The sequence below is a fragment of the Pinus tabuliformis genome, chromosome 2_1, assembly GCF_031772625.1.
Source record: "Pinus tabuliformis cultivar Carrire ecotype Pingquan chromosome 2_1, CPIR1, whole genome shotgun sequence".
Lineage (NCBI taxonomy): Eukaryota > Viridiplantae > Streptophyta > Pinopsida > Pinales > Pinaceae > Pinus > Pinus tabuliformis.
The window spans coordinates 541,856,892-542,001,070 of NC_142299.1; positions in this window are offsets into that span (position 1 = coordinate 541,856,892).

Consider the following 144,179-nt stretch of genomic DNA (forward strand, 5'->3'; position numbering starts at 1 on the left):
ACTCGGCCACCAACGACTGCTTGGTCCGACACTCACTTGTGTTATGAGTGGGACTCTTGTGGAACTCACACCACTTTCCTGTGTCCTTCTTCGGTTTCGTGGTGTTGTTCTTTTCTTGTGGCTTTGACGGGTTATCTTGGGTCACCCCGCCTTGGCTTTGTCCTTTGGGCTTCGGATTTGTAGATCCAAAGTCTCGCTTCTTCTGTTTGAACTTTTGCTCGATTTTGACAGCGTATCTGTATGCTGTGCCGAGTGAGGAGATGTTCAAGAACACCATCTCTTCTTGGATGTATTTGTGCAGGCAGCCGCGGTATTTGAGTACCAGATGCAGCTCAGAATCTTTGATACCCAACTGTGTGCGAAGGGTATGAAAAATGTTTGTGAACTCCGGCACATCTTGGTCTCGTCCCTGTCGCAGTGTGGTCCATTTGATGTATTTGTCCTCATAGCTTCCGACAGGGTAGTACTGCTCTTTGATGGCATCCCGGAAGTCATTCCAAGTGGGTGCGGCTGAAAATAGTGAGCCTGTATTTTCATCCTTCTGCTCGCAGTAGGTTTCCCACCAGTCCTTGACGTGGGGGGTTGCTTTGAGAAGAGCAAAAACAATCTTTTCCCGACTTGAAAATTCATGAACAGAAAAATACCCATCTAGCAGATTTAACCATTTATCTACGGCATCTGCGTCTATTTGACCCTCGAATATGGGGATTTCAAAATTAACTTGTACCTTGAAGGGTGTGGCATTTCCAGAGTCGCTGTTGGAAGCCGATGCGTCGCCTCTGGGTAGCCGCTGAAGGATCTGCGCAAAGCTATCCATCATCGCGTTCCGTTGTCGCTCGAGGGCTTCTTCGAGCAAGATTTTGATAGGATCTCCTGCCCCCTCGTCTTTCTTCTCATCCGCCATGGGAGGCCGTCGGGATTTTCGAGGCCGGTCTTGCAAAGGTTCGACCAGTTCAAGCCCTAACTCCTTATATCCCGACCTCGTTGGGGACATGCAAAGAAAAACAGAGAAAAAGCAGACCGCTCTGATACCACTGATCCGGATTTAAGAAGGAACGCAACAAATTACAGAGATAACCATAAATACAGAGATGCGATAACCATAAAAATAGAGATGCAGCGGAAATAATACTTCATTTCATTACTGTAAAATATTGAAATATGCTTACAAACAGAAATGGAAAGAAACCAGCTAGGGCGATGGTAGCTTATCTCTGAGAAGAGATGTGGCGGCTACATGCCTCTGAACTGTATTACAATGAGGCTCGAAGGCCTATTTATTGTTGAGAAACAATGGAAAACCCTTCACATACCGAAACCTAACCCTAGAAGATGAAACGCCAAATTGTGGGCCCCGTTTGGGTAAATTGGTACATCAATTTCCCGGGGTCGTAACTTTGGCATACGATCTCCGTTTGACGCGTACGATAGCTCGTTAGAAAGATCTATCCGAGTACTACCACTTTGGGGGGCAACATTAGGGCTCGGTCGCCCCAGAATTCCAAAAAAACGTCGTTTAGGGCCTCAAAACGGCTCCGGAAGTTCAGGACCCGAAAAACTGCTAAAAATAGTAAACTGTGCTACAATTAAGGAAACTGAAAATGCTGAGAAAGACAATGGTGGGGGTCCAGGTGGACCTGGCAGGTGGCCACCGATATCCACCTGGATCAAGCAACCAGTGTATGTACGCAGATGCTCTTCATGAAACTCGCATACAACCACTTTTCTCTAAAACAGATAAGTTTCAACAGAAAGATGATGCATCAACTACTCCCAGCTTCTGTCTGAGGTATTCAAATGTCTCCCTGGGAAGTGGTTTGGTGAATATATCAACAACCTATTCCTTGGAGGGAACATACTCCAATTTGACCTTTTTTTCAAGCACTTGTTCCTGGAGAAAATGATATTTGATAGGTATGTGCTTGGTATTTGAATACATGACATGATTCTTTGAAATACTAATTGCACTTGTATTATCATGTAAAATGGAGATAGGTGGAGTACAAGTGATTTGAATGTCTTGCAATGTTTGCATCATCCAAAGGAGTTGTGTGAAGCAAGATGCAGCAGCCACATATTCTGCTTCAGCTGTAGATAATGCAATTGAACATTGTTTCTTGCTAAACCAAGATACTGATCTGGAACCCATAAAGAATGCACCACCAAGTCTAGTGCTTTTTCGGTCATCCATGCTTCCTACCCACTCTGCATCTGTATATGCATGAAGTGTGAGATCTGTATCTCTAGGATACCATAAGCCATAGTTTTGTGTTCCTTGAAGATATTTGAAAATCCTTTTAATTGCCTGAAGGTGTGCTTCTTTTGGATTTGCATTTCCAACTATTCCCATTGCATGCATGATGTTTGGTTAGGTACCTATCAGATAGAGTAGACTACCAATCATGGATCTATAGGTTGGTTGATGTACTGCTGCTAATTCATCATTTGCGCTGAGGCTGCATCCTATTACCATAGGGGTACATACTGGTTTTGAATCTTCCATGCCATATTTCTTCAAGATCTGCTTGAGGTACTTGGTTTGTGATAGAAAGATATTGTCTTTGTTTTGTTGGACTTGTAAACCAAGAAAATATGTGAGCTCACCAAGAAGGGACATTTCAAATTATTTCTGCATCACCAAAGCAAAGTTTTGACTCATGGCTTCTTCATTGCTACCAAAGATGATATCATCAACAATCACAACAATTATTAGCAATTTATCATTGTCAATTGTTATATATAGATTGCTATCTGCTAATCCTTTTGAAAAACCTTGTTGATGGAGGTATTTATACAGACGATAATACCAAGCCCTTGGAGACTATTTAAGACCATAGAGAGCCTTTCTGAGTTTGCATACAGGTTTTGGATCATTTCCAAGGATAAATCCATCTAGTTGCTCAATATACAATTCTTCTTCTAAGTCTCCATTTAGAAAGGCAGATTTGACATCCATTTGATATACTTTGAACTTCTGATAGCTAGAAAGAGCAAGGAACATTCTTATGGCTTCAAGTCTAGAAACTGGTGCAAACGTTTCTTCAAAGTCTATACCTTGTTTTTTAGCATACCCTTTACAAACAAGTCTGGCCTTGTTTCTAATAACATCTCCATTTTCATTCAACTTGTTTTTGAATATCCATTTGGTCCCTATGACATTCCTATCATTAGGTCTCGGAACTAATTCCCAAGTGTTATTCTTTTCAATCTACTCAAGTTACTCATTAATGGCCTTGACCCAACATTCATCTTTGCATGCTTCACTTATATTTCGTGGTTTGACGTAGGAGAGCAATGCTAGATAGCTTGAAGCTTATGTAATAGTTCTTCTTGTTTGTACACCTGCCTCTTTCTGCCCCAAAATTTGAGTCTCTGGATGGTTCTTCTGGATGTACCTAGATGGAGTCTTTTCCTCTACCCTTATATGTTCTTTTGGTGCCTCATAAGTTTCTTCTTCAGCATTAGTTTGATTTGATGTTGAAGGATAGTCCTCATCATCTTCAAAATATTCATTTTTTATCTACTTTAGATTGTTGCCTGCTTCATCAACTTCCACATCAATACTTTCAACAATTCTTCAAAGTCTTTTAATGTAACACTTATATCCTTTACTTCGGGAAGAGTAATCGAGGAGAATGCCTTCATCTGCTCTAGGTTCAAACTTTCCAAGCTTTTCATCAGTCCTTTTGATGTAACATTTGCTTCCAAAAACTTTGAATTATTTTACAGTAGGAGTCTTACCATACCAAAGTTCATGAGGAGTTTGAGTGCTGTTTACCCGGACGTTTGTTTTGTTGAGAATAGTAATGGCAGCAAATGCAGCTTCATCCCAGAAGGTTGCAGGAGTTCCAACAGGGAAAATTTTAAGAACCCCCCCAAATTTATATGTATAATAAATGGGCGAATCTCCATGGTATATAGGAAAAATGGAAGGTGATTTTATCAATAATATAATATGTATATATAATTTTTTGGTGAATCTCTCACCAGGCATGGCGAATATTTTACTCAATTATAAAATCTTGTAAGATCTTGGTGAGCCTTTCACTAAATAATAAAACTTTGTAAAGTCCTAGTGAATCTTAGCATTGTGAACTCAGAGAATTTTTTTAAAAAGTATAAAACCATATATGACAAGAGCCACATGGTGGCAATATCACTATTTTTTTTTCACATTTCCACAACATGGAACTTGTTTATAAAATTATAAAAAAACCAACCAAGTCCATTATAATATGCAGGTAAGCTTATAACAGAGTCTGATACCTCTACTATGCTTGTATTCATTCAAGTGTCATAGCTTCTATACTTAACTCTGTGAATCACAACTCTCTCAGAACTCAACTCTATAGTGTAATTAAAACCTTTGGAAATTGAATCTGACAACTCTATAAAAAGGATTAGTGAAATAGAAGCTTTTGTGAATGAGCCCACTAACTATCAATGCTAAGCAATCAATCCAGACTATGAAGTCTTCCATCTTGATCACAATTGTGCTCACGATCAAGGGAGTGCGACCACCTGGCCTGACATAACGGCCATCATAGCTTCCAATAATCAACAACCACCTTGCAACGACATCCTAGCTCATGTCTCATGAATTTTATTCATCAATCTTAACTGATATAAATATTATAAAGATAATATTAGAATCCTCTCCAGATTCACTGTTAATACAAGGGTAAATGAAATTTTCTAGCTCAAGGCACTAGCCAATACCAACTTTGGTATTTGTGACCCCTTTGTGGGGATGCATCTACCTTGCCCTATTGGGTTTCTGCCTTATAACATAGTTCAAGGATCACAAGACTTTCCAATCTTCCTACTCCATTAGACACACTTTATATGCTATACATAGTGAATGGAAAAGAAGCATTATAGAACACACAATTTCACAGAAGGAAGAAAAATCTTAGCCAGTCAATATCAAAATCTTAACCACTGATTAATAAAGAATAACAAGTAGTGTAATGAATTGTTTCGAGTTATTTATTTACAAGCTGTAAAGAATGTAGTGGAATGGAAAATATTACTTAGCCAACCCTTCAATATTTTCTACTAATATGTCTGTGCATGTACATATGAAATCAAGAACATTGTTGAATACAAAGTTTCCTGTTCTCTTGCCTCCATTTTGACAAATCAGTGTGAAATTAATGTCACTTTGAATCTCCTTTCTTGTGTGGATGTTTTTACAAATCAATGTGAAATCAAAGTCACTTTGAATTTCCTTTCCTGTGAGGGATCACATCCATAGTTGATTAGTAAAAGATAATCTACTATATATTATGTTCAAGAAACTGACTGCAATCTACAGTGGAAACGAGACCTCAATTCTTATTCTAAATTTGAATATCTAAAGACAACATAAGAGATAAAAATGCATATGGCCTTAGTAGCTAGAAAAAAATCACTCCATCATTACAATACCACCTAGATTTCGGCACTTAATCTAAAAAATGGCACTAGTTGCCGTGCTTATTTGCATTAACACCATGGAAAAGCAACAACAATGTTTCAAAGAACACTTACTGGAAAAGTTGTAACGTTCTAAGAATATTTAATGATAGCATCTGAACCTCGTAGCTATGGTGGGGAAACTAGGGAATCCAAATCTTGGAAGATATCTCATACCAAATCTGAGAAAAAAATAAAAAAGGGAAAAAATAAAAATCTATAAATCAAGCATTGAATTGTTTACAAATCAAATATAATTCATTTTACTAACAACTAAATTGCGGTGATATATTTAAATATTTAGTAAGAGGGGAACTTCAAACCATGGAATATTACCTTTGTCATTACTGTCATCCCTTAGTGACTGAGATTACAAATCAATACTTATGGAAAGATTGTGAGAAATTCTGTGAAGTAGTAAGGCATAACCTCTATTTTCAAGCAACAAAATCAACACATTGTTACGTCAAGAGCCATAATTGATACATAATCAATGAATCAAGTCCTTGTATGGCATAGGCTTGTTTCACAACCTCTATGTTCTCAATAACAAAATCAAGACATTGTATGTGGTTATTGCCAAAAGGAAACTGCGTTCTAATTTGGATGAGGATCTTATCAAAAGACATGGATTTATTCAAAGCTACAAAGCCTATGGGTTACTGAAAAATAAGTTCGAATATGGGATCATGATACTTAAATTGAAAAAATATGCTTTCCTTTTAGAAACATTACAGTTATACAATGTTTTTTGAAAGCATTAGAATTTGAAATTGGGCCTTTCTATCAAGACAAATTTTCATTAACAGAATGTACTTTCCTACCTAAAACGTTGTAAATATCCAAGAAAAACTTGAAAAGCACAAGATAACTTAGCATAATGTACTTTCTTTCCTTCCTTAACATTCTTAAATATTTGAGGTTCCCCAAATCATTAGGTAACTTTCAAAGGAAATGACAGTTAGTAATAGTCCAATTCACAACTGAATATGTGTCATAAATACGAGGGGGCATCTACTCCAAATCACAGAAGTGCTCCAGGTTAAAATCTAGCATTATTGGAAGCTTAATGCTCGACTAGGTGTTATTGAACCCAGACATTTTTCCAATCTTCCTTAAAAGCTTAAAGCCTAGCTTCTCTAAGTTCTACATGACTTTACTATGCTCTTGAAGCGGGGGCACATGCAGCCTCTCCAAGTGAATAGTCTTAAACTAAGTGAAGATAAGGCTGATAGATCATTCAGTGTGGATCTCTTTAACCCATAATTGAATACTTGTCTCTCTTGAACCCATAATTGAATACTATTAGGACTTTCAAATTTTTCATGGAACTCAAAAATGTTGGAAGAAAGTATTTGCTTCCAAAAAAGAGTAAAACTAAAGCCTCTGCTTGAGGATAATTGATGTCACACCACTAATACTTCTCCATGGAATCTGTATAGGTAAACCACAAATGCAGAATTCCATTAGAATATTGTGTTTATTAAATACACAAATGAAATCATTGCATTTCTTTAAAATATCTTTTGAAATCAAAATTACCGAAATTACATATCGATAACCTAGTTGGTGTAGGATAAAGTTCACCCGTGTCATTCACAGAAAGCATGAGAAAAAACCTAATACTATATATAAAACCAAGAAAAATTCAAATTCATCACTTCTAGGGGCCTCGTAACCACCCTGCCAATACACAAGTATGTTCCTCTTTGCAGTTAGAAAAATTACCCAAATTACAATTTATTTACTCCATCCTATGTTGGAAAGTTATAGAAGGATGACTAGTGCAATCAATCCATTCCTTTTAGCCCTAGATTTGTTTCAGTTTAAAACAGAAGTATACAAATATACTTGTCTAATGTATATGCTTTAACCATTCACCTTAAGATGTTTTTACAATATAATTTCCTAAGTCTATTTAATATCTTCATTATCATAAAAACCAACCTATATCCATATTAACTCCACATCTACCACTCTTAGGGGGATGAAATCTATTTATCCCTCTGAGCACTTGGTAGACCCATAATTAAGATGGATCTAAGATGATAGAATTTCCCTTTAAATAGTCTATGCTCACATGAATACCATGGTATTACCATGGGTCAATACCATGGGTTATCATAAACCTGGAGCTTAAAAATTACTATTAGTAATTTATAAAAATTAATAAAATTAATAGTTGATTTTTATTTTAACCAAGCTAAAATGTTTAACATACATTAAATTACAACATCCATTTTTACTCTTGATCCACCAATCCCAGAGAGGGATCAAATATTTTTTCACTCTATGCTAGTTTGCATATCACGATATTTGATACCTCTTGCAGGTTAGTAGATCTAGAGTAAAGATGGATCTATGCTGGTTTAATTCCCCCATTTAAATAGGCTACATTCCAAGTGAATACCATGGGTCAATACCATGTGCCATTTTGGTGAATACCATGGGTCAATACCATGTGCCATTTTTATTTTTATTAATACTAATATTAGGGTTAATAATGTTTTTTTGCATGGTATTAATAATAATCTAGCCCATGGTATTTGTCCCATAGTATTTTGCCCATAGGTTTCACCTAAATATAACACATTTTTTGAGTGTTCGTAAATATAAGGTGACTTATGGAGTAAACATAAAAAAAATGTTTTATTTGTTTACCATACCTCTCGTTTATTTATATTTTTATTAATTTACCATACTACAAATATGGTATTTGGCCCATAGGATTCACTTAAATAAAACCTCTTTTTTTAGCCTTCATAAATAGAATGAGGGTTATGGACTAAATATAAAAAGAGGTTTTATTTATTTACCATACGTCTAGTTTATTTATATTTTTATTTATTTACCATACCTTTTGAGTAAGTATAAAAAGACGTTTTATTTATTTACTATACCTCCACTTTACTTATAATTTTATTTGTTTACACCCTTGCATGTATGTAAAGTGACTTATGGAGTAAATATAAAAAATGTTTTATTTATTTACCATACCTCTCATTTATTTATATTTTTATTAATTTACCATACCTCTTTTATAAATATGGTATTTGGCCCATAGGATTCACTTAAATAAAACCTATTCTTGAAAATTAGGGCGAATGGAAGGTTGTAACTCCTAATTTCAGCGTCTAAATTTACTTTTTTACCCTCTCCCTTAAAATAAGGTGGGCTATTTGAGGTGATTTGTAAAAATGTACTATGATACAAAATATTCACCCACTAAAAATTTAAAACCCCTTAATTTCGCGAAAGGGCGAACATTTGCCCATAAAATTTTCCATGAGCTCCAGACTCATCAAGCATAGCACCAGCCATTTGTTGAACCATTTTGTTCATCCTTTCTACTACTCCATTTCACTAAGGAGTCCTTGTAGTAGAGAATTCCCTTCTTATTCCATGCTCTTCACAAAAGTCAAAAAATTCATCTGAGGTAAATTCCCGTCCTTGATCAGACCTAAGGCATTTGATTTTGCGATCTGATTCATTTTAAACCAAGGCTTTGAAAGCTTTGAACTTTTCGAAAGCTTCATCTTTATGCTTCAGAAGTCCCATCCAACACATCCAGGAAAAGTCATCAATGAACAATATAAAGAATTCTTCTCCACGAGGTGACTTTTTCCTTGTTGGACTACATAAATCAATATGGACAAGCTCAAGTGGCTTATTAGCTGATCCTTTCTTCTTAGGGAAATGTGTTTTGATTTTCTTACCAAACTAACATGATTTTCATATTGTATTGTCTGGAATTTTGATGTCAGGAAGACCGCGAACAACCTGATATTTGCATGCTTTCCTTATCTGAGGGAATCTTATATGCCCCAATCTTCTGTGCCATAGCCAGTGCTCATCATTTTTTCTTAGATAACATTGTTGTTGTCCTCCCTTGAGTATGTATAAATTATTTGGAGTTCTTATGCCTTTGATCACTGTTTCTCCTGTATCAAGCTCACGAACAATACATCCATTTGATCGAAATACTACCTCATTTCCTTGATCACACATTTGACTAACACTTAATAGATTATGCTTTAAGCCATCAACAGACATAACATTTCTAGCTTTGACCTTTTCTTTTAAAAGAACAGAGCCTTTACCTTTTATGAGTGCAGGGGTGTCATTTCCAAATGAGACCTTCCTTTCCTTTTCTAAGGCACTATATGACTGAAGTTTTTCTTTATCACCTGTCATATGTTTCGAGCATCCACTGTCGATGTGCCATTGATTTTCCTGTCCTTCCTCATATAAGGCTATACCACATATTTCTGGTTGCGGTTCTTTCTTTATCAATGTTTTGGGACCCAGTGAAGCTTGCTCCTTCTGAGATGTTTGCTGAAACTTACTTCTGCATTCAGAATCTTCATGACCAAAGTTATTACAAATATAGCATTCTATTTCATTTTCAAGAGCAGAAAAGTTTTTGTAGTTCCTCTTCATGATCCTAGTCACACTCCTTTGATTTCGTGCTTCTCTAGTTATGATGGTCTTGTAAGCAACACATTGAGTAGCTTTGTGTCCAAAGTTATGACATGAGAAACATTGCCATGAAAGAAATTCTTGCGATTATCAAATCTATCGACCAAGTGATTGTAGTTTCCATTGACATTCATTCTTGAGGCAAATTGAGAATGATTTACCTACGATTGGTTGTAGATTATGTTCATCCTTGAAGTAGATTGACCCCGATTTACCTGGTGATCCACTTTATGCCTTTGCTGACGATTGTCAACCTGTTCACTTCTCCTTGCTGCATCAAGATAACTTTTGGAGGTGGATGGCTTATGTGCTTGAGATGCTTCTGTAGTATATCCAAGACCTGTCTTGATTAGAGGATAATGTTGCACTTTGATAATCTCATCTAAAGTTTCAGATCTTTTAGCAAATCTAAGATTAAGAGCTTTTGTTTTCTTAATATCTTTTCTAAGTCCCACAATTTCACATTTTAAATTTTCATTGTGTTTTTCCCTTTCAGCAAGTTGGAATGTCAGAGTATATATAGTCATACTCTTTTCTTCTAAACAAGTTTTAAGTTTAGAAATTTCTTCATAGAGAGCATCTTCATCTATAGCATCTAAGAAATCATCATCTTCAAAAGCCATCAAAATTCTATAATCATTACCATGTTCGTCTTCATCACTATTTGAAAATCCATCGTTGTCTTCATGTGTATAGTAGCTCTTCTTACTTACGTTATGTTTTCCGTTCCATTTAACTAGTTCCTTACCTTTATCAAGCTTATCTTTAAGAGGAGATTTGGCTGCATAGTGACCGACTCTTCCACAAGCAAAGCATTTGAAAGGTAGCTTACCTCTGAATCTTCCAAAACCCCATTGAAGGTTCTTAACAAAGTTTGATTCTTCCTCTCCTTCTAACGTATGTCTTGACTCATTGTATTCTCCTTTTCCTGAATCTTTGAATGCAGCTTCTCTCATGTCTGATGGACCACCTTTTCCCATTTCGAAAGAAGTTAGGATTCCGTGCAGCTGTGATATGGTAATACACTAAAGATCCTGCTTCTCTTCTATTGCAAAAACTTTCAATTCAAACTTAGAAGACAAAGATCTTAGATCATGCGATTAACAATCTCATCTATACGTAAGAAATAATTAGCCACACTTCCATCATTTTGCATTATGAGAGTTTCATATTTAATTCTGAGAGCTTGTAGTTTTGCACGTTTTACCTGATCATCTCCTTCATAACTTAGAATGATCTTGTCCCATATTTCTTTGGCGGTTTTGAGCTGCATAACCTTTATGAATTCTGATTGAGATAGACTCCCCAATAGAGTATTGATAGGCTTTGCATTTGTTTTATACTGCTTTTTACCAGCCGTATCTGTAGGAGTTGCTGATGGAAATGTGTATCCTCCTTCCACGATATCCGAAACTTCTGTACCAAGAGATTGAAGATAGGCTGTGGTTCTTACCTTCCAATAGACGAAGTTTCTCCCATCAAAGATTGGTGGCTTGATGGATTCCTCTTTTTCGTAGTTTCTCATGATGATAGATCTTTCTTCAAGCGATGAAGCTTCTTCTGAAGGACATGCTTCGATACCAATTGTTGGAAATAATACTAAGAGGGGGGGTGAATCAATATTAGCAATTTAGCAATTTTTCATTTCCATAAACAAATTGATATACGCTACTTTTGTTAATTAAACCTGCGTATATACGCAACTGTGTTTAGAGAAAACCGCGTATATCTTGCAGACCTCTAATTTAGTTAGCTGATCTTAATCTGTGCATCAGAACCATAAAACAGTAAGCAAGTGCAGTAAACAGTACAGGCAATCACACACATGAACACAAGATATAAGGTGGAAACCCAATGTGGGTAAAAACCACCTGTTGCAATTCGTCTCTATCTTCTTTTAATAAGAAACTTCTTTTTAAAATATTTCTATACTGGTGCAGTCTTATACCCGTACGCAGGCTTCTACCTGTAGAAGGCTATAACCTTCTCTCATTCTCCAGCTTCTTCTGGAAGGGAGCTACAACCCCCTTAGCTCTTGTACTAGCTGATGTACTACTACGTAGGTGTTGACCTACAGAAGGCTACAACCTTCTCTTTTCTTCCAGGGACCATGTTTCATAAGTTTTCAGACTGGATCCATCAATAACATCAATCAAACATCAAATATATCTACATCAACCAATCTCCTTTGCACCAGCCAAAAACTGAATCAAACACTCACTTCTCTGAATGCTGTAACCATAATACAATAACAGTAACCAAAAACCAATCCTGAACCTAGAACACTGCAACAATAAACAAAAGTAGCTAAAACATATTTTATGAGATGTATGCTACTTCAATATGTAGAACCTGCGTGCATATGCTACTATATTAAGGCAAACCTGCGTATACGCCATTTTGAATTACCAAACTAGTGTGTATACGTGCCTTTGCTATGCTGAACCTGCGTACATATCTATAAAAGATAATTTACCCTTTTCAACTATTCAGACATCAGTTATACCCAGATCATCAAATTTATAGATCAAGTCATGTGCCAAATATAACAGATCAAAATCACACAAAGATACTTCTCTTCAAGTCTTAAGATCTTGACCCATCATTAGAACTTATCCTTCTTCTAGCACTCATGTTCCTCCTTGATTCAGATCCAGCTATGCACCATAACCCAATGACCAGTATTCTAGATCTTGCTCTTCAAGAGATATTCAATCCTTAAGTGTCCTTGCCTAATGATATCCTTCCCCTTTTATAGTCTTAGGCCTTACTCTATACCATGGTCCAAAACTACTTAGAACCAATACCTAGGTCCAAATGCCTGGGTTCAACACTTCGGACGAGATACCATGGTCCAAAACCATAGGTCCAAATACTAAGGACCAAAAACCAATTTTTCCAAACTGTACATGCCTTTTTGTACATGAAAGTACGTGTATATGCATACGTGCCTTTTGTTCTATGAATCTACGTGTATACACGGCTTAGTCAACAGGAACCTGCGTATACCTTCTTTTCCTTTATTTTGAGAGCCTGTGAACTTGAACTGTCATCTAAGTGATTTTCCGAGTGAGTTTCCATCAAGGACAATACCTGTGCCATAGTACCAAGCCTGTGTCAGAACGCCAACATTCCTATTCCATATGATTTTGAACAAAGAATACTATAACTAGGGAACGATATGATTGAAATGATTGGGAATGAGAAAGTTGTTGACATAAAGGGTGGAAAAATAATGGAATGGGAGAAAAGATGGTGATATGCTTGGTCCTCAGAACTACTATTGCTAGCAATCACACCTGAGCCTTCTCTATCATCCCCTGAAATGTCACCCTTGTAATCCAATCAAAATTTTATGCTTCTCAACACTTACCAAAACTACAAATCCTACGATACTATCCTTCTTTGGAAGTAGGGGTTTTGGAATAGCTGAGAAATTGTAAAACGACTGGCTTGCTCGCTAATAAAAACAAATAGGTCTCATAAATCCTTCATTCTAGGGGTGAAAATTTCTTTTAATACTTCTCCAACAACATACATGGGAGCGTAAAAACTATATCTATCGTGTGCCCATTCTTGCAAAAAATTCCTCCCAAAAGATGGAGGTAAATTTTTCATCCCTATCAAATATGACAATTTTTTGAGTATTCCATATCATCTGTAATTTTCCTTCGTGAAATTTTTTTCCACTTGTACAAATTTGTAAGTAGATTGAATAGGTATAAAATGAACATCTTTTGACAATTTATCTACCACAACCATAATCAAGTCATGTTGTCTTTTAGTACTAGGTAAACTAATGATAAAATATAGTGAAATTACCTTCCACTGCAATTCTGGTATAGGCATAGGGTTCAATAATCCAGCTAGATGCTAATTTTCAGACTTTAATTTTTGACATTCTTGGTATTCTACCAAATACACCACCACTTCATTTTCATACTAGGCCAAAATAATTATTTTTGAGTGTTGAAATGATTTTCTGATAACTAGGGTGAGTTGAGAAGGGCCTTTCATGGTGCTCATCAAGTATTAATTGTTTGAGTCTGGCCACATTAGGGACATAAATTATGTTCCTAAATGTTTGAAAACCATTTTCATTAACTACATATTCTTCCTTTTCTACATGATCAATTTTACCTTTTAGCTATTCCCAAATCCGATTATAAATTTTATCTTCCAAGACTATTGTCTTGTTTTTTTACATAAAATTTGTTTCACTGCTACTTATTGTTACTTCAAAAATATTCTCCAAACTTCAGCTTAGTGCATCAACGAATTTTTTCTCCTTTCCTTTTATATGTTTAATCTCAAAGCCATATTCACTCAAGAAAACCATCCACCTGGCTTGTCATGTATTCATGATAGGATAATTGAAAAATTATTTTAAACTAAAAGCCTTTTACCAATTAAGTAATGGCACCATATCTTAAGTGTGTGGATAACTACAAAAAATTATAAGTCATATACTACATAATTCCCCTCACGGTTATTTAATTTTCTAGAGTCATAAGCTACCGCATAATATTCTTGCATTAACACTTTTACTAAACCTTCCAAGAAAGCATCAATATAAACTATAAAATATTTGTCAATATTTTATATTTTAAGCATAGGTGCAATATCGAGTAGATGCTTCAATTATTGATCTAGGTGGATATTGGTGGCCACCTACCTATTCCACTTATACCCCCACTGTTGTTTCTTTTCAGTTTTTTTAATTGTATCACAACTTACTATTTTTGGCATTTTTTTCGGGTCCTAAACTTCAGAGTCATTATGAGGGACTGAAAAACGTTCTTAGGGAAAACAGAGAGACCAGAAAAGTCACAAATCAATTCCCCAATTCTTTTTTAGCCTCCTCTTCAAGATCTTCTAAATGAGGTATTATGATAACTAAATAGAGGTCATATGCCAAAGATACAACCATGCGAAGTTGATGTACCAATTTACCCAAACGAGGAATGAAAAAGGGAGGTAGATCATTGACGTGGAGCTTAGTGCCACCATGGCCAACACTAAGATCCAAAAGAATGAGCCTAAATGTCTAAAGGAGGTGGAACACCTGTTCCACTAACAAATGTGGGTGAAGGGTTCTCCGTTGCAGTTCATTGTTGACAACGAGAGCCAAAAGAACCTTATTTCAATAGAGGTCATGAAGTAGGTGGGCCTACCAACTACATCACATCCACAATCATACACCATAGGTTGCTTGACAAGGATGAGATCTCCATGTCATCTTCTCTACAACATCAAGTCCTTCACCGATGAGATATTTTGTGATGTTTCTCCTCTTGAATTTTGTGATGTATTATTAAGACAACCATACTTGTGGAAATAGCATGTTGTATATGAGTCTAGATCTTGCTCTGTGATTAGTAATTTGGGTGATAAGTTGTACAAGATATTGGAGGTGTCCACACCTACCACCATCTCTTTTATCATTGCAAAGAAATGTATTAAGATCATTTCCCAGACTAGGAATTTTGTTTTCCTCATGATTCACCCTTAGGGCAAGAAGAAGGTTGTGGCCATGCTTCCAGAAAGGGCTCCTCTGCACAACAACAACAGATGGAAAAGGTCATGGAGGAGTACAGGGACATTTTCACCTCACCTACAGGGGTACCTCTACATTGTTAGGTCAAGCACTCCATCGATCTGACCCTGGGTGCATCGCTACCCAATGCACTGATCTATCGACACTCCATTCTGGAGAATGATGAGATCAAAAGGAAAATTCAAGAGCTGTTGTAGAAAGGGCACATCAAGCCAAGCTCATCAACCTATGGGATCATGATTGTGTTGGTACAAAAGAAGGATGGGACATAGATACTTTGTATTGACTATCGAGCATTAAGCAAGATCACTATCTAGAATAGGTACCCAATCCCACGGATTGATGACCTTTTGGAATAGCTCAAGGGGGAGAAATATTTTGGAAAGATTGACTTGAATTTTGGTTATAACCAGGTGCCTATCAAACCCTCCGATATATGCAAGACTGCCTTCAAATCTAGGTAGGGCCTTTTCCAATGGTTGGTCATGCCTTTTATTTTGACGAATGCCCCCGCAACCTTCATGAGATTGATGGGAAACATCTTGCGACCCTTCACTAATTCATTCATGGTGGTGTATTTAGATGACATCTTGATCTTTAGCCAGACTTGGGAAGAGCACCTCCACCATATTCGAAAGGTCCTTCAAACCCTGCGATAACACAAGTCGTGTGCCAATTTGGAGAAATGCACTTTTGGCATGACCTAGGTTCAATATTTGGGGTACATCATTGATGAGCAGGGTGTGCATGTGGACCCAACCAAGATACAATTCATTCGGGATTGACCAACCCCAACCACTCTAACAGAGCTCTGCAACTTTCTAGCTCTTGCCAATTTCTATCATAGGTTCGTCTTGGGGTTCTCTCATATCACTTGGCCTTTAAGTCAAGTCACCAAGGGCAGAGCAGAAGAAAATTTCTTTCAGTCCAAATACCAAAAGAAGGCATTTTCCAAGTTGAAGCATCGCTTCTGCTCTACATTAGTTCTCACATTACCAGACCTACAACAACCATTTTAGATTGAGATAGATGCCTCTGACTATGCTATTGGTGCAGTTCTTACTCAGTAGGGGCATCTAGTGGCATATCCCAGTGAGAAACTTTTAGACACAGTATGAAAGTATCCCACCTATGACAAAGAGATGTATTCCATTGTGCAGGTATACCTAAAATGGAATCATTACATTATGAGGAAGGAAACGGTCATCCACATAGACCATCGACCCCTGTAGTTCATATAGACAAAAGGGAAATTGCATAATGATCACCATAAAAAATGGTCCACATACCTGCAACAGTTCCATTTGAACATTAAATACACGGGAAACACCAACAATGTTGCAGAATGCCTTAGCTGACCACCCATCATGGCGCTTACCACTATGCTCAACTCCTATGGGCACGAAACTGCGGGGTGGCCACATCTTTACAAGAGTGATCCAGAATTCAACAACACGTACCATACACTCCTGGGAGGTAAGAAAGTTCCAAATTTTCATCTCTAGGATGCATTGTTATGCCATCTGTGACACATTTGTGTTCCTTCAAGTGAGCGTGCTAAGATGATTTGGGAGACGCACTACAGTTGCAGAAGAATTTATTTTTTTTGCCGAACCTTCGATGGCATGTTGGGAAGTACATCAGATCTTGCATTTCCTGTGCCATTGCTAAATCGACCATCAAGAAGCAAGGCCTATATATTCCTCTACCTACTCCTAGTCAACCTTGGGAATCCATATTTATGGATTACATGTCGTGCCTTCTTTCTACTAAGCATGGAAACAAGTGCGTTTTAGTGGTCGTCGATAGTTTCTCTAAGATGACCATTATGGTGGCATGAAAATAGAGTATCAAAATGGGATCTACTGCTAAGCTCTTCTTTGAATGGGTGTGGGTATATTTTGGATCCCACAATCCAGTATCTTAGATTTGGACAATAGGTTCCTAATTACATTTTGGTCAAGTCTCTAGTCGATGTTGGATACCAAGCTCAGTAAGTTCATGACCTTCCACCCCCAAATTGATGGCCATATAGAGGTCATTAATAGGATGATTTTACACATTATGCATATGTAAAACTCAAAGCATCCACACACATGGGATGAAAGCCTCCCCTATTCACAGCTACAATAGATCTCTCCATAAATTAGCTGGCCACAACCCCTTGCAAGTGGGGTTGGGATTCCAGCTACTATGTCCCATCGATGTCACCATACCATTTGCAGCTACTCAGGTAGATTCAACTCATATCCAGTTCAAAGCTAACGGGGCTAACAATTTCATTGCGTGGATTCAACACATCCACTAGCAGGGCCATGACATATGTGACATAGGAAATGCTAAGTACAAGAAGCGTGATGATTAGCATTGGGTTCCACACAATTTATAGGTGGGCAACAAAGTTTGGTTATATTTGCAGATGGAGTGCCTTCTTGGGCCCCACCACAAGCTTCGCTCGCTCTAATATGGGCCTTACACCATCACTAACCCTATAAGGGACAATGCTTTTGAGCTTAGTATTACACCATTCATTGGCTTGCACCCAACGTTCAATGTGGTCCACCTTCGACCATACTTTCCACCATTACTGGACACGTCTGACATTACATAACAACTCACACCAACAGAGTTGAACCCAGTCTACATGAAGCAGGCCACAACTAATTGGATCATGGACACCCATATCAATAACACTTGCCAGTAGAAGATCTAACTATATCAGGTTGTCAAAATTGGCCAAATCCTGCACCAAGGAAAATGGCTCACCAAGGACCAAGTTCAACAAAAATTTCCCCATCTCATGGAGGCACTCAACGCAATGGCGACCATTGCTTCCTAAGGGGGGAGGACTGATCCAAGTGAATATTGGTGGCCACCCATCTATTCCACTTGGACACCCACCATTGTTTCTTTTCATTTTCCTTAATTGTAACACAAATTACTATGTTTGGTTGTTTTTCAGGTCCTAAACTTCCAAAGTGGTTTTGACAGACTAAAAGACGTTTTTAGGGAAAATGGAGAGACTAGAAAAGTCCCAAGCTAATGATCAAGTTTTCTTTTGGCCTCCACTTCAATCTTTGAAACAAGGTATTTTGATAGCCAAATGGAGGTTTTATGCCAAAGTTACGACCCCGGGAATTTGATGTACCAATTTACCCAAACAGGGCCCACAGTTTTACGCTTCATCTACAAGGGTTAAGTTTTTGGATGTTTAGGGTTTTTGATTGCTTCTCAATAATAAATAGGCCTTTGAGCCTCATTGTAACATAGTTCTAAGGCATGTATCCACCACGTCTCTTCTCAAAGATAAGCTACCATCTTCCGAGCTATTTTATTTTTATTTCTATATGTAAGCATATTCCGCTTCTTTGATATTAATGAAATGAAGTTTTATTTCTGTTGCATCTTTGTGTATATGGGAATTTCCATATTTTGTTTTGTTCTTGTATAATTCTAGATCAGTGGTATCAGAGTAGTCTCCTCTTTCTCTATTTTTCTTTGCACGTCTGCAACGACGTCAGAGTATAAGGATTTAGGGCTATATCTGGTTAAATGTTTGCAAGATCAGCCTCACAAAACCCGATGACCTCCCATGGCATGATATTCTTTCAAAATACTACTCGAGGAAGCCCTCGAGTGAAAAAGGAATGCGATGATGGATACCCACAGATGACGCATCTTCATCCAGTAGCCACTCTGGAGGTGCCACTCCTTTTAAGGTACAAGTTAAATTTTATATTCCCATATTTGACGGTGAGATAGATGCAAACAATGTAGATTAATGGTTAAATATGTTGGAAGGATATTTTTTAGTTCATGACTTTTCAATTTGGGAAAATATTACTTTTTCACTTCTCAAAGTCGCCCTACACGTCAAGGACTAGTGGGAAAACTACTGTGAAAAAAGGGATGAGAGGGAATCCTTACTATTTTCAGCCCCACCCTCTTGGAATTATTTTTGAGATGCCATCAAGGAACAATATTACCCTGTTGGGAGTGATGTAGATAAATAAATAAAGTGGACCATGCTATGTCAAGGAAGGGACCAAAATGTGTTGAAGTTTACAAATGCTTTCCATACCCTTCGCACGAAGTTGGGTATCAAGGATTTTGAGGGGAATTTGGTACTCAAGTAGTACGACTGTCTACACAAGTACATCTAGGATGATATGGAGTTACTAGACATCTCCTCACTCAGCACGCCATATTGATACATTGTCGAGTTTAGGTAGAAGTTTAAACAGAAGAAGCAAGAGTTTGGCTTTGCGAATCTGAAGTAAGGAAAAGGTGCCCCCAAACCACAGAGAAAATGACAAATTCAAGGCAGGGTGACCCAAAACAACCCGCTGAAGCCACAAGCAAAGAACAACACCATGAAGACAAAGAAGGACACAGGAAAATGATGTGAGTTCCACAAGTGCTCCACTCACAACATAAGTGAGTGTTGGGCCAAGCAGTTACCGGTGGGTGAGCTAAAGGCTTCTGAATCAGATGCATGTTCCAAATTTGATTTAGAAACCGATAAGGGGAATGACAAAGGGAAGCAGATTGTTGACGTGGAGCCTAGTGCCACCATTTCCACCACTAAAATCCATATGAATGAGCCTGAAGATCTAGAGGAGAGGGAACACATCTTCCACTCACAAATGTGGGTTAAGGGTTCTCCATTGCAGTTCATTGTTGACGGTGAGAGCCAAAATAACATCATTTTAGCGGAGATCCTAAAGCAACTGGACCTATCGACTACACAACATATACAGTCATACACCATCAAGTGGCTTCACCAAAGACGAGATCTCCGCGTCAGCCAACAATGTCGTCTTCCCTACAACATCAAGCCCTTCATGGATAAGGTACTGTGTGATGTTGTTCATCTTGAAGTTTGTGATGTATTATTAGGACAATCATAACTGTGGAACCAACATGTTGTATATGAGTGGAGACCTCGATATGTGATTATTAGTTTGGGTTATACATTCTACAAGATAGTGGAGGTATCCCCGCTTACTGCCATCTCTTTGATCACTACAAAGAAATGAAATAAGATAATTTCCCAAACCATGAAATTTATTTTCCTTATGATTTTCCCTCAAGAAAAGAAGAAGGTTGTGGCCACAGCTTCCAGATAGGGCTCCTTCACACAACAACAGAAGATGGAAAAGGCTGCACAGGAGTACTTTGACATTTTTGCATCACCTACAGGGATACCTTTGCATTGTCAGGTCAAGCACTCCATATATCTAACCTCGGTCATGTTGCTACCCAATGGACCAATCTATCAACCCTCTATTTTGGAGGACAATGAGATTAAGAGGCAGATTTAGGAGATATAACAAAAAAGAGCACATCAGGCCAAGCTCATCACCTCGTGGGAACCCAATCGTATTGGTAGAAAAGAAGGATGGGACCAGGAGACTCTATACCAAATCCCACAGATTGGTGACCTTATGGACCAAATAAATGGGCTAAATATTTCAACACAATTCACTTGAATTCTGGTTATCACCAGGTGCCTATCAAACCCTTCGATGTGTGGAAGATTGCCTTCAAATCCAGGGAGGGACTTTTCGAATGGTTAGTCATGCCTTTCGAGTTTACAAATTCCCCCGCAACCTTCATGAGATTGATGGAAGACATCTTGTGACCCTTCAAAAATGCATTCATGGTGGTGTATTTAGATGACATCTTGATATTTAGCCAGAGTTGGGAAGAACACCTCCACCATATTCGAAAGGTCTTTCAAACCCTGCGACAAAAAAAGCTATGTGCCAATTTGGAGAAATGCACTATTGGCATGACCTGGGTTCAATATCTTGGGTACATAATTTATGGGTAGGGTGTGCACATGGCCCCAGCCAAGATACAAGTCATTCAGGATTGGCCAACCCCAACCACTCTAATAGAGCTCCATATCTTTATAGGTCTTTCTAATTCTATCATAGGTTCGTGTTGGGGTTCTCTCATATCACTTGGCCTTTAAGTCAAGTCACCAAGGGCGGAGTGAATTTTTTTTCTTTTGGTTTAATTCCCAATAGAAGGAATTTTCTAGGTTGAATTATCATCTCTACTTTGCACCAATTCTCACATGAACAGGCCTACAACAACCTTTTGAGATCGAGACAGATGCCTTTGACTATGGTATTGGTGCATTTATTACTCAACAGGGGCATCCAGTGGCATATCGTAGTGAGACACTTTCAGACACACATTAAGGGAATTTTGAGGTCTAAAATGGGCCTCCAGAGGAAATTATAAAATAATAGTGGAAATAATAAAATAAGATTAGATACATCTTCAAATTTTAGAGGGAAAAATGAAAAAACTATTTTTTCAACTCGTATTTTCAACTTATCTCCCTATGAGTTTACTCAAATTTCGAGCAAAAACACTCGTTGGATGTAGAATTTGATTCCTCATCCAAGGAGTACTCATACTTTTTATGGACCCTAATACACAAAAAATGAAAAATACGTGCAAAACATGATTGCAATCATGTTTTTTCATGTATTTCTCATTTTTCATGTAGTAGGGTCCATCAAAAGTATGCAACATGGGTAATCCTTGGATGAGAAATTAAATTTTTCATTTAACAAATATTCTCACTCAAAATTTGAGTAAAACCTTAGGGAGATAAGTTGAAAAGAGTTGAAAAAGTAGTTTTATTACTTTATTATTTTTTAATATTTTTATTTTTTACTCCAAAAATGGTGTATCATCCCCCATGGTTGACATCACCATCTTGAATCCTTTTGGTCCTTATAATGTTTATTTTGGTTGTAGATTTTTCTTATGAGGCCCATTTTAGACCTCAAAATTCCCCATAATGGTCTAAAAGTATCCCACCTATGACAAAGAGATGTATTCCATTTTGCAGGCCCGTCAAAAATGGAGGCATTACATTTTGGGGAAAGAAACAATCATTCACTCAGACCACTGACCCCTATAGTTCATATAGACACAAAGGAAGTTTTAGAATGATCACCTTCATGGTCCACATACGTGCAACAGTTCCAATTGAACATTAAGTAAAAGAAGGGCAACACCAACAATGTTTCAGACTGCCTTAGCCGACCACTGTGCTCGACTCTTGTGGGCACGCGATTACAGGGTGGCCACATCTTTAAAAGAGTGATCTAGAATTTGGTAGCATATACCAAGCACTCCTCGAAGGTAAGCAAGTTCCAAATTTTCACCTCCACTATTATGCCACCTGGGACACATCTGTGTTCCATAAAATGAGTGTGCCAAGATGACTTGGGAGGTGCACTATAGTCAGTTCACTCGACATTTTAGGGTAGAGAAAATAGTGGCAATGATGTAGAAGTATTTTTATTGGTTGAACCTTCGAAAGGATGTTGGGAATTACATCAGATCCTGCACTACCTACATCATTTCCAAACCGACCATCAAGAAGAAGGGCCTATATACTCCTCTAGCTACTCCTAGTCAACCTTGGGAATCCATTTCTATGGATTACATATTAGGTCTTCCTTCTACTAAGCATTGCAATGACTAAATTTTTGTTGTCATTGACAGATTCTCTAAGATGGCCATTATGGTGGCCTATAAGAAGAGTACCATAGTAGAAGTCACTTCTAAGTTATTCTTTGAATGAGTGTGGGTACATTTTGGGATCCTATAGTCCATTATCTCAAATCGGTACAATAACTTACTAAGTACATTTTTCTCAAGTCTTTCATCGATGTTGGATACAAAGCTCACTAAGTCAGTGGTTTTCCACCCCCAAACTGATGGCCAAACAAAGGTCATCAATAGGAGGATCGTACACATTTTTCGTATATACAACTTGAATAATCCACGCACATGGAATGAAAGCCTCCACTATGTCTATCACAGCTACAACAGAGCTCTCCATAGTTCAACTAGACACAACCACTTTCAGGTGGGGTTGCGATTCTAGCCACTATGTTCCATTGATGTGGCCATACCATTTGTAGCTACTCAAATAGATTCGACTCATGTCCAGTCTGAAACTAATAGAGCTAACAACTTAATCGAGCACATTCAACACATCCACCAGTAGGTCCATGACATATTGGAATGCTAAGTAAAAGTAGTGTCATGATCAACATTGGGTGCCACACAAGTTCTAGGTGGGTGAAAAAGTTTGGCTACATTTGCAATGGCCCCCACCGAAAGCTTCATCCACTCCGATATGGCCCTTACACCATCACTAAGGCTGTAGGGGACAATGATTTTGAGCTTAGCATTCCACCATTCCTTGGAATTCACCCAGTGTTCAATGTGGCCCACCTTCAACCATAATTTCCACCATTACTAGACATGTTAGACATTGCAGAATGACTCACACCAAAAGAGTTAAGCCAAAACTGCATGGAATAGGCCACAACTGATTCGACCATGGACACGCAGATAAAGAACACTCACTAGCAGAAGATCCAACTGTATCGGGTTATCATAGTTGGCCAACTCCTGCACCAAGGCAAGTGGCTCACCAAGGACCAAGTTCAGTAGAAGTTTCCCCATCTCATGGAGGCACTCAATGCAATGGGGACCATTTCTTCCTAAGGGGGGAGGATTGATCTAGGTAGATATTGGTGGCCACCCACTTCTTCCACTTGGACCCCCACTATAGTTTCTTTTCGGTTTGCTCAATTGTAGCACAACTTACGATTTTTTACATTTTTTTAGGTCCTAAAGATTCAGAGTCGTTTTGAGGAACTAAAAGATGTTTTTAGGGAAAAGGGAGAGACAAGAAAAGTCCCAAACTAGGTGACTAGTTTGTTTTCAACCTTTTCTTCAAGGTCTTCGAAACGAGGTAATATGATAGTCAAATGGAGATCATATGCCAAAATTATGGCCCCACGAATTTGATGTACCAATTTACCCAAACGGGACCTACAATTTTGACACTTCATCTCCTAGGGTTAGGTTTTTAAATGTTTAGGGTTTTCCATTGTTTCTCAATAATAAATAGGCCTTTGAGCCTCATTGTAACAAATTTCATAGGCATGTAGCCACCACATATCTTCTCAGAGATAAGTTATTATCACCCGAGCTAGTTTATTTTTATTTCTATATGTAAGCATATTTTAGTTCTATGATATTAATGACATGAAGTTTTATTTCTACTACACCTCTGTGTATATGGGCATTTCTATATTTTGTTGTGTTCCTGCATAAGTTTGGATCAGTGGTATCAAAGTGATCTTCTCCTTATTTATTTTTCTTTGCATGTCCCCAACAAAGTCAGGGTATAAGGAGTTAGGGCCCAATCCGGTTGAACCTTTGCAAGACCAACCTCGCAAAACCCGATGTCCTCCCATGGCGAAAGAAAATAAATATGAGGGGGTAGGAGATCCTTCCAAAATAATGCTTAAGGAAGCCCTTGAGTGACATAGGAACGCGATGATGAATAACTTTTCCTAGATCCTTCGATGGCTACCGAGAGGTGACACATCTTCATCCAAAAACCACTTTGGAGACACAACTCCTTTTAAGGTACAAGCTAAATTTGATATTCTCATATTTGAGGGCCAGGTAGATGCACACAACATAGATAAATGGTTAAATTTGTTGGAAGGATATTTTTTAGTTCATGACTTTTCCAAGCGGGAAAATATTGCTTTTTCATTTCTCAAAGCTACCCCACATGTCAAGGACTAGTGGGAAACTTACTGTGAACAAAAGGATGAGAGGGAATCCTCACTATTTTTAGTCAAACCCACCTGTAATTATTTATGAGACACCATCAAGGAACAATACTACCCTGTCAGGAGCTATGAAGACAAATACATAAAGTGGACCATGTTATGGCAAGGAAGGGACCAAGATGTGCCAAGGTTTACAAATAATTTCTATACCCTTCACACAAAGCTGCGTATCAAGGATTATGAGAGGCATTTGGTACACACGTACAATGACTGTCTACACAACTACATCTAGGATGAGATGGAGTTCCTGGATATCTCCTCACTCGACATGATGTACCAATATGTTGTATTGACTATCGAGCGCTGAACAAGACCACTTTCTAGAATAGGTACCCAATCCCATATATTGATGACCTTTTGGACTGGCTCAAGGGGGCCAAATATTTTAGAAAGATTGACTTGAAGTTTAGTTATCACCAGGTGCATATCGAACCCTATGATGTGTGGAAGACTGCCTTCAATCCAAGGAGGGCCTTTCAAATGGTTGCTCATGCCTTTCGGGTTAACGAATGCCCCACAACCTTCATGAGATTGATGGACAACATCTTGCAACCCTTCACCAATGAATTCATGGTAGTGTATTTAGATGAAATATCGATCTTGAGCCAGAGTTGGGAAGAGAACCTCCACCATATTTTAAAGGTCCTTAAAACCCCACAACAACACAATTTGTGTGCCAATTTGGAGAAATGCACTTTTGGCATGACCCAGGTTCAATATCTAGGGTACATCATTGATGAGTAGGGTGTGCATGTGGACCCTACTAATATACAAGTCATTCGGGACTGGCCAACCCCAACCACTCTAACACAGCTTTACAACTTTCTGGGTCTTGCCAATTTCTATCACAGGTTCATGTTGGGGTTCTCTCATATCACTTGGCCTTTAAATCCAAGTCACCAAGGGTGGAACGAAAGCAAAGTTATTTTGGTCTAAATCCCAACATTACCATACCTACAACAACCATTTGAGATCAAGAAAGATTCCTTCGGCTATGCTATTGGTGCAGTTCTTACTCAGCAGGGGCATCTAATGGCATATCAAAGTGAGACACTTTTAGACAGAGTTTGAAAGTAGCCCACCTATGACAAAGAGGTGTGTTCCCTTGTGTAGGCCTACCGACAATGGAATCATTACACTCTAGGAAAGGAAACGATCATCCACGTAAACCACCAACCCCTACAATTCATACAAACACAAGGGAAGATGTAGAACGTGCACCATCAGAAATGGTCCACATACATGCAATAGTTCCATTTGAACAATAAGTACAAGAAGGGTAACACCAACAATGTTGCAAACTTCCTAAGCCGACCAATGGTCATGGCACTGATCACTGTGCTCGACTCTTATGGGCACGAGTCTGTGGGGTGGCCACATATTTAGAAGAGTGATCCAGAATTCAGAAGCACATACCAGACACTCATGGAAGGTAAAAAAGTTCCAAATTTTCACTGCCAGGATGCACTGTTATCCCACTTGGGACACATATATGTTCCTTCACATGAGCATGCAAAGATGATTTTGGAGGCACAATATAGTTGGGTCACTAGACAGTTCAGGGTAGAGAAAATAGTGGCAGTGCTACATAAGTATTTTTATTGGCCGAACCTTTGACAACATGTTGGGAAGTACATTAGATATTTCACTGATTACGCCATTGTGAAATCTACCATCAAGAAGAAAAGCCTATATACTCCTATTCCTACTCCTAGTCGACCTTGGGAATCAACCTCAATGGATTACATGTCGGGGTTCCTTCTACTAATCATGACAACGACTATGTTTTCCTGGTCATCAACAAATTCTCTAACATGGCCATTATGTCGTCCTGCAAGAAGAGTATCACAACATAAGCCACTGCTAAGCTCTTCTTCGAATTAGTGTGGGTACATTTTGGGATCCCATATTCCATTATCTCAAATAGGGATAGCATGTTCTTATTTAGATTTTGGTCAAGTCTCTGGTCGATGTTGGATACCAATCTTACTAAGTCCATGATTTTCCAGCCCCAAACTGATGGCCAAACAAAGGTCATCAAAAGGATGATCATGCAAATTCTGCTTATGTATAACTCGAAGCATCCACACACATGTGATGAAAGCCTCCTTTATGTCCAGCACAACTACAAAAAATATGTTCATAGCTCAACTAGCCACAACCCCTTTTAGGTGGGTTGGGATTCTGACCACTATGTCCAATTGATGTGGTAATACCATTTATAGGTACTCAGGCATATTCGACTTATGTCCAGTCTAAAGCTAACAGGGATAACAACTTCATTGAGTGCATTCAGCACATCTTCCAGTAGTTTAAGAAGCTTCATGATCAGCATCAGGTGCCACACAAATTCTAGGTGGGAAACATAGTTTGGTTACATTTGCAGAGGGAGCGCCTTGTTGGGCCCCACCACAAGCTTCGCCTACTCCGATATGGGCCTTACACCATCACAAAGGCTATAGGGGAAAATTATTTCAAGCTTATCATTCACCCATTCCTTGGCCTGTAACCAGTGTTAAATGTGGACCACCTTCGACCATACTTTCCACCATTACTAGACACATCGAAGATTGCAAAACAACTCACACCAGTAGAGTTAAACGGAGACTGTATAGAACATGAAACAACTAATTGAATCATGGAAAAAATAAAGAACACTTTCTAGCAGAAGATCTGACTGTATTGGGTTGTCAAAACTGGCCAACTCCTGCACCAAGGCAAGTGGCTCACTAGGTACCAAGTTCAGTAGAAGTTTCTCTATCTCATGGAGGCACGCAACGCAATGGGGACCACTTCTTCCCAAGGGGGGGCACTGATCTAGGTGGAAATTGGTGGCCACCTTCCTATTCCACTTGGACCCCCACCGTTTTTTTTTTCATTTTCTTTAATTGTAGCCTAAATGACTATTTTTGGTAGTTTTTTGGGTGCTAAACTTTTGGAGTCGTTTTGAGGGACTAGACGATTTTTTTATGGAAAACAAAGAGACTACAAAAGTCCCAAACCAATGGATAGGTTTTATTTCGGCTTCCTCTTCGAGATATTCTAAACAAGGTATTATGATATCCAAATAAAGATCATATGCCAAAGTTTGGACCTCGTTAAGTTGATGTACCAATTTACCCAAATAGGGCCCATAGTTTTGGTGCTTCATCTCCTAGGGTTAGGTTTTTGGATGTTTAGGGTTTTCCATTGTTTCTCATTAATAAATATGCCTTTGTGCCTCATTGTAACATAGTTCTGAGACATTTAGCTACCATGTCTCTTCTCAAAGATAAGCTACCATCGCCCGAGCTGGTTTATTTTTATTTCTATATGTATGCATATCTAAGTTCTTTGATATTAATGAAATGAAGTTTTATTTCTACTACATCTCTGTGTATATGGGCATTTCCATATTTTTTTGCATTCCTGAATAAGTTTGGATCAATGGTACCAAAGCAGTCTAATCTTTCTCTCTTTTTCTATGCATGTCCCCAACGGGTCAAGGTATAAGGAGTTAGGTCTCGATCTTGTCGAACCTTTGCAAGACGATCCTCGTAAAACCTGAAAACCTTCCATGGTGGAAGAAAAAAAGACAAGGGAACATGAGATCCCTTCAAAATACTACTCGAGGAATCCCTCGAGTGACAAAGGAACACAATGATAGATAACGTTTCCATATGCTTTGACAAATACCCACAGGTGACACATCTTCATTCAACAGCCACTCTGGAGGCACCAATCCTTTTAAGGTACAAGTTAAATTTGATAATCACATATTCGAGGGCCAGATAGATGAAAACGGTGTAGATAAATGGTTAAATATGTTGGAAGGATATTTTTCAGTTCATGACTTTTCCAATTGGGAAAATATCACTTTTGCACTTCTAAAATCCACCCCACACGTCAAGGACTGGTGGGAAACCTACCGTCAACAAAAGGATGAGAGAGAATCCTCACTATTTTCAGTTGCACCCACTTGGAATTCTTTCTAAGATGCAATCAAGGAACAATATTACCCTATCGGGAGCTATGGAGATAAATACATAAAGTGGACCATGCTACAATAGGGAAGGGACCAAGATGTGTTGAAGTTTACAAATGTTTTCCACACCCTTTGCACAAAGATGGGTATCAAGGATTTTGAGTAGCATTTGGTACTCAAGTACTACAACTATTTACACAAGTTCATATAGGATGATATGGAGTTCCTAGACATCTCCTCCCTCAGCACAGTGTTGAGCATTGGAAATGGTATGTATTTACTATCTATTTCTTTATATTTTCCTTTAAATCATAACTTCTTTACATTCTAAGATGGTAATATGTTAAAGGATTATGATAGAATAAAGGAGATTTGTGATTGATGTAAAATGATTAATTATTGTATTTTTCTATGAAGAAAGTGAAGAAAATGGAAAATCATTATTCCAGAGGAAAAGACAAAGCAGAACCAACTGCTGTCCCTTTGACAGGAAACCGTATCCAGATGAGAAAATCAAGATCGGAGCACATGGACCAGGAAAAGGAAGAAGAAATGCGGTATTAGCGCAAGAGGAAAAAACGATAACTGAAGATTAAAGATATGGTGAATCCCTCAGGATCCTTTGATCTTGAGGGATCGCTGCCTCAAGACTTATCTGTAGTTTTGATACTTCCGCCTGGCCATTATAAAAAGAGATAGCGTTGCTATCCCAAGGGGCGGATTATTATTGTTGATTTGTAGAATTTATTGTTGTAATATGAATTTTATCATCAACTCTCTTTAAAGAGTGACAACTATAACTCTGCCTTTATGATTAATATATAACTTCGTTGTTGTTCTGTCTTCTGATCCTGGAGTAACTGTAGCAGTCCTTCCCTAGTGGCTAAGGGCCCAGTCCTAGTGGATCACTTGCTTTTTGTATCATTATTTTCCGATTACAATTATGTGTGGTTTGATTTTCTTTGCATTTGCTTAACTTGCTTTATTTAGTAATATTTTGTTTCTGAAAATTTCGTTGAATTGATCTGTTATATCGAATTAGTAATTGGATAGCAAGATTATTATTTTCAACTAGAAATGTTATGTTTTTCATTCCGAAATAATATCGCACTGTCTAATTCAGATATTGTTGTTCATTACAGATTGATATTGATGTTCATTTACAGATTGATATTGTTGTTCATTTATAGATTGATATTATTGTTCATTTACCGATTGGTATTGTTGTTCATTTAGCTACAGTTTACTTACAATTGTAATTGTTGTTCATTAGATTATTGTTCCATTATCATTTCAATTTCCGTTCCTTTACAACTATGGTTAATATCCTATATGCTAGAATAAGATTACTGATTCAATTACTCTAGATTTGTTGTGTGTGTACATTTAATTAAGTTTTTTTGTTCAGTTCTTGTAGGTTTACTTAGATTTGCTATTCCTTTCTTAGATTGCTACTCAATTCCTTTATTAGTTAAAGATCGTTGTTCAAATCCTTTTGGTTAAGATTGCATCTCAATTCATTCCTATAGATTAAGCTTTGATGTTCGATCTTATCAATAGATTAGTTGTTGTTCCTTTTCTACTAATTGAATTGTTATTTCCAGTATTTGCTTTGGTGTGGATAGAAAGATCTACAACTGTAACAAACATTGACTACTGCTGTCTAAGTTCTCAGATTGGAGGTCTTGTCTTTGATTGATTCTCATTTAAATCAGTTTACAGGGGAAAGAGTTATCATTACTACATCCTTGACTAATGATTGTTGTAGTTTCTTGAGCGAATGATTTAGTTACAAAGCATTTAATTTTCTTGCCATTACAATTAGAGTTTGTTTTTAGCATTTATTTACTTTTTGTAAAGAACTATACTGCAAACATTACTCTTGAACAAGTGATTGCCTTAGACTGAGTACACTCTTGAGATAAAAAATCATACCTACATTGATAATTAATGTAGGGTAAATAGAGGTTAAAAAGACCCTTTTTATCACTCAACAATTTGGCACTGTTACTGGGGAGAGTGTAGCCATTTGTTTCTTTTGAAAAGAGAGTAGTGTAAGTACCTACTAGGAGAGAGTTGGGTTTTAAAAAAGAAAGGTAAGAACGTACATACGGAGCATGTTATAGCCCTGCTCCCTCGCCCACTTTCCTGCAGATTTGTTGTTATTTTGGGTAGAAATAAGTATTTGATTTGTGTGCATGACTAAGCAAAAGAAGCCTGAAAAGAATCTTAAACTGCTACCCAAGTTTGATAAAGCTAAGGGACCGGTGCCCCTTGCCCAATTGACATTTATAGACAAAATCCTTAAAAAAACATAATCTCATCCGTCAGTAGGCCCTAGAAAAGTTGCTTCTAGACAACATACTAGTTCCCTTTGGGCCACAGAACCACCATCTGTAGCCTTTGTTGAGGTGCATAGCCAAACAGAGGAGCAAGATTTTCGAGAAATTGATAATTCTAGCCTGAAATTGTTACAAGAAGGGAACCTTAGTAACCTCTGTGAAGGAGGAGCAGAAATAGGGGAAACTGAAGAACCAAGATCTCCTCTTGGAATAGTTTAGCCATTAAGCAGCTCAGATAAGGGAAGTGCTGTCAAAATCATCTAGAACAAGGCTGAAGAACCTGAAGAGCTAAGACCCCCCCAGACATTAGTTCAACAAGGAACTGTCATCATCCAAGACAAAGGAAGTGTTGTTAAGGCCATTCCTACTCCTTATAACTAGCCTAGGAATACACTCCTAGAAATCCCAGAAGGATATTGGTACATATTTGACCAAATGGCCTAGAACCAGTAGACACCCCAAACCTCCACACTGCAATATCCCATTGTAGATACTACAGCTAATGCACCTATGAAGGCCATTCCTCTTCAACATATTCCTACATTCCATGGCCTAACATCGGAAGATCGAGATGCATTTTTGTTTGAATTTGATGTGCTGTGCAGGGGGTATGACTATACCACCGATCCCTAGAAGCTGAAATTATTTCCCTCTATGCTAAAAGGGGCTACTTTATGATTGTTTATGGTGTTAGGTGGAGGTGTCATAAATGACTGGGATCAGATGAAAGGTTATTTTCTGAAGAAATATTAGGATTATTGTAGGTCTAGAGAGTTAAAAGATGAAATATTTTAGATGGTAGCTAGACCTAATGAGACACTAGAAGAATATGTTGAACGTTTTCAGTATAATCTTTAGAGATCGCCTTATGCATCACTACCCTTACCTAACAATGTATTAAAAATGACATTAATTAAAGGGATGAAGGAACAATGGGTTGAAACACTAAATATTATGGGAAAATGAGAAATTTATCAAGAAAATTTTGTTGACATTATTGATTTATGTATTGGGAGTTCACGAGGCAACACAAGGCTAAAACCAACGGAACATGACAGGTTCACAAGGGACAACAAGATCTCCGGTGAAGGAGTAACCATGCAGAAATCAGAAATTTACTGGAGAATTTCAAAACTGATATATTGGGGACTCTGACAACACAGCTCGATATTACGCAAGCTTAACAAAAACAAGCAGAAGTAGAGAAAAATCTAGCAATATTCTACCCTAGATGCAGAAAGAAACACAACCACAAGGAGTTCCCACTAGATGTAGTTCAATTCTGTGCTATCTGTACAAAAGATCACTCCACAGAGAACTGCCCCTCACTTCCTAGTATGAAAGTAGTGTAGAAAGAAGCAGAAGAAGAATTAGAACCAGTGTACCTACTCAATCAGTGTCGCCAATGGCAGCGTCGACAACAAGATATGTCCTCCTATCCATCTTCTTCTTTCCAACCTTCACAATATCATGTTCAGCAATATAATACGATGTGGCAAAATCAACCACCCTTTTCAAACTGGTCACAACAACCATTTCGTTCATCACCATGGCCAAATCAAACAAGCCAACCTAATTGGGCAAATTTTCCCTATTCTCCACCATATTGGAAAAACAATGCATATCCAACACAATGGTCCCCTCCCACTTCATAGAGTCAAGCCTGGCAATCAGACTAGCAGAGACTGATGAATTAGCGAGATGGAACCACTCCACTCCCTCAACCTACACTGCCAGTGCCATATGCACTACAACAAAATCTCTAGTCCAACTTAAGACCGCAACTCCAGCCCAACCCAACCCAAACCCAAATAATAGACCGGTTCAATCTATTCAAATAATCAAAACACCAGAACTAGAAACCGATGTAAGGGAGTGCAATGACCTTCAATTAATGTCTCGGTGCATTATAGAAACCGAGGGAGATAAAAATGTTCAAGTTGAAATTCAGTTACCCGCAGAACAACCACTACAAGAAGAGGATGTGGTTAGACAACAAACTCATGACCAAGCAACCACCTCTTCTCCCCCATTCCGAGAATGATTAATCATACCACGCCCTATAGAACATCCTGACTTTGATATTTTGGGAGAACTTAGAAATTTGTTTATAAAATTCCCACTCCTCCAAGCTTTCCAAGATATCCCAATATATGCAAAAACCATCAAAGATTTATGTATAAGGAAGCAAAAGAGGAGAATAACAACTAACCCAACAGTCCAAGTAATTGGCACCCTATCTGATCTGTTATCAGGAAGAGAAGCACCTGTCAAATATGAAGACCCAGGGAATCCTATAGTGACAGTAAAAATCAATGGACAAACCTTTTCAAATGCCCTAGTTGATTTAGGAGCTGCAATTAATATTTTAACAACCACCACTTGTCAAAAACTGGGCATCACATTAGTGGAACCAACCTCCACCTTATTGGAATTGGCTGATTGATCAGTGGTTAGACTAGAGGGTACACTTCAAAATGTAATGGTATCTATAGATTCCTGGGAATATCCTGACGACTTTATGATAATCAACCCCAAAAACCGACTCAATGGACATCCATTAATCTTAGGTAGACCTTGGTTTGCGACTGTTGTTGCTTACATTGGCTGCTGACAAGGTAGACTGACTATAACTAGAGGGAGTAATATCAAGAATCTAGCTCTATACCCTCCAACCCAGCCAAGCATAACAATAATAAAAACTAACAAACAACCTGTATCATACCTCATAGAAAACATCAGGTCCCCATTAACTATAGAAGATGCCCTCAATTTTAAATATCAAACAGAGGATGATGTTATTAACAACTTCATTAACCAATCATAATCTAGATCCCATGTACAATGTCACATGATAGAGGCAGCATTTGAAAATGAACTAGAGGAAGATCCTCCCAAAGACACGCATGATCAAACAATACCCACTACCTCTGTTTCAAATAGAAAAACTATAGAAATTGAGCCAGGAAAATCCCTGAACATTAACAATAACCTGACTCCTCAATAAGAAGAAAAGTTGGTCCAACTACTGAGAAAATATAAAGAAGCTTTTGCATGGGATTATCTAGATATGAAGGGAATTGATCCCGAGCTGTGTACGTACCACATTTATACAGAAAAAGATGTTAGACCCATTAACCAACCCCAACGGAGACTCAATGCTCACCTGAAAGATATTGTGAAAGATGAATTACAAAAACTTTTGGATGTAAACTTTATTTATCCAATCTCTGATAGCAAGTCAGTCTCTCCACTAGTAGTGGTGCCAAAGAAGAATGGAAATTGAAGGATTTGTGTAGATTACAAAGAAATAAACAAAGAAACCCAGAAAGACCACTTTCCTCTTCCATTCAATTATTAGGTATTATATACCTTAGCAGAAAATAAATTCTTTTCTTTCTTGGATGGCTTCAGTGGATACAATCAGATTTAGATTGCCCCTGAAGACCAGGACAAAACTACTTTTACTTGTCCTTGGGGAACATATGCTTAGAGAGTCCTACCCTTTGGCCTATGCAATGCCTCTACCACATTTCAGAGGGCCATCCTCATCATCTTTTCAGATCTAATAAATGAAGGGCTCGAAGTATACATGGATGATTTCACACCATATGGAGATGATTTTGAGCCAGCACTAGACACATTGGAAAAGGTGCTGCAATGATGTATTGCCACCAGGCTCTGCTTGAGCCATGAAGAGTGCTATATGATGATGACCAAAGGGCTCATCCTAGGTCATTATATCTTAGTGGCTGGAATACAGGTAGATCCGGCCAAAATTCAAATAATCTTGTTAATTCCTACTCCTACCACACAAACAGAGGTACGCAGTTTTCTAGGATTTTCTGGTTATTATAGGAGATTCATAGAACATTTTTCACAAATAGCTGCACCTCTATACGCACTGACAGGGAATGTTGATTTCGTTTGGACAGATGAATGTGACTGTGCTTTCAAGGATCTGAAAAAGCTTCTGTCAACAACCCCAGTGCTCAGAGGCCCAAATTGGGAGCTACCATTTTAAATTTCATTAGATGCTTCAGACACAGCTATTAGAGCAGTCCTTGGGCAGGAAGAAGACAAAAAATCATATGCAATCTATTATATTAGCACGAATTTGTCTCCTGCTGAGCTAAACTATACTGTTACTGAAAAAGAGTTTTTACCTGTAACACATGCTGTAAATAAATTTAGGCATTATATCACTGGATATCCTGTTGTCTTATATACAGATCACTCTGCCATAAAATATTTAGCAAATAAGCCTATTACAAATGGTAGAGTAACGAGATGGTTGATCTTATTGCAGGAATTTGACATCACAAAAAAAGATCGACCAAGGAAAGAGAATCATGTAGCTGATTTCCTCTCACGAATGCTGAAGCCAGTGGACGTAGTGGCAATCGAAGATCAATTCCCAGATGAACATTTATTTGTTGTTACTATCAAGACACCTTGGTATGCTAATGTTGCAAATTATTTAGCAGTAGGAAAATTACCAAAGCATTTGACCCCCAATGAACAAAAATAGATTGTGCAACGTAGTACCCGATTTTCTTGGATTGGGGGCTACCTATTTCATACAGGGGCAGATATGCACATTAGAAGATGCATCCGTGAAGATGAAATATTTGACATTCTGAAAGCCTATCATGATAGACCGTGTGGCGGACATTTCACATATTGAAGGACTGGTCACAAGGTTTTGCAAACAGGTTATTACTGGCCCACAATCTTTAAAGACACTAAGAAATTTGTTCAAGCCTGTGACAGTTTCCAAAGAGCACGATGCCCTGGATAGTCCGACGAAATGAATTTAAACCCATAGTTAGTAATCGAACCATTTGAGCATTGGGCGCTCGATTTTATTGGTCCGATCAACCCATCATCAAATTAGAAAATATATATTCTAGTAGCAACAGAGTATGTTACCAAATGGGTTGAAGCAGAGGCACTTCTAAGAGCTACAGATGACTCTATGATTCATTTCCTGTTCCAAATATTTATGAGATATGGCCTCCCAAGGGACATAATCATGGACGGAGGACCATAGTTTGTAGGTAATAAAATCGTTGCAATGTTAAAAAATTATCACATTCAACACAAAATTACCACTCCATATACCCACAGGCAAATGGCCAAGTAGAGAGCACAAATAAGGTGATAGAGGCGAAATTGACAAAATCCATTGCATCACATAGGCGTGATTGGGCTTCAAGATTGCTGGAAGCTTGTGGGCATACTAAACAATGTGGAGAAACATCACCGGTTGTTCACCATATCAGCTAGTATTTGGAAAGGAACCATCTTTCCAATAGAGTTCGAAACACAAACATTAAGAGTAGCACAGGAGATCGATCTGGATTTAAATGAGGCCCAAACTAATAGATTACAAAAAATTAATGAGCTAGATGAAATTAGGCTCTCGGCTTCTCAACACATTGCATTAATTCAATAGAAAAGATCAAAATGGCACGATGCCCTGATCAAAAAGAAAATCTTCCACGAAGGAGATTGGGCACTCCTATATGACTCCAGGCTTCAGGATTTTCCAGGAAAACTTTAGACTCGCTGGCTTGGACTGTATGAAATCCAGAAAGTGCATGACAATGGCACCATTACTTTGACTACTATTGAAGGATCTGGACATACTTTTAAAGAAAATGGCCACTGAGTGCGACTATACAATAAACCACTTACTCAAGAATCCTTCTACCAGCAATTCCAGGAAGATTCTGATATGCAGATTCTTGCTGAGGAAAATAACCCTTCCTCGGCATTGGTTCACTAAATAATTTCATTTGTTTTAAACTTTGTACATAAGTTTTTATTTTCTACTTGTATAAACTATTTTCTGTATAGACTTTTGCATTTCTGCATTTTTTGCATTTTTTTGTTCCTTTCTAAAGGAACAACATTTTTGTTGTTTTGTTGTTCCTTTTCGAAGGAACAACACATTTGAATTTTGCTGTTCCTTTCCAATGGAACAACATTTCCACCTTTTTATTGTTCCTTTTCGAAGGAACAACAATTTTTCATTTTGTTGTTCCTTTCCGAAGGAACACAATTTATGCCTTTTTACTATTCCTTTCTGAAGGAACAATACTTTTGCATTTTTCTGTTCCTTTCCAAAGAAACATCATTTCCGCCTTTCTACTGTTCCTTTTCGAAGGAACAACACTTTTGCATTTTGTTGTTCCTTTCAAAGAAAGAGCATTTCCGTCATTTTGCTGTTCCTTTCGGAAGGAATAGCACTTTTTCATACTGTTTTTCTTTTCCGAAGGAACAACATTTCCACCATTTTGCTGTTCCTTTTCGAAGGAACAACAATTTTTCATTTTGTTGTTCCTTTTTGAAGGAACAACATTTCCGTCGTCTTGCTGTTCCTTTCCGAAGGAACAACACTTTTGCATTTTGTTGTTCCTTTCCAAATGAAAAACATTTTTTCCGTCTTGTTGTCCCTTTCCGAAGGAACAACACTTTTGCATTTTGTTGTTCCTTTCCGAAGGAACAACATTTCTGCCGTATTATTGTTCCTTTCTGAAGGAATAGAACTTTTGCATTTTGTTGTTCCTTTCCGAAGGAACAACATTTCCACCATTTTGTTATTCCTTTCCAAAGGAAAAACACTTTCGTTTTCTATTGTTCCTTTCCAAAGGAACAGCATTTCCGCATTTTTAAGGAACAACACTTCTGCCAAATTGTTTGTCTATTCCTTCTAAAGGAATAGCCCTCCTTTACATTTTTTTTGCCGTTCTTTTCGAAGGAACAATAGTTTCGATTTCAGATGATATTAAGTTGTTTCGACAAAGGAGTCGTATTTTATTTTGCGCTTGCTTTATTTGTAGTTCCGATTAAGGAATAAATATTGTTCCTCCTAAGAAACAGCAGTTTCGAGTATGTTTTTTTTCTTTTGCTTGTTGTTCCTCTTAAAGGAACTTCAGTTTTTGCGTGCAAATATTCTTTTGTTGTCCCTCTTAAGGAACAACAGTTGTTCAATCTAAAAAAAAACATTTTTTTAGTGCATTGTTTGTGTGTGTGTGCGTTTCATCATTTAGAGGATTTTTGTGAATGATGGTTCATTTAACGCACAACTATACATTTATGTAAGAATACAAAAACTAGAGGATACTGAAATCAGCAAACCAAAGAAAAATCATTATCTTTAGAGAAATGTCTTTGAATCGATAAGAGAAAAGAGGAAGGGACACAACTATTTATATCACTTTGCTGTCTTTATTTTCACTAAAACCAATTTGATTGATTATTTTTATCATGTTGGTTCTTTCTTAAAATATTCATAATTCTCTTTGATCATTATTATTGAATAAGAATAAGGGCATATTTTCTTCTATTGAGATGTTCAGACTTCTTCCACCATCCCTACTCTTAAGGAGTGATGAGCCATCCTCTGTATATAAATAGGAAAGTGTTATATAAAAGAAAAGAAAGAAAGAAAAAAAACATATCTATATGATTACTAACATGATTTGTCAGATGAAGGATACGGGGTCTCATCAAGAGCTAACCTACCATGATCATAAGGAAGAAAGTGAAGTGGCATTCCCACTATGGCCACCACGCCAGTGATATGATCCAAGAGCCATATCAGAAAAATAAAAGGTCCTTGGAACAGGAGGTCTCATCACGAGCCGACCTGCCCACCTTTCACTCCTTCTTGGTGAATGGCATTGTGATTCCACTATTTACCAAGCCAGCACAATGACCTCCATTCTAACATCGCATAACACTTTCCTAGGCATACACAAAGGATTATGGTTCCAAGGGTGAAATAAGCAACTCTGTCAAGGTTATGGACACCTATGGGAAACAGAGCTCTGTTGATGGTATTGAAGTCATATTTTTATACACCAATAGTCATTATAAACCCTTCTTCTTATATTTTTATATTGATTTCAAATGAGATTATGTTATATAACCCTTTTAAACCTTTATACATGAAAATCATTTATAAATCAATCATAATGCTTAAAGTGGATAATAACCACATAAGAAATTTTACTTATGTCAAGCTGTCCTATCCTCTATTTTTCACATCTTTTCATGGCATTTCCATATTTATTCGCGATTTCCATCATGAGCCTCGATTTCAGTTATCCGCTGATTTTTGTAAACATGTCATGGATCTATACACCGTTCCTTTATTTTACTGTACGACTATAGTTCAACATGTTGCTCCTTTATTTGCCAGTCGAGGACGACTTATCACATTTCAGGGAAGCGTGGGTGATCTCCATAATACTCTGGCATATGTGTCAGCTCCTTATTTGGAGGTATTATGATGCCATCGAAACTAGAGAATAGCAAGTTTAACGATATTGTATTTCCCAATATACACAACTTGTTGTTCCATCACCATTTCTATGTTTTTCTAACAATGAGATAAAGCTTGAACAACTTGTTGTTCCATCATCATCTCTATGTTTTCGATCTGGAAAAATTAATAGTGTGCTAAGCTTGAATAAAATAGGAGGCAGATCAATACGCAACGAACCGTAGGTGTTAATGGTCTCCGATGCTACACACGAAATTTTAGCAAGAGCGGGATGGATTGTCTACCTTAACCGACTATAATAGTCTAATGAGACGGTGGCCATTTAATTTCTACAGAATTTGTAGGAAAATAATTCCATGGTAAGGGGGAGGAAAATAACAGTAACATATGTGATAATTGCTGAAGTATCGAGACTACCAGCTGCTAGACCAGTATGGACCCTGAAAAAATGAGGCTTCAAGATGCTATAACCATTTTCTAGGACGAAGGACAAAGCCTTACTGTTAAAGGAAAAGGAGTTCTGCCTACAACCTTAGGAGATCCATGGGTAGAATTAGCTAGAATTGTACAAAGCTACATCACTTGCGATGGCAGAAAAGACGTGGTAAGACCACGCCATCTCAAATTCTTAGCTATATTAAAACAAAAATGTCCTGTGAATTTTCCCATGTACTTAAATTTTTTATTGCATGATGATACCCAAAGTATAACAAAATCTCATCATGTAGAATGAGTAGTAAGTCATCATGGTTTAATTCGGCTAATAGTCAGTTACAGTCTAGGCCAACAACAGAGTAGTTGGGAAGAATTGGTTTTCTCAATAGATGGGGGATTGGATTTGCCAGCCCCGAAATGAAAAATCACTGCTAGAACATCAATTAGACCGCTGAAACGTAGACAGTCTACTAGATTGGGGAGAAGCAGAGGAATGTTGGGAAATCCCCAAGGAAATAGTAGCCAGCCTATAGAAGTACATGACTTAGAGGATGAGAAACCCCCACAACTTGAAGGAGGGGAAAATGAAGAAGAAGAATTAGAAGAAAATGAGGAAGTGGAACTTGAAGAAGAAACTAAGCACTCCGACGAGGAAGAAGGGGAGGAAGCAGAACCACCCAGTGAAAGCCCATTACAAAAGCCCTCTGCAAGAAGATGAATTGGCCCAAATTTTGGCCAATATGGGTGAGTATGTCCAGCCCCACAGCCCACTCAACCCCGATATCAAAGAAGGACTGCAGGAACACTTTGTTCACAGTAAGAGTGCATTTGAGGAGATGTGCGATGAGGAAGAAGATGAAGGAAAATCTCAGGAACACTATGATCACAATAAGAGTGCATCTGAAGAAATGAACAGTGAGGAAGAAGAGGAAAGGCAATCACAGGAATGATCTGCCCACAGTCAGAGTACATCAGAAGAAATGCATGATGAATAAGAAGTAGAAGAAGAAGCTGCCCAGGAAATAGCAGATCAACCCAGGGTTTCCAACCCTGAGAAACTTGATCAGCATGATGAGAACGCTGAAGAAGTGTTCCAAGCAGAAAACATGGAAACAAGCCAGGGCAAGGGTACAATCCTTGGAAAACAAAGCCCAGGACCAAGAAAAGAAATAGTTGTTCCTTCGAAGAAAACAAATGAAATCAAAAAGTTGTGAAAGGAACAACAGAGATTGCTAAATGTAATTAAACAACTCAGACAACAAATAAGGGTCCTAAAAATGGGGAAAAGCTCAAAAAGAACCCCTGGAGAAAATCATGTAGCCACCCAGGTGAAAACCCATAAAATGAAGACCAAAAGAACTCAAACCGAACCCATTATCATCCAAGACTGCAAGGAACAACATGTGGTTGTTACAAATGCAGAGGCCCAAACAAAAAGCACACCAGTCTGTAATAAGGATGTCCAGACAGAGGCATTGTCCTCTAGCATCACAATCTACTGGAAAGTTCATGAGAAGGAAAGGTAGACTATAAGAACAAGATGTCGGAATAAGGAGATCCAGGTAGGTCTCCAGCCCAAAAATGTTCTGATGGACAATGATTCGAGGATAGTGAAACTTCAAAAGGATTTGGCACAAGCCCAACAAACGAGAGAAAATCTCATAGAGGAAACTGTTCCTCAAGAGCACTATCAGAAGTTACAGTAGCAGGTAAATAACATCAATTCATCAGAGTGCGAGGCCTTTGATAGATGGAGAAGGGCAGAGGAAAAAGTTAAAAAGGTAACCAATAGACTAGACACAATTATGAGTCAAATGGATACCTTATGTTTTCTGTATACTAATGTTCTAGCATGTAGGGCACCTGCCAAAAACTATGCTTTGTTTTTGATGAAAAGTTATTTACAATTGAAAATTAAGGCTGTCAAGGTAGGGGTGCCTATAGAGCTAAAAACTATTGATGATTCCATAAACTATTGTAAGCATTATGGGGTGAAAGTCCAATGATTCCTATGTGAGTTTTATTTGCATCGTCTTGTGTTGGACGGTGAAACAGAAGAGAACCCTATCCCTTTTGTGGGTGATATCTAGCTTCAGGCATTCATCTCTTTTGTTGTTAACCATAAAAAGTGGCTTAAAGCCCATAATACCTTCCAGAGATAGGAGAATATGTTAGATCTGTGGGTAAGGGGTGAACCTAGAAACCCATTGCAACTATGGAATAAGCATAGAAGCTTAATGAGAAAGCAGGGTGTGATCTAGACATTGGGACCCATTCACACAACAGTTGTCCAGAAAGGGGTAGAATACATCCTAGCCATCAAAGACCTTGCCATAGTAGCAACCAAATTCTGATACAATACTTCCAATTAGAATGTCCAAGACAGAGAGCCTTTCAATTACGAAAATTTTAAGCTAGTTGTTGATCACCTGGTTACCTATGGTGACCTCATCTTAAGAGAAGGCCCGTCTTCATTAGGTTGCAGGTTTCGAAGACCAATCATCTGGTACCCTGCACCAGGGTATAGAGTCCTATATGAATTTCCTGAAGGTCAGACAGGGCATATTTTTGAAGCTTTAGCTAAAAATCATGGTTTTAGACCACTGCATGAAAATCCTTCTCCAGCCTATTCCCTAACCGCCTTGCATGTCAATTATAATGTTTTCATGGGGCATGAAAAAGGGTAAGCATGGGGGTGTGTTGAGCATTGGAAAAGGTATGTATTTACCATCTATTTATTTATATTTTCCTTTAAATCATAACTTCTTTACATTATAAGATGGTAATATGTTAAAGGATTATGATAGAATTAAGGAGATTTGTGATTGATGTAGAATGATTAATTATTGTCTTTTTCTATGCAGAAAGTGAAGAAAATGGAAAATCACTATTATGGAGAAAAAGACAAAGCATAACCAACTACTATCCCTTTGACAGGAAACCACATCTAGATGAAGAAATCAAGATCGGAGTGCATGGACCAGGAAAAAGAAGAATAATTGTGGTATCAGCGCAAGAGGACAAAACAATAAATAAAGATTAAAGATATGGCGAATCCCTCAGGATCCTTTGATCCTGAGGGAACACTGCCTCAAGACATATTTGTATTTTTGATACTTCCACTTGGCCATTATAAAAAGGGTCAATGCTGCTAGCCCAAGGGGTGGATTATTCTTGTTGATTTGTAGGATTTATTGTTGTCATCTGAACTTTGATCATCATCTCTATTTAAAGAGCGATAGTTGTAACTCTACCTTTATGATTAATATATAACTTCGTTGTTGTTTCGTTTTCTGATCCTGGAGTAACTGCAGCAGTGCTGCCCTAGTGGCTAAGGGCCTAATCCTAGTGGATCACTTGCTTCTTGTATCATTATTTTCTGATTACAATCATCTGTGGTTTGATTTCCTTTGCATTTCCTTAACTTGCTTTATTTAGTAATCTTTTGTTTTTTAACATTTCATTGAATTGCTCTATTATAGCGAATTAGTAATTGGATAGAAAGATTATTATTTGCAACTGAAAATGTTATGCTATTCATTCTAAAATAATATCACACTGTCTAATTCATATATTGTTGTTCATTTACAGATTAATATTGTTGTTCATTTACAGATTGATATTATTGTTCATTTACCGATTGGTATTGTTGTTCACTTAGCTACGGTATACTTACAGTTGTAATTGTTGTTCATTAGATTACTGTTCCATTATCATAGCAATTGTCGTTCCTTTACAACTATGGTTAATATTATGTATGCTAGAATAAGATTACTGATTCAATTACTCTAGATTTGTTGTGTGTATACATTTAATTAAGTTTGCTATTCAGTTCCTGTAGGTTTACTTAGATTTGTTGTTCCTTTCTTAGATTGCTGCTCAATTCCTTTATTAGTTAAAGATTGTTGTTCAAATCCTTTCGGTTAAGATTGCTGCTCAATTCATTCTTGTAGATTAAGCTTTGATGTTCGATCTTATCAATAGAATAGTTTTTGTTCCTTTTCTGCTAATTGAATTGTTATTTCCAGTATTTGCTTTGGTGTGGATAGAAAGATCTACAACTGTAACGAACATTGACTACTACTGTCTAAGTTCTCAGATTGGAGGTCTTGTCTTTGATTGATTCTCATTTACATCAGTTTACAGGGGAAAGAGTTATCATTACTACATCCTTGACTGATGATTGTTGTAGTTTCTTGAGTGAATGATTTAGTTACAAAGCATTTAAGTTTCTTGCCATTACAATTAGAGTTTGTTTCCAGCATTTATTTACTTCTTGTAAAGCACTATACTGCAAACAATACTCTTGAACAAGTGACCGCCTCAGACTGAGTACACTCTTGAGATAAAAAATCGTACCTGGATTGATAATTAATGTAGGGTAAATAGAGGTTAAAAAGACCCTTTTTATCGCTCAACACACATCATACTGATATGTTTCACAGATTGAGGAGAAGTTTAAATAGAAGAAGCGAGACTCTGGATATGCAAATATGAACCAAGGAAAAGGTTCCCCCAGACAACAGAGAAAATGACAAATATAAGGTGAGGTGACCCAAGACAACCTGCCAAAGCTGCAAGCAAAGAACAACACCATGAAGACAAAGAAGGACATGGAAAATGGTGTGAGTTCCATAAGAGCTCTACTCACAACACGAGTGTAGGGACAAGCAATCACTGGTGGCTAAGCTGAAGGCTTCCGAATCAGACCCATGTTCTGACTCTGAGTTGGAAAGCTACAAGGGGAATGAGAAAGGGAAGTATATCATTGATGTGGAACCCAGTGCCATTGTGACCACCACTAAGATCCATAAGAATGAGTCTGAAGATAGAGAGGAGGTGGAAATCCTATTCCACTCACAAATGTGGGTGAAGGTTTCTTTTCTGTAGTTCATTGTCGACAACAGGAGCCAAAAGAACCTCAATTTAATAGAAGTTGTGAAGCAGCTGGGCCTACCAACTACAACACATTCGCAGACGTACACCATTGGGTGGCTTTACTAAGGATGATATCTCTACGTTAGCCAGTAGTGTCACCTTCCCTACAATATCAAGGCCTTCACAGATGAGGTATTGTGTGATGTTGATCCTCTTGAAGTTTGTGATGTATAATTAGGAAAACCATAGTTATTGAAGTGACATGTTGTATATGAGTCTAGACCTCACTCTATAATTATTAATTTGGGTGATAATTTGTACAGGATACTAGAGGTAGCCCTGCCTATCGTCATCTCTATGATCACTGCAAAGAAATGTAGTAAGATCATTTCCCAGACCATAAAATTTGTTTTCCTTTTGATTCGCCCTCAAGAAGAAGATTTCTTACCATGACTTCCACATAGGGCTCCTCTACACAACAGTCGCATAGTAACAAGGTCATGGAGGAGTACAAGGACATTTTCTCCTCACCTATAGGGGTACCTCTCCACTGTTAGGTCAAGCACTTTATTGATCTGACCCATGACGCGTCGCTACCCAACGGACTGACCTATCAACTCTCTATTCTAGAGAAAAATGAGATCAAGAGGCATATTAAAGAGTTGTTGTAGAAATGGAACATCAAGCGAAGCTCATCACCATATGAAAGTCTGATCGTATTGGTACAGATGAAGGACGAGACCTAGAGACTCTGTATTAACTATCGAGCGCTGAACAAGATCACTGTCAGGAATAGGTATCCAATCCCACTGATTTATAACCATCTAGACCAACTCAAAGGGGCCAAATATTTCAACAAGATTGAATTCAAGTTAGGTTATCACCAAGTGCCTATCAAACCCTCCAATATGTGGAAGACTTCCTTCAAATCTGAGTAGGAGCTTTTCGAATGGTTGGTCATGACTTTCGAGTTGACGAATGCCCCCAAAACCTTCATGAGATTAATATATGGCATCTTGCGACCCTTCACCAATGCATTCGTCATGGTATATTTAGATAAAATCTTTATCTTCAACGGAAGAACACCTCCACAACATTTGAAAGGTCCTTCAAACCCTGCGACAACACAAGTTGTCTCCGAATTTGGAGAAATGCATTTTTGGCATGACCCAAGTTGAATATTTAGGGTACATAATTAGTGAGAGAGGTATGCATGTGGAACAATCCAAGCTATAAGTAATTCGATATTGGCGAGCCCCAACCACTCTAACAGAGTTTCGAAGCTTTCTGGGTCATGCCAATTTCTAATGCAGGTTCGTGTTGGGGTTCTCTCATATCACTTGGCCTTTAAGTCAAGTCATCAAGGGTGGAGTGAAAGAAAATTTATTTTGGTCTGAATCCCAATGGAAGGGATTTCCTTAGTTGAAGCATCACTTCCTCTCTACACCAGTGCTCACATTACCATACCTACAGCAACAATTTGGGATCAAGACAGATGCCTCCAACTATGTTATTGGTGCAATTCTTACTCAGCAGGGGCATCCAGTGGAAAATCGTAGTGAGACACTTTTAGACACAGTTCAAAGTATCCCACCTATGACAAAGAGATGTATTCCATTGTCCAGGCTTACCCATAATGAAATAATTAAATTTTGGGGAAGGAAACAACCATCCACACAAACCACTGACCCTTGTAGTTCATACAGACATAAGGGAAGTTGCAGAACGATCACCATCAGAAATGCTCCACATAACTCCAACAATTCTATTTCAAAATTAAGTACAAGAAGGGCAGCGCCAATTTTTTTTTAAACTACCTCAACTGACCATCGGTTATGGTGCTAACCACTATGCTCAACTCTTGTGGGCATGAGACTATGGGGTGGCTACATCTTTACAAAAGTGATCTAGAATTTAGTAGCACATACTAGACACTGCTAGAAGGTAAGAAAGTTCCAAATTTTCACCTCCAGGATGCATTGTTATGAAATGTGGGACACATCTATGTTCCTTCAAGAGATTGTGCCAAGATGATTTGGGAGGCGCATTACAGTCGGGTTGCTCGACATTTCGAGCTAGAGATAAAAATGGTAGTGTTGCAGACATATTTTTATTGGTTGGACATTTGACATGATGTTGGGAAGTACATCAGATGCTATATTGCATGTGTCATTGGAAAACTAACCATCAGGAGTCAAGGCCTATATACTCCTCTGCCTACTCCTAGTCAACCTTTGGAATCCATCTCTATGGATTACATGTCAAGCCTTCCTTCTACTAAGCATTGAAATGACTATGTTTTCGTGGTCACCAACATATTCTCTAAGATGACCATTATGGCACATGTAAGAAGAGTATCACAACATAAGCCACTGCTAATCTCTTCCTTGAACAAGTGTCGGTACATTTCAGATCTCGTAGATTGGGAAAGTGGGTTCCTAAGTGCATTTTGGTCAATATTCTAGTCGATGTTGGATACCAAGTTTAATAAGTCCACGAATTTCCACCCCAAAACTAATCGCCAAAAAAAGGTCGTCAATAGGACGATCGTACACATTCTCCATATGTACAAATTGAAGCATCCACACACATGGGATGAAAGCTTGCCCTATGTCCAACACATCTACAAAAAATCTCTCCATAGCTCAACTGGCTGCAACCCCTTTCAGGTGGGGCTAGGATTCCAGCCACTATGTTTTGTTGATGTGACCGTACCATTCACAACTACTCAGGAAGATTCAGATAATGTCTAGTCTGAAGCTGACAGGGCTAACAACTTCATTGAATGCATTCAACACATCTTCCAGCAGGTCCATGACATATTGGATACAGCAAATGATAAGTACAAGCAGTGCCATGATCAACATCTGGTGCAATGCAAGTTCTAGGTGGATGACAAAGTTTGGTTACATTTACAGGAGTGCCTCTCTCGGCCCCAGTGCAAGCTTCGCCCACTCTGATATGGGCCGTACACCATCACTAAGACTATAGGGGAAAATTATTTCAAGCTTAGTATTCCACCATTCATTGGCCTGCACCTAGTGTTCAATATGGACCACCTTCGACCATACTTTCCACCATTACTAGACATGTAAGACATTGTACAACAAATTACACCAATAGAGTTAAACCCAGACTACATGGAATAGGCCACAACTGATCAGATCATGGACATGTAGATCAAGAACACACACCAATAGAAGTTCCAACTGTATTAGATTGTCAAAGCTGGCCAACTCCTGCACCAAGGCAAGTGACTCACCAAGGACGAAGTTCAGTAGAAGTTTCTGCATCTCATGGAGGCACTCCATACAATGTGGGTAGGACTGATCCAGGTGGATATTGGTGACCACTGACCTATTCCACTTGGATCCCCACCATTGTTTCTTTTTAGTTTCCTTAATTATAGCACAACTTACTATTTTTGGCAGTTTTTCCGATCCTAAACTTCTAGAGCCATTTTGAGGGACTAAAAGACATTTTTAGGGAAAATGGAGAGACTAGAAAAGTCCCAATCAAGATTTTCAAATTGATTTCAGCATCGTCTTTGAGATATTATAAACAAGGTATTATGATAACCAAACGAAGATCGTATACCAAAGTTATGTCCTCGGGAATTTGATGTACCAATTTACCCAAACGGGGTCCATAGTTTTGGTGCTTCATCTCTTAGGGTTAGGTCGTTTTATGCTTAGTATTTTCCATTGTTTCTCAATAATAAATAGACCTTTGATCCTCATTGTAACATAGTTTAGAGGCATGTAGCCATCAGATCTCTTCTCAAAGATACGCTTCAATTGCCCAAGCTAGTTTATTTTTATTTCTGTATGTAAGCATATTTCAGTTCTTTGATATTAATGAAATGATTTTTTATTTCTGCTACATCTCTGTGTATATGGACATTTCTATATTTTTGTGTGTTCCTGCATAAGTTTGGATCAATTGTTCAAAAATGTTTTGAAATTTTTGTGTCCATTCAAAGTTAACCCCTTTCTTCTGCAGGGATGTTATTGGGTAAGCCAATTAAAATAACCCATTTATGAATCTGCAATAATATCTCGCGATACTCATAAATAATCTAACATCTACAATATCCTTACAAATTGGCCAAATAAGAATAGATTTTACTTTTTAGGATGTACAACTATCCCATAATTATAATTACATGCCCCGAGTATTGTATTTTAACCTGGTAAAATTTACACTTACTAAACTTAGCATACAACTGATCTTCCCGAAGGGTTTGTAACAATGATTCTAAGTGTTTTTTATTCTCCTACGGTGCCTTAGAATAGATCAGAATATAATTGATATAGATTAGCAGGAATTTATCGAGATACTTACTAAAAACGCCATTTATCAAATATATAAAGGAAACTGATGCATTTGTAAGTCCAAATAGAAGTACCATAAATTCATAGTGCCAATGCCTAGTTTTGAATTTTTTTTGGATTATTTTCCTCTTTAATCCTTTATTAATGGTATTCAAACCTTAAGTCTATTTTGGAAAAACTAGTTGTTCCCCTCACTTATTCAAAAAATCATCGATTCTAGGAAGTGGATATTTATTTTTAGTTGTTAATTTATTCAGATGCCTATAATTAATGTGTAATATGCATGTACCATCCTTATTTTTAACAAATAAAACTAATGATCCCCATGGAGAGCCACTCGATTTGATATACCCTTTATTTAGAAAATCTTGGATCTGCTTTTTTAACTCCATTAATTCTGGCATGCACATCCTGTAAGGTGGTATTGGTGCAACTCCTGGTAACAAAACTATAGAAAATCCAATATCTCCATTAGGTGGTGGTTCTGTAATCCCATCTCGAAATATATATTTGTGTTCCTGAATCACCTTTAGGTTATCTAGGGTTCTATTTTATGTTTCTTTTGAATGATCCTCTACTTGAATAAAAAACAAATCACACCCTTTTCTAGCACACATTTTTAATTGTAAGGAATATATCTACTGAACAAATATGGGTTTGGGTATACTTTTTACAATTTGTATTTCTCCGTTCTCCACAGTATAGGTACAAATTTTATTTAAACACTTAACAATCACTCTATGTTCTCCCAGCCAATCCATCACAACCATTATTTCATAAGAAATTAAAGGTAGAATATTTAGGTTCATAGTGGTTTTACTTCCATTTAAACCAATAGGGCATGCCTTCACGCAATTAGTAACTCTCCTCTTTGTGCCGGTAGCCAATTGAGCTAACCAAGAATTTTTGTATTTTTCTCTTTTACATTTTTTTTACTATTTTGGGACTAATAAAACTCAAACTGGCATTGGGATTTATGAAAAAAGAAACATATTAGTTCAAAATTTTACCTTCTATCTCCACCATGGTGAATTAATGATCAACCTGATGTTCCTTCAAGTCTTGTGTTAATCTGGGGAATGGTCCTAGCTACATCATTTACTATGGAAGCCCCTTGAATATTTTGCAGATTCTAAACATATTTTGTGTTGTAAGGGAATTTCTATAAAAGGTGAGGCTCCCAACATCCCCAACACTTTAACTATTCCCTTCCCTTCCCATTGAAACCTATTTTGCTCATATTTATTTGTCTAGATCCAGTTTGAGTATGATCCTTTTGTGTCTAATTAGTGTTTCTAATGAAATTATGACTTTCATTTTCCTTACCAAAATTCTTAAAAGAACTAGATTTTACTCCATTCCCTCCCTGTGTAGATCCACGGGGCTTCACTGGAGGAGTAATACCATTGCATGTGGGTTCATATTGGGGGATATATATTGAGGGAAAAATGACATAATATATTGCGGGATATATAGGGGGTAAAGGGTTTTTATATTGGTGGGTATAAAAAATGGAGCTCAAATTTAATGAAAAAATATTAAGGGATATAAAAAATATTAATGAAAAAATGGATACCTACAATATCTAGTGAAAGTAGTGGTTCTTTAAATTGGGAAGGTGTATTGGGTTCATATTGGTAGGTGGTTAAATAATGTGATTTTTAGAGTTATTTTCCAATATGTTCTCAAATTAATGGTATTTTTTAATATGCCATGATCACACGTGATATGTCTGAGGTTAATTTAGCGAAGACCTTGTGTGTAGATCTGTCTTTCTTTCTATTGGGCCAAAATTCTACATTTCCGTTTATTTGTTTAGCATTTTGGTAGTGTCTTATTTCCTTATAAGTGGCCCCATCAATTTTTTTTGGGTTATTGTATTCATTTCTCTCTTTGAAAGAGAGAGGAAGGTAGTTAATCAAACATTGTACATTAGCTTTCTCCTCTCGTATATAACAAACATATCTCAAAAGGTGATTCAATTTCATTGCTATCTCATTTATGGTCATTTGGACGAGTTTCAAATCATGAAATTATTTTTCCTTATTGTCATAATATCTTTCAGTTAAGTATTTTTCATCGAAGAACCTTTGAAATTCTTCCTAGTTAATATTTTTATGTTCCAAGTTATGTGTAGTTTTGGCTACTTCACACCACAAGGAAGATTTTCCCTATAACTTATATGTCCCTAATTTAGCCTTCAAATTATTGGGGTAATCATAAATTTGAAAACGTCAATTAATATTAAGCAGCCTTGCCTCTATTGCTTCCTCTGATTCTTCATCGTTAATTTGGGGTCTAATTATCTTCAATTTCCTTGCAACTCTACTTTTGGTTTCTTTCCTTGATTTAGAGGTAATTTAGTTGATATGCACTATTCCCCATTATTATAATTATCCTAATTACTCTCTCCTATGTCATCATGATTCTTCCATTTGGAAGAATCTCCTTTGTCTTCCTTTTGCATTACTAGTTATACACTTTTAGGATTTGATCTACCTATTAAAATTTTAATGAGTTTTTACTATTTAGTGTCAGTCTTTCATAAATTTTCATTTTCTGCATAGAGACTTACTAACTCAGTCCTCAAACCCCTTACTATGTTCATCAATTACATTATAGGAAGTGGTGTTTATTCTCCCAAGTATACCCAGATTTGATCTTCGTCTGTGTATCTCTCTTCTGGTGGATCTACCATTACTTATTCTATTCTTTACTCTTTTTTCATAAAACAAAGCATTTATTATATTAAATAAAATGATGATTAAGCTCATAGGTCAGAGTGTTGCAACCTGTCACTTTGTTCCCATATGTAACATGTCTCAAAATTTATTGTTTCAACTTAAAGAAACACTCAAAATTTACCCCCCCCGAACACCCACCCCCCCCCCCCCCCCCCCACACACACATATATATATATATCATCCTCGTGTACTCTCATTCTTTAATCATTCCTTTGTTAACATAATATGGATCATTGCATTTACAAACTTAGGTTCATTCTTCATATTACAAGATATTATTTACTATCCCTCTTAAAGGAATACCATGCTTCAAATTTTCTTGGGTTAAACACATGGTGCTTTGAACATTTTTATTCTATTCTAAATGTTTTTCATATTACATAAATTTTCATTTCATTTTGTAATAGTAAGAGGTCATTATCATAAGAGGTTGTTAATTTTGTTTTATATATATACATGGCTAGTGCCAAGTTTGTGTTACATCAATTCCTCCATTGTACCTTTGGAATTGATATATATATAAGCCCTTATGTTTTTCTATGTTGCAGGATTTTACCATGGTAGTAATTATCTATTTATCATAGGGATTTTAGTTGAGCTCCCCTTCAGGGGATGGAGGCCACATGGGTTGGAAGCCTTGAGGTAACCCCTCCCCTACCATGTGGAGCAATAAAATCAACAATGAATATTTTTTTAGTACTTTCAACTTTGGATATTTGTTATCATATGGTTAGGGTAACTAACCAACCCTCCCTCCATTTCCACCTTCACCATTTGTGTCCTTGGTTTCGGAGAGAAAAGCTCTCTAAATCTAAATAAAAACATGTTTCTATGGTTTTTTCTTCCTTCTGAATGAGCTTCCATGGAATGTATCTATTCAGAATGAAAGTTTCCCATATTATTATGTATTTTGATGCCAATAGAGAAAATAATTCGTGTTTCAAGTTATATTTGTAACTCCTAGTCTCTTCCTATGTCACGCAACCCTAAGGCTGCACAATCACTATACCTTATCGAGCTTAATTCGCCTTTATTAATGGCCCTTTAAAATTCTATGCCACATATAAGCGTCGGAAGCATTTTATAGGCATCCAGCCTTAAAACCTCCAAATGGATCAAAAATGATCCATCCAATCACCCCTTACCATTGATTTATCATAATATCACAATCACAGACCATCACAGTCCATATATATCGGAACATATGAATACGCGAAACACAACGAAACCACACGAAAACATTGATTTTTACCTTTTCCCATCAGTGCGCTTATCATACACCGAAGTCAACTCACCCAGCATTTGTGACCATTGATCTGGAGTGATGAGATCTGATTGTCCAGATCAAATCGCCTTATCTAGATCGGAGGTCCCATTGGTTTGTAATATCGGCGCTATCCTTTGGCGGGGTCTGATGCGCTTATCGCTAATCGCTATCGGCGACTACCATAGGTCCACATTACTATATGTTGTTTCCCCTTCAATCCTCTGATGCAATGGCCTTTACGGACTCGATAGGCTATCCAATTGGCACTATACTGTTTCAGGTTTGGTTTATAATACGTCGTGACACCTTTAAAACCTCGATGCGATATATCGCAATCTGCAATTGCTAGAGGTCGGTTCTAAGCCTTTAACATACACTGCTCCTAAGTGCCGATGCAATCTAAGCGTCGGACCCGATAAGGTCCAATGCTCCCCTGCATAAATTTTCACATCCGCTATATGGGTCTGCTTAATGTTTCAACGTGAATTTCCTTTGTAAAGGGCTTTTCGGTGATATAACAAATAAATACAAAGGGGTGATGAGGCTTGGGGTTCAATGGACCCGATAACGTTAAAACTCTTGTCTATAATGATTTGAACTCCAAATTCATCAATCCGACTGTGTTTTACACTTGATACTTAGTGTGTTTAGGTTTTTACACCCGCAAAACCAAAACGATGGATTTCGCTCACTAATTTCTCCTTTAACACCAGATCTCCATTAAAACATATGAAAACACAGTCCGACACCAAAAGCATTCAAAAATAGATGGAAAAACAAGAATTCAAGCCTCCACAGGCCGAATATGTGATTATGCATGCACATTGATTATTCACAACAAACAAATAATAGAGCTCCACCTTCGGCCCGATCACACAGGTAAAGCCTCTGCCCACAAGAAATGTATTCAATCACATAGTTCTATAACTCCAATCAATCCTTTGTATACAAACTTAAATAAAAACATATATTTGGAGGCTTTTTCCCTTCTCAGGCCTGATTAATCTAATTAATGGCCTCTTCCTCTCATACTACCCATAGGCTTATAAATTCCTCGAATCTTCTTCTGTCTCACTCCCCTCTCACATCTCCTCTTTAGAAAACGAAGGAAACACATATATGCTAAGCTAACCATCTCCTCGACAATTGGAAGAATAAATTACACATTTAGAACCCAAATCCTATCCTAAGCTAAAAAACTAGACTACTTGTCTTGATCTCCACATAGGGAGGATCACTTGCCAATTATTCCCAATTCTATTCAAAACTGGACCACTCTTAACTACTTACTTTTATTGAAATTAATAATAATTTAACAACCAAGTCTTCCTCCAACCTTTCATGATCCACAACATGTGACCACTCCATCACATTACTGCTAGGTCTAGATGCTCCTGCATCACTAAGTTATACTCTTAGCATGTTCTTCCTCAAGATTAAGTTACCTTTGGGTTTATTAATTACATGCTAGAATAAATGTATTTTATTTCACTTTATTTTCATATAATCTTGTTCCTCCCATCCTTAGTCTTAGCATGTGAATATAAGGTTTCATGGCATCAATGTATCACTCTCTTAAATTGCTTAGGTATAAACAAGGTTTATCCTTGTTATTCAAACCCTTAATTTTGTCATTTCTCTTCATTTTTGGTGAAATTTCCTTTTTTCCCTAAAATAGTTATTCTGTAGAAACCCTTTTCATGCTATGTGAGGAGCATGGAATTCCGCTCTATTGTTTCCAAGTAATTTTCAACTCAACCCAAGAATTTTTCCTCTTAAACTTGTGTTGGGGGTTATCTTCCTTCCTATGTTATTTGTGGCTAACAAAAATGACATTATAGTTTACTTTCATTCTATAATTTGAAAACTCACAGAAAAAGAACTTTATCATGGGTTTTCTTATTTTTCTACTGGCAACCTCCAGATATTTACTTTCTAGCACTATGCCTTTGTCACAGGTCTACTCTCGAAAGTTTTCATCAAACGACTATGTTAATGTTCTATCATGTTTAGCCCTAGCTTACTTCGGTTAAAATTTAGGAGAAATATTTCAAATTTCCCATAGGGCTACTACCCTACGATATTTATTTTTATGGAACAAATGAGAAGAATTATTAAGGGTTTTCCTTTTACTGAAAAATCACAATGTCTATTTTAGTTTTGGCTATGACCATATGAAAATTTAGCTCGAGATCCTTGTATAACTTTGAGAACACCAATTGTTGAATTTATGTTATATATAGCTTCTTCTGATACATGTGAATATAGTGAAGAGTTTCTCTTTTCTTCATAATGGCTTGGAAAGTATGATCCTTTTTAGTTCCATTTATATTCAAATGCATTTTTTTATATGGCCACTGTATGTATAATGGTTCTAAAATATTTCTTCTTGATGTCATTTAGTTTTGAGTCTGTTTCCTATGTATTCTACATCTTGTTCCTGCAAAGCCACTATTAAAAATAGACAAGGACTATATGCATTTACAGGTCGGCATGAAAACTCTTTTGCTTACTACAAGTCTAGATGCATTGTAACCTTTTCACAGATGTGTTAGGTCCCTATACTACTAGTGTAACCCCTTATTGTTATTAGTACCACCCCCTTATTATATTGTTGTGCCCATGTAGTCCCCATATTGTTATTATTGTGACCCATAGAAGCCCACTATTGTTATTATTGTGCCCTTACATTATTATTGTTATGTCGGCTCTGATTATATTATGACCCACTAGACTCCTATATATAGAAAGGAGCTCTTGTCATTTGTATCATCCAAGAATTGTTCATTTGTGTAATGTAAAGGAGGTTGCCCCCTCGAAGAGGCTTATTTCTAAGGTATTCATCTATCTTTTCTATCTTTTTGTGAGCTGGTTTCATAACATTTGGTATTAGAGCTTTGGATTCTAGGGTTTCACTACTCCAAACAGGTAATTGCGGTATTTTCACTATAACTTTCTTTCTTCAACGTTTCAAAAGCTAAAAAAAACCTCATTTGAGAAAAAATCTTGCAAAAACCCGAGTCCAAATTTCAAAGCTTGTCTCGCTATATTTTCATAGATATGATATGAGGAAGTTAGGGTTTTCGCAAGCTCCAGAATTTCATCTAAAACAAGTAATCATGGTATTTTCGCTATATTATTTCCACTACGAAGTTTCAGAAGCTAAAAAAAAACCCATTTGAGAAGAAATCATTGTAAATATCGGATCCAAATTTTAGATCTTGTCTCACTATATTTTTGGATATATGATATGAGGAAATTAGGGTTTTTGCAAACTCCCGAATTACATCCTAAACAGGTTACCTTGGGAAACTCGTCATAACTTTCTCTCTGAGCAACAAATAGAAATTTCATAAGAGGTTATAGAAAGAGGACAGAATGTAGTTTTCTGTGCATATTTTGCAGATCCGAAGGTCGAAACAGTGACACATGGCATGTCGTACAAGTTCGCTCTATTGAAACATTATATAATCAGGTCATCTTAGCAGATTGGGCATAACTCTTTCTTGGAGAATCAAATTTTGATCAAAATTGTGGAGTTAGAAAGAGGACTGAGAGGGTTACCGCAGGAGACAATTTCAAAACTTTGAGATCTGAAAGTACAAAGTTACAGTCATTTCAAGATCGAGCTCCTAAAATCAAGAAAAGGTGATATGAGGAAGTTTGATGGAAAGGATCCAGTAAATTGGACACTATAGATGGAGTAATATTTTGATCTACATGGTGTACCATTGTTACAAAAGGTATGTATTGCATCTTCATATTTAGAACCGGATCAATTTTTATGATATAAAGGGCTTTGTTCTCGTAAAAAACTTGTTACGTGGTCAATTTTCACGGAGGAAATGATAACACACTATGAGGATACAAAGAGAAACACCTTCTTTAGAGCAACACCACAACAACTGGAAGAAAAAAAAAAGAAAAAGGGCTTTGTTACAAAGTGGAAAGAAAAATTATGCCAACAAGGAAGTCTACCCCTCACAACCATAATGATGGAAGTGTTATTTCTCCTAGCCTTCCATAACCCTTGGAAGAAGAAACAGAAAAAGGGCTTTGTTACAATTGTGATAACAAATACATTAAAGGTCATAAGTGTGTTGAGAAGAAATTGTTTTACACTGATTATGGAGAGGAGGAAAAAAACGATCAAGAAATGTCAAAAGAAGAGTATATACACCAGGAACTAACCCCATAGAAAGAAGAAATGAATCCTACCATATCTCGTAAAGCATTGGAAAGAATTACCACTCCTAAAACTCTTAAGAGAGAAGGACATATCAAGAAGAAACAGGTTCAAGAAGTGAAAGATCACATCCAGAAAGAAGAAATGAATCCGACCATATCTTGTAATGCATTGAACGAAATTACCACTCCTCAAACTATCAATATAGAAGGACATATCAAGAAGAAAAATGTTCAAGAATTGAAAGATCACATCGAGTCTCAAGAAATCAATTCAACCATATCTTCTAATGCATGGGAAGAAATTACCACTCTTCAAACTACCAAGATAGAAGGAAATATCAATAAGAAATAGGTAAGAGTGTTGACTGATTCGAGTAGTACCCATAATTTTATTGATTGTAAGATAGCCAAGGAATTGAATTGCTTCCTATATCCAGCGCCAGAGTGTCAACTGATGGTTGCAATTGGAGGAACCATAAATTGCTCTGGAAAGTGCCATAATATCAAGCTGTCCATGGGAGAATATGTATTGAATAGCCCAATTCTTTCCATTCCAATGGGTGGTGATGATGTTTTACTAAGAGTCCAAAGGCTACATTCTTTGGGTATGATATCTTTTGATTTTCTTGAATTTTTTTTGGGAAGGAAAGGAAGTTGAATTGAGAGGTATCAAAGGAAAACTTGCAAAGATAATCAACTCTAACAGCATGATAAAGCTTCTAAATAAAGAACAATGGGGTGGAATTGCACAATTATGTTCACTAGAGGATCCCACATCGAAATCATGTATTTCTCCAGATCTCCAAATCGTTTTGGACAATCATTCCAAGATATTTGAGACTCCCAAAGGTCTCCCACCTATTTGTTATCATGATCATGCTATTCATTTGATTCCACGAAGTGTTCCTCCAAACATCAGGCCTTACATATATCCATATGTCCAAAGGAGTGGGAACTCATTCAAAAGTTGCAGAAGGTCCCAGTTCAAACAATATTGCGAGAACTTAACAAGGAAGGAAAAATCATATTGGAACCTGAAGCAGTCACAGAATCAAGAAATCAAAAGCTACGAAATAGATCAATTTCAGAGTATCTCATCAAGTCGAAGAACTTACCTGCTGAAGATTCGACATGGGAGGACAAGAATTTATACAGAAGCATCAAGAACTACTCAAGCATTGAGGACAACACTTTTTGACGGAGAGGGGCATGTAAGGTCACTATACTACTAGTGTAAACCCTTATTGTTATTAGTAAAACCCCCTTATTATATTATTGTGCCCATGTAGTCCCTATAATGTTATTATTGTGCCCCATAGAAGCCCACTATTGTTATTATTGTGCCCTTACATTATTATTGTTATGTTGGCTCTGATTATATTATGACCCCTTAGACTCCTATATATAGAAAGGAGGTCTTTTCATTTGTATCATCTAAGAATTGTTCATTTGTGTAATGTAAAGGAGGTTGCCCCCTCGACGAGGCTCATTTCTAAGGCACTGATCTATCTTTTCTATCTTTTTGTGAGTTGGTTTCACAACAAGATGTTAATACATACTTTATTTACACATTATTTCCTTTAAATTTTATTAATATTAACATACCATGTTGTGACTATAAGATATGTTTTCCCATGTATGCGTGTATATATATTCTAAATTTCATTCCAATTCAACTAAGCCCTTTTTTTTATGTTAAGAGAAATAACTCACTCTATCTGTACTATGAGGAATCGATGGTGGGCTCCTAGTTCTAGGTTTTCTCATTATTTTTTTCTCGACAAAGAGACACATAAGGTCTGCAAGGGTTCAAGAAGATAGCCTTATGGTTCCCTTTGTAAATCCATTCTTCCAACCCTGTTTAAATACACACACACACAAGCAAACATATATATTGAAAAGAGGTTATAAATATTAAAACAATTTTACCATAACTCATTCATATACAACAAATTTAATAATACACATTTTGACATTTATATACAAATTATTTCTCCAATCCTTCCCATTCTAGTTCATATTGATCTTGAAACTCATATACTTAACACAAAATCACAAATAACTCATATAGTTATCCAAAATTGCTGAAAACACAATAGGAATTGCCATACTCCTCCCGATAGTTGAACTATTGACTTTGTAATCCCTCTAGCTGTAACTGTAGACTCCCTTGTCACGTAAATAAACTCTTCCAAAATAAATATAAAAATTAAATTATTTATCATAATAAATATTGTATGGATTAAGATTTTTTCTTTATATTAATTGGATGGTTTTGAAATTAAGTAGAACGTTTATCTCCATTATTCAATCAAGCTTAAACATATTTGAAACTTTATTCATATTTATTTTTTAATAACTAAAAATATTATTTATTTGAAATTTAATTTATGTTACATATTATTAAAATTAAAATTATATATATATAATTAATTGAAGTGGAATAATTGTCATGAAATATATATATATATATATATATATATATTCAATTGAAGTGGAATAATTGTCATCCTTTCTCAATTTTATATATATATATATATATATATATATTCAATTGAAGTGGAATAATTGTCATCCTTTCTCAATTTTCTATATTGACATGTTGACCTGTGCTCTCAAGTGAGTTTATGTTAAGTGTCTATAATAAGTGCTAGCAAGTGAGTTTATGTTAAGTGTCTATAAGAAGTGCTAGCTTCACTCTGAGAGATGGTGACTTTTTTTTTGCTATATATATATGATTTCACTATTTATTCAAAAACTTATTTTAAAATTTAGAAAAATTATTAAAAATATATAGATCTTAACTATTAAAATTGTATAATTTAAATAAATAATATAAAAAATTAATTAAATCAATTAAACATTTAGAATTCAAAAATTTAATTCATTTATGTATTAAAAAAATACAATTTAATTTAACCACTGGAAAATACATTTTTATCAATGAGTACATTTTAATTTCAGTCATAGTTACAGAGAAAAGTCTGAATATTCAAATAAGTCTAAATATTTAGATGTTTAAAATGTTTAAACTTGTGTTATGCAAAAATAAATATGTAAATTCAACCCATTGTAAATGTTATAAATTTTTTCTTTTTTCTCTCTATAATTAAAAGAATAGGGGGAGGGGCCCTTTTTAGCTCTGATAGAGAAATAGAGATGAAATTTGCTTAGGGGTTAGGAATTGATACAAATAATTAGGCAGAAGCCCTAGCTCTTTGGAATGAACATTGCAAAAGTAAATGAAATTCGTTAACTTAGGTAATTGGAGACTCAATGATCATCATTGAGAAATGCTAAAACAAATCGAAAATAATGGTAGATCTCACTCCCCTGAACCTCCAGCGGATCGAGTCTTTAAGTCGATGGTTTGAAAATAATGAATTCTATCATGTAAAAAGGGAACTCAACCACATGGAAAATGCACAAGAAGATAAAGCAAGAGTGAGTATTAATCCCCGATCCAAGACCCCCTCCTTCCATCACATCCCATGAATAAATCAATATAGATTAATTCATCGATGACAGTAATGAACGGGGAGATAATATAGGACAAAGTAACCAAGCGAGGAGCTCAACTCGAGATCTGGATTACTATCGAAAATCCCACATCCTTTTTGCAAGATAGAGGATTATATTTACAACTGGGAGCGAGGGTGGGAATGCATCATGCAGACAAATAGTTGGCTAATGACAGAGCACAAATTAAATCCTCACTCTTGCTCAAATATGGTAGGTACCTTGAGCGTAATTTATGTCATTAATCTTCACGTGAGGGTGAGTAGCCTAGTGTGTTCCAAAATGGCAATTCGGGAATTGAGCAAGTAGAGGAGGAACTTAGGCCTTCAATGTGCTCCCCTCTGCATTGATGGTGGAATTCCCTATGAGAAGACTTATATAAGTGGCAAGTCAGAGGAGAAATATGCACTGACTATTTACAAAGTATTGGTTGCCTGAATCACGGCAGCTTTAGCAAGTACTGGAGGTTTGTCTGTAATGGAAGAACAAATCAAGGAAATAAAATTGGAACTTTCATCTCTGGTCCCCAAGCTTAGTGAAAAAATCATCTCTAAAGCATAGTCGCACTTCGCAATGATCTCTTGTTAATTGAATGATTTACGTGAGGACATCATCTGTTAGATAGCTAATCCTCGGGATTAACCTTGGGTCAATTTGGGTATTTATTGGAATCCAAGGACTCTCGGGAACTAATTCAAATATTTCCTATATGTATGTATATGTACAACATGTGCATAATTCTTTGAGATCATTTAATATATAGATTATTTGGTTTCCAGTTGAATTGTCTTACAGTGGTATCAGAGCGGGAAGTTTATCCACGAGCCACAAGTTTTGTGGCAATCCATAACTTTGGATGAGATATCTTGCAGAAAATTCTTAATAAACGGATTGTGGCAGAAGGGGTCTGTCTTTGATTCCTTGCTGGGCATGTTGCTAACTAGAGTATTCAAACACAACAAAAATAACAAGTTCGTTTGTAAAATATTTGAAGTCCAGCAATTGTCATGGGTATATGGGTTGTTAATGCGTGATTGTCGATCAAGTAAATGAAGGTATGGAGTCATGAATATATGTCAAGCATTATGATTGTATGTGTACAAAATGGTTGTCTTGTATAGAAAGATTTGAAAAACATTGATTTTCATGGATTATATTTAAAGTCACTTATTAAACAATTGTAAAAACAAATGATAAGAACCAGATGGTGCAAGCATTGGTTGAAGGCCTGTTATGTACACCACTCATAGCGTTTAGACATCACATGGCAGAATTAAAATATTTTGAAAATTTTTTATACGTGTTCCCATATTGTCAATGTCGTTGAATTATCCCTATGCAAGTTTTAAAAGAAATTAAAATTGAGATATATGAGGGCAACATATTTGGATAAAATCAAGATATATGAGGGTTTTACATTCATTACGGCATTTCAGTTTTGTGTGCAGTAATTTTTATTTTTATTTTCAGTAGTTTGACTTTAAAAATACGAAATAGGAAGGGTTCCTCTGCCATCTCTGTAAAGAATTAATCACAGATGTTCTGGAGAGTTTACTGAGAAAGGATTTATGTCCTCAAAGGATTTCGAACCTGTAATGCCAACTTAGAGACTTGCACAAGTCATTTGAATTCCTCATCAGAAAGAAAGTTGTTGTTTTGAAGATGATATTGCCGAATGTCTAGTTTCATGTTGTTAGCATGGACTCTGTGTAAAGATTCAGTGGGATTTGGTGGTCTCATGGACAAGAAAATTTGAAATTTAGGATGCATAAATTTGTCTATAAAAAAAAATCGATTCAAGTGTTTTCATGTTGCATGGTGAAATAAGCTTTCCGTTCCGCAAAAGTTTTGGTAAATAATATTGAGGTTGAACTAGTTTTATACTTGAGTATTCTCACCAACACAGCCTTGAAAAAAACAATTTTTTTCATCCGAGGACTATGTCGTTGTATTTGAACAAGCAATTAAGAATTAAGCCCGCAGTACTATGACCCGCCTTACTTCATCAAGAAGAGAGGAGCTGCGTTCGAGTAGTTACATAAGCATTTTTGAAGCCTGGTATGTGAGTTGATGAGTGTGTTGAAGGCCACCGCAAAAGTGAAATTTCCCTTTCATGGATTGAATCGCTCGGACCGGGAAGAAGAGGCATTTGACAATTTTGATTGAGCATTCACAAAATATAAAATCAAGAAAGGAGGAAAAATATATTGTTTTATTGGTTTAATTAGAATGATATTACTTTGATTTCAATAAGGAAAGAAAAGGGTTTGTGGTTAGAAGAGCTAATTTAGGATTATTTGGTCATGAGTTCAAATCTTTGTGGAGACATTTTTGAAGTTGTTAAGAGCACATATTTTTTGCAATAGTTTTATGGTTGATCTTACATTGTAAAAGGGTGCATTTTCGGTTGAACCCAACACCTAGTTATATCATCGTCAATTTGTTTGTATTGGATGCATTTTTGGTAGTAGCCGACACCCCTTTTAAAGTTGATTGCTCAAGAACATGGCAAAACTCTATGATTTAATATAGCTATTAAACAATTTAATGTCATCTACTATGCATTAACAATGTTCAAGTCAACAAGGACACGCTCTCTTACATCCTGTCATATTTGCAAAATATGAAAAGTAAAATTGAATTTTTGGAACTAGAATCCCAGTTTCAGCGAGAAGAACTACAAAAGAAGAATTTTGAACCCATTCTTATTCTAAATAATAGTGTGTTTGAGCCTGATCATCACTCAGAAAATAATCATAGTAATGTTTCTGCAGGACCAGAAATTGCTCTTGAAGAGCTTGTTCTTGAGCCTGTTTTTCAAGATGAGAAACCATCATGACCACTTCATCAACCTTTGCGAAAATCTACGGAAGGAAATGCAACTAAAAGTTCTTATGAGAAGCCTGATATTTCCAAAAAATTCATAAGGCCATGGGAAGAGATTCGACACAATAAACACAGAACTGGTTTGGGTTACAAAGAGGATATTATGGATGTATCTTTTCACATACCAGATTTTGCTAAATCGATACAATTCTGAAGCACTGGATTTTTGGACGGTGTTGTTCCAGAACAAGTTGATAGATGCCAACAGTGTAACAGGGTTGGACATGTGAAAGATCGGTGTTTTGATCTTCACCCGTGTGAGCATTTCGGAAAGCAAAATCATCATACAAATAAATGTTCTAGAAATAAGTCTACTGCAAGAGAGAAGGTAAATTTCAGATGGATTTCTTCTTGGGATTGGACCAAAACAACCAAGAAGATTTACAGGGCATATCAAAGAATATGTTCCAAAGTGATGACAAGCGTTGCAGTGATGAAGAGTACTTCTTACCTTGTATCCAATAAGGGTGAAATGGTTGACGGTCTGCTACAGGTTCAAGTTCGAGATGACAAGCGAGTCTGAGTCAGATTAGAGTTGATTGAATTGACTGAGCACTTCCATGTTTGGAATTGTTCGAGGAACTTCTATGATAGTTCCAGAGTTTTTGGTCACCTTAAAACCACTTTTTTTGTTGTTTTTAGAACCTCTATGAAGGTTCCAGAGTTGGTGTTGGTTGAGACCTTCAGTTCTCCCATCTTGGTTTGTGGTTATCCTTAAAACCATTCCTTGAGAGACATTCAGCTCTTGGGTAAGATGCATTTCGGCGTTTTGAGCTCTCGTTCTTTGACTTTGGTATATCCCTTCAGATTAAGGGGGGTTGTTAGATAGCTAATCCTTCGGATTAACCTTTGGTAAGTTTGGGTAGTTATTGGAGTCCAAGAACTCCCAGGAACTAATTCAACTGTTTCATATATTATTTATATGTACAACATGTACATAATTCTTTCAAATCATTTAATATACAGTTTATTTGGTTTCCAGTTGAATTGTCCTACAACACCTGCAGCTCATGGAGAAAACTCTAGTCACAAAGGTGGAAACGCTCTTAGAGAAGGTGGAATCCATTGAAGTGACCATTGAGACATCCACGTGTCCAAGGAATTTTTTAGCTACCCGAAGCATCTAAGCCTTGTGCACTAGAATCTTTGAAAGAAAGGGACAACCAAGGAGTCAGTGCCACCGCTTTAGATGGACATGGAGAAAAATGAACCAACTGGAAATCCGGACATCAGAAGCGGGTAGTTTTTAGATTTAGTCATGCATGATTTTCATTTTTTTGGCTTCTATGTAGAAATTGGTAGTGTTTTTTAGAAGATATATAAGGTTAAATATGTAAAAAATCTTAGAAAATCAAGGCAGGATAGGAATAGAATAAGTACTTAACAATATTGAAAATGTAATGAAAACAAACAAATTCTAGAAAAAAAAAAAAAAGAGTTGGCATGTTTTCAAGTTTTATCACCGTTTCTTAAAAAAAAATGTTATTTAAAATTTAGTTTTAAATGAATAAACCAACTTAACAATATTGAAAATTTGATGAAGAGAAACAGATTCTAGAAGTAAAAATAAGTTGGCATGTTTTCCAGTTTTATCACCGTTTCTTAAAAAAATGTTATTTAAAATTTAGTTTTAAATGAATAAACCAATTTTGAAATAATACCATTGTTTGTAATTTTAAATATATCTTTTTAAAATATAAAGGAATTAACATCTAAAACGTTGAATTATAAAATTTGTTGAGTCTTAATTCACATTGATTATTAATTTTATATAGATTTGTATAGCTATTTATATTCTAAAATGTAATTTGGAAAAATTATATCTGTGAATTTAATATTTTAAGTGAATACTCTGCCTATCATCAAACGAATAAAAGGTTTGAGATAAAAAGTCATGGGTGAAGTATTCACCAAAACATTGAATAAGCTGCATTGACAAGCACACTTTTCTAAAAAAACACTCATATCACATGAAATTTCAAACAAAATTGACAGTAGAATAATAAATTGAAAACATGAAACGTTTAAAATAATCTCGTAAATTCATTCATATGTTCGTGGATTTTATTAAAATAAATTGACGCGTTTTCGCAAACTTTCATGTTTCTTCGGTACTCAATGGAGATTTCTGCCTGTGCTGCGGTGAAACAGTTTCACTGAAACTCTTTCTAGTATACTTTTTAATTGTTCCAGCCTTTCTGATTTTATAAGCTTTTCCTCCACATTTGACGATACAACAATGAATCTGCCAGTACTGTCGAGAGTGGAATTTTAAGTATCAAAGGCCGTCAAACTGTGATGTGAGATCCGGGTGGCCGCAAAATTTTTATTCCTCTCATAATTATTCTATATTTTATCAGATTATAATTATATTAGTATTATATTAGTATAGATTTATTTTAATTATAGTTTTAGTTTTAAAATGAGTTGAGAGTTCAAATTTGTTAAGCGTAAATTTGTTTAGAGTATAAAATATAATGTATTAATTTTTATTGTTTTATTTTTAATTATTTTATAATATATTTTTATTATAGAAAATATTATTTATTTATTTAAAATATTTTAAAAGAATAAAAAGAATGTTTATATATTTTTTTATAACGACTGTAAAATAATGTTCGAAATTTCTGGTAATTTCAAATAAAATTCTGAATAGAGAAAATGCTCTGTTTTTGCACAGGGAAGCCAAAAAAAATTGTTTGGTGAAAAAGAACAAATTTTATACACAAAAACTTTTTGTATTCATTAATAAAAGACCGCCTGTTACAGACTTCTTCCTCTCACAGAGGCATCTACACAAAAAACGCTTTGGTTCCTCACAAAAAAATTACTCTGTCTCCTTGCAAACTTTACTCTTCTTCCTCTCACAGAGGGATCTACACAAAAACACTTTGGTTCCTCACAAAAAAATTACTCTGTCTCCTTGCAAACTTTACTCTGTCTCAGCTGAAAATTTTTACACTACTGTGTGTGTAAAAATAAAACTTACATTTATTGCTGTAAAAAAAAATTACATTCGCTCACCCTGCTGCATGCTTCATATTACATTACACATTACATATTAAAAAAAATTCATACATCAGCGCTGTTGCGCATTGCATTTCTTGTTCTCAACGAACAACACTAATACACATTACATCTGCACTACTGTGCACTAAAATTTGACACTGCTGTGTAAAAGATTTTCTTCATTCGCTCTTTTCTCACGCGCTGCTGCGTGGATTCTCCTTGCATATACAATACACGACAACAACAAAAAAACATAACAAATACTATTACCTATGCCCATACTTCCGTGCATAAAAAAAAACATTAAAATTAAAATTTTACCTACGTTTACCAAACACATTAAATTCCATTAATTTCTTCATGTAGAGAACTGGCGGTCAAACAAAAACTTTCACGCAATGTCATTTGTTGCAGGCCTGTACGCAACTTTGTTTCAATCAACAGACATCAACCAACCTTTCAATTGGACGACTGCAATCAATATCACGTGGCCTCTTCATACTGAACTTTAGCTTCGATGAAAACCGTTTTAACAAAACTGCCAGCCACGTGTCAGCTGGCGTACTGTATCGCTTCCCCCCCCCCGGAGATACCACTTGCTCAGCAAAAGCGGTGCGATAAGACTGGTGGTTTTGTGAATTAAATGCGCAGGTGAAATTATAATTTCAATACTCCCCTTTAATTTAACTGTTGGGTTACGAGTCATACCTAAACATTTCCTCAAGAATTCAAAGCCTTTTTGCCCCAACGGCTTGGTCAGAATGTCTGCAACCTGCTCTTGAGTTCTGCAATGTTCTAAGACAATTTCTCCACTGTTTACTAATTCCCTGATGTAATGAAACTTTGTGTCAATGTGTTCGTTCTCTTATGAAACATCGAATTCTTGGATAATGCAATAGCTGAGCTATTGTCACAAAAGATCACAGTTCATTTTGCTTGCTCTTGGCATAAGCTCCTTAACATCCTTCTCATGCAAACTGCTTGACATGTTGCTGCTGTAGCTGCCACATATTCATCCTCTACTGTAGACAACGCTACAATAGGTTGTTTTTTAGAAGCCCATGAAATAGCTCCTAAACCCATGTGAAAAACATAACCGTATGTGCTTTTCCGATCATCTACACTTCCAGCCCAATCACTATCAGTGTATCCAATTAAATCTAAACATTCTGAAGTAGTATATAAAATGCCAAACCTTTTAGTACCTTTAACACACCTTAGAATCCTTTTTACTGCCTGCCAATGTGCTTCTTTTGGCCTCTCCATGAATCTGGAAATCAAGCTAACAACAAACATTATATCCGGCCTAGTTGCAGTCAAATACATGAGGCTGCCAACTATGCTCTTGTACAAACTAGGATCAAAATCCTTGCTGCTGTCCTCTTTCCTGAGTTTTAATCCCATCACTGTGGGAGTGATTGCTGCTTTGCTCTCCTGCATGTTAAATCTTTCCAACACTTCATTAACATATTTCCCTTGTGAGATAAAAATCCCATTTCCATTTTGCTCTTCTATTCCTAAGAAGTATCTCAACAAGCCCATGTCAATCATTTCAAATTCTTCTTTCATGACTGTTTTGAAATTTTCAATAAGATATACATCATTACTTATGAAAATAACATCATCAACATATAACACAACAATTAGAATTTTACCATCCTTTTCTTTCATGTAGAGAGTGGGTTCTCCCTCACATTTTTCAAATCCATTTTCCATTAGATAGGAATCTATCTGTTATGAAACCAGCTCAAGAAAAGATAGAAAAGATAGATCAACGCCTTAGAATTCAGCCTCTTCGAGGGGGCAACCTCCTTTACATTACATAAATGAACAATTCTTGGATGATACAAATGAAAAGACCTCCTTTCTATATATAGGAGTCTAAGGGGTCATAACATAATCAGAGCCGACATAACAATAATAATGTAACGGCACAATAATAACATTAGTGGGCTTCTATGGGGCACAATAGTAACAACATGGGCACTACATGGGTACATCAATATAATAAGTGGGTTATACTAATAACAATAAGGGGTTACACTAGTAGTATAGGGGCCTAACATGCCCCTCTCCTTCAAAAAACGTTGTCCTCAACGCTTGAGTAGTTCTTGATGCTTCTGTATAAAATTCTTATCCTCCCATGTGGAATATTCAGCGGGTAAGTTCTTCCACTTGATGAGATACTCTGAAATTGATCGATTTTGTAGCTGTCGGGTTCTTGTTTCTGTGACTGCTCCTGGTTCCAATATGATTTTTCTTTCCTCTTCAATTTCTGGCAATATTGTTTGAATTGGGATCTTTTGCAACTTTTGAATAAGTGGCCATACTTCTTCGTCCTTCTTCCATTCATCCCTTACTCCATTTATCCAATCTGGTTGGATAATATAAATAGCACAAAACAATGCTTCCACATCCTCATCCTTGAAGAGTCTTCCCATTCGGTAAGGTCGCCATTTTTTAAGTGCATGTAGTATTGCCACCATTTCCTTCTCATAAATAGCTTGCTTGAGATGTAGCAGTAAAAATACCCAATCACCTACATCAAAACATTTTTCACTACCATGTTGATCTACCTGTTGTTTCGTTTGATTTTGCACCGAAGTGGTGTTATCCTTTAAAAGTTGGAGAACTTGTTGTTGATGCTCGATGTGATCTTTCACTGCTTGAACATTTTTCTTCTTGATATGTCCTTCTATCTCTAGAGTTTGAGGAGTGGTAATTTCTTCCAATCCTTTACAAGATATGGTCGGATTGATTTCTTGATGCTCGATGTGATCTTTCACTTCTTGAACATTTTTCTTCTTGATACGTCCTTCTATCTTGATAGTTTGAGGAGTGGTAATTTCGAACAATGAATTACAAGATATGGTTGGATTCATTTCTTCTTTCCCGATGTGATCTTTCACTTCTTGCACCTTTTTCTTCTTGATATGTCCTTCTATCTTGAGAGTTTGAGGAGTGGTAATTCTTGCCAATGCTTTACAAGATATGGTCTGATTCATTTCTTCTTTCTCTGGGGTGGGGTCCTGGCATATATCTTCTTCTTTTGATGTTTCTGGATCCTTTTCTTCCTCCTCTTCATATTCTATGTAAAATAATTTATTCTCAACACACTTATGACCTTTAGTGCATTTGATATCACAATTGTAACAAAGCCCTTTTTCTCTTTTTTCTTCCAATTGTTGTGGTGTAACCCTTGTAGGTTGTGGAAGGCTAGGAGAAACAACACGTACATCTTTAAAGTTGTGAGGGGTAGACTTCCTTGTTTCCATGATTTTACTTTCAAATATGTCACAAAGCCCTTTTACTCTTTCCAATTTTTGTGGTGTTGCTCTAAAGAAGGTGTTGCTCTTTGTATCCTCATAATGTGCTATCATTTCCTCTGTGAGAATTGACCACGTAACAAGTTTTTTACGAGAACAAAGCCCTTTATACCATAAAAATTGATCTGGTTCTAAATATGAAGATGCAATACATACCTTTTGTAACAGTGGTACACCATGTAGATTAAAATATTGCTCCATCTGAAGTATCCAATTTACCGGATCCTTGCCATCAAACTTCCTCATCTTTCTTTTTCTTGATTTTAAGACCTCGATCTTGAAACGACTGTAACTTTGTACTTGTGGATATTTAAGTTTTGAAAGTGCTACATGTAGTAGCCCTCTGTGTCCTCTTTCCAATTCCACCGGTCTGATCCAAATTTGATTCTCCAAAAAAGCGTTATGCACAATCTCCCAAGATGACCTGATTATAGACCTTTCCAGAAGAGCGAACTTGTATGAAGTGCCACGTGTCAATTTTTCAACCTTTGACTCTAAAAAATATATACAAGAAAACTACAATCTTTCCTCTTTCTGTACCTTCTAACGAAATTTCAATCCGATGCTCAGAGAGAAAGCTATGACGATTTTCCCCAGGTCACCTGTTTTGAATGTAATTCAGGAGTCTGCAAAAAGACCAACTTCCTCAGATCATATCTTCGCAAATATCGCGCTAAAAGCTATGAAATTCGGACCCAAGGTTCAGCGCGATTTCTTCTCAAATGGGTTTTTTTGCGACTTATGAAACATCACAGAAAAAAGTTATAGCGAAAATGCCACGATGACCTGTTTGGAGCAGCGAAACCCTAGAATCCAAAGCTCTGATACCAAATGTTATGAAACTAGCTCAAGAAAAGATAGAAAAGATAGATCAACGCCTTAGAATTCAGCCTCTTCGAGGGGGCAACCTCCTTTACATTACATAAATGAACAATTCTTGGATGATACAAATGAAAAGACCTCCTTTCTATATATAGGAGTCTAAGGGGTCATAACATAATCAGAGCCGACATAACAATAATAATGTAACGACACAATAATAACAATAGTGGGCTTCTATGGGGCACAATAGTAACAATATGGGCACTACATGGGTACATCAATATAATAAGTGGGTTATACTAATAAAAATAAGGGGTTACACTAGTAGTATAGGGGCCTAACACTATCCTACTGTACCATGCTCTTGGTGCTTGCTTCAGCCCATAAAGAGCTTTCTTCAATCTACACACTTTGTGTTCTTGGTCTTTCTTTTCATAGCCTAGAGGTTGTTCAATGTAAACCTCTTCCATTAACACTCCATTTAGGAATGCTGACTTCACGTCCATTTGGTAAACTTTCTACTTGTTTTGTGCTGCTATGGATAGCACTGCTCTCACGGTTTCCATTCTAGCAACCAGTGCGAAAGTTTCCTCATTGTCTCTCCCATACTGCTGCTTATATCCTTTGACAACAAGTCTTGTCTTGTGTCTTTCTATTTTGCCTTCAGCATTAGTCTTGGTCTTGTAAACCCATTTAACTCCAATGAGATCTTTTCCTTTTGGTAATTCAACCAAATCCCATGTCTTGTTTCTTTCTATGGCATTGATTTCCGCATCTATAGCTTTTATCCATTTCTTATCCTTAATTGCTTCTTCGAAATGAACATGATCATCAACATGACAATATAGAGCAAACAAAGAATTCATACCTTCATTTGCTGCCTCTTGTTCACAAATGTCACTTAAATTTATGAACTTCTTACCTCTTTCATTTGGTGTACAAGTGCTTGAAAAAGCACTTGAATTTCCTCCTTGTGGTGTGCTTGTAGAAGCACTTTCATTTCTCCTCAAGGGTGTACCTTGCTGTCCTTGTGTTGGTGCTGCTGTTTGGGGATGTATTTCAGCCATCTCCTCATTATGTTCATCATGTGACAGAGTTTTTAACATTCACTATTTTCTCTATTCTTCCATCCCAAGCTTCCTCCTCAATCAACTGAACATCTCTACTCACAATAAGCTTCTTGGTGGATCGGTTACACAACCTGTAAGCTTTCGATTCCTCACTGTATCTAATGAATATACATTTCTCCCATTTTCTGTCCAACTTCTTCCTTAGCTGATCTGGAATGTGTGCATAGGCCACACATCCAAAAACTTTCATGTGGGTGACTCCTTGCTTTCTCCCACTCCATGCTTCTTCCGACACTCTGTTTATCACTGCTTTTGTAGGGCATCTATTCAAAATGTATGCTGCACAATGTACAGCTTCAGCCCAATAATCATTTGGCAAATGCTTTGCCTTTAACATGCTCCTCGCCATATCCATGATTGTCCTATTCTTCCTTTCAGCAACTCCATTTTGCTGCGGGGTGTACCTAGTGGTAAACTGCTTATGAATTCCATTTTCTCTACAAAACCGTAGAAATTCTTTGAAGATATACTCACCTCCTCTATCAGTTCTCAGAACCTTGATATGCAGCGCGCTTTGGTTTTCTACAAGTGCTTTGAAATTGCAAAATCTTTCAAACACTTCACTTTTGTTCTTCAGGAAGTAAACACAAGTTTTTCTAGTAAAATCATCAATAAATGTTAGTATGTAGTGGCTGCCTGCAAGTGATGGAGTTTGCATCGGTCCACATAAATCTGAGTGGACAATTTCTAAGGGTGCTTTTGCCCTTATGCTTTTCCCAGATGGAAAACTTTCTCTATGTTGTTTCCCCAAGATGCAACCTTCACAAAGACTGGCTGGTTTCTCTATCAATGGTAATTCTCTTACCATTCCTTTTCTACTCAACAAATTAAGACCTCCAAAGTTGAGATGTCCAAATCTCAAGTGCCACAACCAATTTTCATCCTTTGGTTCGCTTTGGAAAGCCTCTTGAGTCACTGCTGCTATTTCTTCTCCATATTTTAAGTCTGCTTTCATTTTGAGAGGGAACATCCTGTTCCTTGTCATCTTCACTTCAGCAATACAATGTTTGCTAGGTGCTCTATCCATGATGGTGCATACATCATTCACAAAGAAAACATTGTAACCCTTTTGAACAAGCTGTCCAATACTTAAGAGGTTACATTTCATTCCAGGTACATAATAAACATCTGCTATGGTTTTCTTTTCACCTTTCTTTGTTAAAACTTTTACTTCTCCTTTTCTCATAACAAAAACTTTATTATCAGTCCCTAGTGTGACTTGTGACTTCACATTCTGATCTAACATAGAAAACAGGGCTATGTTTCCTGTCATATGGTTACTACAACCGGAGTCTAGGAACCATACATCTTCATTCTTTTCTTTAGCCATATTACAAGCTAAAAACAAATTATTTTGGCTGATATTTTCTCTAGTGAAATTTGCACTGGTTCTGTTATTAATGTCATACTGCTTCTTCCTACATTCATTTGCATAATGCCCATATTTTTTACAGCAGTAACATTGGACATTGAATTTTTCATACCTTTGTCCTTGAGCATGATGTTGTCCACTTTATTGGTTGTTGCCTTCGCCTTGGTTCTGATTTGGATTGCTGCCTCTTCCTTGAGCATTTGCTGGACTGTTTCTTCCACCTCTGTTTTGGCTTCTGCCTCTTCCTCTCTTGTTTCTTCTGCATTGACCTCTTCCTTTTCCAAAGGACATCTGGGTCTTGAAGGCATGCTCTAGAGATGAGTTTTCATTTGTACTCAATCTCCTCTCATGTTTTATCAGTGATGCATATAGTTCATCAACTGTGAAGTTTGTGAGATCCTTTGTCTCTTCTATGGTGGTGACAATCAAATCAAACTTTGAGGGTAAGACCCTCAACAGTTTCTCCACAATCCTCCTTTCTTCAAGAATCTCACCATGAGACTTTATCTGTGTGACCAGACCAATCACATGTGTGAAGAATGAGTCAATATTATCTGACTCCTTCATGCAAAGATTCTCAAAATCTCTCCTCAGCAACTGTAGTTTTGCTGTCTTCACTTTCTCCATTCCTTGATAGGCTGTATTGAGAGTTTGCTATGCTTCTTTGGATGTCTTGGTTGCTGCTATCCTTGAAAACACACTCTCATGCATTGCTTGAGATAAAAAACAGAGGGCTTTTGAGTCCTCCTTCTTATAGATCTTTAACAGATCTTTCTCTGCCTGAGTTAACCTATTAAACTCATTTTCATCTGCTGGTTTTTCAAATCCATCCTCAACAAATTCTCATAAGTCTTGTGAGGCAAGCAAAGCTTTCATGGTTATTGCCCAATAGTCATAGTTTTTCCCATTAAATTGTGGAAGCTGAGTATTAAAGATACCCATGCTAGTGTTGGTGCTGGAGCCAGCCATTCCTGCACTCCTTAACTATGCTTTAAAATACTTTCAGACTGTGTATTAAAATAACTCACTGTCTTCAACACAAAAAAACCTTGAGAAATACCTTGGATTTTTTACTGAGTCTTCACTTTGCTGGAGAAGCTGCCGCAGCAAGAAAACCTTCCTTCAGCTTCTTTGACACCTTCAAAGAGCTTGGACAAGCTCTGATACCATTGTTGGAAATTTCTGGTAATTTCAAACAAAATTTTGAACAGAGAAAATGCTCTATTTTTGCACAGGGAAGCCAAAAAAAAATTGTTTGCTGAAGAAGAACAGAGTTTTTCAACACACATAAAAACTTTTTGTATTCATTAATAAAAGACTACCTGTTACAAATTTCTTCCTCTCACAGAGGGATCTACACAAAACACTTTGGTTCCTCACAAAAAAATTACTCTATCTCCTTGCAAACTTTACTCTGTCTCAGCTGAAAATTTTTACACTACTGTGTGTGTAAAAATAAAACTTACATTTACTGTTGTAAAAAAATAATCTCTTATATTTTCTTGCCCTGCTGCATGCTTCATATTACATTATGCATTACATATTCAACCGAAAAAAATTCATGCATCAGCGCTGCTGCACATTGCATTTCTTGTTCTCAACGAACAACACCTATACACATTACATCTTCACTTCTGTGCACTAAAAATTTGACACTGATATGTAATTTTTTTTTTCATTCGCTCTTTTCTCACGCATTGCTACTTGGATTCTCCTTGCATATACAATACAAGACAACAACAAAAAAACATAACAAATACTATTACCTATGCCCATACTTCCGTGCATTAAAAAAATATTAAAATTAAAATTTTACCGACGTTTACCAAACACATTAAATTCCATTAATTTCTTCACGTGGAGAACTGGCGGTCAAACAAAAACTTTCACGCAATGTCATTTGCTGTAGGTTTGTATGCAGCTTTGTTTCAATCAACGGACATCAACCAACCTTTCAATCGGACGACTGTAATCAATATCGCGCGGCCTCTTCATACTGAACTTTATGCTCCAATGAAAACCATTTTAACAAAACTGCCAGCCACGTGTCAGCTGGAATATTGTATCGCTTCCCCTCCGGAGAATCCCACTTGTTCAGCAAAAGCGGTGCGATAAGACTAGTGGTTTTGTAAATTAAATGTGCAGGCGAAATTATAATTTCAACAAATAAATATCTAAACTCAACAAAAACTAATCAAACTGTGGTGAACTCAAGATGACAAGAACAAAGCCCGCAAAACTTTATTCCTCCTAGACCTATTAAAAAATTATAAATTGTTGTGGATTTAATGTATCCAAAGGTTGTCAAACTGTGATGCGAGATTTGGGTGGCAGGAACGAAGGCCGCAAAATATTATTCCTCCCAAAGCTATCGTATATTATGTTGGAGATTAAGTATGAAGGCATTTAGTCAGATCGCGTTAATTGGAACCCGCATTTTCTCTTTCCAATGCCATTAGCATCATACCATAATCAGCGTTCTCTACCGAGGTGGGATCGGTGGGATCGTTATTTTCGTGGAAATTTGCTAAAAGGATAATATTAAAAGTGTTTGAATTGTTTTTTATTTTGTTGAAACAGGTTTTTGGTGAAAATCACATCAAAATTTATTTTCTTATTCTTTTTGAACCAACAAGTGTGGTTCATGGTCAGGACAAGATAAAGAACCAGATCCAGGCATAGCTTAAATAGAGATAGATCATTTAAACTGTGAGGAAAAAACAGCTATAATTGACCAAAAAACAACTATAATTGACCACAGGTACAGGGTAACAGCTATGTGACTCGTCCAAGAGATAGTTAATTCATTAATTAATTTGTTGGATATAATTATTTTTAATTCATATGAACCTCAATAAATCTAATTTAAAATATTTCTAACCGAGGAACTATAATCCAAATATTTATTAATTTACTAAAAATAATCAATTTTAATTCATATAAACCTAAATAAATCTAATTTAAATCAAAATATTTATTATTTTTAATTCATGTGAAAATATTTTGATTATCCTCATTAAAATAACTCATTATATAGTATTTTATGTTTAATCTAATTAGTTAATTCAATAATTAATCCTATTACTAAACCTATTTTTATATAACCAAATATGAATAATTTTTTTTATTAAAAAATATAAACTCATCAACCTATGAATTACTATAGTATTAACTAGAATATATATATATATATATATATATATATAATTTAAATCAAAATATTTATTAGTTTTTTTTATATTAGAAAACTTATTTTTTCCTAGAACTTATCATATTTTATTTTAATTTAATGAAAGTGTTTAAATATCTTTTTTATGATCAAAAATAAATTCAACAACATCAGAACCCTACTTCCAAAATTCAAAATCTTAACAAATCTTAACAACTGCCACTTAAATTTCAAAAACTTTTTACAAATTTTATCAAAAATCATACTACATAAACTTTATTTTATAAAAAAGCATACTACATAAACTTCTCCTATCTCTGTGGCTTATGGAGAACAACGAGATTGGTAGCATTTTAACAAAGCATATATGATGGAACCATGGCAGCATCCGATAATTTGCATACACAGCAGGCCCCTGGTAGCATCGATGATCGAAATATCCTGCGGAGCCATTGAAGTAATGATAAGATGCATATCGGCTTGAGAATTCATATAGTCGAGCGAGATAATTGCCATATCCTTTTGATCGTTTGTATATTGCATATTGCGTTGACATACTTTATGGAAATTTCTCACACGCATAATTTATAATCTCACTCAAAAATATTTTGCAAATGCCTCTTAGTAAAGTAATAAAGGGAGAGGATGCATAAGATTTAAATTTCATCTCAAACATCTTAACAATTTTAATTTTCGTATACATAGTAATGTTTTTATTATTTGTGTACTTGTATAACATGAATAAAGCAATAACTACAAATTTCATATACATAGTAATGATTTTATTATCTGTGAACTGATATATACATAGACTAAAACAATAATTACTTAGATCCCTCGTGAAACATCCCTATTTACTAGTTTTCATAGATTGCAATAACTCTTTATATATGAGTACGAGTAAACCAGAATGATCTACTGAGATTTGGACACACTTAATATTATTTTTCAATTATTGAGTATTATTTTTTTTTTCCAACTTTGATTCGTGTAAAAACTTCAAATTTTTTATTAAAGATTTTTAAAAATAACTCTAAAAATAACCTTGAAACTTAAACTTTTCCCTAACATCAAATTTCATGTGTCTTTCGTATTGGTATTTTGAATCATTTGTTTCATAATAGCACTTTGAATCATTTGAAAGTGGAAATTGGTTAGTGAGTTTAGTTTTAGTTTCAATGTACTGTGAGTTAAGTTTTAGTTTCGATGGAAGTGAAAAGCTAATTTTAGCTTAATTAAAATCCAAATGTACATAAAGGGTTAGATGAGAAAATCACTTTAATTGAAATCAAAGTTTGAAAAGTCACTTTATCAAAGTCCATAAAGCCTACTTAAGAAAAATTTATTTGTTTACCCTGTTAATAACGTACATTGGGGTTATCCTTACATTTTCTATAAAGTTTGTATTTCACCTTTTCTTTCTTCTTAAGTCTTCTATGTAGCCATTGAGCTTATTTTCATTTGAAGTTTGGAAATTGCATAGTGATTTAATTTGAAATACTGATGATATTAAAAATCTGAAGGGACAAATATCACACTTCACATGATTAAATTTTTACTATTTTGAATTTTATTTAATCTTCTGCTTTAAAAGGTCATCATCATGAAAATATAAATTCACTCAAAAAATCCAATATGCAATTTGTCTTCACCGTAAATATTATTTGATAAATGTTGTAATAATGGAGTAAATTATAGATTGGATGTGTGTTCATTCTAGAGTAATCACAACTCTTTTAGTGATATTCTAATAATTGCTAAAGAAAACAAGTTTTTTTCCTTTCAATTATCTATATAAATACTTTCTATGTAAAAAAATCACTTTAACCAGTATTTTCCAAAGTTTGTAATATTTATCCTTAAGAGATTGAACGGTTTTAGAGATAGATAAGAGATTTGTTTTATTTCTATTTTATTTAAATTTGGAGGAAATGAGTCAATCATCGTAGGGGTTGAGTTATTCCTCATATTTTTATAAATAAATCCTTACTCAAAATTTGATAAAGAATATCAAGTCTCCCTGCATGTCGGCGAATCCGGTGCAAAATGGTTCAAATTGAGGGTGTAGCATTTTGAAAGTTGTTGCACAAATGTCCGCAGTCTCCACCCCAGTTTCTTCCGTTCCGTTGGAAGGGCAATGAACGGGAAGGGATTCGATCCAGCCAAAGAGAGTCCGCTACCTTGTGAATGGGTACCGAGCCGTTGGTCAGTATAGAAGTAGCTGCAGTCAGAAGGAAGGAGGTACCGATCAGTAAGTCACAAGCGGTTGGTAAGTACAGAAGTGGTGTATGTAAAGATGTTTTCAAAGTGTTGATAAATACAATATATGGTTGTAGGATCTTTTTATGCATGAAATGTTTTTTATATTTGACTTTTCTATATCATTCTTGTGCAAACAACATGACTATCTATTCCTTGAACTATGTATATTTGGGTGATTTTATTGAGTGGAGTTGTAGGTGGATGAGTTAATTGAGTTTTGTGGCAAAATAGGGATGACCGATTTAGCATATTGGAGGAACATTCTAGTTTGTGTAAGCATTAAGTTCTGAATATACGAAAATCTAGAAATTGGATTTTCCAAATAAAATAGTTAAGTGAAGTTTCTAATTTCATATTCTAGATATATACTCCTTCTAGCATCCAACTATTTATCCTTTCCCACGAGTGTATCCACACATTAAATCATGAGTTAATAAAGATTGTCAATTATATCAAGATGAATCGCTACTATCTTTCCATAGAAGTTCGAACATTAAACATCTTGGAATCTAATGTTTAATAAAAGTGATAAAATTAAAGATTCCTTTATATCCTGCTAGTCCAAACATTTGAACTCCTTAAGAAATATGCCATCATGATCTATAAGTTGTCTGGATACCCAGATATCATAGTTTCATGGTTAACGGATATTGGTTAAAAGGTCAAAAGGGTAATCTCCAAATCCAAATTTTATTTAACATCATATAGAAAGGAAATCCTAGATTTCCAGCTTCTAGATCTTTGTTAAGTGATGGGAATGAGCATTGGGTGATAAATTTATTGATTTTTACTAAATTCCATGGATTTTGATACTATAAAAAGGTAGTAAATTTGAGTGTAGCCACGTTTCTACATCAATTTTGGTGTTTGAGCAAACAAGAAAGCTGTTGTAGCAAGAAAATATAGAAAGAGAGTGATAAAAAGAAGCTGAGAAATGGTAGTGAGAATTAGAGGCAGAGTAACAGTAGGTTGAGGAAGTGTGGTTGCTCATGCAATCCTACTTGAATAAATAAGGATCATTTAAGGAAGCTTGAATACCATGGAGACCACACAAATATGAGGAATTGGAACTATAAATGTTAGTCATAGAGAGGAGGGACCTCAAGTGGAGGTGGAATAAGAAGAGCCTCGACAATAATACATTGGAGAAATATTGACTAGAGTAATCTTTGGAGTTGTGCTAGATTGATAAAGAAAGTGACTATGTATGAAGGTAGTTTATTTTGAAGAATTGGTTGATTGGATTAGTGCTATGGATAATTATTTTTATTATGAGAGCATAGATGAAGAGATGAAAATAAATCTTGTTATGACCAGATTGAAGGGACCCACGTTGCTTTGCTGGGATGTAGTAGAAGCTAAGGAAAAGAAAAAAGGAAAGGAAAAAAATAAAAGCTAGAAAAGAATGGAAGCAAAGTCGAAAGGTAAGTTTATGCTTAAGACCACCAACTTAATCTTCTTTAAACAACTACAAAATATTAAACACATAGGAAAGTTAGCTAATGAATACATAGAATAATTTTATAAGCTGGAGTTGGTAATTTTGAAGAGAATGCATAAAAAATGGCTAAATATAATAATATGTTAATATTTATTGTTCCCGATTAAATCAATATGTCAGTTGCAAGGAAAATTGAAGAAAAATAATAGGTTGCACTGAAGGCATAAGAGAAGTTATCCAAGAAGCAAAGTCATTAAGGAAGAGGTCAAAGCTCAATAAGATGTATAAGACAAAAAATTAGTAGAGGTCGATTTCAAACTCAAAGAGAGAAAATTCAAATAAATTGAGTAGCCATAAAGAGGTAATCCCTTATCTAGAAGTAGAAAATCTTATAAAAGGAGAGTAGGTAGAGGTAGAGGTTTTGAAATAATATGTTAAAAATGTAATAAACATGGTCATAGATCATGTGAATGTCCAAAAATTAATCTAATTGGAATAAGGATACACATTTAGCTCAAGCAAATGAGGAGAGTGAATTTATATACACATCAAGTAACAACATAATTTGGAGAAACCTTGTTGGTGAAGAGGGTATTACATAATCCAAATTAGGACATTAAGAAACCTAACTTAAGGAAGTCATTATTCAAGACCACGAGTAAAGAAAAAGTTAAATGTTATAAAGCGAGTATTGATAGTGAAATTATTGATAATTGAGAGTCTACAAAAGTGGTTGACAAATTAGGGTTGAAGAAGATAGTACATAGTACTCCCTAGAAGGTGTATTGGTTGCAAAAGGGACAATAAGTATTATTAAATGGGCAATGCCAAGTATAATTTTAGAATGGAATTTATAAGCACTAGGTTAAATGTGATATTATTCCTATGGATTCTTGTCATATTTTATTAGGAATTCCTTGGAAATATGACAAGATATTTATTCATGATGGAAGGAATAATACCTATAGTTTTGAGAACTATGGAAATAGTAGCTGGATAAATTAGTTCCAAGGTGCTAGTGGTCATTGGGAAAGACTTTCTACATTATATTTGTAACTACCCCTCCCACATTTACCCACTTTGACATGCTTTCCTGGGTAAACATGAGCTAAGTGTCACTATGATATGAACTGACCTCCAAGTTTGAGTTATGGAAGTGGAGCCTACAAAAAAGAAATAAACTGACATCCCTCAAATACTATAGATCGCTGAGGAGCTTACCAAGCACCCCAAGTAATTAATCCTTGAGCTAGAACTCTTTTTTCACCTGGTTTACACCCTAACCACACCCTTGACACATTGTGCATGCAATTATGAGGGTCCAACCACACCCATAATCCTGCCTGCACGTAATTATGACCCAAATTTCCATATTTTGTGCATGTGGTCAAGAGATCTATGCCAGTTTTTCAGGCTAACCTCTAGACCACTGCCCAAAACTACATGTAACTTTCCAAAATCACGAAAATGATGATAAAAATTCTAAACAATAAAAAATTGAGCAAGATATTGACAAATACATGCCTAATGCAAGATAGACATTTAGTCAAATAGATAGTAAACATATAAGCTACAGGTCATGAATGTATATCTGATCATAAAATTTTGAACTTCATCTGAAAATCACCAAGAAAGTTCAATGCCTTCTCAAGCTAGCTGCAACAGCACTCCCATGCATTCATTAACCATCTAGTAATTTATCAAATCATGAACATGAGCCATAGCTAGAGCACATCATAAAACTAGGAATATTACCCAAATAGAAACTATGGCAAATCCACAGGGTGTTCACTGAATGAACTTTTGACATATAATGTGGATTCATAACATACTAAACAATACCCTTATTTTGACTACATATTGGAAAATACCTATAAAAAACATATTATTTAACACCCTATCAATATGAACCCAATACACCTTCCCAATTTAAAATACCCCTACTTTCACTAGAAATTGTAGGTGTCCATTTTTTCATTAACATTTTTGTATCTTTTTGTATTTTTCATTAATGTTGAGCTCCATTTTTTATACCTACCAATATAAAAACCCTTTACCCCCTATTATATGCACAATATATTATCTCATTTTTTCTCAATATATATCCCCCAATAGGGATGCAAGTGGTATGGTATTGCTCCCCTAGAGAAGCTTCTGTGGACAAATCATCTATAATTTCATCATAATAACCAGTAAAAGTGCTCATCAATCACAATAGGAAAATGTCTCATATTAACATATGAAAATTCCAACCAAGTTAGGAACTTCCACGTACCACTCGACCATAGGTTAGGCTAAACCAAATATCTCTTGCAGTCAATCACTCTCACACCATATTCCAAGAATGAATGTGGGACCATAAATGTTAAACTACAATAAAACCAACCAAAACTTCCAGAGGCCAAACCACGTCAACCCTCAAGGAGAGTGATCTCACATATATGGCTTAGAAATGACTAACATCAACCAGATTAGTCTTTACCCAAGATGTCTAGTGCTCCAATAAGTAGTAACTCAACCCACATTCTACATGAGACACCCAAGCTGTTACAGAGCTCCAAAGATCTCTTATATCAACCCACGACCTCCATGAAATCCAAGTTGTTTTAGGGCTGTAGATAATTTGTCCCAACAAACATCCATATGAAATCTGAGAACTAATCAGGAAATCAAATGGGAAAACCCATTACATCATGGCTATCGAGGAATGGCAAGGCAAGGTTGAAGCCATTATCAATCTAGGTAATTCTCCATGCTAATGACAACGCATAACCAAGGAACCACATGCATATACCATGCATACAAAAAGAAGCAAGGAGATCACACATGCAACCTATTACCTGCAAAGTAAGCCTAATGTAGCTGTTGATTGAATTTTCTCCTTGCACTTCATCACTTTCCTTTTCTTTCTTTCTCCAAATCCAAGTTAATTCTAGAGTGCTCCAAGAATACTCTAGGTGTGCAAGAGTGTAAGAGAGCCAAATACTAAACTTAAAGAAGCTAAACCAAAAGCTGTGAATTGTTTCTCTGATGCTTTTTATCATTGATGCCTTATTTTTCTTCATTTTCCTTCATTTTTCTTCTAATTTCCCTTGCATGCAAATATGTGCTTTTCACCTTCCTTTTTTCCTGTATTTTCATAATTAAATGTCATTTATTGCCTCTTTTCCTTTCCCAATTTATTTGCCAATTTCCATACACATTAATAAACCACAAGTGATGCCCACTATAATGTTTACCCACAATAAAGCTCGGAATACATTTCTCATGACTTTGGTCTTATTTATTTACATGGAAAATCAACCAACAGTTCTTACAAACCTCTCCCCCTTGGGTGAACACCACCCTCGGTGTTCAATGATGCTTATTATCAGCAAAACATGTTGCCCATAGTGCTTTATAAAATAGCTCGATCCAACATTTACAATGACAAACTATTGACACCATGAACACCATACTACTTATTGGAGCTTTACAACACAACTCGATGTAGTGTTTAAAATATACTGCTTATTGAAGATTTATAACACAACTCATTACAGTATTTATAATACACATATGCATATATAAACATAAACCAAACACATCTACTCAACCAAGAAATAAAGAAGGATAAAGTGCCCACATATGATCAATCACTTCCCATGTAGCTTCATCAGGACCAAAGTGCTTCTAACGCACTTTAACTTCCTATTTCTTGTGTTCCATGTCATGAGTTGTTTCCACTGCAAAATTCACTTAGGTTCTGGCTAGAATTCTCCCTCTAGTTCCATATACAATATAAACCAATTAATCACATGATCAACATCTTGGACATATCTCTTAAGCAATGAAACATGGAAAACATAATGGACTTTCACTGCTGGTGATAGTGAAAGTGAGTAGGCGACTGGTCCAATGCTCTTAAGGATCTCAAAGGCCCAAAAATATTGAGTTTCCAACTCAGCACATGATCTTGTCCTCAAGGAGCTTCTCTTGGGCTTGATGCACAAGTGTGCATGTTCTCTAACCCGAAACTCCTTGAATGCTCTATTTTGATCTACATAACTTTTATGCATGTCATGTGCCGCCTTTAAATTCCTCTCCTTCTCATCTTAGACAACATATCTGGTCCAATCAACAACCTGCTCACTGGATCACTCCAACTGATAGGAATATTACAACTCTACCTATAAAAAGCCTCAAATGGACTCATCCTCATGGATTCCTGGTACCCATTATTATATGTGAAAACCACCAATGGAAGATCCTCCTATCACTTCTGTTGTTGATGCATGACATAAATCCTTAACATGTCCTCAAGAATCTTGTTAAACCTCTTTGTCTATCCATCTATCTATGAATAATAAGTTGTGCTCGAAGCTAACTGTATCCCCAAACCTACAAACAACTCCTTCCAAAACCTATAAGTGAACTTGACATCTTTGTGTGATATGATATTTTCTTGGGAACACCATGCAACCTCATTATCTCCGTGATGAATATCTAACTTTTCTCACTAGATGAATTAGTAGACTTCAACCTTGCTCAACGTGTCAACCACAACCCTAATAGAATCATGATGTCTAACTTTTCTCACTAGATGAATTAGTAGACTTCAACCTTGCTCATCGTGTCAACCACAACACTGATAGAATCATGATGTCTAGATGTCCTCAGAAAACCTGTACTCAAGTCCATGGAAATGATGTAACACTCTTGTTAACTTGATTGAGACATTATTGTTGTTGAACAAAACCTATAATGAAGTCCATGGAAATGTTGTAGCAGCCTCATTAACTTAATTGAGACATTATTGTTGTTCAATATTGACTTATATTGATTAAGTGGTTGTTTTATATTTTCTTTAATGAGTTGGAAATAAATAAATTAGAAGTTGTTTTATGAATTAAAAGATTGTTTTGTGATATATGGAGAATTAGTTAATTAATTAAAGTTATTTATGTACTATGTTAGAGATTAATTGGTAAAAGGAAACAAATAATTTCATATTCGAGTTCATACCGAATTATGCACATGTGTATATACGAAGTAGTAAGGGGTGGCAATATCTAACTGCTCCTAGAAAATGTACGAAGGATTATTAGGGTGGAACTTAACCGTAACTATCTGGAAACGGTTTGGAAAGTGATTATTCCCAAGAATGAGATTGGGAAAAATAGTGGCTAGAGAGGGAGGGCAGACCCTCAGACATACAGACAAAAAGGAAATAGTGGCTAGAGAGAGAGGCCAGACCCTCATAGATAGACAAAAAGGAAGTAGTGGGAGACAATGACTGCAACCCATAACTATAAATCTTGGTGGGAACAGTATGCAAAACTATTAGCCTAGAGTTAGTGGGAGAAAAATGTTGACTACACCCAGGAGTAGAGCAAGGCGTTGCTCAGGCAGTGGAAAAGACAAATTACTCAGTCTGTAAACATGGTTTCCAAGTCGTTTTCTGATAGTTAGAGGAAGCTCATAGTTAGAGGAAGCTCGGGGGTTGCCAGAGAAATATTGGCTTACAGTTGGGAGAAAAGGTTGCACATAATGTAGCTTAAAGGATAACTGTATTTGTTGCAAGCAGAGAGACATAGGAAAATCTGAAAATGAGTTATATAGTTGTTATCTTATTGTCTAGTTTGTATTATTTTATTTCAAGAATGGATGATTCAATTTCTATCTGATACCATACCATAGGTGGTATCAGACTTTGAAAAATCTTCCAAATTTTTCAAGTATTCTTAAAAAAACGCAACAGATCGGTTGTTATATCGACATCTTTTATCGGTAACCACTATGCACGAGTTCAGACTTAAGCAAGGGAGAGGTATCAACTCAGGAAGATCAGATTTTATCATAATATCCTACGACCTGACAAGAAAAAGAGTTGGAAACTTTTCTGTTCAACGAACTTTATATAGTTAAAAATATATATAAAAATAAAAACTCATGCAGATTTTTCAAGAACTTTCTAGAAAGAAAAAAATGATATCAAAAATTTATATGATAATATCATGCAACAAAAAAAATATTTATTCCATTAATAGAAACATTACAAAGAAGTTTAAGTTGAAGAAAAAAAGAATCGTCAGAAATCTTACGGCTATTATTGCATTTACTATGTTATTCTTTTTAACCCGAATTTCCATCACAGGCAATATTCGCGCCTATTCTGGCTTGATAAAAAATAGCAATAATATTTTCATAAAAAATAATAATAAACAATCAATTTATACATTTCATAGATGTATATGACTAGCACAACTATATTTACTAATGTGGTTGATATACGCCGATAGGCATATATGAAGTACACTTACAACCACATTAGTAAACATGGTTGATATATGTCGATAGACTTATATCTACCACATTAATAATTATTTGGTGTATAATGTAAATGTGGCTATTAAAAATTAAATATTTGTAATTGTTAATAATGATATAAATAATAATATGGTTATTATATTAATATTATACTATATATTAATATAATGATATTTTTTTATATAATATTATATTAATAGTTATATTTCAAACTATAACATAATTAACATAATATTCTATACCAATGGATTAAAAAACCCAAGGAATTTGTATTATAAACCCAATGTATTATAAGCCGAAGAGATTTAAATTAGAGCCTAAAATTACTATTGTAAACCTTATGAATGATATTATACCCTAGGAATATAAACCCATGTGAATAATATTAGCTTAATATGAAACCCTAAGATTAATATCATAAACCAAAGGGATCAATAAAATCATTTGATCAATATTAAAAACGAGAGGGATTATAAACTGACGGGAATATAAACTGACGGGAATAACATTAGGCCCTAGGAATATAAACCATATGATTAATATATAAACCTTAGGCTTAATATTATAAACCCAAGGGAATAACATTAGACACTAGGATTAACATTAAACCCTATGAATATAAACCATATGATTAATATTATAAAACTTTTATAAATTGTATGATTAATATTATAAAACAAAGGGATTAATACTAAAAATTAAAGGGAATGGTATTAATCCCAAGGGATTAATATTATTAGCCCAATGGATATAGACCCTAATATAAATATTATAAACCTTAAAATAAACATTAAACTTGAAGATTCATATCTTGAACCTGACCATTAATGTTATAAACTCAATAGATTAATAAACCCTAGTGATTAATATTAGAAACCAAGGGAATATGAATCCAAGGGAATAACATCAAACCCTAGCATGAATATTAAACCATAGCAATATAAACTCTAAAATTAATAAACTCAAGGGATTAATATTGTAAACCCTAGGCTTAATATTCTACCCTAGGAATATAAAACCTATGATTTATATTATGAAGTCAATGGATTTATATTATAAACTCAATGTATTATAAACCAAATGGATTTATATCAAACCATAAGATTAATAGTATAAACCCTATCAATAATATTATAGCCTAGTAATATGAACCCTTATATTAATTAATCCATGTGATTGATATTATAAACCTAAGACACTACTAAAAACAAGGGATTGATACTAAGAACTCAGAAACCCACATGATTAATATTGTAAACCCAAGGTATATAAACCCAAAGATTTATTTTAATTATAGTTTTAGTTTTAAAATGAGTTGAAAGATAAATTCTTTTGGGTGTAAATTTTTTTAGAGTATAAAATATAATGTGTTAATTTTTATTGTTTTATTTTTAATTACTTTACAACATATTTTTTATTATAGTGAATATTATTATCTGGTCTTGATGATGAACCATACTTGTTGGTTCGAAACGCGCCAGCCAATAAATTCTCTCATGTGATTTCTACCAAAAAAAACTTTATTTCATTCATCATGTATAACAAAAACTTGAATACAGAAAATAATGAATATTATTTATCTATTTATAATATAATTTAAAAAGAATGAAAAAAGAAAACACTTATATTTCTTTATAACTAAACTGTAAAATAACAAAAACTAATGAACTGAATTCAAAATGACAAGAACGAAGCCCGCAAAACTTTATTCCTCCCACAACTATTGAAAAATTATAAATTGCAGTGGATTTAAAGTATTCAAATGTTGTCAAACTGTGATGGGAGATTTGGGTGGCAGGAACGAAGCCCGCAAAATATTATTCCTCCAAAAGCTATCGTATATTATGTTGGAGATTAAGTATAAAGGCATTTAGTCAGCTCGCCTTAATTTGAACATGCGTTTTCTCTTTCCAATGCCATTAGCATCATACCATAATCGGTGTTCTCTACAGAGGTCATAATTTAATTTAGTTTTTTATGTTGGAAAGTTTATATATATATTTTTTAATTTAAGAAAGTGTTTGAATGGTTTTTATGATAAAAATAGATTAACACTATCAAAAATTCCCAAAATTCATAATCTTAACTGTAACTTAAATTTTCAAAAAAAATTACCAAATTTGATAAAAAATCATACCAAATAATATAAACTATACCAAATTTCTATTATTTTATGACATAAGCTTTTCCTATGTCTGTGGTCTCTGTGGCTTATGGGGAACAACGAGATTGGTAGCGTTTTAACTAAAAGCCAAATGTACATAAAGGAATAGATCAGAAAATCACTTTAATCGAAATCAAAGTTGAAAAGTCACTTTACCAAAGTCCATAAAGCCTACTTATGAAAAATTGATTTGTTTACCATGTTAATAACGGATTCACTTTTTCTTTCTTCTTCAGTCTTCTATGTAGCTATTGAGCTTATTTTCCATTTGAAGTTTGGAAATTTCATAGTGATTTAATTTGAAACACTGATGATATTGAAAATATGAAGGGACAAATGTTGAATGGGGTTGCTATGTAACAAATATCACACTTCACATGATTAAATTTTTAATATTTTGAATTTTATTTAATCTTTCGCTTTAAAATGTCATCATCATGAAAATATAAATTTACTACTAAAATCCAATATGCAATTTGTCTTCACCGTAAATATTATTTGATAAAGGTTGTAATAATGGAGTAAATTATAGATTGGATGTGTGTTCATTCTAGAGTAATCTCAATACTTTTAGTAATATTTTAATAATTTCTAAACAAAATAAGTTTTTTTTTTTCAATTATTTATATAAATACTTTCTATGTAAAACCATCACTTTAATTAGTATTTTCCAAATTTTGTAATAGTTATCTTTAATAGATTGAATGGTTTTAGAGATAGATAAGAGATTTGTTTTATTTCTATTTTATCTAAATTTGGAGGAAATGAGTCAATCATCCTAGGGTTGAGTTAATTCTTCATATTTTTATAAATAAACCCTTACTCAAAACTTGATAAGGAATATCAAGAGAAAGAAAAAGTGTGTATGTAGAGATGTTTTCAAAGTGTTGATAAATACAATATATAGTGGTAGGATCCTTTTATGCATGAAATGCTTTTTATATTTGACTTTTCTATATCATTCTTGCCCAAACAACATGACTATCTATTCCTTGAACTATGTATATTTGGGTGATTTTATTGAGTAAAGTTGTAGGTGGATGAGTTAATTGAGTTTTGTCGAAAAATAGGGATGACTCATTTAGCATATTGGAAAAACATTCTAGTTTGTGTAAGCATTAAGTTCTGAATATATGAAAAATCTAGAAATTGGATTTTCCAAATAAAATAGTTAAGTGAAGTTTCTAATTTCATATTCTAGATATATACTCCTTCTAGAATCCAACTATTTATCCTTTCCCACAAGTGTATCGAGACATTAAATCATGACTTAATCAAGATCATCAATTGTATCAAGATGAATGGCTACTATCCTTCCATAGAAGTTCGAACATTAAACATCTTGGAATCTAACGTTTGATAAAAGTGATAAAATTAAAGGTTCCTTTATATCCTACTAGTCCAAACATTTGAACTCCTTAAGAAATACGCCGTGATGATCTATAAGTTATCTGGATATCCATGTATCATAGTTTCATGGTTAAGGGATATTGGTTGAAAGGTCAAAAGGGTGATATCGAGATCCAAATTTTATTTAACAACATATAAAAAGGAAATCCTAGATTTCCAACTTCTAGATCTTTGTTAAGTGTTGGGAATGAGCATTGGCTTGATAAATTTATTGATTTTTACTAAATTCCATGGATTTTGATACTATAAAAAGGTAGTAAATTTGAGTGTAAGCACGTTTCTACATCAATTTTGGTATTTGAGCAAACAAGAAAGTTGTTGTAGCAAGAAACTATAGAAATAGAGTGATAAAAAGAAGTTGAGAAATGGTAGTGAGAATTAGAGGTAGATTAATAGTAGGTTGAGGAAGATTGGTAACTCATGCATCCTACTTGACTAAATAAGGATCATTTAAGGAAGCTTGAATACCATGGAGACCACACAAAGATGAGCATTGGAACTATAAATGTTAGTCATAGAGAGGAGGTGGAAGAAGAAGAGCCTCGACAATAAGACATTGGAGAAAGATTGACTAGAGTAATCTTTGGAGTTGTGCGAGATCGATAAAGAAAGTGACTATGTATGAAGGTAGTTTATTTTGAAGAATTGGTTGATTGGATTAGCGCTATGGATAATTATTTTTATTATGAGAGCCTAGATGAAAAGATGAAAATAAATCTTGTTATGACCAGATTGAAGGGACCCACATTGCTTTGGTGGGATGTAGTAGAAGCTAAGGAAAATAAAAAAGGAAAGGAAAAAAATAAAATTTAGAAAAGAATGGAAGCAAAGTTGAAAGGTAAGTTTATGCTTAATACCACTAACTTAATCTTATTTAAACAACTACAAAATATTAAACACATAGGAAAGTTAGCTAACAAATACATAGAATAATTTTATAAGCTAGAGTTGGTCATGTTGAATAGAATGCATAAAAAATAGATAAATATAATAATATGTTAATATTTATTGTTCCGATTAAATCAATATTTCAGTTCCAAGGAGAATCGAAGAAAACTACCAGGTTGTACTTAAGGCATAAGAGAAGTTATCCATGAAGCAAAGTCATTGAGGAAGAGGGCAAGGTCATTGAGGAAGAGGTCAAAGCTCAATAAGAGGTATTGGACAAAAAAGTAGTAGATGTAGATTTCAAACTCAAACAGAGAAAATTCAAATAAATTGAGTAGCCATCAAGAGGTAATCACTTATCTTAAGTAGAAAATCTTATAAAAAGAGAGTAGGTAGAGGTAGAGATTTTGAAATAATATGTTAAAAATGTAATAAACATGGTCATAGATCATGTGAATGTCCAAAAAATAATCTAATAGGCATAAGGATACACATTTAGCTCAAGCAAATGAGGAGAGTGAATTTATATACACATCAAGTAACAACATAATTTGGAGAAACCTTGTTGATGAAGAGGGTATTACATAATCCAAATAAGGACATTAAGAAACCTAACTTAAGGAAGTCATTATTCAAGACCATGAGTAAAGAAAATGTTAGGGTATTCTGACACATAGGAAATAGTTAAGTATAACTTGGTCTAGTGTAGAGTTAGGTAAAGTGTGTTTCTTTACTATGTAATTTTGTAACTTACAATATGATTGTCATGATATGTAGCGATCTGACGGTTCATTCTCTCCTTGGTATTATCGACACTTGATCCGTGGCTTAACACCTGATTGTTCCATGATCTCTATTTTAAGAGCATGGAGGGTCATTTGTAGGGTAACCATTCATGAGAGAAGCTTATGTGAATTTTCATTCTTTTATTAATAAATTATCTGAAGTGGCCATGTTTGATCAGGCTATGGACAGTTTCCCTCTTTGAGGGTTTTAACCATGTCAAGAACACTAGTGTATTGATCTGTGATTTGTTTGTGAGTAGTGTCCTTTGGTGTTCTATCTGAGGAACTTACCCTATAAATTCCTACATGGTATCGGAGCTATTTGAGGGCCGCATCCGTTGGTGATCCAAATTTGAAGACGGTAGAACTGCATCCAACTATCATTTCCTAGATCTACTGTTTGTGACTGCTTTCGGGTCGAGAGGACTACTCTATTGTGTTAGGAGCATCTGTTCCATTGAGGAACCCATTTCGTTTGACATGAAAAGGTTTACAGTAGCCCTAACTACATCATTTTTAAGATCTGGAGGTATACAATGTTTATTTACAGTTTTAAGTCATTTTCTCTCTGTTTATTTTGGTTTATTTAACTCTCTTTTTTTATTATCGGATCTATACCTTTCATTTCTGTGTATGCTCTTTGCCTCACGACTCTGTGCGATCTGGGCAAATCAGAAACAAAAAAGAAGCATTTTTCTCATGTGTATGCTCTTTTCCGCCAGGCCTTAGTGTGATCTCGAAAAATCATAAACATTGAGGAAAATATTAAGTTGCGGGTAAAGCTAACTTCAAGCAACAAAGTTTTTTTTTTTTTTGTATGTCAGTGTTGGGTTTTGTGTTTCTTGTTTTGTAGGCAAAAAAGAGCTTTCTTAAGTAAGCGTGCACCCCAAAGCTTCAGTAACCAAAAAAAAAACTCTTCCTCTTTTCCACAATTACTTTATGAGAATAGAGGTCTTGGGTTCAAATATTTATTTTTGTTGAGTTACTTTTTCAAAATGCACATGTAGCTTATGTTTTAAAGTTACTTTATGTAAAAATGTTCTCACCCATTATAAAAAGTGAGTCACTTATAATTCTAAAGTCTCTTTATCTTTTATTTAAGTTACAATTTAGTGGGTAGCTCATAAAGTACCATTGTAAAAGTGACTTTCACTTATTTATAAAAGTGAGTCACATATATTTATTTTGAAACTGAACTAATTAGATTTATGTTTGAAAGGTCAGGGGGGGGGGGGGGGGGGGGGGGGGGTAGGAGGGGGCTGGGGATTTTTTTTAAATATAACATTATCATTCATTTCCGCACATTCACGCACTTCGTTGGCATCTTCAACAACGTTTATTAAAAAAGCCATAACTTCTTCATCCGGAAGCCGTTTTCAAAGCCGCTTTTTTGAATCAGCCTATTTTTTCGAGATCTTTCCATTGGAACACTTACTTTCAACATCTACAACTTCAGTTTCTTTTAAAATGGAAATTCCATGCCAAGTTATTCTTGACAGCACCAACTACTTCCAATGGTGGTCCTACATTGTGGATTTACTTAGAAGTAAAGGTCTTTACAGAATAGTCTCAGGCCAAGAAACCAAACCTAAAGATGAAGATAAGGCATCCAAATGGGAAAATAGGTAATATCAAGCATGTTGGTTGATAGGGATGTCTATTTCTCTAGACCTTAGGTTCCATATCAGAGAACTTGATACCCCCAATGAAGCAATGAAACAACTCACTAAAGCTTTTGGAATTAAAAATGAAATTAGAGCCCATCAACTTGAAAATGATTTGCTTATGTTGGAACCAAATAATTTTTCTTCCCTTGAAGATTTTTTGTCCAAGTTCAAGACCCTTAGACTTCTCTTGGAAGGTGTTAAGGTTAAGAAAGAAGATAGTAGCCTTATCTATTCCATTCTTACTAAGTTGGGACCAACCTACTCTGTGTTTGTTTCCACCTTCAATTCTACAAGATGAGCCTTCATTTCTCAAGGAAAAGACTATAAGTCCCCTTCCTTTGATGCCTTTTGTGATTATTTAATAAGAGAACAAGAAAAACTCTTACATCTCAGTCTTCTTAATCTTGGAAACTCTTCTAATAAAGCCTTAGTCCCCCAGCAGCAACCAAATTCAAAGAATCCTAAGAAGTCGTATTCTAAAAAGAATGGTCCTAAACCAAACAAGGGTCCTAAGAAATTTCAGTCTCAAATTGAAAAATCATTTCAACAAAATGATAAGGAAAATAAAAACAAAGGTAAGAAGACTGATAGACATTGCCACTTTTGTAATCAAGATGTCCACTTAGAATCCAAATGCTTTAAGAATATGGAAGCCTAGGAAGCAGCAATGAAGAAGCATAACATCCATTTGGAGCACTCTTCAACTTCAACTTCATCTTCAGGAATAGCACTTTCTACATATGGTTGTCAAGCATCTCAGTCTGGATATGCACTAAATGTATCTTCTTCTTCTCATTCTCATGAGTGGCTCATTGATTCTGGAGCTTCTTATCACATGGCCAAAAACAAAGCCATGTTTTCTTCTTTAAATGATTGTAACACCAAAAATATATATGTTGGTGATAATAGATCTCTTAGTGTGGTAGGGACTGAAACTGTTCATCTAGACAATCTCCAATTTAATGATGTATTATGTGTTTCAACCTTATCCTGCAACCTTCTATCTGTATATCAGATAACTCATTCAAGTGAAGGTAAAATCATTGAATTTTCACCTCACGATGTTGTAATTAAGGAGCTAAGAGATCCTAGACATATTTTAGCTACTGGCATTGCTGATGAATCTACAAGGTTGTATAAGTTTAACAAATTTGGCTCATCAAATCTTCCCTCAGTATTTTTTGCTCATAATGATGAAGTGAGAAAACTTTGGCGCGGGCGATTTGGTCACTTAAACTATCGCTCCCTTCAGAATCTATGTAAAGAAAATATGGTGATAGGTCTTCCAATGGTATCTTGTAGAGATGGTGTTTGTTTCTAATGTGTACTCGGAAAACATCATCGAGATAGTTTTGAAAAATGTGCCTCTCGACACGCCTCAGCCCCTTTACAGCTTGTGCATAGTGATTTATGTGGTCCACTTCCAATTGTGTCATTCTTTGGCTACAAGTATTTCTTAACTTTCATTGATGATTTCTCCAGAGGCATTTGGGTATACTTCTTAAAACTCAAGAGTGAACTATTTAACATGTTCTTGGCCTTTAAGGCCTTTGTTGAAAAACAATATGGACATCAAATTCTTAAGCTAAGATCTAATAATGGCGGAGAATACATTAACAACAAATTCATCAACTTTTGCATTGAGAATGGAATTCAAATGCAACATATTGTTCCATATACTCCACAAAAAAATGGTGTAGCTGAAAGGAACAATCGCACCTTAAAGGAAATGGCTAATTGTATGCTTCAATCTAAAGGACTTGGTCTTAATTTTTGGGCAGAAGCAGTTAACTGTGAAAATTACATAGTAAATTGCACTCCTACTAAGGTTTTAAAGAATATTACTCTAGAAGAAGCATGGAGCTCAATTAAACCAGATGTAAGTCATTTTCATGTTTTTGGAAGTGAAGCATGGGCCCATATTCCAGATGACAGACATAAAGCTTTAGAACCTAAGAGTGAAAAATGTATTTTTGGTGGATATTGTGAAGATGTCAAAGGATATATACTTATTCCACATAAGTCCAAAAATGTTATGATTAGAAGAGATGTAAATTTTGCTAAAAATATATCGGCCCACGAACCTAGTTAGACGGATGTGCCACCTCTCTCTATCCCTTCTACTTCTAAAAATATTTATTCTTTAGATGATGATAGCGAGGATGAAAATCCTCCCCCACCTTCTCAAGATCCTCTTCCTTCTCCTCAGTTTCCCAAATGGGTCTGTGCTACTAGGGATGCAACAGGTACTCTTGCCGATGATCCTACAGATCAGCGACGTACATGTTCCCAGTTCGATAGAGCCTCTTCTTTACTGGCTAAAGATTCAACGAATTATGATCCTAACACATTTGTAGAAGCTTCAGGTCATCCAGATTGGGACACAGATATGAACGAAGAATATTGTTCATTATTGGCAAATGATACATGGGATCTTGTTCCTCTTCCAAAGGGACAAAAACTTGTTAGATGCAAATGGTTTTACAGAACCAAGTACGGACTAGATGGAAAAGTTGATAAACATAAAGCTCGTCTTGTTGCTAAGGGTTCTTCACAAGTTTAAGGCATTGACTATACTAAAACCTTCTCCCCTGTTGCCAAAATGAACTCTATCCACCTTGATCTTTCCCTTGCTACCTCTTTCAAATGGGAAGTCCATCAGATGGATGTTAAATTTGCCTTCTTGCATGGGGACTTGCATGAAGAAATTTATATGGAACAACCTACTGGCTTTATACGAACAGAATTTGGCCTTGTATGTCAACTTAAGAAGTCCCTTTATGGTCTCAAGAAATCCCCTCGAGCTTGGTATGCCAAAATGGATAGCTTTCTTTTATAAATTGGCTTTTCTATGTGTCATTTTGACAATACTGTCTACACCAAGAAAGTGGGAAAGTCTCTTATCATTCTTGTTGTTAATGTTGATGATCTTATCCTTACTAGTAGTGATCCCAACCTTATAAACCATGTGAAGTCCAACCTTAAAAAGAAGTTTGAAATGACAGACTTAGGACACTTGCACTATTTTCTTGGTCTTCAAGTCTTGCAATCCAAGGAAAGTATTTCCCTTTCCCAGTCCAAGTATGCCTGTGATCTTCTACGCCATTTTCACGTGGAAGACTATAAGCCATCCCCTTCTCCCTTTCAGTCTGGAGCCAAACTTTCAGCCACTTGTACTTCACCTGAAGTTGATGCTACCTTATACCGTCAACTTGTAGGAAAACTTTTGTATCTGACCTATACTTGTCCTGACCTTTCCTTTGTTGTTGGCCTTATTGCTCGGTTTATGAAAAACACACATGAAAGTCATTGGAAAGCATCTAAAAGAATACTTCGTTATGTTCGAGGTACGTTTAGTTTGGGATTCATTACAGTGCCAAAGCATCTCCTCTATTGGTTGGTCTCACTAATTCCGATTGGGTTGGTGACCCTGATGATCAGAAGTCTACTACAGGTTATGTGTTCACTCTTAGTTCAAGACCTATTCCATGGGCTTGCAAGAAACAAAGTTCCATTTCTCTTTCTTCAGTAGAATCAGAGAATCAGGGTGCTATAGAAGCTAGTAAGGAAGCTCTGTGGCTTCATCAGATCCTGTCAAAGTTTTTCTTTCAGTAGCAACATCCGACTACACTTTGGTGTGATAATCAAAGTGCCATTCAACTATGCAAAGATCCAGTCCAACATTAGTACATCAAACACATTGAACTTCACATGCACTTCATCAGAAAGCTCATTCATGACCATGTTCTTGAAGTGCAATATTGTTCAACAGATGATCAAGTTGCATACATATTTACAAAGGCTCTCATAGAGGCAAAGTTTACTAAACTTTGATTTATGGTTGGAGCTCAGGAAGTTGTCACTAAGGAGGGATAGGCTCTAATGCCTCCTTCCTTCTCTTATTATGTCATATTTGTACATCCTTCAATCCTATCCCAAGTTGTTCTTAAGGGGGGATGTTAGGATATTCCGACACATAGGAAATAGTTAAGTATAACTTGGTCTAGTGTAGAGTTAGGTAAAGTGTGTTTCTTTACTATGTACTTTTGTAACTTACAATCTGACGGTCACAATATGTAGTGATCCGATGGTTCATTCTCTCCTCGGTATTTCTGACACTTGATCCGTGGCTTAACACCCGATTGGTCCATGATCTCTATTTAAAGAGCATGGAGGGTCATTTGTAGTGTAACCGCTCATGAGAGAAGCTTATGTTTTTCATTCTTTTATTAATAAATTACTTGAAGTGGCCGCGTTGGCTCAGGTTGTGGACTATTTACCTCTTTGAGGGTTTTAACCATGTCAAGAATACTGGTGTATTGATATGTGATCTGATTGTGAGAGATGTCCTTTAGTGTTCTATCTTAGGAACTTACCCTGTAAATTCCTACAGAAAAAGTTAAATGTTCTAAAGTCAGTATTGATAGTGAAATTATTGATAATTGAGAGTCTACAAAAATGGTTTACAAATTAGGGTTGAAGAAGATAGTACATAGTGCTCCCTAGAAGGTGTATTGGTTGTAAAAGGGACAATAAGTATTATTAAGTGGGCAATGCCAAGTATAATTTTAGAATGGAATTTATAAGGACTAGGTTAAATGTGATATTATTCCTATGGATTCTTGTCATATTTTATTACAAATTCCTTGGAAATATGACAAGAGATTTATTCACGATGGAAGGAATAATACCTATAGCTTCGAGAACTATGGAAATAGACACACTCTTATGCAATTAAAAGAAGAGAATGTAGCTGGATAAATTAGTTCCAAGGTGCTAGTGGTCAAGGGAAAGAGTTTCCACATTATATTTGTAACTACCCCTCCCACATTTACCCACTTTGACATGCTTTCTCAGGTAAACATGAGCTAAGTGTCACTATGATATGAACTAACCTCCAAGTTTGAGTTATGGAAGTGGAGCCTACGAAAAAGAAATAAACTGACATCCCTTAGAGACTATAGATCACTGAGGAGCTTACCAACCACCCCAAGTGATTAATCCCTAAGTTAGAACTCTTTTATCACTTGGTTTACACCCCAACTGCATCCTTGACATATTGTGCATGCAATTATGAGGGTCCAACCACACCCATAATCCTGCCTACATGTAGTTATGACCCAAATTTCCCTATTATGTGCATGTGCTTAGGATATCTATTCCAATTTTTCAGGCTATCCTCTTTCACTAGAAATTGTAGGTATCCATTTTTCATTAACATTTTTTAATATATTTTTATATTTTTTCGTTAACGTTAAGCTCCATTTTTTATAGCTACCAATATAAAACCCCTTTACCCCCTATTATATGCAAAATATATTATATCATTTTTTCTCAATATATATCCCCCAATATGAATGCAAGTGGTATTGTATTTCTCCCCTAATGAAGCCCCTGTGGACAAATCATCTATAAGATTATCATAATAACCAGTACAAGTGCTCATAGATCACAATAGGAAGATATCTTATATTAACATATGAAAATTCCAACCAAGTCAGGAACTTCCACGTACCACTCGGCCATAGGTTAGGCTGAACCAAATCTCTCTTTTAGCCAATCACCCTCACACCATATTTCAAGCATGAATGTGGGACCATAAATGTTAAACTACAATAAAACCAACTAGAACTTCCAGAGACCAAACCACGTCAACCCTCAAGCAAAGTGATCTCACAGTTACAGTCTAGAAATGACTAACATCAACCAGATTAGTCTCTACCCAAGATGTCCATGGCTCCAAGAAGTAGTAACTCAACCCACATTCTACATGGGACCCAAGCTGTTACAGAGCTCCAAAGATCTCCCATATCAACCCATGACCTCCATGGAACCCAAGTTGTTTCAGGGCTCTAGAGAATTTGTCCCAACCCACATCCATATGAAATCTGAGAGCTAATCATAAAACCAAATGGGAAACCCATTACATCATGGATATCTAGGAATGACAAGGCAAGGTTGAAACCATTATCAATCTAGGCAATTCTCCACGCCAATGACAACACATAACCAAGGAACCACATGCATATACCATGCATCCAAAAAGCAACAAGGAGATCAAACATGCAACCTATTACCTGCAAAGTAAGCCTGATGTAGCTATTGTTGAACTATCTCCTTGCACTTCATCACTTTACTTTGCTTTCTTTCTCCAAATCCAAGTTAATTCTAGAGTGCTCCAAGAATACTCTAAGTGTGCAAGAGTGTAAGAGAGCCAAATGTTAAACTGAAAAACACTAAACCAAAATCTATGAATTGTTTCTCTGGTGATTTTTTATCATTGATGTCTTATTTTTATTCATTTGCCTTCATTTTTCCTCTAATTTCCCTTGCATGCAAATATGTGTCCCTTCAGCTTCCTTTTTTTCCATTATTTTCATAATTAAATGTCATTTATTGCCTCTTTTCCTTTGCCAATTTCCATACACATTAATAAACCACAAGTGATTCCCACTATAATGTTTACCCACCATTCAGCTCGGAATACATTTCTCATTACTTTGGTCTTATTTATTTACATGGAAAATCAACCAATAGCTCTTACAAACCTCTCCCCCTTGGGTGAAAACCACCCTCGGTGTTCAATGATGCTTATTACCAGCAAAACATGTTGCCCATAGAGCTTTATAAAACAACTTGATCCAACATTTACAATGACAAACTACTAACACAATGAACACCATACTACTTATTGGAGCTTTACAACACAAATCGATGTAGTATTTACAACATACTGCTTAATGAAGATTTATAACACAACTCATTACAATATTTATAATACACGTATGCATATATAAATATAAACCAAACACATCTACTCAACCAAAAAATAAAGAATGATACAATGCCCACATATGATCAAGCATTTCCCATGTAGCTTCATCGGGCCCAAAGTGCTTCTAATGCACTCTAACTTGCTCTATTTCTTGTGTTCCATATCATGAGTTGTTTCCACTGCAAAATTCACTTAGTTTCTCGCCAAAATTCTCCCTTTGGTTCCATATACAATATAGACCAATTAATCATATGATAAACATCTTGGACATATCTCTTAAGCAATGAAACATGGAAAACATAATGGACTTTCACTGTTGGTGATAGTGAAAGTTGGTAGGCGACTGGTCCAATGCTCTCAAGGATGTCAAAACCCCAAAAATATTGAGTTTCCAACTTAGCACATGATCTTATCCTCAAGGAGCTTCTCTTGGGTTTGATGCGCAAGTGTGCGTGCTCTCTAACCTAAAACTCCTTGGATTCTCTATTTTGATCTACATAAATTTTATGCATGTCATGTGCTACCTTTAAATTCCTCTCCTTCTCATCTTATACAAAATATTTGGTCCAATCAACACCCTACTCACTGGATCACTCGAATTGATAGGAATATTACAAATCTACCTATAAAAAGCCTCAAATGGACTCATCCTCATGGATTATGGGTACCCATTATTATATGTGAAAACCACCAATGGAAGATACTCCTAGCACTTCTATTGTTGATGCATGACATAAATCCTCAACATGTCCTCAATAATCTTGTTAACCCTCTTTGTCTATCCATATATCTACGAACAATAAGTTGTGCTCAAAGCTAACTATATCCCCAATCCTGCAAACAACTCCTTCCAAAACTTGGAAGTTAACTTGACATTTGTGTGATATGATATTTTCTTGGGAACACCATGCAACCTCATTATCTCCGTGATGAAGATATAACTTGTCTCACTAGATGAATTAGTAGACTTCACTTCCATGAAGTGAGCTACTTTGCTCAACCTGTCAACCACAATACTGATAGAATCATGCTATCTGGATGTCCTTAGAAAACCTATACTGAAGTCCATGGAAATGATGTAACACTCCGGTTAACTTGATTGAGACATTATTGTTGTTCAACAAAGCCTGTAATGAAGTCCATGGAAATGATGTAACACCCTCATTAACTTTATTGAGACATTATTGTTGTTCAATGTTGACTTATATGGATTAAGTGGTTGTTTTATATTTTCTTTAGTGAATTGGAAATAAATAAATTAGAAGTTGTTTTATGAATTAAAAGATTATTTTGTGATATATTGAGAATTAGTTAATTAATTGAAGTTATTTATGTAGTGTGTTAGAGATTAATTGGTAAAAGGAAACAGAGAATTTCATATTCAAGTTCATACCAAATTATGCACATGTGTATATACAAAGCAGTAAGGGATGGAAATATCTAACTGCTCCTAGAAAATGTACGAAGGATTATTAGGGTGGAAATTGGCCGTAACTGTCTGGAAACAGTTTGGAAACTGATTATTCCCAAGAATGGGATTGGGAAAAATAGTGGCTAGAGATAGAGGCCAAACCCCTAGACATACAGACAAAAGGGAAGTAGTGGCTAGAGAGAGAGGCCAGACCATCATAGACAGACAAAAAGGAAATAGTCGGAGATAAAGATTGCAACCCATAACTACAAACCTTGGTGGGAAGAGTATGCAAAACTCTTAGCCAAGAGTTAGTGGGAGAAAAATGTTGACTACACCTAGGAGTAGAGGAAGGTGTTGCTCAGATAGTGGCAAAGACAAATTACTCACTTTGTAAACATGGTTTCCAAGTCATTTTCTGATAGTTAGAGGAAGCTCGAGGGTAGCCAGAGAAATATTGGCTTACGGTTGGGAGAAAATGTTACACATAATGTAGCTTAAAGGATAATTTTATTTGCTGCAAGTAAAGAGACATAGGAAAAATCTGAAAAAGAGCTATACAATTGTTATCTTATTGTCTAGTTTGTATTATTTTATTTCAAGAAAGGATGATTCAATTTCTATCCAATACCATATCCTTAGGTGGTATCAAACTTTGAAAAATATTCCAAATTGGTCAAGTATTCTTAAAAAATGCAACGGAGGTTGTTATCAGCATTTGGTATCGACATATTTTACCGGTAACCACTATGCACGAGTTCAGACTTAAGAAAGGGAGAGGTATGAACTCAGGAAGAGCAGATTTTATCATAATATCCAAGACTCGACAAGAAAAAGAGTCGGAAACTTTTTTGTTCAGTGAACTTTATACAGTTAAAAAAATATAAAATAAAAACTCATGCATATTTTTCAAGAACTTTCTAGAAAGAAAAAAATGATATCAAACATTTATATGATAGTATCATGCAACAAAAATAAATATTTATTCCATTAATAGAAAAATTACAAAGAAGTTTAAGTTGAAGAAAAAAAGAACCCTTAGAAATCTTGTGGCTATTATCGCATTTACTATGTTATTCTTTTTAACCTGAATTTCCATCACAGGGAATATTCTCACCTATTCTGGCTTGATAAAAAAATAGCAATAATATTTTCATAAAAGATAACTATCACAACCATATTTACTAATGTGGTTGATATACGCCGATAGGCATATATGAAGTACACTTACAACAACATTAGTAAATGTGGTTGATATATGTCGATAGGCTTATATCTACCACATTAATAATTATTTGGTGTATAATATAAATGTGGCTATTAAAAATTAAATATTTGTAATTGTTAAGAATGATATAAAGAATAATATGGTTATTATATTAATACTATACTATATATTAATATAATGATATGTTTTTATATAATATTATATTAATAGTTATATTTCATACTATAACATAATTAACATAATATTCTAAACCAATGGATTAAAAAACCCAAGGAATTTGTATTATAAACCTGATGTATTATAAGCTGAAGAGATTTAAATTAGAGCCTAGAATTACTATTATAAACCTTGTGAATAATATTATACCCTACAAATATAAACCATATGATTAATATATAGACCTTAGGCTTAATATTATAAACCCAAGGGAGTAACATTAGACCCTACGAATATAAACCATATGATTAATATTATAAACCTTTTATAAATTGTATGATTAATATTATAAAACAAAGGGATTAATACTAAAAACTCAAGGGAATAATATTAAACCCAAGGGATTAATATTATAAGCCCAATGGATATAGACCCTAATATAAATATTATAAACCTTAAAATAAACATTAAACTTGAAGATTCATATCATGAACCTTACGATTAATGTTATAAACTCAATAGATTAATAAACCCAAATGATTAATATTAAAAACCAAGGGAATATAAACCCAAGGGAATAACATCAAACCCTAGGATGAATATTAAACCATAGCAATATAAACTCTAAAATTAATAAACTCAAGGGATTAATATTGTAAACCATAGGCTTAATATTATACCTTAGGAATATAAACCCTATGATTTATATTATGAAATGAAGGAATTTATATTATAAACCCAATGTATTATAAACCAAAGGGATTTATATCAAACCATAGGATTAATAGTATAAACCCTATCAATAATATTATACCCTAGGAATATGAACCCTTAGATTAATTAATCCAAGGGATTGATATTATAAACCTAAGGCACTACTAAAAACAAGGTATTAATACTAAAAACTCAAAAACCCAAAGGATTAATATTGTAAACCCAAGGTATATAAACCCTAAGATAAATATTATAAACCCTAAAACAAAGATGGTTGACCATGGTTGATTTTCATATTGAGACAATATTTGTCACAATGGGATGTTGGACCATGGTTGACCATGATTGATTTTCATATTGAGAGAATATTTGCCACAATGTGACGTTGGACCATGGTTGAGCATGGTTGACCATGATTGACCTTGGTAGACCATGGTTGATTTTGATATTGACAATCTTTGGCACAATGTAACGTTGGACCATGGTTGACCATGGATGACCATGGTTGTGACAATGTGGCATTGGACCATGAGACAATATTTGTCATAATGTCACCATGGTTATTGATGATTACTGGCCATGGTTGACCATGGTTGATTTTCATATTATGACAATCTTTGTCACAATGCGACATTGGACCATGGTTAGTAATGATTGACCATGGTTAACAATGATTGATTTTCATATTCAGACAAACTTGTCACAATATGATGTTTGACCATGATTGACGATGATTGATTTTCATATTGACCATGATTGGTTTTCATTTTGGTATAATATTTGTCACAATGCGACATTTGACCATAGTTGACCATGACTGAAAATGGTTGACCACGGTTGATTTTCATATTTACACAATATTTATTACAATGTAATGTTGGAACATGTTTGACCATTAATGACTATGGTTGATGATGGTTGACAATTATTGAACATGGTTGATTTTCATAGTTAAACAATCTATCTCACAATGTGACATTAAACCCTGGTTGATCACGATTGACCATGATTACTGTTACACTAAAATTTTTCACCATGACTATTTGCAGTTAGTATGGCTCCATCAACTCTCATACTATCCTCCTTGGCAAGTCTTATACCTCTGCTCCTCATGTCAAACTCCAAGAAAAAGAGAAAGTCCTTAAAAAGTCATATAACTCTGGGTACGCAGTTTCTCTTAGCCTTACCTGCGTGTACGCACCCCAAGTTCACAATACCTGCGTACTTGTATGCTCTGTCTGTAAAGGGGTGGGTGCGTACTCCTGTAAAGGTCAAAAGGCGCAAGTTTCACTTCAAAAAAGTTACTTGTGGTCATTTCTAGAGCATTCTAGAAGCTTGTTTGACGTGTATTGAGTGCCTCTAGATGGTTCATGTATCCCTATGAAAGAGGAACTTATCCCATCAAGAGGGGAGATATCCCATTCAAAGAGGGGCTTATCCCATTGATGGTGGACCTGATTAACTTCCTCTAAAGCACTATAAATACAGGCATTGGGCCAGAGGGAGGGGAGGTTGAAAGCTGAACATTCCTAAGGGTAGATGTTGCTGGAATTAGGACTCCCTTATAGAGCTTGAGAGGAGAGATTCCCATCCTTTCCTAGCCTTATTTGGAAGTGGGTGAGCTGATCAAAGTAAAGGAGAACTCTTGCTGGACCCTAGGAGGGACCTGCACAACACCAAGGCTCAGGTTGTAATGGTTTATTTTTGTTTCCACTTAATACAATAAACTCATTTTTCTCAACAGATTGTTATACATGATTTGTTTCATATACTTCTTGGTCTGTATGATGAATATGTTCTATTTTATAAGTTATTCAGGCGCTATGTAATCTTTTGGCTTGTTAGTGAATGCAGGTTTCGAAGAGAAGGAGGAGCTCGTCCGGATCGGCGAGGCTGGACTACTACAAAGCGTTGGACTAAAGGTATGTTATAAACACCTGATTACTTGTATTCTAAATGCATATTTAGAGAAAGGTAGTGTTTATTTGTCTTGTTTGTCACTAGAAAGCCTTAGCTTCTAGGGAGGTCGGTTTTGTCCACAAAATTGACTCTTTCCGCCTAACAAAATGGCGACTCCACTGGGGACTCCATTGATGTGAATGATTTTTCCTTTGTGTGAAACTTTGATTTGAGAAAAGTCGTTTGTTTTCTGGTTTTTGGCTGTTTGACTCTGTATTTGGGTGGGATAGCTTAGGGTTAAATTAGATTTTAGTTTTTCTTGGTTTTTCTAGAAGTACGCAGCCTCTGCGTTGAGCACAGTGCGTACCTGTACGCACTGCAGCTTTGTACACAGAGCGTACACGCACCTGTGCAAACAGGTTGCCTGCGTACCCTGTCAAAATTGAGAAAATTTCAATTTTTTCCTTTTTGCCTCTTAGATTTTGTTTTTAATTTGTTTTTACTACCCAGATCCACTGGTTACCTGCCATAAATCTTCACCTAAGCTTGTTTCATCAGTGTCAAGAGTTTTAGTGAAATTAATAGAGGTTCTAGCCCTAGGGTTTGATTTTTGCATTGGTCCTGTAGTGACTTTGGCTTTAGAAGTTGTAAAACCTTGGATCTCCCTGGTCTTTTCAGTATTCTTAGGAGTCGGACCTTTCATAGAATCCACCCTTGTGAGAAACCTACCTTTGTGTTGTCTCTTTACCGAATCTCGAAAAAGTTTGTTGATTAAACTTTGAATTTTATTCTTAAGGAAAAGAACAAAAGATTTTGATTTTTGTTTTTGACTAGTTTTAATTCTGCATTAACTAGTCCTTGGTTAAATCATGACTAAGTAAAACATCCTAGAATCATACTTGGTAGGCTTTTGCCTCATTAGATTTACTTTTAGGCGAATTTCTCTTAGATTTGCTTTTGGGTGAAATTGAGTTGATTTTATTGCCATAGATTTTTTAACTTTGATTTCTGTTAAAGTAGTTTTACATGCTTTGTTAATATAGGGAAAAATACAAAAAATCTCTTTTGAAGAAAAGTTTGCTTTAGTAGCATTTGAGTCTCTGAAAAGAAAAGGAATTTTCGTGAAATAATTAGTGGTCATGTGTTGTATGCTTTGGAAAAGATAAAGAGATTGTTTCTTTGATTTTCATTGCCAAGAAAGTTGTCTTTATATCAATTTTGCATTCTCCAACTCTCTTAGCTAGGGAATTCAGTGAAAAAGAAAAATAGTATAAATCATCCTAAGTGCATCTTTTTAGTGGATTTGAGTCGAGTCTACACACCATCAGTTTCATCTCCACTACCTTTTGTCCTAAAGAAAAGCCATAAAAAATTAACGTTTAAAGTAAAATCAACTTAGTAACTTTTTATTTACTAGGGCTCTGAAACACCAATATAGATCAGGCTAGTGTCTTGGAGTAGGAGAGTAATTAACTCTCCAAGACAGCAAAACCAAACAAGTAGCTTATCTTGTGGTAGGATAAATCCAACTGTTTCATTTGTACTCTGGGAAAGCTCCTCTTAAAGGAGAAGCACAAGACCGTGTCCGAACCAGTGAGGGGATCAATCCTCTTTCATTGGGAAAGACGCCAGATACGCACGTACTACAAATGGTAAACCTCAGATTATTGTCGAGGAGCCTGGGGTCACTTGTCAGTAAACCTTGGATTATTGTCAAGGAGCCGGTAAGGGGATTGAGCTTGTTACTCTGCCCTTGCGTGCTATCGGATCATAGACTGTTCCACCAGGTATATTTGTTGCTGTTCGTAACCTTAGTGACCATTATCTTTAGGATTCTACCCGAGGTGACGGTGGAGGGAAGATCCCACTGTACCTAGAGCAGATGTCGGCTAGACTCACTTGGATTTTCCGGGGGGTTCACTTCACTCGAGACGGTTAAAGTGGAGGAACTTGTGCCGGTCTATTCATTAAGCAGGTTGCCGAGGTAACTGTTCCACCCACCACTTCTGTACTGAATTCGGCGATGTTGGGTTTCATCACCAACTAGTGTTTTCGGTCCCGAAGGATACTGTTTGTGTATGGTTTGACGCCCTAGATTCTTTAGGCGTATGATTTGAATTTGTCTGGTTCTTTAGAGACTTTAGGCGGTTTGCTTTGAGATTTTACTTTGTTTGCGTGTGCAGTAGTTAAAAGTTTCTAACTGTGGCTGAATTACCGAGACAGTCACGTAGACTTCGGGGCCAGTCTCCTGAGATTGTTACCATGGCCGATTTGTTGAGGAAGTCCCGTAGACTTCGGGGTGAACCTCCTGAAGACGTCCTGGGTCATTACGAAGGTTTGAAAGTCCTTGTAACTCCTAGTGGCAGTAAAGTAGGTTCACCTGAAGAAGGAGAGTCGTCGTTGGTAGTCCATCCAGATTACCAAGGTCTAGAAACAGGTTATAATCTCGAAGCTGTTGCAGTTTCCGAGCTTGCTGTTAGTTTTTCATCTACTAGTGATATAGGCGAAGAACCTGAAATCTCTGAACCTGTTACTCCAACTTCTAGTGCTCCTGATTCACTTAGGGTAGAAAGAGTCATCACCGAAAATCTTCCTTTTGGTTTGATAGCTATTGAGTAACTTGCTCCAGAAGAAGAAATAGGTGTCTCTATCCTTGAAGATCAACCTACTATTGATCTAAGGGAGCGTGAATCCATTTTTAACAGTCCACCTAGAAGTACTACTTGGTATCTTTCGTTAACTAATTATTTGGACAACTCAGGGTCAAGTTTTTCTCCACCTCGTACTCCTTATCCACCTGGAGGTATTTATACTCCTGTAAATATGTCTAGTCAGTCGTCCATGTTCACTCAATCTCCTGAATCTTTCTTGTACGGCGGTCCTTCTGTTCCTTCTGGGTATCAGTCACTTTCTGGTACTTTTGCGGGAGCATCTCCTCAACCCATTGAACATGGGTTATTAACTGGAAACAATGGTAATAAAACATTGGGTGTAGGAGACATTTATATGATGTCATGTTCAATTCCCGGTTCTCAACCTCAAGGTGGCCAGTTACCGCCTGGGGGGCAGCCTCAATTAACGCCTGGAGGGCAACCTCAAGGTACACAAATTGCGTCTGGGGGGCAACCTCAAGGAAAGTATGTACCCATAGTACAATACATTCCTCAAGGTCAACCCCAGCCTCAATATGTACCCCAAGGTCAACCTCAGTATCAATTTATGCCTCAAGGTCAACCCCAATATCAGTACTTACCTCAAGGGTATCTACCTCAAGGTCAGTACTCGAGTCAAGGTTATCAACCACCCCAAGGTCAATCTTATGTTCAAGGTCCGGGAAATGTACCTTTCAATTATCAATCCTACCCTCAATCCGGTTATGGATCTCAATATCCTCAACCTGTCATGGGTCAATACCCCGGAATGAACATAGTGTGGGATCCATCACAAGTTCAACTGGTGTTGCAGCCAAGCGTACAGTTGTCATCTCAAACTAGACAACCTTTAGTTTCTGGTTCACCCCAACAACCAGTCCAGTCTAATGTTCAAACTTCTGTACCTTCGGTAGTTACTCAGTCGCCCATTGCGCCTAGTACTCCATCTCAAACGACTGCTTCGACTACCGCAACATCTGTTCCATCCACCACACTTACTTCTGGAGTATCGACAGCTCCGGTTTCTACTGTCTCTGCCACTACTCCTCAGACATCTTTACCATTGTCTGGATCCACGATTCAAACTACGGTTCAGATACCTGTAGGACAACCTGGTTTAAGTACGGTTGTCACTAGTCAACCACAATTCACTTATCAACCGTACCAGGGACAGTACCAATACGGGCCTGCTGTCCAGCAGCCAGTTTACCAGTATCAACCGTATCCTGGGTACACTTATCAACAACCTCAGCAACCCCAGTACGGTCTGGTTAATCCTGGTTTTCCAGGAGGTTAAAATATCCCGAATGCGATTCCTATTCCAAGTTATCCTGGATATCCTCCTCCTGGGACTGGTCTTGTGACCCAGCGTTTTAGGGATCCTAATCGGCAACTACCATTTATCGCAACTTTGGATTTACCAGACTTGACGCGCCTAACGAACGATCCAATAAATTATCTTCCGTTTTGGCTGCCAATGCCAAATAAGTTTCCCAGTGACATACCCAAGTTCGAAGGTAAGTCTGGAGAGGATCCGTCAAATCATGTGATGACTTACCACCTCTGGTGTGCTTCAAATTCCATCTCGGATGATTCGATCCGCTTACGTCTTTTCCAGCGTACGCTCATTGGTCTCGCGGCCAAGTGGTACATTGAGTTACCACGGGCCTCTTTTTATAATTTTAGTCAGTTAGCTACCTCGTTCTTAACTCATTTTCAGTTGCCGGTTAGATATGATAATGGCACAGAGTTACTAACTTAATTAAAACAATCGACGTCCACTTATATTTCCGATCATATACATGAATGGAGACGTCGAAGGCGATTAGTGAAAGTTTTTATCCCAGACTAAATCTTAGCTGAATGGTTTGTTAAATCATTATTACCGAAGATTACTGAAGACGTAGCTAAGGCCGACGTAGTTACTGAGGAGCAAGTGATTGCTCAAGCGCAGTACCTTGACTTAGTTTACACTCAGTCAGGTACGTTACACGAAAAGATCCCAGATCTTCCAAAGTCAAATCAAATCCCTGCTGCTCCTTTGGGATCTCATGCTGCTGATGGCATGATTGGTACGGTGAATACTAAAAGCAAGAAGAAGTCTTCAAAGAATTCTTTGCCCATTATAACCTTACCAGACTCCCCGACAGGAGAATCTTCTGCTGAAGTTTCCACTAATATTCACGCTGTAGAGTCATCTACGGCTAAATCAAAAAACGATGGGAAGAAGAAAGGTAAGAAGAAGAATAAAGCAGACAAGACTCCAAAGGAGAAAACAGAAAAGTCGGAAACCAATGACGAAAAGCGCAAACCTCGATATCCTTGTCTTATTTGTGAAGAGGATCATTTTACAAGAGATTGCCCTCATCGGGCCGAGGTTGTGAAAATCGTCAAGGGTTCCCCAACTCCTGCTGTTTTGAAAGATCCATTTCCAAAGCAGGAGAGTAAGATGATAGGTTCTTCCTCGAGTGCCAGTGAAGAACCCATATTGATGATGTCTCATGTAAGGATTGCGACTCGATCGCAAGATTATGGTAGTAAAAGTCCTGTTGATGGATCGAAAGAAGCAGAATCTTCTCATTCAAATCCATCAACCTCAACTCCCGGTTCCGATCCACTACAGATCGAGAAACCTAACCCTGAATTAGTAATCAAACCGCCCGCCAAGGGTGTACTTCGAAGGTCTGCTTTCAATCCACATGCGAGAGCGGCCCAGAATTACAACATTGTTGAGGATTTAGCTGTTTCACCCTCAGCAATGTCGGCTTTGGAAGTGCTACAATCATGTCCAGCACAACGCAAATTACTTTTGTCGTCTATAGGAGCTGTTGATGTTCAGGACCCGAACCTAATAATCTTTGATCTAGAAAATAGTACACCGCGTTTGCCTCATCAGATGGATTTCCAGATCCCAGTGATAGTAAAAAACAGGCCTATTCATCGGACTGTAATTGATGAGGGAGCTTCCACGTGTATTATGTCGATACAGTGCTGGAGATCGCTTGGTTCTCCTTCACTAAATCAATCCCCGACAATTCTTAAGGCCTTTGATGGCCGTGGGTTCCATCCGTTTGGCATTCTACAGGATTTGCCTATAGGGGTTGAAGGAAAAATCGTTAGTCTGGATGTGGAGGTGGTTGATGCCCCTCTAGACTACAACCTTCTTTTGGGTCGAAGTTGGTCTTACGCTATGACAGTGGTCGTTTCATCGGTCTTCAGAGTAATAAAGTTTCCACATAATGGCAAGATCGTAACCATAGACCAGCTGGCTTACTTTTCATCCGACCCAGCCTCTTCAGAGAGTATCCAGCATGTCGGTAAAACAACTATCCCTTATAAGGATGTTGGCGTAGGATTAGTTAAAGATGTCGGTTTACTGGGAACTTTTCCTTTTCCTCCACTCAACGCGATATCTTCATTTGCATCTATTCATATGATTACTTCAGACACCATTGTTTATGACGATCCTTGGATCGTTCCTTCTGAATCTGAGATAGACTCATTTGGTGATGCAATGCCTTTGAGTCCATATGAAATTGCCTATGAAGCCATGCAGTCTTTTACCGACCCGAGTTCAACCAAAATCGACCAAATGAATGTGGTCCGTGAGGAATCGCTTTTCACCTCAACCTCAGAATTAATAGTGTTTCCCGAAGTTGTGTCATCTGACGAACAACTTTGTGAAGTCCTGTGCGTAGACGATTTACCATGGGAAGATCTCCATCATAGATCTTTGTTTTTACCTGAGGATGATTGTTTTGAAAACGATTTCTCATCAATCTTTACAGCTGAATATGTCAAAGAAGCTCAGAGTCCAATGAAACATCCTGATTCAGAGCTGAATTTGGGAAACATTTCTCGCACTATTCCCATTGACATTTCAGTCAAGCCCGGAATTTTTGAGCACATTCATATAGGTGCCTCGTGTTCAGATGACGAAATTCAGACATACAAGGCCCTATTTCAAGAATTTCGGGACGTGTTTGCCTGGTCATATGAGGAAATGCCAGGAATTGATCCCACCATTGTTGTCCATGAGATCAAGACTTACCCAGATGCTAAACCCGTCCGGCAACGTTTGTGTCAGATTCACCCACGAAAAGCGGCTGCGATTAAAGCAGAAGTTGAGAAGTTGTTGAAAGCAGGTTTCATTTATCCGATCTCGTTAACAGATTGGGTATCGAATATTGTTCCGGTTAACAAAAAACAGGGAACAATAAGAATATGCATCGACTATAGGGATATCAATGGTGCTTGTCCCAAGGACAACTATCCAACACCCTATATCGATCAAATAATTGATGATTGTGCCGGCAGTGAAATATTTTCCTTTATGGACGGTTTTTCCGGTTACAATCAAATCAATATTCTACCTGCCGATCAACCAAAAACGGCTTTCATTTGTCCATGGGGGACATTTGCTTATTGCAAATTACCTTTTGGGCTTAAGAATGCCGGAGCCACTTTTCAAAGGGCGATGTCTTATGCATTTCATGACATCAAACACATTGTGCAACCGTATCTCGATGATTTGCCTGCTCACTCATTGCATCAAGCTGATCACCTTGTCCATTTACGAGCAATTTTCATGAGGTGTAGGCATTATCGTATACGGTTGAACCCACAAAAATGTGTCTTCTGTATAGAAGTGGGACGATTGCTGGGATTTGTAGTTTCAAAAGCCGGCATCTGTGTCGATCCCTCGAAGGTAGAAGCTATCATCAAATTTCCTCCTCCTTCGAGTCTTCGCCAACTCCAAAGTTTGCAAGGTAAAGCAAACTTTTTACGCCGATTCATTCCTAACTACGCCGAGATTACAAAGGGTTTTACCCGGTTGTTGAAACAGAACGCTCAATTCTCTTGGGATGAGATAGCTCAGAAATCTTTTGATGCACTCAAGCACGCGTTGACCCATGCACCGTTGCTGCATCCTCCCAACTACAACCAGGATTACTTTTTGTACCTCGTCGCCGCTCATTCCACCATTGGAATGGTCTTAGTATAGGAAGATGAATTCGGAATGGAATGTGTGATATATTACCTTAGTCGGACCTTAAATCCAACTTAGCTCAAGTATTCACATGTGGAGAAATTGGCATTGGCAGCCGTTCAAGCTGTCCAACGTTTTCGTCACTACATTCTACTTCGTAAAACTACAGTCATTTCGGATTGCAACCCTATGATTTACATTTTGACTAAACAATTGCTAGGGGGCAAGTACTCCAAATGGATTGTTATCCTGCAGGAGTTCGACTTGGAATTTGAAAAATCTAAGTCTAAGAAATCTTTAGTTTTTGCAGAGTTGATGTGTGACTTCCCGCGTGCTGACACAGAAACTGTGGCAGAAGAGCCCATTGCGGACGAATCTTTGTTTCTCATCAGCACTTTAGATCCGTGGTATGGGGATATAATCGTCTATCTCCAAACCCAATCCTTTCGGCCCGAAGTTTCAAAGTCGGAACGTCGGAAAATTCGATTCCAGTCCCAACAGTACAAAATTATTGGAGATACTCTTTATCGCCGTGGGGCGGACTTGGTTTTTCGCCATTGCTTAACTCACGAGGAAGCTGAAAGGGTTTTGAATGACTGTCACTCTGGAGAGTGTGGCGGTCATATGTCTGGGTATGCCACAGCCCAAAAGATATTGCGCGCTGGCTACTTCTGGCCGTCCTTGTTTAAAGACTGTATTATTGCGGTCCGGAAATGCCACAACTGTCAAGTGTTTGATCGCAAGATGCGCGCACCACTTGCTCCTCTCCACCCTATAATTGCCGTTGGTCCTTTTGCTAAATGGGGTATCAATTTTATTACATGTAACCCTCACTCGGCCGAGGGGCATGCGTATATCATCCTTGCGGTTAATTATTTTACTAAGTGGGCCGAGGCGATGCCTACATTCGAGGCAAATGGCAAGACAGCTGCAATTTTCGTATTCAATCACATTATTGCTAGGTTTGGTGTCCCACAAGCGATAATCACTGACCATGGGCGCCATTTTCGAAACGTTATGATGACAGAACTTATAGGCCAGCTTGGTTTGCGTCACGATAGCTCAACTCCTTATTATCCACAAGCGAACGGTCTGGTTGAGTCCATCAACAAAGTTTTAGTTATCATGATCCGACGAATCATTGGTATTCATCGGTCGAATTGGAACAACATGTTATTTTCCGCGCTTTGGGCGTACCGAACCTCAGTGAAAACATCAACAGGGTTCACTCCTTTCCAACTAGTTTATGGTTTGGAAGCTGTGCTGCCCATTGAATGCAAAATCCCGTCACTTCAAATGGCTGTCGAATTACTCCCAGCTACTTCCAAAGAGGAGAAGCGTTTATTATACTTAGCTCAATTAGATGAGACTCGACGTGACGCTGCATTGGCAATCGAGACTCACGCAAAACGTATGAAAGCTCAGTATGATCGAAATGTGACCCCTCGAAATTTTTCAGAAGGAGACCTATTGCTATTATATGATCAAGCTAACGATAAATTAGGCGCTGGAAAATTCGTTCCTATGTGGCATGGGCCCTACATTGTCAAGCGAAAGCTAGCAAAAGGGGCCTATGAGCTGGTAGATTTTGACGGGGACTCTTTGGGTAAACCCAGAAATGGACTTTACCTAAAGAGGTATTATGCTTAAATGATGGGTATGGAGATTTTAGTTAGGTTAGGTTTTTCTTTCTAGCTGGTGTGTTTGTTAGTATAGACAATGTGCTTCGCTTAGAAAGTGTGTTTTTTGTCGTTATTCTGCTTATCTTGGTTTTACGCTTGATGTTTGCAGATGTCGATGCCTCTCCAAACATACATCGGATTTGCTGATGGTGCTTGTCGTAGTACACGGAATATCTCTTCCGCAGCTTGGGTTATCTATTCGCCCTCTGACGAGTTAGTTTCTATGCATGGGGTGAGCCTCGGTCAAACAACAAACAACATTGCAGAATACAGTGCAGTGATTGAGTTATTGTTTGAATCTATTTCGTTTGGGATTCGGAGTTTGATAGTGAGGTTAGATTCTGAACTCGTTGTATTACAACTTAATAGAGTGTATGCCATTAGAAATCCAGTGTTATTAAGGTTATTTTTGAGAGTGCGTCTCTTGGAACGTGAATTTGATTACATTGAATATCAGCATATTCTAAGGTCTTTAAATACATTAGCAGATGCAATTGCTTCTCGAATGTTAGACAGACATTTGCGATAATCATACATGTAAATTTAAAAACATTTCATCACACATATTTAACAAGATAAGCCGGTAATAATGATATATATAGATAGGAGTGTGTCAAAAAATACATCGTCTTCGATCATAGGTTGAAAAACACCTTATGATCGACAAAAATGATAAGTACAAAAAACAAAAATGTCACATGTGTCTACAAAAAGCGACCATCCAATCACTGGTGATGCTCTCTATACGACACCACTGCACGCGCCACCCTACACAAGAACCTCCTAAAAGGTCCTGGGACTGCGACGACATAGCGCTGAAGCCTGATAGGAATATCATCTATAGTAGTCTCTGGTATGTCTGCCGTAAGACGCTCTAGGTCTTGTTCCAACTCAGCTAAGGTCTCTGCGGCCGCATCCTGTGGGGCCGGTGCCAGTGCAACTGGTACTCTCCTCTCGAAAGGCCGGAGATTAGCTGGACGCTGTGGGCCTACATCTGCATTTTGAAAATTGTCACTATCAGCTTTGAGATGATATAAAAACAAAAAAAATAAATAATTTAAAAACTTGTGAGAAATGAAGTACCTGTGTCATCCCACTGTTCTCCCGGTGGAAGAATCATGTCTGGATCTCCACGAAAATCAACTCCGGCATAAGGAAAATCCTGTATCGAGAAGATCTAGTTCTCCAACCAGTGAAAATACTCCGGTCTAAATCGGACAACCTCTGTGCCCTCGTCAGGATGACGGGCCATCACCACAACCCATCGCGTCAACTTAGGCTCTCGGGGAGGCCCAACCTCAACAGTGAGCTGCTGTGGGATCAGCATCGGAACCCTCTCTAGGGAAAAAATCACAACTAAAGGCCCATAACCAAAAGTCTTCAGCTGTCCGTTTTTGGTCCTAGTCAGTTGGCCCTTTAAGTTGGCCAACACAGCATTGCACCAGTTGAAAATGGTGCCCCGATAGCAATCAATCGCCATCCGCATCTGGGATCCAGTGGCAATGTGCAAAGCGGCAGCCCCGCAAATTCTGGTAACTGTAAAGGCAATTACCATAAGTTCAGGTCGGGATATCTTTTTAATCTCTATCCCCTTATCCTGGTTCTGATTATTGCACCACTCTAGTCGGAGACTAGCAATGGACTGGCCACCCGGCCTAGTCCCGGACAGAGTCAATTGTTCGCCCCTCTTGGGCAAACCAGTGAGAAAGTAAATATCTGAGGGCTCTATCTCGAGCTGGTGCCCTCCAATGTAAAAGCACTGATCCTGAACGTTCCACCTTTCAACCAGCCACTCTAGAAAGCGCACCTGGGCCCTCATGCCAGGTATGGCCCAGTATTTGTAAAGACCGCATGCCTTCAAAGCATCAATGGAAGGTTGGTGATTAATGGTGGCCAAATCAACATCTTCGTGTTCTCTCTCGCACCAATCAAGCATGGTGGGCAATCTACACACCATAAAACATCTGTTAGAGTCCATAAAATTAAAATTTTTTGGTTCATTTTGGAGAAATGGGGGATTGAAAATCCTTTCCGCAGTGTACGCAGCCCACCTTTAGAGACAGAGCGTGTGTACGCAGGCTCTCTTAAGGCAAGTTGCGTACGCCCAGCATTTTCCCAACTGAGAAAATGTCGGGGTACGCAGGTCACCAATGGAGCACCTGCATACCCCGAAAAGCAGACCTTGAAACTCCAAGGCCTCCAAAAAATGAAACTAAAGCTTAAAAACAAATTCTAAATGGATGGAAATGCAAGGGAGGATGTTGTAGAATACCTGATGAGACGGCGTTCGGTTTCGACGGTCGGATTCTCCGCAATGTCCACGGGAAGTTTCTTGCCAAAAGCCCTTTTTCTCTCCTCAACAGTAAAATGGTAAAAATGAAATGGTAAAAGCCCTTTTTATAGGTTTTTTGAGTAAATAAAAGTTACATTTGTTTATTTTCCACCATGAAAAGGTATTTTTCAAAGTATTTTTATCTATCTTTAAACAGGTATGAGTAATGTGTTGGTTTTTGTGCAGGATAAAAGGATTTTCAGGGAAAATTGTCATTTTTCACAAACAAAAACATCAGAGTCATCTTTTAAGCCCTTTTCTGACTCCTAAAACATGAAAAGATTGCCGAGCGTTTCTTTTACACTCGTTAAAACGGAATTAAAAGACGGTCCCCTTATAGCTCTTTTCTGACTGTAAAAACAGGAAAAGATTGCCGGATTTTTGTCGTTTCAAATTCGATATTGGAAATAAAACGATGTGTCCTTGATCGATTTTTACTTTTCAGGTCAAAGACACTAATTATGAAAGTACTCCTTGGTTGCAAGATCAAGCAGTTCTCTCAAGTATTATTTTATACTTTTTCGGGCTTGGGAGACACAAATTTACGAAAAAGTTCAACCCTGGAGTCTTCTTAAGTTTTTTCAGACTCTCTAAAATTGAAAAACGCCAAGTTTCTCCTATACTGGACTCGTTAAAATTTCACAGTAAAGGACCTGTTCGATTACAAATAGGAACGGACCACTCCTTCTTAGGGTTTGAATCTAAACTAAGTTGGACTCATCCGCAGGATGAGCTTATAATCAAGCATATGTTATCCTCCTCAAGCTTGTAAAAAATAAAGAGGTACTTGCCAGAAATGGTGGGGGAAAAGAGAGAAAAATGGGCCTATTTGTTATCCTTTGTCTCAGAAGAAGCCTTATCACCACTCTTGAACACGACACTTTTCATTCACCTGGGTTGGGAAATCATTTGCCTAACAGTTGATCAAACCACATTGAAAATCTTCAACCGGTTCCGGGTATTAACTTTGGGTCAATTGTCACCAAGCCATCTGTCGTGTCGTTATGTGTTCAAGAGGTCACTGCAAATAAACCATTCATCTGCAAAATACCCGTCATCCATCTCGACCATCCCTGAGTCAGTCCTTACAGCTACATTTCTTCAACTTGATCTATGATTTCGTGTTGTGGGCTTGCCTGCAACGGGTCGCTTTCTATCGACATCAGCACATTATCTAGAAAGATGACCTAGAAATTGTCAGTACCTTGAAATCTGCATGCATCAATGGCAGGTTTCTCGCCTTTGACGACGGTTTACATCATTGACTTTCGATCGAAGGATTTCGTGAAATGTTCGACATCAACTCATTCATTCACATCTCATGGATTGTACTGGGTGGTCTCTCTCACACTTGTTAACAGTTTACATCATCGACTGGTAATCAAGTGGTTTCTACCATGTTCGACATCAACTCATTTATTCGCATGGATAGAATCGTACCTTTTCGGGAAGTAGAAATGAAGAACCTGGATCTAGTTTCCACCATCCAGGCTGCGAGGAGTTTTGTATTCATTATACAGTAGACTAATCATAAACAGATGGCTGCGTCCATACTGTGTCTACAAGAGTCTATGATTATGATGTATTGCGAAATCATTCCTATATCAGAGCAGTAGTTAGTTTGTTAGTTAAAGTTTTCAATCTGAGTATGGGAATGCCTACCTCAGTGATGATATGATCTTATATATGTATTTTGTGTTGAATATTTGCAGGTTCCGACTAGGCTCTCCACAAGATAATCCTTGAAATGATAAAGTACTTCACCCTTCCTAGATGATATGAAACCCTAATCTACTACAAGCTTCGCACTTTAGGGGGCAATCTGTTACACTAAAATTTGTCACCATGACTATTTGCAGTTAGTATGGCTCCATCAACTGTCATACTATCCTCCTTGGCAAGTCTTATACCTCTGCTCCTCATGTCAAACTCCAAGAAAAAGAGAAAGTCCTTAAAAAGTCATATAACTCTGGGTACGCAGTTTCTCTTAGCCTTACCTACGTGTACGCACCCCAAGTTCACAATACTTGCGTACTTGTACGCTCTGTCTGTAAAGGGGTGGGTGCGTACTCCTGTAAAGGTCAAAAGGCACAAGTTTCACTTCAAAAAAGTTACTTGTGGTCATTTCTAGAGCATTCTAGAAGCTTGTTTGACGTGTATTGAGCGCCTCCAGATGGTTCATGTATCCCTATGAAAGAGGAACTTATCCCATCAAGAGGGGAGCTATCCCATTCAAAGAGGGGCTTATCCCATTGATGGTGGACCTAATTAACTTCCTCTAAAGCACTATAAATACAAGCATTGGGCCAGAGGGAGGGGAGGTTGAAATCTGAACATTCCTAAGGGTAGATGCTGCTGGAATTAGGACTCCCTTATAGAGCTTGAGAGGAGAGATTCCCATCCTTTCCTAGCCTTATTTGGAAGTGGGTGAGCTGATCAAAGTAAAGGAGAACTCTTGCTGGACCCTAGGAGGGACCTGCACAACACCAAGGCTCAGGTTGTAATGGTTTCTTTTTGTTTCCACTTAATACAATAAACTCATTTTTCTCAACAGATTGTTATACATGCTTTGTTTCATATACTCCTTGGTCTGTATGATGAATATGTTTTATTTTATAAGTTATTCAGGTGCTATGTAATCTTTTGGCTTGTTAGTGAATGCAGGTTTCGAAGAGAAGGAGGAGCTCATCCGGATCGGCGAGGCTGGACTACTACAAAGCGTTGGACTAAAGGTATGTTATAAACACCTGATTACTTGTATTCTAAATGCATATTTAGAGAAAGGTAGTGTTTATTTGTCTTGTTTGTCACTAGAAAGCCTTAGCTTCTAGGGAGGTCGGTTTTGTCCGCAAAATTGACTCTTTCCGCATGACAATTACCCGAAAGGATTTATATTAAATCCTAGGATTAATGTTATGAACCTTATGAATAATATTACATCATAGGAATATGAACCCTTAGATTAATAAACCCAAGGTATTTATATTATAAACCAAAGGGAATAATAAACAAAATAAATTAATACTAAAAACCCAAGGGATTATAAACCCAAAGGCAATAATATTAAACCCAAGGATCTAATATTATAAACACAATGTATATAAACCCTAATATAAACATTATAAACCCTAAAATAAACACTCTTGACCATCGTTGACCATGGTTGATTTTCATATTTAGTATAAACCTAATAGATTATAAATCCAAGAGATTTAAATTAAACCCTAGGATGAATATTATAACCTTTGTGAATAATATTATACCCTAGGAATATCAACCCTTAAATTAATAAGCATAAGGAATTGATATCATAAACGGAAGGGACTGATAAACCTAAGGGACTATAAACCCATAGGAATAGTATTAAATACAAGGAATTAATATGATAAACAAAAGCGATATAAACAATAAAATAAACCATAAAATAAACATTGAACCCTAAGATAAACATTAAACCATAGGCATAAGATTAAAACCTAGGAATATAAACCCTATGATTAATATTAGAAACACTAGGATCAATATTATAAAACCAAGGGATTAATATACCCATTAGATTAATATTAAAAACTTGATGGATTATAAACTTAAGGGAATAACATTAGACTCTATCCTTTATATTAAACCCTAGGAATATAAACCCTAAGATTAATATTATAAAATTTAGGATTAATATTATAAAAACAGGAGATTAGTACCTAAGGGATATTAAACCCATGAGAAAAACATTAAACATCACGATTAATATTAAATCCTAGGGACATAAACCCTGAGATTAATGAACCCAAATGACTAATAAACCCAAAGGATTATGAATGTAAGGGGTTAATATCATAAACCCAAGGGATCAATAAACTCATTGGAATAATATTAAAAACCAGAGGAATTATAAACCTAAGGGAATAACATTAGACCCTAGGAGTGTAAACGATATGATTAATATATAAACCTTAAGATTAGTATTATAAACCCAAGGGAATAACATTAGACCCTAGGAATATAAAACATATGATTAATATTATAAACATTTTATAAATTGTATGATTAATATTATAAAACCAAGGGGTTAATACTAAAATCCCAAGGGAATAATATTAAACCCAAGGGATTAATATTATAAGGCCAATGGATATAGACCCTAAGATAAATATTATAAACCTTAAAATAAACATTAACCTTGAATATTCATATCATGAACCTTATGATTAATGTCATAAACTCAATAGATTAATAATACCAAGAGATTAATATTAAAAACCAAGGGATTATAAACCCAAGGGAATAACATTAAACCCTAGGAAGAATATTACACCATAAGAATATAAACTCTAAAGTTAATAAACTCAAGGGTTTAATATTGTAAACCCTAAGGCTAATATTATACCCTATGAATATAAAACCAAGGAATTTATATTATAAACCCAATGGATTATAAACCAAAGGGATTTATATTAAGCCATAGGATTAATGTTATAAATGCTATCAATAATATTATACCCTAGGAATATGAACCCTTAGGTTAATAAATCAAAGGGATTGATATTATAAACCGAAGGCACTAATAAAGCAAACTATTAATACTAAAAGCTGAAAATCCCAAAGGATTAATATTGTAAACCCAAGATATATAAAGCCTAAGATAAATATTATAAACTCTAAAACAAATATTGTTCACCATGGTTGATTTTCATATTGAGACAATGTTTGCCACAATGTGATGTTGGACCATGGTTGACCATGATTTATTTTCATATTGAGAGAATCTTTGTCACAATGTGACGTTGGACCATGGTTGAGCATGGTTGACCATGATTGACCTTGGTAGACCATGGTTGACCATGGATGACCATGGTTGTGACAATGTGGTGTTGGACCATGAGACAATATATGTCATAATGTGACCATGGCTATTGATGATTATTGACCATGGTTTACCATGATTTATTTTCATATTGAGACAATCTTTGTCACCATGCGACATTGGACCATGGTTAGTAATGATTGACCATCATTGACAATGGTTGATTTTCATATTGAGACAAACTTGTCACAATGTGACGTTGGACCATGATTGACCATGATTTATTTTTATATTGACCATGATTGGTTTTCATTTTGATATAATATTTTTCATAATGTGACATTTGACCATGGTTGACCATGATTGAAAATGGTTGAGCACGGTTGATTTTCATATTGAGACAATCTTTGTTACAATGTGATGTTGGACCATGGTTGACCATGAATGACCATGGTTGAAAATGGTTGACAATGGTTGATTTTCATATTGAGACAATCTGTGTCACAATTTGACATTGGACCCTCATTGATCATGGTTGACCATGATTATAAACCGAAAGGATTTATATTAAATCTTAGGATTAATATTATAAACCCTATGAATAATATTACACCATAGGAATATGAACCCTTAGATTAATAAACTCAATGGATTGATATTATAAACCAAAGGGACTAATAAACCCGATAGATTAACACTAAAAATGCAAGGGATTATAAACCCAAAGGGAATAATATTAAACCCAAGGATCTAATATTATAAACACAATGTATATAAACCCTAAGATAAATATTATAAGCCCTAAAATAAACATGGTTGACCATCATTGACCATGGTTGATTTTCATATTAACAAAATAATATAAACCCAATGGATTATAAATCTAAGAGATTTAAATTAAACCCTAGGATTAATATTATAAACCTTGTGAATAATATTATACCCTAGGAATATGAACCCTTAAATTAATAAGCCTAAGGGATTGATATCATAAACGCAAGGGAATGATAAACCTAATGGATTATAAACTCATAGGAATAATATTAAACACAAGGAATTAATGTTATAAATAAAAGTGATATAAACCATAAAATAAACATTAAAGCCTAAGATAAACATTAAACCATAGGCATAATATCAAAACCTAGGAATATAAGCCCTATGATAAATATTAGAAACTATAGGGTCAATATTATAAAACCAAGGGATTAATAAACCCATTAGTTTAATATTAAAAACCCGATGTATTATAAACCCTAGGGAATAACATTACACCCTGGGATTAATATTAAACTGTAAGAATATAAACCCTAAGATTAATATTATAAACCTTAGGATTAATATTATAAACCCAAGTGATTAATACTATAAATTGAAGGAAAATATAAACCTAAGGGGTTAATATTATAAACTCAATAGATTACAAACTAAGGGGGATAATTTAAACCCAAGGGATTAATATTATAAAGCTAAGCGATTGATAAACTAAAATGATTACTATTTGAAACCCAAGGGAATAACAGTAAACCCTAACATTAATATTATAAACCCTAATACTACAAATTATAAACCCAATATTAAACTTTAATATTATAAACCAAATATTAAAAGGCCCTAATATTATAAACCTTATATTAAATCCAAGTTTTTCAATGTAACAATGCGACATTCAATAAGTTATAATGTAATGTAACATTGTGACAATGATTGTTAGAATTATTTTCATATTGAGACAATGTTTGTCACCTAGGATTAATATTATACACATTGTGAATAATATTATACCCTAGGAATATGAACCTTTAAATTAATAATCCTGAGGGATTGATATGATAAATGCAAGGGACTGATAAACCTAATGGATTATAAACCCATCGGAATAATATTAAACACATGTAATGAATGTCATAAATAAAAGTGATATAAACCATAAAATAAACATTCAACCCTAAGATAAACATTAAACCATAGGTGTAATATTAAAACCTAGGAATATACTATAAATCCAAGGAATTAATAAACCTAAGGGAATAATATTATAAACTCAATAGATTACAAACCGAGGGGGGTAATTTTAAACCCAAGGGATTAATATTATAAAGCTAAGGGATTGATAAACTGAAAGGATTAATATTCGAAACCCATGGGATTAACAATAAACCCTAAGATTAATATTATAAACCCTAATGAAAATTATAAACCCCATATCAAACTTTAATATTATAAATCAAATATTAGAAGACCCTAATATTATAAACCTTATATTAAATCCAAATTTTTCAATGTAATAATGCGACATTGAATAAGTTATAATTTAATGTAACATTGCGACAATGATTGTTAGAGTTATTTGCATATTGAGACAATGTTTGTCACAATGTGATGTTGGATAAGTTTTTGTACCATTCCAATGTTACAGTATTAAACCATCGATATTATAAGCCCAAGGGACTAATAAAACCAAGGTATTAATACTAAAAACCTAAGGGATTATGAACCCAAGTGAATAATATTAAACCCAATGGATTAATATTATAAACCAAAGTGATATAGACACTATGATAAATTTTATAACCCTAAAATAAACATTAAACCTGAAGATTCATATCATGAACCTTATGATTAATATTATAAACCCAATGGATTAATAAACCCAAGGGATTAATATTAAAAACCCAAAGGATTATAAACCCACGGAATAACATTAAATCTTAAGATGAATATTAAACATTAGGAATATAAACCTTAAAATTAATGAACCCAAGAGATTAATATTGTAAACTCTAGGCTTAATATTAAACTCGAGGAATATAAACCCTATAGTTTTCTTTTTGTAAAGCTTGGTAGGACCTTCTGTTTTCTATTTATAAAAGACAAGTTTACACCACATAGATGAGATATGTGGCCTCAACTTTCCCAGTGGGAAACCAGGTCTATTGGCCACCTATCCTCGTTATATGCCATCCAAAAATAATATAGTTTAAGGCGATCTACCCAAGATATATATACATATATATCATGATAAGAGTCTGAGTTTATTTCTATCATAAGCATACATTAATAAAAGTAAATGCTATCCGCTAAAAACCAAAAAACATTCGGGAACCTGACTATTCCTTTTGATCTTCTCAGGCTGAGTCAATTGGGGTCGGGTCTCTAGTTGAGTCTCTTGTTGCTTCTGCCAGCTTAATAATACAAGGAATATGCCTTTGAATATGATCTAGGAAAATGCCCTACTTCCACAACTGGAACTAGATGGCCTGTAGGTCTTTCTTGTAGTTTGGCATGTCATGCAGGGTCATTGCCATCCCCATTTATAGCTACTCCATTGCCTTCCCCATGAGGCTCTTTATGAGTCAATACAAGTATAGAGTCTGCTTGAATCGTGTGAGTCCCCCCCTAGTTTTCCCTGGGTCCGGGATTACCTCATGCCAGGCCTCCATTTCCTCTTATGAATCCACCTCCTCTTTTATTTGTGCCTCCCAATCTTCTAAGATCATCCTGATGCCTACATCCATCCCTACCCTGTATGATGTTGTCACTTCATTGATAAACCTTTCTACTAGATTTATTCCACGTTTGGGATCTAAGGTACCTAGGTCAACTGCATGAGGCAGCTCCCCTCCCCTTCTACCTTGTCCTCTCCACGGGCTGGTCTTGCCATTTCTCTTGTTGTGTGAACCTGTTCACATACATTTTGGATTAGATCACAGACATTAATTTTTGGACTTTCCACAATTCTGTTGCTTCCCCTCTCCTCGCCTTTCCTGCCACACTCGTCTCTGCCCCAGTGACCCTCTTCCCATGGCTACAATGCCTCTCCTATCCCAGGATTATCAACACCTCTCCCCTGCCATGCAATAGCTTCTTGACCTTTTTGGCATTTTCTTCTCTCTGCTCTGCACCTAGGGGAAGTGGCCTGGTGCCCAGTTTTGATGAATTTTTCAGCACTGACTGCCCTCCACTCGAACCAAAAATCCACTACAACCATATGCTCCTCTCTGCCACTCCCAATTACCCTGCCTTGCACCTGCTTATCTACATGCTCTCTTTCCTCGTTGGTTATCGAGCAGGCTAGCTTAATTGCAGGTGATTCCTCATGGTCTCGTCCCTGATGGTCTCTCTCTTTGCCACTTCCAGGTTCGACCCTCGTCCCCTTCCTTCCTAGCATGCCCAAGTCTCTCCTACCTATTTCTCGACACCCCTCTCTGGTCATATCCCTCATTCCCCCTCCATGGAAACTCACAAACATCATTACAAATGACGAGTAGAGCCAGATAACATACTTGGTGCCACTTTGCAGGTGTCGTTGCGGGTCTCTGGGTTGATATTCCTCATTGTTTCTCCGTCTCTCCTTTGCAGCTATGCTCTCCCCATCACCCTTCATTCCTTCATAATCTCCTTCCTTTCCTCTCTATCCCATCCATCCTCCTATCCTGTCCTTCCCACCTACGTTACTACCCTGGCACTGGATGCCACTTATCCATGCCCTTCTTTACATCATCATGCGGGAGGCCACTGCACCCATCACCATGAGCGTGTGGGCTGTGGTGGGTTGTACCCAACATTTAGTTATCCTGACAACCATATCTGTCTTGCATCCTTGGGCACTCACCCCGATTAGGGGAAACCCTATAACTAATATTATGAACCCAAGGAATTTATATTACAAACCCAATGGATTGTAAAGTCAAGGGATTTATATTAAACCTAAGATTAATATTATAAACCTTATAAATAGTATTATACCCTAGGAATATGAACCCTTAGGTTAATAAACCCAAGGGATTGATATTATAAACCCAAGGCAATAATGAAAACAAGGGATTAATTCTAAGAACCCAAAAACTCTAAAGGATTAATATTATAAACCCAAGGTATATAAACCTTAAGATAAATATTATAAGACGTAAAAAAACATGGTTGAACTTGGTGATTTTCATATTAAGACAATATTTGTCACAATGTGACATTGGACCATGCTTTATCATGATTCATTTCCATATTGTTATAATCTTTATCATAATGTGACATTGTACCATGGTTGACCATGGATGATTTTCATATTGACAATGTTTGTCACAATGCGATGCTCGATCATGGTCAACCATGGTTGACCATGGATGACCATGGTTGTGAAAATGTGACATTGGACCATGAGACAATCTTTGTCACAATGTGACCATGGCTATTGATGATCATTGACCATGATTTACCATAGTTGACCATGCTTTATTTTAATATTGAGAAAATATTTGTCACAATGCAATGTTGGACCATGGTCGATAATGATTAACCATGGTTGGCCATGGTTAATGATCGTTGATGATTGTTGATTTTCGTATTGATACAATATTTTTCACAATGTGATGTTGGACCATGGTTGAACATGATTGTCCATGATTGATTTTCATACGTACCACGATTAAGCCTAAGGGATTATAAACCCTAACCATGGTTGATGATGTTGAAAATGGTTGAACATCTATGATTTTCATATCGAGACAATATTTTTCACAATGTGACATTTGACCCTTGTTGACCATGGTTGACCATGGTTATAAACTGAAGGGATTTATATTAAACCCTAGGATTAATATTATAAACCATATGAATAATATTCTACCCTAGGAATATGAACCCTTAGATTAATAAACCCAAGGGATTGATATTATAAACCAAAGGGACTAATAAAAGTAAGGGATTAATAGTAAAAACCCAAGGGAATAATATTAAACCCAATGATTTAATATTATAAACCCAATGTATATAAACCCTAAGATAAATATTATAACTCCTAAAATAAACACGGTTGATCATCATTGACCACAGTTGATTTTCATATTGAAAGAATATTATAAACCCAATAGATTATAACCCAAGAAATTTAAATTGAACCCTATGATTAATATTATAAATCTTGTGAATAATATTATATCCTAGGAATATGAACCCTTAGATTAATAAACCCAAGGGAGTGATATCATAAACTGAAGGGATTGATAAACCCAACAGATTATAAACCCATGGGAATAATATTAAACAAAAGGAATAAATATTATAAATTGAAGGGATATAAATGATAAAATAAACATTAAACCCTTATATTAGTATTATAAACTTTAGGATTAAAATTATAAACGTATGTGATTAATAAACCGAAGGGATTAATATTAAAAACCCAAGGGAATAACATTAAACCTTAGGATTAATATTAAATCCTAGGAACATAAACCTTAAGATTAATAAACCCAAAGGATTAATACTATAAAGTCAAGGGATTATAAACTTAAGGGATTAATATTAAACCCTAAAGGATCAATAAAGGATTAATAAACTCAAGGGATTAATATTATAAACCCAAGAGATTTTAAACCTAATGGATTAATATTAAACCCTAAGATTAATATATCAAACAAAATATTAATATTATAAGCCTTATGATTATAAACCCTAATATATTGTTATACATATTAGAGATAAATATTTTAAGCCGATGGGATTATCAATATTATAAACCCAAGGGATTAATATTATAAGACCACATGATTATAAAACCTACGATTAATATTGTAAACGTAAGGGATTAAAAACCTTAGGGTTAATATTATAAACCCTACAATTATAAATCTTAAGACTCTAAACCCAAGGGATTAATAATAAATTGTGGGATTAATATTAACCCCTAGGATTAATTTTATAAACTCTAAGATTATTATATCAAACCTAAGATTAATATTATAAACCCTAATATATTATTATACATATTAGGGATTAATATAATAAACCCAAGGGATTAATAAAACTAAAGAGATTAATAATATTATAAACCCAAGAGATTGACATTAAACCCTAAGATAAATATTATAAGCCTAAGGGATTATAAACCCTATGATTAATATTATAAATCCTAATATATTGTTATACATATTAGAGATTAATATTCTAAACTCATGGGATTATTAATATTATAAACCAAATGGATTATTATTATAAGACGAGGAGATTATAAACCCTAAGGTTAATATTATAAACTCAAGGGATTAAAAACCTTATGATTAATATTATAAACCCTACAATTATAAACCTTACACCTGAGGGATTATAAACCTAATGGATTAATATTAAACCTCACGATTAATTTTATAAACCCTAAGATTATTAACATATTAGGGATTTAATTGGACAATATTTAGAGGAAAAAGAAAAGTGTCATCATTCGATGACAAATGGGAAATTCATAGAAAATTGCAATCTTCACCACGTAATAGTGCACCTACACGTCTCCATCGACATTGTTCTTCGACTAGAAGACCTAGAGCCAACTATCAAGGCTTTTGATTTTCCAAACACATACTCTGTGAGATGGTTGGCCCACACATGTTTATTGCTTGAGATAACAAAATTGAGTTGAGTAAACAAGAGATACCGGTCACTAATTTCTCATGATGCCCGACAAAACGTGCACTTTGATTTGCAGTTATATACCCTGAGCCTAGATATTCCAATAATGAACCCAAACGGCCTTGCAATCTATAGGGTATCGGTGGGATTCAATGGTAATATGCCGCAAAATCAAATATCTATCTGGTGTAGGACCTAAGGTACTCCCATATCTTTTGAATCCCACTACATTATAGTAGCCCATGCTTCAAATTTAGGTAATTCTGGTTGGGATGCTGGATCCAAAGCCCTATTTGCACCGTTCGAGTAGATCTCATTTTGTCTCATTGTTCTGGACTATGCTTGATCCCCGATAGGGCTGGAAATAGTCATTGTAAGTCAGCCAATAATCTATCATAGCTGGTAGTCAACAATAGGAAAGAGGTATTATTTTACAGGAGGTAGGTGGTCATTAAAAGTCGGTCAACCGAGAGCCAACCACATTTCCAATCATCCATATCAGCCATACCTCTTTTGAGGGAACGAGGAATTCCTCTTCTCATCAGGGGACTCAAAGTTGAGCTAATTAGAAGCTTTATTTCAAGAACAACTAGGATGGGAGTTTAACTACAACTTCTTCCACACTACTTCTAAGACTAAAGCTAGTCCACCAACCAGTCCCATAGGGCCTTACTCCATGGAACTGACTCTAGTGAAGAAACAATAGGGTATCCTCTTCCTTTCTTAAGGACAGGCTCAGACAACACCCACAATTGAGAGGCGGGATGTAGCCGATTACTTATAGGTCTTCTCTGTTGCGTCTGGCATGTCCTCTATCTAGTCACCTTTGGAAGGTAGGGAGTGTTACAGTGTACATTCACTTTTCCAATTGAAGGGTTTGGTGGCCCGAAATTGAGTTGGCTTCACCGACCAAACGGCCTCATCTCTAAAAGCATCAGGAAGCTTGCGAGGCATCCTAGGGTAGGCTCCTACCTGTTCTATTTTTCACAGAATGATATCATCCTGAGGGAACTGAAGGCCTTAGCATTATAAGTGACTATTTTCTAAGGGCAACAAAATATGGACAAGATATTCTCTTCCAGGAATCCGATGAAAATGAGGTTAGTTGCATATTTTCTCACCACATGCCTTTGCCCAAAAGGGCTTTACAAATCCCAGAGAATATCTTTGAAGCTCCAGGCTGCTAAGTATTGTGTTGTAGTGACTGACTTCACTGTAGGAATCCTGAGGGGCTACTACTCAAATGCATGCTAGAATATTAGGTTGAATATCATATCCAAGACATGCATCAGGAGATTTGTAGGGGTCACTTTGCAGCAAGAGCCACAACTCATCAAATTTGAAGGTTTGGGTACTACTGGCCTACCATGTTTTTTGATATTCATAAATTTGTTAGGGCCTGCCTAAAATGACAAACCTTTGCTGAAAGACAAAAGATCCTTGCATTACCCTTTAAGCCAATCCAAGTAGAAGCTCCTTTACAACAATGGGCTCTTTACTTCATAGGATTAAGAAATCCCCCCTCTAGTGGAAAACATAGATGGATCCTTACAGCCATAGACTATTTCACCAAATGGGTAGAGGCCTGAATGTGGTGGGTGATAAAATGATGAAATGAAGCCTCCCCCATGTTAGGTCGACCTAGTTCAATTGACCTTAAATCGACAATTATTTAATGGTTGTGAAAATGAATCCCTGGGTGTAAAGACTTGAAGAGGCAAGAGGGTCAAATTCTATAGGTAAGGTGTTGGCCTAGTTCAAGTGACAAAGGTAAGAAAGTTGGAAGGTATACCTATTTTGCATTTCAACATGGTAGGCCTGCCTAGTTTGCATGTCTATAGGTTTTATGGAGTAAGTGGGTTCTAGGTCCAGTTCAATTTCATAGGTTTCAGTAGAGACAAGGTTGAAGTTTTCTTGGTGGGTAAGTGTTCTAGGTATAGTTCTATGCGGGTAAGGTTAACCCTAGGTGAGTGTAGGTTCAATTTATATAGGTTTTGTCAAGATGTTAAATAGATCTAAGGGTGGCCTAGGTCGAGAAACGATACTTATAAGGATCTGTGTTTGTTCCCGCAACAGTTGTTTAATCGAATCAATGAATATTTGTTCCAAGTTCCTGTCGTCTGCTCTGCTATTGAATCCTATCCTCCTACTTAAGAGAATTCATATCTATCTGTAACAATTATCTCTCCTCCTGTTGTTGTTATAAAAGAAAGATATAGCTGTGTCATATAGCCAATGTGATCCGAGTAGAGATGCTCACCTAGGAGGTCGGGGGCTCTATATCGAGCTATGGTTGCTATTTATTCTCCTATAGGTATTGTTTACAAACAATAAAGATGAAATGAATAAAGGCCATACCTTTAACTTTTAAGCTACCTACCTCTAGTCCAAGAAAGAGACAATGACAAGACAAAAAACAATCTTTTCGGGGTAGCGCTCCACTATGAAGAGTTGTTCTGGCGACTAAGGTAGTAGGATTCCCTAAACCTCCTTTGTCGGTCAAGTGACCTATTAATTAGTAAGTCAAGGGTCCGAGAGGTAGCTGCTTTCAGGAAGAAAGAACTCACAAGTAAACATCTACAGAACAACCACTGTCTAGTCATAACATGAGGTCTTTAAGTTACCTGTTACCTTCTAGAGCCACTCCTACAAATACCGAAAAAGCAGAAAAATTAGGGGATGAGTTGGACAATGGGCTCATGCTCGATCCAACAATATCATGTGGGTGAAGAAGGGCACTGTCGCTTGTAAATCTCTTTCGTTGAGTTTCAATCATGACAAGGCTCGAGGAAGAAGCCCGAGCTAACTTTGTGTTGCCATCCATGGTAATATCGGGGGGGGCAAGTGTTATTCAAAATGACTGGGCATAAAGTGCATGTAGGCGGTGAAAAGGGTGGAAAGTGAAATGGTTAAGAAATCATAACATGAGGTCTTTAAGTTACCTGTTACCTTCTAGAGCCACTCCTACAAATACCGAAAAAGCAGAAAAATTAGGGGATGAGTTGGACAATGGGCTCATGCTCGATCCAACAATATCATGTGGGTGAAGAAGGGCACTGTCGCTTGTAAATCTCTTTTGTCGAGTTTCAATCATGACAAGACTCGAGGAAGAAGCCCGGGCTAACTTTGTGCTACCATCCATGGTAATATGGGGGGGGAAAGTGTTATTCAGAATGATTGGGCATAAAGTGCACGTAGGCAGTGAAAAGGGTGGAAAGTGAAATGGTTAAGAAAGCACCCCACCAAACTTGCCCAACTGGTTGAAGCCTTGATGGGGCCCCTCGCAAAAGAGTTAACAAATCCTCGAAAAGGTGCAAGGGGAAAAGTCCTGAGAGGTGAAAAGGTGACAAGTGCACTGATGGAGGGGGTCTCCTAATATGGGGCAAGGTAAAAGTCCTGAAGGGTGGAAAAAACCTTGACAACGAACAATCATAGCAAAAAGAGAGGATGCATGGACTAAACAGTTGTTTGCTATAGGTACAAAGCCCTGGTGGGCGTGCTAACAATTTCCCTAGAACAAGAGTAATGTAACTGAACTATACTCATTGATGAGAGCCAGATTGGGAGGCTAGCGCGATTCCACCTTGACTGAGTCACCATAGTGATTCTAGGGCAAGGCATAGGGGTGTTGAGGCCCTTTTTAAAGTTGTGGCATACTATTATTTGCACCATAATGACTTAAGCACTCATTATTGCATCATGCTCAATATTGCAACTCCATTAAGTGAGCCGCATACGAGTATAACCAATTTCATTCCTGAGATGGCGTACAAACCCAGGAACACCATGACTTGTTGGAACCATGACTGGTTGATCGGTGTCATTTAGGGGCACCTTGAGGGGACCACCTTGCCTCTCTATGGAGAGGACCACTCTTGACAGGTGGCCCCAAGAGGGGGCAGGTTAACAGAGTTGATGTTGAGGTTAAGTAGCAGGGCCACCTTACCTCATTTCTATAGGGTACCACTCCTCCAGGTATAATAACTAGTGGACCTGAGGGGGCGACCTGAGTCCCATCCCATCCCTTTTGGTGGGTGTCTCTGGTCAGGGATCCAAGCAGCCTTGCCTCATTCCGATGGTACCACTCATGTCAGGTAACACTGGTGTTCCTGAGGGGGGATACCTGGATGCCAATCCATCCCTTTTGGGGATGGGGTGTCACTGGTTAGAGAGTCGGGCCACCTTGCCTCAATACAATGGTACCACTCATTTTAGGTGAAATTCACCGGTGGACTTGAGGGGGCAGCCTGGAACCCAACCCTTTTGGGGAGGGAGTGTCCCTTCCCTTTTGAGGGGTCAACTTTTTTTCACTCTAAAGTCTCACACCTTTTGTTGTGTCCTTTTGTCTACCATTTCACCATCAAGGCATCCCAAAAGGTAATTCTATTCCATTCATATATATATGAAAAATATCCAGATCTATGAATGAACATATGTTAGAAATATCATATTCGAGTATTGATATACGATTGGTCATATAGGTTCATCATAATTTGTTATTATTATTACCTGGAGGAGATTTCTTATACATAAATAAGACGACCGAACATCCTTTCTTTTTCAATTCAATAGAAACCTAAAGAATTGAATATGGTACAAAATAAAAAATATTTTCAAAAACTTTAACTTTTTTCAGTAAAAGTGATGTCTTGGTCCAAGTGGAGGTAGCGGTAACAGTCCTTTTCTTTCTCTTTTCCACATGTCCATAAAGTTTTTAGAGATAGAAATATTTATAAAAGAGAAAGATAGATATCTATTCAATCTACTCAATCTATTATATTAGAGAGGTAAGAATTTGTAAAATTAATCGCACTTCTTCCCTTCATAAGGGGTCCATTGATGAAAAGAGATTGGAAAAAGTTCAGACCCAATTCCTAGAGTTATGGATATAAGCACAATCCAAATTCCTGGAGAGTTATACATTTTTGTATCTATGAGATCATTTACTATTTCTTGAAGCTCAATTTTTCCCCTGGATAGACCATATAGCCAGAAAGACCATAAACTAGAATGGAAGAAAAGCAAATAAAACTCTTTCAAACGATCTCTGGGTAGAATTGAAAATGAAGCTTTCACTTTGTACATGTCAAATCATGAATTAGTAATTTCTTTCAATCTCCGAAAGAGTAGAAAAAGTTTTTAACTTCCAAGTTTAGGAGATTTACATAATATCATGAATAGGATTGAATATTCCTCCATAATCTATCTCCTTTTTCCTTAAGGAATCCTTCCCAAGAGGACTTAGATCTATCTATGATTTATGCTTTTTTCTTTTTATTTTTTCTCTTTTGTTCTGATAAACATATTGTCCGATCTGAACGGGAATCAATTTCTAATTTATCAGAATATGTAAATCCACTATATAGATAGGTAGATCTTGATCCTGTTTATGAGTTAACAAAAATGTGCAAAAGCTCTATTGCCTTTTGCCATTCTATGAGTCTCTTCCTTTTTGCGTATAGCATTGCCATTCCCTCTAGCAACATCCATTAATTCACGACTTAATTTGAAATTCATATTTCGACCTAGATGTTTTCAAGATGCCCCTAATAACCAATGAATGGCATGTACTTTTCCTTGGCTTGATCTTATCTCAATGGGAACTTGATAAGTTGATCCACCCACATGTCTCGCTTTTACTGTTACATTGGGATTTAGTCTATGTATTGCTTGGCATAGAATAGATAGTGGATTTTTATCCATATTTTGTTGAATCTTTTTGATGGCTCGATAAAGAATTTGATAAGCTAATGATTCTTTTCCATTTTTAAGAATACAGTTAACCACCATGTTAACTAATCGATTATGATAAATAGGATCAGATTTTGTAGTTTTTTTTTTATTTTTTTTTTCCTGCAGTAGTTCGCTGTGACATGAGTGTGCAAAGGTTCAAGAATCTATCTCATAAAGGCTAAAAATCATTTATTTTTTCTTTTTTACTCCATATTGTAGGGTGGATCTCTAAAGGTATGAAAGATCCCCCTCCAAACCGTACATACGACCTTCGTCGAATACAACTTTCCACATTATTACATCTGCATAGATGAGATATATTCTTTATGCATATAATTATGTTTACTCACTCTCAATTGACTATCCATTCTATTTCTTTCTTTTGCTATGATTGGAAATCCTATATTTTACATATCTATACGATCAAGTCCTTAGGTTTACAAAATAGTGTATAAAAAAGTGTTTCAAATCATTGATATTTGACTTGAACCCGTTTTAAAAAGGTCAAGGTATTTTTTAAGCTTCTGTTGAAACAATAAGGGAAAACTTTGAAAATGATTTCGATATTGAACCTTGGACATATAATAGTTCCAATGAAAAATAAGATCATTTTTTTTCACAGTAGCCTACTCTAGTCCCCTTACAAAATGTTCGTTATTAGGTTAACTTGCCCAACAGGTTGAAGCCTTGATGGGGCACCTCCTTGAGCCTTGAGCCTTGATCCTTGATGGGGCCCCCAAGCCTTAAGCCTTGAGCCTTGAAGGGGCCCCCAAGCCTTGAGCCTTGATGGGGCACCTTTCAAAAGAGTTAACAAATTCTCGATCTGGTGATACTTGCTTGCTTACTTACATTATTCTTATTGCTCCAACTGAATATCCAAAACTTACCATGATATGACATGATGAGATCTGTCTGATAGGCCTAGGGATGCGATTGATGCTCATGCTATGAGTTATGTTCCCAATGATGTGTGTGCTTCCTTTTCTTCACACTGGAGTACTTCTACATGTGGGTACTGCTCGCTCCGGAGCGATCCCCCATAAACTTGGGGATTGTTAATATTATAGACCCAAGAGATTTATATTAAACACTAAGATTAATATTGTAAGCCTAAAAGAGTATAAACCCTAGGATTAATATTATAAACTCGAGGGATTATAAAACTAAGATATTAATATTAAACTCACGGATTAATTTTATAAATCTTAATAGTTTTCTCTCCATGAGGGAAGACCTTTTTTTTCTAATATTTAATATTTTTAATAATAGATATTAAATATTTTTTAATTAACAATACTATGAACATTAATTTTACAATCTAAATGTGATTAATAATTTTAATATTAGTGTCTTAAACACATTAAATGTTATTAATTTTTAAAAATCATTATAATTAATAATGTTATGAATAATATTTTTTTAAACAATATTAATATTGTATTAATAATGTTATTAATTTTTTTTTTAATATTATTATTAATAATATTAATCTTCATGTTATTGATATTATTAATAATCATTTTTGTGTATGTTTATTTCAAAAGATACTATTTGTGTATCATAATAATTATTATAAAAATATAAATTATTTGTAAACTATTTTAAAAGCTTATTAATAATATTATAAATCCAAAGGCATTAATATTATAATTTTTTGGGATTAATATTATATGTTTAAGGGATTAACATTATAACACAAAGATCAATTTTTTGGGTTTTCATATTTATCACTTAAATTTATAATATTAATCTCTTTGTTTTATAATAGTAATCAAGTAAAAGATGCTTTTATATATATATATATATATATATATATATAACTACTAATATTATTAATACTAATGTTACAATTTAAATATTATTAATGATTTTAATGATATTATGTTAATAATATTAAATATTGGTAATTTCAAAAAAAAATATAGTATTGTATAAAATATGTTTAAAACATGAATTAACCAAGAATTAAAACATGATTACAAATTAAAATTGTATTAAAAAATAATAAAACATACATTAAATATGATTAGAACATGTTTAAAGCAAGTTTAAAATTACTATTCTATTAAACATGATTATTTTTAAACATAATTAATATTGTATTAAAGATATTATTAATATTTTTTATTAATAACATTGTTAATAATAATGTTTTAAATATTATCTATTTATGATAATGAATATTATAAAATTATGAAATACTATTTATAAAATAATATAAAAAATATAAAATAAACTATTTAGAAATTATCATAATATTGATTATAAACTTATTTTTAATAATATTTTATTTTATATAATATGTATTAAAAGCTATTTTTTTTAATATTTGTTAAAACCTAAAATTAACATAAATAACTGAAATTATAAAAAAATAATATTATAAAAATTTAAAAACTTAAATTTATAAAAAAAAAAATAGTAAGAAATCTAAATAATATACCATCTAAATCGGTGAAAGTTATAAAACCCTAAAATCTAAAACTTAAAATTATAAAAGCATAAGCTATAACACTTACATACTTGTTATTTAATATATATATAATTAAAATGAAGTTGATTTTTTTTTAAATATTTAATAACATAAAATTAAAATGAAGTTGACCACCATGCATGTTATCTCATTCAAATTCATTTCTACTTATTAACATGCACAATTTCTTTAGACAGGTCTAAATGCTTTAAAAACTAACAATAGTGAAAGAAAGGGATATTTTTGTTGTAAAAAGACTAGTAAAGCTCAAAACTATTTAGATAATGAACTTGTTATTTAATATTTTTGTTCTAATATTTAATAACATAGAATTGTAAAAGCTAATGCCATTTTTCATTAGATATTATTATTTTTTTTAATTTAATAACCTTGAATGGTAAAATCTCATGAACAAAATAAATTTTACTAATGATACATTTTTTTTATATTCATCTTTGATTAGAATATTTATTTATTGATTATATTCATGTCACTTGTTTATATTCATATTCATTGATTATATTCATGTTTTGTTATTGTTCATTGATTCAAATTACTTTTCACAATATGTACATCTTTATTGCAGAAAAATTATTAAGTTATTTTACTCTTATTCGAACATTTTATATTGCATTGTATATGCATCTTTACTTCATAGAAATTGACATTTTCAACATCTAGGGAAAAAATTAAAGGTATTCATCATCATAGGTTGATGATATTTTAATTCATTTTTTTACTCTACAAACCTAAGTGGGCATATTTTCAAATTTCTCACATGGAAAATATATCTTGATGTTTAATAGCAAAGAGAATTTGGATTTTGATTGATAAAACATAATGAATGGGTGAAATTGATGGACACCTTAATTGAACTCACCGAGACGTGTTATTTGGAATTGGACACATGTTATCAATGTTTTGAAACGGATAATCATCTTATTCTGAAATACACCTTTCCACTAACATGACAAGTGTATGTGTAAAGTTTTGTAGTCTTCCCATTCTTGTTGATCCTCATAGGTGTCAATTAACAAATGGTGTGGTAAATTTTTAATCAAGCTTTGTAAAAATTTAATTTAAACAAGGTTTAATCATGTGATTTAGATATGCAGGAAGTTAGTGGTGTGAATTACATCCATTGGTATTGTGGCGACCACGAGAATATACTGGTATCTTTAAATTTAAGCCCTCCAATCAATTTTTTTAGTTATTAAAATGATTAAAGTGCCCAATTCCAATAGGGGCGCCTATGGCGTAATAATAATACAAATTGTTTTCGACAATCTCTATCATTTAAGTCCTGAAGAAGAAATGTTCAATACATCCATATAAAAATAAAAATAGGGGCACTTCAAATCTTCAACCCAATAGGCATGAAATTATGTCTTTCTGTGTCTCAGGGTCTTTGTGACTCAAAAATGTGGCAGGATAGGGAAAGTATGCAGTGGGGTAGTGAACCACGAGTAGACTGGTAGCTATCATAGGTCTCAATCCCGTTTAGAGAAAAACAAAAACTGTAACATCCAAGTCATGACTCATACCACTTTTCTCCTAAAACCACATTTCTCCTAAAGGCAGGAGGAGGCGAAACCAACATGAAGTCGTTAAACAACGAAGTAAGGCACTGGCCGGGGAAAAGGAAATTAGAAATACCATAAAAATGTGAGCATTTTCTTATCAATGTTGAAACCCTAGTTTGAAACCGACAACAAACCTAACAAGGAAAGAACAATAAGTTAGTGAAAAATCACGACATACTTGGAAAATAAAAACAAAGTGAAGCATTGGGAGTATTTAATTACCCCTACCTGGAATCATGACCACAGAATGACCAGATACCATCGGAACCCTGGAAGGAAATAAAAGGAAAAATGAGATCTGATTCATCATAAAGTTACGGGAAGAGAAAGAAACAAAATAAACAAAGCACACCCACTGAGAAGCCTGATCCTTTCATACCCTCTCTTGTGAGTAAGGGAGTGGTTTTACCCTAGACTTCATGTTGAGTACCTACATCCACATAGCACTGTGAACAGACAAAATGAGCAAAGAAAACCCTCCTTACCATTCGAAGGGTATAAGTATCGAGAAAGAATAAATACCTATGAATTGGATTCCCTTATGGACGAGTTTTCCAATGTGAAAATTGTTGTCTACAACTAGGTCAGGTTTGGAAAGAACCCTGGTTCTACATTGAAACCCTAAGGTGACCAAGTTCTGCAAATCAAACTACAAAGAGACAAATGAGACCCTCTAGCGATGGGAGCACCAAGTCAGTTACCCGAAATCGCCTTGAGAAAATTCTGACCATTGATCTTGATTCAAGTCTAAAATTACCTAATCTTTGGATGCCTATGTGCATGAAATACAAAGGAAGATCTGTCGTGGAGTACATTGTCAGGTGCATCCCTCTTCTCTTTCGGGTAGGGTGCCATAGGATGTCGTAAAGCTATGGATTGGATTCTAGTTTCTAATTGAAGTTTATTGTTACAAGATTGGAATAACAATTCATTACATTTAGGTTGAACATTTTTCTTCTATATGTGCAATATGCTCATGTTCCAAAAACATTTTCATTTTTTCAATTTCAACTTTCTTACCATTCTCTATGCTTCAATATTACTCATGTTGACATTTAAAATTATTTGATGATTATCAACAACTTCAATTATTTGTTCACCTTGAGCATCTTTAACATGTCCTACATCCACAAACAAGCTATGAGTTTTTAAAATACAAGACCTTTCGGACTCATTTGATGCTTCAAGCACTAATCTTTCACAATGGACTTTTTGGGTTTCACAAAATCCTCTTTGTTGTGACTCAATTCCTTTGAGTCTCTCATATTCCAACAAAGCAATATGTATTTGTTCAAGTTCTCTAAACTTGTTTATCAGCTTGGCATTCCATTTCTTTTGCAATAGGTTCCATCTAACCCATTTCCACATTCTCCTTACATGTCTTCGGTTTTCATTCTCTTTTCCTTGTAGCCATTTCATTAGTATGTCAAGTCACGCTTTCAATTCCTCGATCTCTTTCTTCATCTTCTGTGATGAACTTTACCATGTTCACTGTCACCTATAACAACTAACACTTTACCAAGTTGTTTTCTCTGAACTTGGTCAATGTTTCACCTCACTTGAACCTACTCCTAAGCAATCCTTTCTCCTCTTTGCTGCAAGCAACAATTGCAGTATCTCTTCAAATTGTACCACAATGACCATACTTTTTGGGTGGCAGGCTATGATACCACTTTGATGCAGCAAAGTTACAACTTTTCACGACCCTCGGACCTATGGTTTATTGATTCAATATATGGACAGAATCATCCATGATGCAGCAAATATATGGGGTCTCAAAATTAAAAATCAAAACATAACATTGAAGTCTACATAATACGTATCTACATTAAAGCTCAGAAAATAATTCGTTAATAAATATTTACATGAGAATTATTTTCATTCTTCGATCTCACATGGCTTCTACTACCTTTAAGGCTTGCCAATATATACAAAATGATTTTGCAACCGTTTCTGGTTCAGATCCCACAATCTACTCAACCATATCCTAAAAATCCTCTAATTCCACTTTTAACTCAACTAATACTCTATTCTAGGATCCCCTAATCCCCAAGATCTCTATGAGATCTTTACAAGTCTATCATCACTCATATTCTCTCATAATTGAAAATATTTACAATTAAAACCTCACCACATACACCGCCGAGATCCAATCCGGCTAAGGGGGACAACACTCCACCGAGTATGTCATCATCATCTTCCTCAGTCTTTACTCCTTCATCTGGTATTTTAGCTTCATATGCATCCCATATTAGATATAATGCATCCATTCCCATTGTACTTCTGACATACTCCACTTGCACTTCCTCCCTAGAGCACCTGTCTCTGGGTCCTCCTAGATGGGCTCTTTCCTCCTCCCTTCATTGCTCCCTCCCCCTGCCGCCTCCTATTATCGCTCCCTATCATCCATATATTTCATCGTCCTCCCGTCCCCCTCTGCCTCTCCCTTCTCCCTCCTTATCTCCTAGATACTCCCTGCGGTCCAGATCTAGGGACACAGGCTGTGATGCAATTGGACTGGATTTGGATGCTACCCTGCCTCACATAAGCCCACCAAGGGGCGCCCATCTCACCTCTCTAGAGCTAAGCATACGGCAGGAGAAGAGGATGCCCTTGGGTGATAGCAAACTATTGATCGGGTCCTTAGATAAAGGAATGGCCCTCTCCCACCCCCTCCATGAAGATCATTTCATTTAATTGTCAAGGGATAGCTAGCCCTCATAAAAAAACTAGCTCTTGGGAGACTTCTATCATCGGTACTGGTTGATATCATTTTTCTACAAGAAACCCTATGTTCAGCCAAGGTCCTTATTACCCTCTTGAATTCTTAGATGCCGAATTGGACTTTTCATGCACTGGATGCAACTAGGAGATCTAGGGGCATTGCTATTGGCTTCAGTAATAATACTATTGATCTCATAAATATATGGGGAAGCAGGGGATATATCGGTGTGGATATATATTCCTTCTCATTTTAGACTGATTTAAGAATTATGAATGTGTATGGCCCTTGTATGGATAGGGCTAATTTCTGGAGAAGTTTTTTACTCTCATATAATCGTCAAGCTAATAACATCATCCTCGGTGCTGACTTAAATTTCTACATAGGATTTAGAGAATCTTAGGGACACCTCGCTCAAGTTGATAGATTAACTGATACAATCACCAATTTATTGGAGGATCACCACTGGTTAGACATCCCATCTACCAAGATTCAACACACATGGACAAATAATCGAAGTGGAGAACAAAGTTTGGCAAGAAGACTGGATTGTTATCTCATTAAGGAAGCTTTGTTAAACACCCATCCTCACATCAGGCAATGGGTGGGAACAGGGGGTATATCTGACCACTGCCCTATTTATATGGAGCTGGAAGACATCAATCAAAGGATAAAACCCCCATTTAAATTCAATTCTTCTTGGCTTCAAGACCCAACATACATTCAGCTGGTAACTGATTTTTGGCAGTCTCATCCTATCAGGGAAGAGGAGGACTACACTAATGGTTTTGTTCATAAATTGAAGGCACTGAAAGGGATCTCAAGAACTTGGGCACATCAAAAACAGAAGAATGATGAAAACACACTGCATGAAGCAGAGCTAGCCATTGCCACACATGAAGACTCCTCAGATGGCACATTCATATCACAAGAACAAAAAGAACACTGCTCTTCCCTTATCAAGAAGCGGACTCAAATATTAAAGGACAGAGAAGAGAGTTGGAGGCTAAGAAGCAGGGAAATCTTGCTCATAGAAGGAGATGATAACACCAAGTTCTACCACAAATTTGCCAATGGAAGGAGAGAAATCAACACCATATGGGAGCTTCAAAATGAACAGGGACAAACTGTCACATCTTACAGGGATCTGGCTTGTCTTGCCACCTCCCACTTTAAAAATATATACAAGGCTCCAAGGGTAGCAAATATAATGGAAGTCATGCGAACAGTCGAACACTTTCCAAGATTCGTGGATCAAGAGGATGTTGAGGACCTTATGAAGGAAGTGTCGAAGGAAGAACTAGAGGCCACTATCAAATGGTTCAAGAAAGACAAGAGCCCGGGACCGGATGGATGGTCTATTGAATTTTATATTGCCTTCTTCGAAATCCTAGGGGATGATTTGCTTAAAGTCGTGGAGGACTGCAGAAGGAGAGGTAGATTATCTTCAGCCATTAAATCCACCTTTATAGCCCTCATCCTGAAATCTGACCATCCATCCTCTTTCAATGACTTCAGGCCCATATCCCTATGCAACTGCCTTTACAAGATCACTGCCAAGATCATTGCAAATTGCCTGAAACCTATTCTATCTAACCATATTTCCTCAGAACAATTTTCTTTCCTACAACACCGATAGATACATGAGGCCATTGCCACGGCCCAAGAACTTCTCCACTCGGTACAGATGAGGAAATTGAAAGGCATGATATTGAAAGTGGACTTATCCAAGGCTTTTGATAGAACAAATTGGCTCTACATCAGATTGCTCCTGACTCATCTTGGTTTTCCTTATTCATTTATTAAATGGATAATGTGCTGCATAACAGA